This window comes from Lotus japonicus, chromosome 4, assembly GCF_012489685.1.
Source record: "Lotus japonicus ecotype B-129 chromosome 4, LjGifu_v1.2".
Lineage (NCBI taxonomy): Eukaryota > Viridiplantae > Streptophyta > Magnoliopsida > Fabales > Fabaceae > Lotus > Lotus japonicus.
In genome coordinates this window covers 49,357,378-49,501,556 of record NC_080044.1, presented here as the reverse complement: position 1 = coordinate 49,501,556, position 144,179 = coordinate 49,357,378, and the positions used below count along the sequence as shown (strand labels likewise).

Below are 144,179 nucleotides of genomic sequence, written 5' to 3'. Positions count from 1 at the left end.
TTAGGTGAATTCCTGTAAGCCCAAAGCACTTGGCCTAACGTTTGATGCCAGTTTTTAGGTTTTCGACCAACATGTTTTTTAATCAAGGAGATCAACGTTTTGTTGGCCGCTTCGACTTGACCATTCGCTTGAGCATAATAGGGGGTCGAGGTTAGGAGTTTTATACCCCAAGATTCTGCGAATGATGCTACCTTTTGGCCTACAAACACTGTGCCTTGGTCTGTAGTAAGTGACTCAGGTAGCCCAAAGCGGTACACTATGTGATTCTGAATGAACTCGATCACCGTGTCCTGGGTCACATTTTGTAGAGGAATTGCCTCTACCCACTTGGTAAAGTAGTCTATAGCCACTATGATGTACTTATGCTGCCTAGAAGAACATGGGTTAATTTCGCCAATTAGGTCTAAAGCCCAACCCCTGAATGGCCAAGGCTTAATGATCGAGTGTAATTCACTTGCTGGCACATGTTGTATCCCCGCGTGTCTCTGACAATCTTGGCACCTCTTGGCATACTCCATACAATCTTTCATAATAGTAGGCCAATACATCCCTTGTCGAAATAGGATCCATTTCATCTTGATTTCTGCCTGGTGGGCACTACATAGCCCGTCGTGAACGGCCGAGATCGCTATGAACGCGTCGTCTTCACTTAAACACTTCAGTAGTGTTCCGTCGACGTTTTTCTTGAATAGCTCGTTTCCCATGATGACATAGCTCATTGCCCTGTATTTTGTCTTTCTATCTGTAGTACCCACAGGATTTTGCAAGTAATCGACAATTGGCTTTCTCCAATCATTAGGTGCCATATTGTCAATGACCAGTATGTCGAGGTTAGAGGGGTTTAGTTTTTCTTTGACCTCGATAAGCTCTTTTAACCTACATTTATCGACCATATATCCTGACGCGATTTGTGCCAATTCATTGGCTTCTTGATTGTCCACTCTGGAAACGTGACCTAGCCTAGCTTCGTCGAATTTGGCCAACAAATTGCTAGCTTTCGTGTAATACCTAGCTAGATTTTCACTAATGCACTTGTATTCCTTGGTAAGTTGCTTTATTACCAACTCAGAGTCCCCTTTTACGACGACATTCTTTGCCCCAAGGGCTATCAGGATCTCGAGGCCTGATGTTAATGCCTCGTACTCAGCCTCATTGTTTGAGCAGTTACTCTTAATCCTAAACTTGAATTTCGTGGGGATGCCCCTTGGGGATACTATGAACATCCCGATCCCAGTACCATTCTTATGGCTAGAACCGTCGAAAAATAGCTTCCAAGGTTGGATGCCTACGTAAGTTATGATTTCTTGAGGCAAAGTATGGTCTGCCAGGAAGTCAGCAATTGCTTGTCCCTTAACTGCCTTTAGTGGGGCATAAGTTAGTGAATACTCGGTTAGGGCTAAAGCCCATTTACCAATTCGACTATGCAAGATAGGTTTGGATAACATGTGCTTTATTATATCATAATGAGAAAAAACCATTACATCGATTGGCTTTATATAATATTTCAGCTTTACGCAAGAGAAGTACAAGCATAAACACAATTTTTCGATCATGGTGTATCGAGTTTCTGCATCATTTAACACCCTGCTTAAGTAAAATATGGCTCTTTCTTTGCTATCTTCATCTTCTTGAGCCAACATGCTTCCGATGGTTCCATCCGTGGCAGAGATGTACAGCTTCATTGTCTTTCCTCTTATAGGTGGTGCCATTATAGGTGGGCTAGACAAGTACGCTTTGAGTTCATCGAACGCTTTTTGATGCTCTGCTTCCCAGCGGAACGCATCTTCCTTTTTAAGTCGAAGAAGTGGGGAAAATGACTTGGTCTTCTCACTGAGGTTAGCAATGAATCTCCTTAGGAAGTTAATCTTTCCCAATAGTGATTGCAGTTGTTTCTTGCTGGTTGGTGGACTAGTGTCGAGAATGGCTTTAGCTTTGTTCTTGTTGATCTCGATGCCCTTTTTATGCACCACAAAACCCAAAAAATCACCTGCAATAACACCAAAGGCACATTTAAGGGGATTCATCTTCAAGCCATATTTTCTCATCCTCTCAAAGGATTTCCTTAGATGCAACAAATGGTCATCCCTTGATGGGGATTTCACCACAATGTCATCAATATAAACCTGCATGAAGGTTTCTATAAAATCATGAAAAATGGTATTCATTACCCTTTGGTAGGTCGCGCCAGCGTTTTTCAACCCAAATGGCATGACCACCCACTCGTATGTCCCCAAGGCACCAGGACATCGAAAAGCTGTTTTCGACACGTCCTCTTCTGCTATGAAGATTTGGTTGTAGCCTGAGTAACCGTCCAACAAGCTTAAGTATTCGTGACCAGCAGCTGAATCCACCATCATCTCAGCAATAGGCATGTGATACTCGTCTTTTGGAGTGGCAGCGTTAAGATCTCGGAAATCTATGCAAACTCTCATCTTTCCATTCTTCTTGATTACTGGAACCACGTTGGCTAACCAGTCCACATATCGAGCTGTTCTGATAAATTTACACCTGAGGAGTCTTTCGATTTCTTCCTTGATTTTCACCAACACATCTGGATGGAACCTCCTGGGCAATTGCTTGACTGGTTTCTTGTCTTCTTTGATGGGTAACTTCAATTCCACCACTTCTCGACTGAGGCCAGGCATTTCATCGTAATCCCAAGCGAAACAGTCTTTGAATTCCTTGAGTAATTTCACCATCCTGTCTTTTAGCTTCGGGTCAATGAGAGCACTGATGTACGTTGGCCTCTTTTCTAAGCCATCACCCAGGTCCACTTCTTCTAAAGGGTCTTGCGCTTCCATTTTCTTGGAAACATCGACCACTGGCTTCTCGAAGCCCAATGGGCCGTCATCATAGATGCAATCTAGCCTCAGATTGCAAAGGTCCTCGAATCCGCGTTCCTCGGCACTCTGCTCGTTTTCTTCAATGCACGTGTCATCCTTATTTGTTGTTGCCTCCTCCTGGGGTGTCAATTCGACGGGCAGGATTGAGACACTAGCTTCATCTATAGCCATTTCTTTGGCCATCCTCTCGGCCTCCAAGGCCGTTCTTATTTTGTTTTCGGCTGCGTAAGCCGAAATTCGAGCCATGCTCGAATTAATCATCTTTATCATTGGCTTGCCACCCAACAGTGGCATCTTTCTCTTCATCACTGTGCCATCCACTCATGGCATCAGGTTTGCATGCTTCATTGAGGTTTAGGCCCCGGATGGGATCCAACGTTACTGAGTACTCTGAGTAGGGGTTGAAGTATTGGCTAGCCACTGTGTCTAAAGGAGCAATTGTGGCTAAACTCTTCTCGAAATTCTTCTTACCAACGTAGCTTGTTTCTGCTAAATAGTAGCTTTGATCTGCTTGTACATTTTCGACAACTCCATCAGCTTTCCAAATGGATATACGTTGGTGTAAGGTCGAAGGCACTGCCCCCACGCCATGAATCCATTCTCTTCCCAGCAGCAAATTGTAATTGGCCTTTGAAGGGACCACAATGAACAATGTGGAACGGGCTACTGTTCCTACGGTTATGTTCAACATAATTGCCCCTAGGGAAGAACCTGTCTTTCCTTCATAATCAGAAAGCACCATGTCATGGGAGATTAGATCCGCTTCAGTTTTACCTAACTTCTTGAGCATAAATCCGGGCATGAGGTTGATTGCAGCTCCCCCGTCGACAAGGACTTTGTTAACACCCTTCTCCTCGACTCTGGCCCAAACAAATAGCGGTTTCAAATGGCTCTTCATTTGCTCGGTTGGCCTTTGGAAGATAGCTCTTTCATCTTCGACAGATCCTCTCTGCATCACATAATAACACAAAGGATTGTCATCTGGTTCGTCGTCGACATAGTAGTCTTCCTCGCTTTCAGTGACCTCTGAGATTCTATCGAATTCTGCAGGTAGGATGGACACGATGCAGATGATGTTAAGCTCTTCTCCATCACTGTCGTCGAAATCTTCGAGCATGTCTTCATCCTCATCTTCGACAACATCCTTCCCTTTTTCCTTAGCTGGATTTGGTGGTACGGTTGTTCCTTGTTTGATGGCGTGGTCCAGCTGGTTGATAATCGACGCCACACTAGGTTCATTGCGAGAGTTGTCTTCTAGCTTTATGTCCCATAGTGAACGGAACTTGCCACCTCTTTCCCTCTCAGCTTTCCTTTTCCTCAAAAAACGCCTGAACTGAGTCCTGGTCATTTGTTCAGGAGCATAGTAGTTCCCAGAGCCATAGGAGTAGCTTCGTGACACACGGGAATTGTTGATGTAAGAGGATCCCTGGCCTAAGTCGATTTTCTGCCACTTAGGGTATGGTTTTGGCATTGGAGGCGCTGGCCCGAACCATTGGTTTCTTGGCAATCCAGCATTGGGGAGGTAAGTTTTGTCTTTATTGCTTGCTTTCTGGCCTTTATGGCCATCGAGTTCCTGGTCTCTCTCGACCCACTCCTCGTGAGGGTACTTCAGTCTCCTGGATACAGGAGCCTTCCTCTGATAATGCCTTTTCATTTCTGAATCTTGATAGGCCTTGGCTGCGGATTTGTCGAAAACAGCGCTGCATCGAGGGCACAGCATAACTTCTTTCTCGCCATTTTTGCTGCGGGATAGAAACTCGACAAGGGTTTCTCCAGCCTTGGGGTAAACCTCTTCCAAGTTCACTTCTTTCTCAACCTCTGGTTCTTCGACAGCTATGTTTTCTTCTCTTACTTCTCCCAGCGTCAAACCCAGACTCAGCTTTTCGGAAATGTCGACCATGCCAATGTAGAAGGGCTCTACATAGTTGGCCTCAGCTATCTGCAGTGGATCAGAGTCGATCTTCATTTGACCTTTGGCTTTTTCATCATACTTGAGTCTTCCTGAGTTCAATGCTCCCTGCACAAGGTCCCTGAAACGAACACATTGTGAGGTCCAATGACCAAAAAAGTTGTGATATTTGCAATATTTCTTCCCTTTCCTTTGTTCAGGAGAAGGAAGTTTTTGGTCTTTAGGGACCACAAGCAAACCATCAGACACAAGTATATCATAGATTGCATCGCATTTGGCCACATCAAAAGTATAGGTTTTCACAGCAGGAATCGTGTTCTTGGGGTTTTCCTCCCCAAGTTTGTTTTCACGTGGTTTCAATGCTTTACAAACATAAGGATCCCCTGGCTGAAGTTCAGCCAGATTGACGTCATTCAAATCGACGTCCGCCGGGACTTCTCGATAGACACATGGACTCTGACCTACTGAATCCGCATCTATGTACGCTACCTTCTCCTTCTTTGGCCACTTAGTAGTCTTGGCCCTTTCCTCTGACTTTTCGGCCTTTAGCAATTCGATGTGCCTCACTCTATCTGCGAGTAAAGACATATCTCGAATATACTGAGTGTCGATTTTCTTTCTAATGGAATATTCTAGACCACCAGCGGCTAAGACAACTAGCTCGTGTTCAGGGACATGGGTGAAACATCGGGATTTAAGCATCCTAAACCTGTTTAGGTAATCATCAATAGACTCTGCTGGCTTTCTTTTAACACTAGCCAGATCCTTCAAACTTACTTTGCACTCTCCCCTAAAGAACTGTTCATGGAAAATTCTTTCCAACTGAGCCCATGTATGGACTGACCTAGGAGCGAGGGTGGTGAACCAGGTAAATGCATTTTTGGTTAAAGAACTCGGGAAGTACTTCATTTTTAAATTTTCATTGATGGCTAAGTCTCCTGCTTCGATTTGGTACCTGGCTATGTGTTCTACCGTGGACTCTCCTGAATCCCCCGAGAACTTAGTGAATTTGGGGACCTTCCAGCCTCGAGGAAGTTCTGATTCGAGAACCTCCTCTGTAAAGGCTGACACAAAATGGGGTCTATTCGCGAAACCCACGTTGAAACCATGTTGGTTCAACAATTGCTCCACCACAGCAGCAACATTTTGTTGCCCCCCAGCGTTCTGGTGTCGAATTCTTTCTAGCACACCATCAGCGTGTTCTTCCCTGTTTACCATATACACATTTTGCAATGGTGGCTGCACTGCCTCGTACAAAGGGTTTGCCCTCATCTCTTGGTGTTGCGGCGCCTGATAGCGCACCGGGGCAGGGACATGGTTAGGCAACGGGATTTGGTTAATCCCTGGTGCCGGTTGGATTTCGACTGGTGCCCCCAGGGCTGTCGCAAAACGATCCATCTGTCGTGCCAAATGCTGATTATTGGCATTATTATTTTGGAGCACAGGGTTGATTAGCTCACCTATCTGTCGAGATAGCATGTTAACCATTTCATGGTTACTATCATCTACTTACTGCCTAATGGCTTGAAGTGAACCATTATTCATACCTGTAGATAAATAAATTTGTGAACCAGATCCAGGAATAGGGGGACTAACTCGACTTCCCAAGTTTAACATTGTTCCATTTGCCCCAAAAGGGGGTATGCTGAATGGGGGAACATTTTCAGGGAACGTCGAATACGTGCCTTGTATGCCTTGCATCATAGATGTAGGCATACCATAAGGCATGTCCCTCGTAATCGTTGGAACAATTTGTGCCTGTACTGATGTAGATACAGGCATTTCTGCAACTGCAGAAATTGCCACGTTCTGGGTTGGCATACTGGTGCCATGCCCCATTCCAGTAGAAACTTCTTCATTATTGTTACCGCTACTTCCCCCAGGGCTACTCTGATTACCCACGTTAGATCCTTGAGGAGAGGTTCTTCCTCGATTACTTGCCATACTCAAAGTCTTACCACCTCTCAGGTGCATATAAATCACAATCAAGACAAGTAGCAAATACCAAATAGCATGCAATAAACCCAAACACACAAAATGCTTCTGTAAAACTTAGTTTTCACAAAAACGGTCCCACTGGGCGTGCCAATTTGTTTACACGGATTTTTGGTAAACAAATATCCTCTTAGTTCGACTAAAGGAAGTTTAGATTCGGGGTCCTTTTGAGAAAACGCTTTGCCAAAGTGTAGTGTGTGAACGAGTGTATTCTCGACAACAATAAACAACTCAAACGAAACTGGACTTTATTGAATATGAGTCGATTACAAAACAGTCAAGCAAACTAAAATAGCATGAAAGCAAATTTCGACAAAACAAGCTACACACAAGAACTGGAAATCAACAAACTGAAATGCAGGGAAACTAAAGCGTTGGTTCTGCAACATACTCCTCCATCATCACGTTCTGCTCTCGAAGTCTCATTGATGCGGACGTTTAGAGCTTTTGGTGAATTTTCAGAGTTTTTAGTTGGGAACCTCTTCTTCTGCTGCTGCTTCCTCTATTTATATTGTTCTTTCTGCCCATGTTCTTGGCGGTTTTCCTTGGATGCACGATGGCTTCGTGGGTTTTGAATTTTGGCGCCATACCCCACGTTTAGCCGATGGTCTTCGCGCACGTGACTCTATTGCCACGTGGATGGTTCTGAGTCGTGGGCAACCGTTGCTATTCGTGGCATCGTGGGTGTACGCACGTGCTTGTAGTTGCTTGTTATTCGGTAACTGCCTCTTCCATTAAGATGATCGAGATTTCTTCTGAAGGTATGAAAAACGGTAGAAAGGGGGGGTTTGAATAACGTTTTCAGTATAAAACTTCCACCTTAAAGATTTTAACAAATCTTTCGAGAACTTATGTGCTAAAGATAAGAGATAGAAAAGCACACAAGGATTTTATCCAGGTTCACTTGATAAATCACTCAAGCTACTCCAGTCCACCCGTTAAGGTGATTTCTTCCTTCTTAGAATGAAGGCAATCCACTAATCAGGTAAGAGTTACAACTACACTTGAAACCTACAAGTGATTAACAATTACACTGACTTAGCTCACACTAAGATTCACTCTCTTAGTCTTCTCTAGGATCCGATCAACCTTGATCTCCTAAAGGAACTAAACAAACTGTTTATCAAAGAATTGTTTACAAGAGATTTGCTTCTAAAAAGCTAATAGTAAACTCAATGAATTTCAGATGAAAGAAAAACTTAGAAGAATTTAAGATTGTCTTGCGTATGTGAATGCTTCTAGCCGTTTCTTTCAGTCTTCAGCCTCTTTATATATTCCAAGGATTAGGGTTGAGCGATGCATGGGAAATGCTACCGTTGGAGGGCAGTTCTGGAAAATCCAGCTTCTGCTGTGGCTGAGAACGTTAGGTAGGTCGTCAGGAAGGTACAGTAGCTTTTGTACTTGGATAGCGACGCGACCTTTAAACCTAGGAGACTTCTGATCAGGGGAATGCTTCATATAGGAACTTGTGAAGCCGGTTGATCAGAGTCAGAGGGAAAGCACAGATCCTCTGACCATTGTATCTTCTGATTCTGAACTCAGAGGGAAGAACATGGCCTTCAGAGTTTCTTGCTTCTGGACTTCAGAGTTTCCACTATTCAGCTTCTGGATCTTCAGAGTCTTCTACACCATCAGAACATCTGAACCTTCAGTGTTTCTTGGTTATCAGAATTTCTGGATCTTCAGAGCTTCTAGTGACTGAGTCCACATCAGAGTTTGTATGACTTCAGAACTTCTGAAGCTTTTCCACTGTTCATACTGAACATGGTGAATGCGAAAGCGTTGCTTGGGTCACTCTTTATACACAGTGCTTCTGATTTGTGTGAGATTGAGTTGAGGTCAGAACCTGCAAATAGCACACTCAGAAAAACACGTTAGAGTACCACAATTGTTCATATCAAAAGGTTAACTTGTAATCATCAAAACATAGAGTTGTACTACTAGATCAAAACTTGATCTTACAATCTCCCCCTTTTTGATGATGACAAAACTAAGATTTTTGATGAACAATTCTTAAACTGGGTTTACTCCCCCTTTTTGTCATAAGCAAAAAGCTTGGGGTGTGAAAAACTTAGCTTGAAGTACAAGGTACTCCCCCTTAGAGAAGGTCTAAGTTTAAAGGAAATGAAAACGATGCAAGAATCAGAGTTAGGCGAAATAAATAGAAGAGTTAATGCAAGAGAAGAACGTTTACCACCGGTCAAGTGAGTAAAGAGAAGGGTCAGTTACCAAGAACTTAACCTCGAGAAACCGTAGGAGCATTAACTTTCAGAGAGAAAGGTAAGCTTCACACCTCGAACAATTTTCAGTAAGGAAAAAAAAATGGCATCATACATCGTAGCACTAGAAGAGCTGAGGAAGAAGGCCTTTGAGGAGGACTTGTTCCTGAACATCAGGCATCCAGAGGGTACAACGACCATCGCGGAGCTGACACGGACACTGCGGGAAGAGGACCTGCGTCCAGAGGTGAAGAGAGACCTGAGGGAATTTCTTGCCTTCGTGGAGGAGGTGCAAGAACTCAGCCGGCTTGAACTCAAGCTGCTGGAAGAAAAAGAAAGTTTGGAAGAGAAGCTCAAGACTGCAGAAGAGATTCTGGAGAGGGATGAGCTAAAGGACAGGCTCAACAACATCCAGCATGCACTGGAGCGTCTGGAGAAGGATAGGTCAGAGCAGCGCCAGGAGTGCAGAAGAATGAGGAGGGATCCTCCATTCTAGATTTAGGGAAGGAATGGATGATGTAAACATAAAGAATGTATGATGTAAACATAAAAATATTATGAATAAAAGGATTTTTGCAAACATATGTGACACAAATATATATAGATATGCATAGATAATCACAAACGAACAAAGTAGAATAAGTAAATAAAAGGAAACAGAGTTTAACAAAAATAAAACAATGTTAAAGAAAAAGAAAAACGAAGAGATCCTAAAAACTAAGGTTTATCAGTTCGTCGCAGAAGTTCCATCATCATGTGCTTCATCTCAATCAGCATGGATTCATGAATGTCAAGACGCTGTTCCATGATGTCGAGTCTGGAAGAGCTTGACTGAGCAGAACCGGAAGGAACATTCTGAGCAGCTTGAGAATCTGGAATGGAAGCAGAAGCAGCAGGAGTAAACACTACTGGTGCAAGTGCTTGGCATCTAAGAGCTTCAGCCTCAGCTTCAAGTCGCTCTGCCTCTAGTCTGGCTTGTTCAGCTTGAGCTGCTGCTTGACGTGCAGCTTCTTCTGCTTGAGCTTTCTTTCTCTTGGCTTCTTCAATAGCTTCAAGAAGCTTGTGTCTCTGTTCTTGTTCATGAAGAGCCACCCTTCGAGCAAACCTTTGCTTTGCAGCCTCAATGCTCTGACTTCCCTCTGTATGCAGGAGCTGCATCAAAATTGGAACTTGAGCCACCAGCCAAGTGCCCAGATTGTTCCACTCATCAGCCACACGTTCAGCATTCTCACTGAGGTCAGTCTGACCGTGCACATTGCGGAGCCTCAAAGAGGCTTCATGATAGAAAATATTGATGCACTCAGAGAGAGATGTGGGTTGGAGGTGAGTATAAGGAATTATGGAGAGGTTGGTTTCAGGAGAGGCTGGGTGATTGCTGCTATGAGCTTCAGAGGCACCTTGTGGAGAACCAATGTTAATCATTTGAGTATTGGGTTCAGAGGTTCCAAGGTGAGGGTCTGAAGTTTCAACCAGAGGATGGGGTGATCTAACCGAGGATTGGTTAGACACTGATTGTTCGAGTTCAGGTTCTGGTTGAATAGGCTCTTGTTGGTCAGGGGCAGGGTGAGCTTGTTGAGCCAAAGGGTCTGCCTCTTGTAAAGGATTGGCCAAGATAGGTTCATCTGGGTCAACTAGACGTTCAGGTCTAGGGCCAGGATATCTCCTAGGGCTTGGACAAGTGAGGTAATATTCCTCTAAGGTAGACACCTTTTCTTTTCTGACCTCCATGAATTTTCTAATGGATTCAGAGTTATTGGAGGGAGAAGAATCAGCAACATTGGTTGGGAAGGATACAGGTGTAAAGGCTGTGGAAGAGTCTGTATCCGTGGGTTTGAGAGCCAGACGTTCTGATGCTCTTGGGACAGAGTGATCAGAGGTTCTGGGTTCATGGTCTGTGTGGGTAGGCTCTGGTTGTTCGAGTGGGTTGTATGGAATGGTGATGGGAGAGGTAGGTTCTTCTGACCTAGAGGGTTGGTTCTGAAGCAAATTCCAGAGAGGTGCTTCAGTAGGGGAAGGGTGAAAGAATGAAGATCTTGGGGAATGTGGTGGAGAGGTGGTTTGTGCAGCTGGTTGGGATTCAGGAATAGGAGTGAGGGGATTTGAGGAGTGTTTGAGCATGGCAGATATAGGGAGTGCATCAAATAAATTCAAATCATCATCAGAAGCAAGTGCAGGCTTACTTGAGTGTGCTGATGATCTAGTCACTCTGGCAGGAGGTTCAGTCCTTCTGACCACTTCAGCAGCTGGTTCCACCCGAGTAGGCTTCACCACGATTCTGACCTGCTTCTTCTTCTTCTTAGGAGGACCATCCTCATTATCACTATCATCACCATCATCAGGCTTTCTCTTCTTCTTTTTGACCAGAGGGACATCGGATTCCTCAGAAGAGTCGTCCAGTATCATCTTCCTCTGAGCTTTCTTCTTGGGAGGAGAAGGAAACTCTGGAGCTGGCGGCAGTCTGCTGACGAAATCATCAAGATCAATTTCGAATCCTTGAGCCCTTAGGTCATCAACATAGCACCTAATGGCGTCAGGATTGTCTGCCTGTGTCCACAGAGGGTAGTCATTCAGAGGCATCCTTCTACTTCTGATCTCAGAAGATGTGTCTTCACGAGCAGGAGCAATCTTCTTCTGGACCAAACCCATCTTCTTCAGAGAATTTGCAGTGAAGACATCACTGACCATGGTGCTCAGATCCTCTACACATCCAGCATTGACCAGATCTTGCACCAGGTTGCTTTCAATGAGAAAGTCTGAGAGCAGTCTCCCAAAGGGGATATATTTGATTGCTGACTTGATGGAGGCAGTGGTGCGAGACTTCCGGATGCATTCCTTCAAGTAGGAGAACAGGAAGTAGGGAAGGCAGATCTTCTTCTGGTCTTGGATGAAGAACAACATCACCTTCTGGTTGAAGTTGATGTAGTCTGGAGAACTGCCCTTTGGTCTCTGGTTTATGCAGTGTAGCAAAATTTTGTGCCAGATCCTGAGCTTGGGATGAAGGTCCATCACCTTGTAACTCGTCTTGCCCGGTTTGTAAGTGGTGTACAGGGCCTGGTTGATTGTATCCTTGGTGCTGGGTTTCAGCTTCGATTCCGTGAGTTGGAAACGATACCCATAAGCAGTGTCTGCACCCAGCAAATTCACGAAAGACTTCTCTGTGATGATGATCTTTCTTCCGAGAATGTGAGATACCACCTGAGTATCATCGCAGTCGGCGTGCTTCCAGAATTCCTTGACTAATCTATCATACACCGGTCCTCGAAGTCTGTTGAAGTAATTTCCCCAACCTTGAGCTTGGACTTCAGGACGAAGATCATACCCATTTGTAGCCAGGTTGTCGAGGTCGAATCTCCATTCTGCCAGGACTTGGAGTTCCTCAGGAGCATATACACAGTGAACGGCACAGCCCCGTTCTGCAATTGGAACACTCTGGTCTTGAGCTTGACCTTGATCTTGTGTCGGATTCTCAGGGCCCCTTTGACCCGTTGCTAGACCAACTACCATGTGAGGGAACTGAGGTGCATCTGCAGTAGATCTTCTGGTTTGACTCACCATCTTTGAAGCGGTTGAAGGTTTGAGGTAGAAGATGAAGGTTGGAAGATGAAGAGAGATCGAGAGAGAAATCGAGAAAAAGCGGTTTTGAAAAGTAGAGAGAGCGAGAGTAAAAACCGGAAGTGAAGGAGATCGTGTGTGTATAGTGGGTTTTAACAAATAACCGTTGTTGATTCAAAAAGCACTTTAAGATCAACGGTTGAAAATTAAAGATAGATAGTAACAGTAAATACACAAATCACACACAGGAGAGAAGCACATCTACACGCAATTATAACAGACTGTCACACGGGCACAAGGAACTATGCATCAGAAATACTGACACACGTGTTGTTGTCTCAGCTTCAGAGTCAGTACCAGTGGGTACACACACTCTGATTGAGTTACCTTCTGGACTAGACATCTTCTGATCAAGAAGTATCATAGTCAGAGGTTCTGATCCATCTTCACTCTGGACAAAAGTCCATGTTTAGATTTTTCAGAATAAAATTAAATCTATCCTCTGCTAAGGGCTTTGTAAAGATATCTGCCCATTGATGGTCAGTATCAACAAACTTCAGAAGAAGTTACATAATCTCTAATAAAGTGATACTTTACCTCAATGTGCTTTGCCCTTGAATGCAAGATAGGATTCTTACTCAATGAGATTGCAGCAGTGTTATCACAATAGATTGGGATATTGCTCTCAAGGATCTGATAATCCTCCAGCTGATGTTTCATCCAGAGCATCTGAGTGCTGCATATTGCTGCTGAGATATATTCTGCCTCTGCAGTTGATAGTGCAATGGTTGATTGCCTCTTGCTTGCCCATGAGACTAGATTGCTTCCCAGAAATTGACAATTTCCAGAAGTACTTTTTCTCTCTGTTCTATCTCCAGCATAATCAGCATCACAGTAACCTAAAAGCTTATACTCTGATGTTTTCTTATACATCAAGCCAAGGTTAGTGGTGCCTTTCAGATACCTTAGGATCCTCTTAACAGCAGTTAAGTGGGTTTCCCTTGGATCTGATTGGAAACGAGCACATAAATGAATACTAAATAGTATGTCTGGCCTAGATGCAGTTAAGTATAGAAGTGAACCTATCATGCCACGATAGAGCTTCTGACATACTTTACCACTTTTATCTTCTTTCTCCAGAATGCATGTAGGATGCATTGGAGTCTTGGCCACTGTAGATTCCAGCATATTGAACTTCTTCAGAAGTTCTTTAGTGTACTTGCTCTGATGGATATATGTTCCTTCTGGTGTTTGATCAACTTGTATTCCCAGAAAGTACTTTAATTCTCCCATCATACTTATCTCAAATTCAGCCTGCATCATCTCAGAAAATTCTTTGCATAGAGATTGATTAGCAGAACCAAATATAATATCATCAACATAAATTTGCACAATTAAGATATCATCTTTATAAGTCTTGCAAAAAAAAGTTGTATCTACTTTACCCCTTACAAACTCATTCTCCATAAGGAATGAGCTAAGTCTCTCATACCATGCTCTGGGAGCTTGCTTCAGACCGTAGAGTGATTTCTTCAATTTGAACACATGGTCTGGTTTCTTCTCATCTTCAAAACCTGGGGGTTGATGGACATAGACTTCCTCTGAGATATAACCATTTAGGAAGGCACTCTTTACGTCCATCTGATGTAGAACTATGTTGTGATTTACTGAGAAAGAGATCAACAGTCTGATTGCCTCCAGTCTTGCTACTGGAGCAAATGTTTCAGTGTAGTCTATTCCTTCCTGCTGGCTGTAGCCTTGAGCAACTAGCCTTGCCTTGTTTCTGACTACATCTCCTTTCTCATTCAGCTTGTTTCTGAATACCTACTTCGTTCCAATAACATGGACACTCTCAGGCTTCTTCACTCTGCTCCAAACATCGTTCTTGGAAAATTGATTCAGTTCTTCTTCCATGGCCAGAATCCAATCCTTGTCCTGAAGAGCTTCATCTATGGACTTGGGTTCAATAAAGGACACCAATCCTTTCAGACTGAGCAAGGTCTCTTCAGAGGGTCTGAAGGCAGATCTGGTTCTGACTGGTTCATCTTTGTTGCCCAGAATCAATTCCTTAGGGTGAGCTGCAGTGATTCTGCTCTTCTTCAGAGTTTGTGAGTTAGAGGGACCAGCTTCTTCCTCTGGTTCATCTTCCTCTGGCTCATCTTCCTCTGGAGCTTTGCCTTTGTCAGAAACATTAATGCTTAAATCTGCAAACTTTTCAACTAGCTTTGACTGGTCAGAGTCAAGCTTATCGTCAAATCTAACATGAATAGATTCTTCAATAGTCTTAGCATCAGTATTATAAAATCTAAAACCTTTAGATCTCTCAGAGTAACCGAGTAATAGACACTTAGAAGACTTAGCATCAAATTTATGCAATCTATCCTTAGTATTGAGAACATAACAAACACAGCCAAAAGGATGAAAATAAGAAATGTTGGGTTTTATGTTCTTCCACAATTCATAAGGAGTCTTATTCAGAATTGGTCTCACAGAGATTCTGTTCTGAATGTAACATGCTGTATTTACTGCCTCTGCCCAAAAGTGCTTAGCCATGCCAGTTTCTTGGAGCATGGTTCTAGCCATCTCCTGAAGAGTTCTGTTCTTCCTCTCAACAACACCATTTTGTTGAGGAGTTCTGGGACAAGAGAAATCATGTGCAATTCCATAGGAATCAAACAGACTCTCAAACTTGTCATTCTCAAACTCTCCACCATGGTCACTTCTGACACGCACAATCCTACAAGCCTTCTCGTTTTGCACTTGAGCAATGAAGGTAGAGAACACAGCATGAGACTCATCCTTGCGGGTTAGAAACTTTACCCATGTCCAACGGCTATAGTCATCAACGATAACCATCCCATATCTCTTGCCACCTATAGACTCAGTTTTCACTGGTCCAAAAAGGTCGATATGCAGAAGTTCCAACGGCCTTGAGGTTGAGACAACATTCTTTGCCTTGAAAGGGACTTTTGTGAATTTGCCTTTCTGACATGCTTCACAAAGAGCGTCTGAAGCGAACTTCAGATTGGGTAAGCCCCTGACAAGGTTTAGCTTGCTCAGCTGAGAAATCTTTCTCATACTAGCATGCCCTAACCGTCTATGCCATACCCACTGCTCTTCATTAACAGACAGAAGGCACTTCACATTCTGAGCCTCCAACTCAGATAATCTGATCTTATAAATGTTGTTCTTCCTCTTGCTGTTAAACAGAACAGAGCCATCGATCTGACTTACAGCCCGGCAGGACTTTTGATTGAATATAACATCATAACCCTTGTCAGCTAATTGACTTATAGACAATAAGTTATGTGTTAAGCCGTCTACCAATAACACATTATCAATGCATGGACTACTATCTACACAAATAGTACCAGTACCAACAATTTTACCCTTTTCATTTCCTCCAAAGCCAACTTCGCCTCCAGGCTTAAGTTTCAGCTCTCGGAACATACGCCTTTCTCCCGTCATGTGACGCGAGCATCCACTGTCCAGATACCATGATTGGTGTTTCAGTGGAGCTATCAAGGATATCTGCAACATAGATAATCTTGTCCTTAGGTACCCACTTTCTGGGTCCTCTCTTGTTAGTTACCCCAGAGGTTCTGATCACCTTGGGTGTCTCAACATGATATTTTAAAGGAATATTTGCATGATATTTAGTCATAGAGAAAGATCCCTTTTTAAGAGGGTTTTTAGCAACTTTAGCAGGTACAGGATCAGGCAATATGGTACCAGAGGGAACAAAGCATTCATACAAGGATTTAGCTTTAGACACAGAGGGCTCATTTCTAATTGGTTTAGAATAGCCAATGCCATGCATTCCATTTCTGCTTACGCCATAGATCATTGAAGCCATTAAGCTTCTATCCACGCTTTTAGCTAGGAATCTTTGAAAAGACTTTTCATACTTAGATTCATTTCTACAATCAGAGGCATCACAGGCAACAATTTCTTCTAACTTAGCAATCTGGTTCTTAAGCACAGAGTTAGAATTGATCAAAGCATGATTATCATTTTTCAAATCAGAAATAATTTTCTCATGTTCAGAAGGAGTTTTGGAAACAGCAGATAAGTTCTTTTTCAGCTTCTTATGCTTAGACAATAAGGAGTTATACTTATCCATGATATCAGACAATGCATGTTTCAGTTCAGAGGTAGAGAAAGAAGCGAATACCTCATTTTCATCGTCTGAGTTAGGATCTCCTTCTGATTCTGAGTCAGAGTCAACAGCTTCCTTTGACTCTGCTCCTTTGTCTTTGACAATGGCCATGAGTCCTTGGACTTCACCATCAGAGTCAACATCCTCTGACTCTGATTCATCAAATGTCACCATCAGACTCTTCTTGGTCTTGAAGTGCTTCTTTGGCTTCTTGTCCTTCTTCAACTTTGGACAGTCACTTTTGTAGTGCCCTGATTCTTTGCACTCAAAACATGTGACTTCCTTGATTGATGACTTCTTCTGGCCTGAGGACTCATACTTTCCTTTTGCCTTTCCAGAGCCTTTGTATTTGCTCTGCCTGTGCTTCCAGATGCGATTGAGTCTCTTGGAAATCAGAGTCAGCTCATCTTCATCAGAATCTTCTGATGCTTCTTCAGATTCCTCTTCTTCAGCTTGAAGAGCTTTTGACTTCTCAACCTTAGCCTTTTCAGATTTGGATTTCAAGGCTATGGACTTTTTCCTCAGATCTTGCATCTCTGAGCGCTTCAGCTCATGGCATTTCAAAATGCTGATGAGTTCTTCTAAACTCATATTCTCAACGTCTCTCGTGAGCTCTATTGAAGTCACTAAAGGCATCCAACTTTCAGGAAGACACCTGATGACCCTTATGACATGATCTTTTGTTGTGTAGCTCTTGTTGAGAGGTCGTATGCCAGCTACAAGCAACTGAAATCTGGAGAACATTTCTTCAATGGACTCATTTGGCTCCATGATGAAGGATTCATACTTTTGGATCAAAGACAATGCCTTTGATTCTTTGACTTTCTTGTTTCCTTCATGAGACATCTTCAGAGATTCGAAAATGCCTTTTGCAAACTCACGATCTGTAATCTTCTGGTACTCTTCATAGGAAATAGCACTTAGAAGAATTGCTCTTGCTTTGTGATGTTGTGAGTACAGCTTCTTTTGATCTGCAGTCATCTCTGACCTTGGGATCTTCTTGCCATCTGCATCAACTGGACGCTCGTAGCCATCCACAATAATATCCCAGAGATCTGCATCGAAACCCAGAAAGAAACTTTCCAGTCTATCTTTCCAATATTCGAACCTTTGACCGTCGAACATAGGAGGCTTTGCATTGTAACCATCTCTTTGAGTTTCACTGGTGGTGGCAGCCATTGTTTTTCACACCGGCCCGGATCACTGAACACTGTTAGGTGTGGTAATCAGAACTTGCGCTCTGATACCAATTGAAGGTATGAAAAACGGTAGAAAGGGGGGGTTTGAATAACGTTTTCAGTATAAAACTTCCACCTTAAAGATTTTAACAAATCTTTCGAGAACTTAAGTGCTAAAGATAAGAGATAGAAAAGCACACAAGGATTTTATCCTGGTTCACTTGATAAATCACTCAAGCTACTCCAGTCCACCCGTTAAGGTGATTTCTTCCTTCTTAGAATGAAGGCAATCCACTAATCAGGTAAGAGTTACAACTGCACTTGAAACCTACAAGTGACTAACAATTACACTGACTTAGCTCACACTAAGATTCACTCTCTTAGTCTTCTCTAGGATCCGATCAACCTTGATCTCCTAAAGGAACTAAACAAACTGTTTATCAAAGAGTTGTTTACAAGAGATTTGCTTCTAAAAAGCTAATAGTAAACTCAATGAATTTCAGATGAAAGAAAAACTTAGAAGAATTTAAGATTGTCTTGCGTATGTGAATGCTTCTAGCCGTTTCTTTCAGTCTTCAGCCTCTTTATATACTCCAAGGATTAGGGTTGAGCGATGCATGGGAAATGCTACCGTTGGAGGGCAGTTCTGGAAAATCCAGCTTCTGCTGTGGCTGAGAACGTTAGGTAGGTCGTCAGGAAGGTACAGTAGCTTTTGTACTTGGATAGCGACGCGACCTTTAAACCTAGGAGACTTCTGATCAGGGGAATGCTTCATATAGGAACTTGTGAAGCCGGTTGATCAGAGTCAGAGGGAAAGCACAGATCCTCTGACCATTGTATCTTCTGATTCTGAACTCAGAGGGAAGAACATGGCCTTCAGAGTTTCTTGCTTCTGGACTTCAGAGTTTCCACTATTCAGCTTCTGGATCTTCAGAGTCTTCTACACCATCAGAACATCTGAACCTTCAGTGTTTCTTGGTTATCAGAATTTCTGGATCTTCAGAGCTTCTAGTGACTGAGTCCACATCAGAGTTTGTATGACTTCAGAACTTCTGAAGCTTTTCCACTGTTCATACTGAACATGGTGAATGCGAAAGCGTTGCTTGGGTCACTCTTTATACACAGTGCTTCTGATTTGTGTGAGATTGAGTTGAGGTCAGAACCTGCAAATAGCACACTCAGAAAAACACGTTAGAGTACCACAATTGTTCATATCAAAAGGTTAACTTGTAATCATCAAAACATAGAGTTGTACTACTAGATCAAAACTTGATCTTACATCTTCATCTTCTGAGTGTGTCGAGTTATGGCTTTTACTAACTTGTCTTTGAGGGACATCGTGTGCTGAGTTGCCGGCTTCGCCCAACCCTTTCTGTCGAGAAACCACTTTTGCACCATGGTGTCGAGAATTGTAGTACTTGTAATTTTGGCTTAACACCTAGCCAAGATATCATAATGAAACTTTGTCATAGATTTAGTGCCAATGCAACTAATATGGATTATATTCCCCCAAAAGCTCAAGTTTATTGTGAATAATGAATAGATGAGCATCATTTTTCTCTTGGAGAACAATTTATTTTTTATTAGTATTTAGAAAGACAGTGATAAATTTATCATATGTGAACTATACTCCAGAGCCTACAAGTCTATGGCTGAAGTGGAGGGATAACTCCTTCGATGAGGCAACAAAGTCACAATTTGTATATGGGCATAAAATCGGGACATAGACGCTAGATTTTTCTAGGACTTCCAAATGCAGTAGATGAAGCAAGAGTAGACATGGACCTTCATATACATCCAATAAATCCAACCTTCCAACCATCTCTACTGAGGTTTGTCTTTTTAGCAATTTTATCGTGGATTTTTTTTATCACAGATGTATTGGCCTTGTTGAGACATGTGGGACAACAAGCATTTCCATTAGTGTGTTCTGATGCAGAGGAAGAAAACATGTTAATTTTTTCTGAAGTTTGCTGCTCTCGGCTGCTTAGGCTTTAACTCAGATTTCCATTATCTTTGTTGTTGTGCAGATTCTTGCCTAGATTTCCCCTTGCTGCTAGTGCTGATACTGTGCGTTCTTAATATTTTGTTGTTGCTGTTTTTTACTGGTTATTGCTGGATTGGATGCCTTGCAGCGATTCCTTCGTGGACGTGATCTTAGGCTTAAAGTCTCCACATTTTTAGTCTAGTTTATTGCTTTCTTCTTCTTCCTTTGTTTAGCTTTCTCATGTTGACCTGTGTTTGCAGTTCTTTCTTTTCTATTTCTACTGTATTGTTTTCTTATTTTGTCTTCTTGATATATTCTCTTGAGACTTTGTCTCTTGACCCTTTTATTCAATATATATGATTCTTCTTTCGAAAAAAATAATAACTCTTATATAATATTACAAACTATTGTAATTAACTCGGGCATCGCACAGATATTATATCTAGTATTTATAACTATTATTCTGTCTTTGTTTAAAAGTATCTACCATGTGGCACCTTTTGAGACTTCATCTATGGAATATCGCCACATAGACCAAAAGTACCCCATTTTAGTTTATAGTTTTTAAACTATTTTTTTGGAATATTTAAAATGAGTGGAGACATGTTCCCTGAACATTTTTTTTCATGTTAAATTTCTATTCTCTACTTTTTTCGGATTACATGTTACCTTTTTTTATTCCATGTTCAATATATTTTTACTCTTAAAGTTCATAAAAATTCTTATCTGTTATGAAATGAAGTCTAAACAAGTGATGAAAGAGATGAGAGGAGAGAAAACAAGAAGGGAAGATACAAATGTTGTGAATAGAGGTGCTCATCTTGGATGCATCTCCTTTATATTTATAGGGGTGAATAAGGATGAAAGACCAAGTTACATGGGCTTGGGCTTGGCCCATGATGGTCATCCAAATTATCCATAACATTCCCCCTTGGATGACCATCCCTTAAGAATGTGTCTCGTTAATACCTTACTAGAAAAAACCCAGTGGGATAAAAACCTAGTGAAGGTAAAAGAGTACATCATTCTTTAGTTCGTCTTTGTACATTGCCTCATTAAAAACTCTACCAGGAAAAACCCCAAAATGGGAAAAAACATGGTTAAGGAAAAAAGAGTACAATGCATATTAAACAAGCTTTTCTAATGTCGTTGTTGGAAGAGCCTTCGTAAATAAGTCTGCCAAATTATCACTTGAACGAATTTGTTGGATGTCTATGTCACCATTCTTTTGTAGATCATGAGTGAAGAAAAGCTTCTGTGATATGTGCTTTGTTCTATCTCCCTTGATGTATCCTTTCTTTGTTTGAGCAATGCATGCGGTGTTATCTTCATATATGGTTGTTGGCTGCATCTTTCCAGAAGACAAACCACAAGTATCAAGTATGCATTGAATCACAGATCTCAGCCAAACACATTCTCGACTTGCCTCGTGTAATGCTAATATTTCTGCATGGTTAGCTGAGGTGGCGGTTATAGTTTGTTTCGTAGATCTCCATGAGATGGCTGTTCCACCACAAGTAAACAAATAACTTGTTTGAGATCTCCCATTATGTGGGTCTGACAAATATCCAGCATCTGCATAACCAATCAAATCAATTTTGGACATATAAGGAAAAAATAAACCCATATCCATTGTGCCTTTAAGATAACGAAAGACTTGTTTTATTCCATTCCAATGTCTTCGTGTAGATGAAGAACTATATCTTGATAATAAGTTAACGAAAAATGATATACCGGGTCGAGTATGACTAGCAAGATATATTAATGCTCTGATAGCACTAAGGTTTGGTACTTCGGGACCAAGTAATTCTTTATCATTTTCTCGAGGCCTGAAAGGATCTTTATTTACATCTAATGACCTTACAACCATTGGAGTACACAATGGATGTGATTTGTCCATGTAGAATCTTTTTAGTACCTTTGCGACATAAGTCTCTTGGTACATAAATACTTCATCATTTAGATACTCAATTTGTAGGCCTAGACAAAATTTAGTTCTTCCAAAGTCTTTCATCTCAAATTCTTTCTTTAGGCAATCTACAACTTTTGGAAGCTCTTATGGAGTTCCAATAATGTTCAAGTCATCGACGTAAACAACTATTATGGCGAACTCATGCCCAGACCTTTTCATGAATATGCAAAGGCAAATTGGATCATTTTTATATCCTTCTTTCAGCAAATACTCGCTAAGGCGATTATACCACATACGCCCAGATTGTTTTAGACCATAAATTGATTTATTCAATTTAATCGAATAATCACCTTGAGTGTTAGAAATGTGTGCTTCAGAAAACTTAAATCCTTCAGGGAGTTTCATATTAATCTTCATACTTTGATATCACCAATTGGGGGTATAGAATAGCTCAAAGTAGGAGAATATCTAAATCCCACTTGAATCCTCAATATTCTCCCCCTCAAGTGTGAATTTCCACCATATTATCATAAACATTTGTTTGACATTTCTGTCCTTCAGGGAAAATTAACCAAAATATCACAACTTTTATCAATGAAATATTTGCTTCTGGAAATCAATCAATATATATTAGCAAAGAATAACTTCTATCAGGTTAATTTAGTGACATGTCATTCTCACGTTAATTCTTAGTGACGTGTCATTCTCACGTTAATTCTCATAAAAAAATTCCACATGTCATTCTCAGGTTAATTCTAATAAAAAAATGCATTTTTATATTTTAGATTTGATTAGGATTTAGGTTGTTTATTTCTTGATTTTTATCTTAATTTATTTTTGATATATTTTTAGAGTATTAATTAATTTTTATGGTATTTTTATTGAATTTTCGGATTTTTAATAAATTTAGGAATTTAGTGACGTGTCATTCTCACGTTAATTCTCATAAAAAAATACATTTTTAAATTTTAGATTTGATTAAGATTTAGGTTGTTTATTTCTTGATTTTATCTTAATTTATTTTTAGAGTATTAATTAATTTTTATGGTATTTTTATTGATTTTTTGGATTTTTATTTAATTCAAGATTTTATGAGTTTTTATTGTGATTTGTTAGATTTTGATAGTTTTTATCTATATTTATTTAGTACCTTTTTAAATTTTAGATTTGATTAGGATTTAGGTTGTTTATTTCATGATTTTATCTTAATTTATCTTATTATTTATTTCTAGAGTATTAATTAATTTTTATGGTATTTTTATTGAATTTTCAGATTTTTAATTAATTCGGGATTTTATGAGTTTTTATTATGATTTGCTAGATTTTTGTAGTTTTTATCTATATTTTTTTTTCGAAAGATGAAAGAATATTATTAAAAATAACCTGAGTATAAAACCAACTCAAGGCAAGAAGTAAATACAATCTGAGGTTCACAAAGACATAAACATTGGATACAAACTGAGCTGAGAAGAACCCACCACCAACCCGCATAATGACTTAGAGAAAATCCCAAGAAAGAGCCTCATTAAAACCTTACTTGGAAAAACTCATTGGGATAAAAACCAAGCAAGAAAAAAGAGTACCACAATCTTGAGATAGCCATTCTGCAACTGACCAAAAAATTAGATGTCAAAAATTAATTAAGTTCAACCCTTGGAACCGATCATGACATGTGGAATGAGTAACATCAAAAACAGCAATAACAACATGTATTTTCGTACAGCAACAGCAGCTCGCAACAGCAAACACCAGCGTTTTTATTACAGCAACAACAGCAGCAAAAAAACCAGCAGCAGCAATCAGCAACACATAACAGCACCATCAATGACAGCAACAGCAATAGGTATTTTCGTACAACAACAGCAGCTCCAGCAACAGGCAGAATAAACAGCAACAGCAACACCAGCGTTTGTATTTCAGCAGCAACAGGAGCAGAAAAAAAACCAGCAACAGCAATCAGCAACATATAACAACATCATCAATGACAGCAGCAACATCATGGGACATCACTCAACAGCAACATGAAACAATAGGTAACTTTGTACAGCAACAGCATCAACAAAAACAGGTGACAGCCTCCGTAAGGGTAATAAGACAGCAACAACATTATGCTTTCAGCAACAACAAAAACAGTAAACAACCAGCACCAGCACCGGTAAACATGGAAATAGCTTCTCAACACCATATTCCAATCTTTATCCTTTACTAAATCTGCATCAGCAACACATTATCAACACCAGCACCTGCATGAAGACCGGACACGGGCAAAACAGCCAAGAAAACAGCAGCGGCAATGAGACACAGCAACATCATTGGCACCCCGTTCACATTGATAACATCAGCACCATCTCTAATTTTTCCACCAATATCAAATGCAAGCAAGTAAGACACCACCAGCAGCTATCCAACGTCCCACCCTCTCGTTCATAGCATCAAGAAAATTAAGTAGGTGGAGAGCAGCAAATAGATCAGGACAGAAACAACGGCAACAGCAGCAAGGCAAAACGGGCAATTCTCCATAACAAAGGGACACCACAGCAAAATGGAGAAAAGCAAATCTCACCTTAGGATGAAATTTGCTGTCTTTTGATTACTCCCGTAACCGAGCATAACATCCTTAGTATATTGTCCCTACAAAAAAAAATCCAAATAGAACCAGAAAATTTTTGCAGCAATATTATACACTCTATTAAGGACAATATACACATAGCTCCTCTTCTCTATCACATCCAGACTTTGCCAGGTAATCCGCTTGAACATTTGCCTCTCTATAGACATGACAAATCTCCCTACAATCAATTTCTTGTCGTAACATATCAATTGAGTGCAAGTCTGTTAACAGCTTCCAAGGCCTATAAGAGAGCTTATTCACCCACCCCGCCGCAAGCGTTGAATCGCTCTCCACCATCACCCCACTCAACCCAAAGTCCTTGCAAAATTCCAGGGCCTTCCTTACCACCTTAACCTCTGCCTCATGCGCAAACAGAGTCCCCACATTTCTCGAGAAAAACAATCAGACCATTCCAATCCCGAATAACCCCTCCAATCCCACCTACACCTGGTGCTCCTCTAGCCGCTCCATCAACATTAAACTTTAGTACCCCATGAGGCGGACAAGACCATATTGCACTTCGCGATTTCTTCCTCACCTGCTGCATCTGAACCTTATCAAAATTCTGCATAAAATCAACCAAAGAATAAGAACATTCTAAATTGCTAGCTCTTAGCCACCAATAGATGCGTGTACTATGCATATCTCATACTGATTCCGAATCTGCAGCAGACCCCCTGAATATTACCCCATTTCTTTCCATCCATACTGACCAACCTAAAGAATATGGCACCAAACTCCATAGAACAACATCAGTTACCACTCGCAATGAACTCCACTCAAGTAATAAGGCCTCCACCGTTGAAGGAATACACCAAACTACACCTTCCCGTTGCAGCACCCTACTCCACAAAAGCCAAGCAAAAGGGCAAGCAAGTAAAAGATGGCTTACCGTTTCAACCCCCTGGCCACATAGCACACAAACCCCTTCCGCATCCACCTCCACTCCACGCCGTATCAGGTTTGACATCTAACCTTGTTCAAAGACGCTTGCCAAACAAAGAGTATGATCTTCGGAGGCACTATCCGCCGGTCACGCGATGGTATCACCCATGAGGGAGGCCCATAGAGCTGTAGTTCCACATTTGCACAGCAAGCTTTAATTGTAAACTGGCCATTGGCATCCCCCAACCACAATAAGGAATCAACCTCCACACTAGGCACAACTGAATTTATCATTGCCAAGAAATCAGCGTATGCCTCAGCCTCCCATACAAAAAATTCTCTTCTGAATTCCAGCTGCCAAACCCAACCAGCACAAGAAAACTCCCCCACTTCCGCTACCGTCGCATCACGATTCACGGCCATAGAGTACATCCGGGGGGAAGAGCAACGCAAGAGGCTTCGCCGTAGCCCAAGGCTCAAGCCAAAAACTAATATGTGTTCCCTGTCCAACAACGCAGAAGCAATTATCCCGAAAAGCTCTCCCCAAAATAGAATCCTCCATCAAAATCTGCACAATATCAAATACATATCGAGAAGGCCTTTTCAAATGAATACAGGCCCGATGCAATACCAGAGAATTTGACAACAATTGATATTTAGAACACAACACTCTCCTCCAAAGAGCTTCCACTTCATTACCAAACCTCCATGCCCATTTGAGAAGCATCGCTTTGTTTCGAATACTCAGAAACCCCACTCCCAGGCCACCTATTTCTCTTCCCTTACAGACTTGTTCCCATGCCACCCACAGGATTCTTCTTCCCCCACCAGCCCTACCCCATAAATAGCCTCGCATCAATCGTTCTATAGCCGTTGTAACTCCAACCGGAGCCTTATATACAGCCATGTGGTAGAGCGGTATTGCACTAGCCACTGATTTAAGAACCACTAATCTACCACTCAGAGAAATTGAGTTAGAACCCCATGAAGCCAACGCCACCCTAACCTGCTCAATTACCGGATTCCAGAAGCTTCGACGCCTTGGATTTCCCCAAGTACCGAACCGAGATAAGGCAGCGGTAAATTCCCTACTGCAACCCCTAGAACTCATGCTAATCGGTCTACCAAATATGACTCCACATTCACGCCTACCAGCACCGATTTGCCATAGTTGAGTTTCAGACCCGACCCCCAGAGGAAAACCAGAAGCACATCAAATAACTCTTCCATTTGTTCTTCCTTGGCTTCACTAAACAACAATGTATCATCAGCAAATTGCAAATGATTTAACGACAAACCCAAACCCAATGAGAAATCACAAGGGACCTCGCGCATCACCAAACGATTCCACATGATTGAAAGGCCTTGCACACATAAATTAAATAACAGTGGCGAAAGAGGGTCGCCTTGTCTCAGTCCTTTTTCGATTGCAAAGAACTCAGTTGGGGATCCATTTACCAACACCGCTAACGTAGCTGTAGACACACAACAATGAATCCACTTCCTCCAACGTTCTCCAAAGCCCAAATCCTCCATCATAGTCATTAGGAACTCCCACTCAATATTACCATAGCCTTTAGCAAAATCCAGTTTCAATAAATATCCACCTCTTCCTTGTCACCACATAGCATCCACCACCTCATTCGCGATAAAAATACAATCAGCTATCTGTCGCCCTTTAGTAAAAGAAAATTGATTGGACGACAACAAATATGGCATGACTTTCTGTAATCTAGCTGCTAGAACCTTCGCCACCAATTTATAAATGCTTCCAATTAGACTTATAGGCCTGTAATCTGTCACCAATTCCGGAACCTGTTTCTTTGGAATCAAAGCAATGAAACCAGCATTCAGCCCCTTCACCAGCTTGTCGTACTCAAAAAATTCCATAAACATTCGCATTATGTCCTCCCGGATCATAGACCAGAATTCACGGAAAAATGTAAAATTAAAGTCGTCTGGCCCCGGAGCTCGATTCCCATCACAAGCTAACACCGCTGCCCAAATTTCATCATACGTAAATACCCCCTCAAGCAGGTCTCTATCCTCAATGGACACTCTCTTCACCCCCTCCCCCGTGAACCGCATGCTGCCACAGTTTCCATATTTAAAAAAATTATGGAAATGATCAAAAATTGCCTGTTTTATTTGTCTTGGCTCCTGACATATTTCCCCATTGACCTGTAAATTCATTAAATTCTTTCGGGCAGCCCGCATCTTGCTTACGCGATGAAAAAATCTTGTGTTTCTGTCTCCAACCTTGAGCCACTTCAGTCGTGATTTCTGTAGCCATAGACTCTCCTCCTTTCTATATTCTTTCCATAAGTCATTTAGTGCCATCATACGTTCCCTTCGCAGCTCCACCGTGACCCCCTCTCTCTCCATCTGCGCCATAAGATCATTTACCTTTTTTTCCAGAAGCACAATTTTGCTCGACCCCCACGGCCCCCTTTCCTTACACCACAGCCGAATTCTCCCTCTCAACCCTTTTAACTTTTGTAATAGAACATAGCCTGACCAACCCGAAATCATATTTGTGCCCCACCATTCTGCCACCATCTCCTTGAACCCCGCTTCCATCAGCCAGAAATTGTAGAAGGTGAACGGTTTAGGTCCAAAATCTTTGGTTCCCCAATTCAAACAAATTGCCCTGTGATCCGAAACTTCCCAATCTTTTGCCACTTGAGAAATCCCAGCAAAGCATCTTCGTTGATCAACCAACGATCCAATCGACTCCACAATCCCGAAACTTCCCAATCTCCATTCTGTTGAGGTAGATCAATTAAGTAGTTGTCATTTACAAACAGCTTGAAAGAATCATCCCCCCTCATATTTTCTCCCGCTCCCCGGCGTTCACCATCATTCAAAATTGTATTAAAATCCTCTCCCACCACCACTCTGCCTGCAAACCCTTCCAACAGCTCTCCAATCTCATTAAACATCAACTCTCTTCCCCTTCTTTCGTGCGGGCCATAAACATTACACACCATAACATCTTGATTCTCTTGAATGCGAAGGTGAAGAAGGATAAAAGTATCCCCTCTAACCACATCGATACAGCTGAAAACATCCTTCTTAAATAAAACCGCCAACCCTCCTGCAGCTCCAATAGCAAGAACGCATTCCATTCCCAACCCCCGCGCTCGCATCCACCCTCGAAGGGCACACTCCCTCCCTTCATTAAGTTTAGTTTCCTGCATGAAAATCACATCAGGTTTACTCTGGAAATTGCGTTCCTCACAGCCTTTCTTTTCTCCTCCCTGCCCAGGCCCCTCACATTCCACGTCACCCACACACCCTCCATATTACTGCTGATTTAAACCAGCCCTTATCTCTCTTACGATGTCTTGAAGAACAACCTCTTCGGGACAATCAAACAACATGCCTGCGCATTGGCTTCTAATCAATGCTCTTCGAGCTCTAGTGGTCACCCCTTCATCACTATTCCAATTTTCTGGGATCAATTGTAATTCTAAACCTGTTTCTTGTAGTGCGAGCACTTCTGAACTTCGGTCACCTCTTCTAGGCCTACCCCTTGCACGTTTGGGTGACTCTGAATGGAAAAGTGGCTTCACCTTCCGAGGTCTCCCTCTCTTACGTCGGACAACACCAGTTACAGCTTCCAATTGTCGAAGTTGTTCTTCTTGCAATTCCACTTCCCACTGTATCGCTGCTTCCACCTCTTCTGAATTAGCTCCGTCCCCTAAATCAGCTATGTAATCCACCACTTGTGATTTTGTTCCCTCCTTTATTGCTTCTTGATTGGCATCAACAGTATCAGAGTGGAGTAAAGAGTCCTTGGACAAGAAGACATGTCTGTTATCTGTTCCACTGGCCTGATTCCAGCCCAAATTGATTATACCTGATTCCCAGTTTGCCAAGTTCTTATTCACGTGTAGCTTAGTACTCCCCAAGGCTTGATTAAAAAAATCTTCATATTGATGATCAGATTTTAAATCCCCATTTGAATTGATTTTTTCCACAATTATGCCTTCTTGAATTTGGAGGGAATCAATATCTAAAGCCTCAAACTTTTTAATTCCCTTTATCTCAGCAACAGAATATCCCACCTCGATCAAATCTTTGACCTATTTCAACATTTCTATCACATTTTTATCCTCCTGGGCCCGCACATAATTATCACCAGCTTGGGCGTTACATCCTGCAATTATCTCTCCCTGATTTGAGGTCATCATAATAGGCGTTTCATCCCTTAATTTCTCCTTAGTTTGAATTTTCAAATGCTGCGTACGTGTCCACACGTTAGGGTTAGTCCACCACCTTGTGCTAACGTTACCGCACCACCATGCTCCGGGGAAACCCCTCGGCAGCGCCGTTGGAAACATTTGAATTTCGTCTCTGACTGGTGACATCACAGCGGTATTCTCATCTTGATCCTGTTTCACACCTCGTGCTGAGTCTTCAACAGCATCTTCTTCCTTAGTCTCAAGTCCTCCCTCGTCCTCTTCTATTGGATATGGATAATCCTTCTCGCTCCGCACCGGCGTCGATGGCATATCAGGCACACAACCATAATCAAATTGTAAATTATCCTTCTCGATCAAGACTTGAAAGTTTTGTTCTTGAACCTTAACTGATATGACAAAAGGATGCAAAATTGGATGAGGCATTTCTACCAATATCCTTGCAAAATCCACTCTTTCCCTGGCACTTGTTGCAGCATCCACACAAACATATGTGCCCAACTTATTTCCTACCGCTGTAAAGAATTGTTCCCCCCATATACCCATTGGAATCTGCCACACCTTAATCCAAATGCAATGTGAAACAGCAAACACAGACTCTGTACACGGTCTGAGATTGTGTAATTTTTCCTCCAAAAAAATACTACATTCCTCAATCGTTTCCGCCATGTCCTGGTTCGATTCAAACTCTAACAGAACTTCCTTCGCGCCCATTGGAATCAAACTGAAATTGTACAAGCCAATAGAGCTAAAGTATCTCTGGAGATGCTCCACATTTTCAACCTCTTGTACCTTTGCATACGCACATCTATCGAACCATCTCTGTGATTCTTGTAGGAAATTAACAGATATTCCACCATCCATCAAAGGGCCCTCCTCATTTCATGTATTCACTTGAGTTGTTGTATTACCTTTCGGCTTCCATACTCTTCCCTGCACTTGATAGTGCAGTTCTTTTTCCCCCCACCGACGTTGCTTCCTCCCTTCTCGCAATCGCCCCTGTTCACGAGCCATACGAACCACCAGATAGTGACCCTCAAGTCGCAACCCATTATTCAAACGGATAGCTCGCCGCGCTTCATCAATTGTTGCAAAAAAACCAAAGCCATCCTGAATCGCACATCACCTCGTCTCTTCCGCATTATCTGAACATCCATTACTCTCCCAGCTCTGGAGAAGACCCCTCTAACCTTTGCTTCTGTAACCCTAGCGGCAATCCCATCCACAAAAACTGTGACATTGTGTCTCCGATCTCACTCCTCCTATCCCCGTCGTGGTTGAGCTTCTTACTGTTGCTGAACATTCCTACCTGGCCACGTCCACCGGCCGCCAAACCTTGACGTTCCGCCCTGGGTTCCAGCATACCTCCTCACCGGAATTTGTCTCCACGGCGGAGCAGTCCTGCCGTGGAATCTCTCTCGAGACTTTCTCTCTCTAAACATAATCAAAATACACTCAATTCATAGAATAAATCCATTTTTATCTATATTTATTTATTACCTTTTTAAATTTTAGATTTGATTAGGATTTAGGTTGTTTATTTCTTGATTTTATCTTAATTTATCTTCTTATTTATTTAATGTTAATTTTAGGAAATATTTTATTTTATTTTATTTTAGAGTTATTTTTAGAGTATAAATTAATCAGAATTTAGGTTTTTATTTTTATCTTAAATTAATTAATACTCTAAAAAAAAGTCTCACGTGTCATTCTCAGGTTAATTCTCATAAAAAATATTTCACATGTCATTGCATTTGATAGATTCTCTTATGTTGTGTTATTTTATCTTGAAACCGAATTTTAAAAGATTTGCCCTAATTATTTAAGATTTACCTAGATTACTCCTTACTAAATTTATTTCCAAAACAAATCTTGAAACCATTTTTATTATATATTTAAATTAGGAAAAGTCTCAAGCCTAATTTACTACATATTTACATGAATCCTGTGATTTCTCCTTTTATTCTTTCTCATGATCCACAATTTAAAAAAAAATTATGTAATGCTCAGATTATAATTCATTAAAATTTAAAAGATTTTTCCTAATTATCTAAGATACTGCATCAGTCATCTTCTCATCAATATATTAAGAAATAATTGTTGACAACTAATTAATTAGGAAACAGATTTATGAATAATTATTATAAATGAATATCATTGACTAATTTATAAAAAAACTGATCTTATCAATATCAATCTATATATATATATGAGAAAAGAAGAACATCAATCAGGCTGATTTAGTGACGTGTCATTCTCACATTAATACTTAGTGACGTGTCATTCTCACGTTAGTTCTCATAAAAAAAATTACACGTGTCATTCTCAGGTTAGTTCTCATAAAAAAATACATTTTTAAATTTTAGATTTGATTAGTATTTAGGTTGTTTATTTCTTGATTTTATCTTATTATTTATTTTTAGAGTATTAATTAATTTTTATGGTATTTTTTATTGAATTTTCGGATTTTTAATTAATTCAGGATTTTATGAGTTTTTATTGTGATTTACTAGATTTTTTTAGTTTTTATCTATATTTATTTAGTACCTTTTTTAAATTTTAGATTTGATTATGATTTAGGTTGTTTATTTCTTGATTTTATCTTAATTTATTTTAGATTTATTTTTAGAGTATTAATTAATTTTTATGGTATTTTTTATTGAATTTTCGGATTTTTAATTAATTCAGGAATTTATGAGTTTTTATTGTGATTTGCTAGATTTTGATAGTTTTTATCTATATTTATTTAGTACCTTTTTAAATTGTAGATTTGATTAGGATTTAGGTTGTTTATTTATTGATTTTATCTTAATTTATCTTATTATTTAATTTTAGAGTATTAATTAATTTTTATGGTATTTTTATTGAATTTTCGGATTTTTAATTAATTCAGAATTTTATGATTTTTTATTGTGATTTGCTAGATTTTTGTAGTTTTTATCTATCTTTATTTATTACCTTTTTAAATTTTAGATTTGATTAGGAAAAATAAAAAATAATAAAAATACCAAAAAATTAATTAATACAAACTATCAAAATCTACTCAATCACAATAAAAACTCATCAAATTCTGAATTAAATAAAAATCCGAAAATTCAATAAAAATACCATGAAATTTAACTAATACTCTAAAAATAAACTTTTTCTTCACCTAAAATTTATTTCCATAAGAAATCTTGAAACCGATCTTTTAAAGGTATTTTTAAATCTGAGAAACTTTTTCATAAAATATTAAAATTTTAAAAGATTTGCCCTAATTATCTAAGATTTACCTAGATTAAATAAAAAACTAAAAATTCAATAAAAGTACCATAAAAATTAATTAATAAAAACTCATAAAATCTTTAATTAAATAAAAATCCGAAAATTTAATAAAAAAAATTAATTAATACTAAAAATAAACTTTTTATTCACCTAAAATTTATTTTCATAACAAATCTTGAAACTGATTTTTAAAATAAAAGATTTGCCTTAATTTGTAGTTATCCTCATTATTTTTACGCTAAAATTAGTCTTCTTCCTAAGCTCTAATTGCTTCTTTGTAGAAGCTGCCTTGCTCTCTCCTTGATCCGCTATTATATTTCTACTCTTTTTTTTGTTCACTGGTGTTTTCTTTTACTTGCAGGAATAATTTCCTATAAATGGATTGGACCGGTTCTTATAAGTATTTCTTATAGCTCTACCTACAGGATTTTTGATAACCCTTTTTTGAGTCGGTTGCAAAGGCTTTTTGTCCAGTAGAAGTTGTTTGTACTCAGGCAGAAAGTATATGTCTTTACATGGTTATCATTGAGGACATTGTCGCGAAATATCATCAGATATTTAAAGGCTCTGACTACTATGTTTGTACCCAAGGTATGTTATGTCAAATTGATTTTTTGTGCTTTTTGTGAAGAGATGGCACGAAATTATGATCGTCCAAGTTTATTTTGGTTTTTTTGTTCATTTTAGTGGGATGATTAGTTTTATGCTTGGATATAATTCTGATTTTACAGGGTAACAACAAGAACAGTAAGGTGATGCAAATTCACCTTCTCTGAATTGGTCCATTTTCTTCCTGTTGCCATGGCGAATGAAGTAATGTTTGATTAACGTAGTTTCCTGTGATAACATAATCTTTTGAATTCTGGATTTCCTTGAAGATAGATTAGCGCATTCCATAAATTGTGTCTTTTAAGTTTAAAGCAAGAGATTTTGTTAACCCCACAGATCTTTGCTGCAGGTTCCCTCTTCCACAATGTCCTGCAACTGGCCTTATCTGTACTTTCCATGAACTATTCTCGCAACAATATTCTATTCTGAGAGCTTCAATTATAGTTTGTGAGTATGTAGACAAGGCAAATCTTTAAACTTATGATTTAAAGCAAATGTTTTGATTCTTTATTTGTATCTAAAGATATTGCAGGTGGTTATTGTAGGAGACATTAGCCAGGTGATTTGATATGATACGAAAGATGGTGAGAATGGAAGTATTAATGATCCAGCCATATAGTTCTGCTCCACCTATGATACATAGTAGCCAAAATTAAGGATTTCTCATCACTCCAAATTCCATTCAATACTGTGTGAGGTGACTCATATCTTTCTCATAATTAATTGTCTCATAAAAAGTTAATCTAATGGCCATACAAAGTACCAGCAAGTCACTAATTTTTTCCCTTTTCTTCAGCAGTTTTAAACCCTTTTTCTATATGCAGAGCGAAAAATGTCTATAGGTTTACAGAGCAATGAAAGTCTAATTAATGTGATTCACTGTTATCTTCTGACTAATTCATCACAAGGAGGATAAGTTATCAAAGTTTTGCAATCATTGTTAACAAAAATGATACATAATTATTGGTGGTGGATGAAAGATGGTCCTGTCGTGGATCGTGGCTATTGGCTAACAAGATCAAATTTGCGGAGCATATAATTATATTTAGAGCAGCTATGAATGTGGTACAGGAACTTAATAAAATGATACTGTTGAGAAATTTAGTAGAGTGATGTGTTTTAACTTGAACTCTTTAATCAGACAGAAAGATGACATGTCATTCTTCAGTGCCAAAAGCTAAACACTCTCTGTTCATGTTCTGAACCTTTTGGTCCTAATCTAGCTCTGGTGTTTTGATGGATTAAATAATGATTACTTTAATGATTGCCTTAGGAGGAGGTCAAGAAGAAGTTTTACTATGCTGCCACTCATACATTTTCAAAGTTTCATTGCCCTCATACTATTGGATATTGTCTTGACTATACCTAATCTACATCTGCTGTTATTGGTCTTACAATTTAATATTTTTTTGTTTCTATTTGGATTGTGTACTGGCTTAAATGTTTCTCTTTCAATTTTCAACTTTTCATCTTTATAGTTAAGAGTTCCTAATGGAGAACCTATTACTGCTTTGAACTGATTTCAGGTCTCAAAGTCAACTTTCACAAAAGCAAATTGGCAGGGGTGGCAGTGGATCGGGATTGTTTAGGGCAGTTTGCCGCCGTTCTTCATTGCAAGGTAATGTCCATTCCGTTTGTGTATTTGGGGATCCCGGTGGGAGGAAGATTAAAGAGCTTGGCATTGTGGGATGCAGTTATTAAGAAGATGAAGGGGAGGCTCTCTTCGTGGAAACAGAAACATATATCCTTTGGAGGACGATTGTGTCTGATTCAGAGTATCTTGTCTGCTTTACCGCTATTTTTTCTCTCTTTTTTCAAAATCCCAGTAGGTGTCCTCACGATTTGTACTGGAATTATGAGGAGATTTTTGTGGGGAGGGGTCGAATCGGATAGTAAAATTAATTGGGTTAAATGGTCGGAGGTTTGCAAACCAAAGGACCATGGTGGGTTGGGTGTAAAGGATTGGAGGTTATTTAATACTGCACTGTTAGGGAAGTGGAACTGGCGGTTTTTGACTGAGCCAGATAGTCTTTGGTGTCGTGCGGTCATGGCAAATTGTAGAACCTGCGGAGAATCATCATGGTGGAAGGATGTCCAGTCCATTCGTGTGGAAGAAGGGTGGTCATGGTTTGAACATAACCTGCAGAAAACTGTCTGTGAAGGAAACCAGACCATGTTTTGGGCAGAAAACTGGATAGGAACTGGTAGTTTAGAACTTCGGTTTAGACGCTTATATAATCTTTCTTGTCAGAAACGGGAACCAGTGAAGAATATGGGTTATTGGGAGAATGGGGTGTGGCGGTGGTCATTTCGATGGAGGAGGAGGTTGCAAGGAAGGGAGGTGGGATGGTTTGAGGAGTTAACGGGGGTTTTGCGAGCTGCACAATTGGTAGAGAATAAGCAGGATAGCTGGGTGTGGGAACTAGAAGGGGGTGGCTCTTACTCAGTTAATTCTTCTTATGTTTTTTTGCAGGGACAAAACTTAGGTGAAACGAATCCTGTGTTCTCATGGATATGGACAGCACCAGCACCTTCCAACATAAAGGCATTTGCATGGAGAGTAATGTTAGGCCGCATTCAGACTCGGGATAATTTGCTGAAGAGACAAGTCATTCATACTGCCGCTGAAGCTCTTTGTCCGTTATGTGGCCGGGTGGAGGAATCTTGTTCCCATTTGCTCTTTACGTGCCCCGCTGCCTTGCTGATATGGTATGATGTTTATGCCTGGTTGGGTGTGTCCACAGCTCAGATTCCAGTTGGTGAGGTACACTTACTGCAATTTGCCTCAATTGGGAGTAATAAATCTCAAAAATTAGGTGAAGTTGCAATATGGCTGACTGTAGTTTGGTCATTATGGTGTGTGCGTAATAGAATTGTTTTCAGTGGGGGTGAGCTACTTAAAGACCAAATTCTGGAGCAGGTTCAGCTTAAATCGTGGCAGTGGTTAACAGCTCGGCGGGTTGAATTTTCCTACTCTTGGTTTGAGTGGAAATCGAACCCACGATTGTGCCTTCTGTCATTGTGAGGTCTGAACTGTCATGGTAATGAGATTGCTGTTTGTGAGGGGAGTATATGCGTTTCTGATGTCACAGCAACATGAGCATTTGATATACTAATGATGCGTGGAATACATTTACACTTGTTGTTCAACTTTTATTGATAATGTGGCAGTGGTATATGGCTCAATGGACTCTTTGCGTGGGAGTATATTTTACATGTGTTGCTAAGTTCATATTGAGGATGGGACAATGGTTTATGGCTGATTGGATTCCAAGGATAGTATTAGGTGCACTGACGCTATGGGACCTGAGGATGTGGCTCTGTTCTGGATCACCATTATTGTATATGGATTTTATTGTAATTGACATCTTGGGGTTTCGCTTTGGCTCTTACAAATGTGTACTCTTTTTCCTTCACCAGGTTTTTCCCAAGGGGGTTTTCCTGGTAAGGTTTTAATGAGGCACATTTCTAAGAGCTTTCCCCAAGGTTGTTGGGTTTTTTATTGTTGTATCTTTGTATCTCTTTCTCTTTGTATTGGGTTGAAGTACCCCTTGTACTTCATTTCAATATAATTTTTGGCTTATCAAAAAAAAAAAAAAAAACTGGTGTGGAGAGGTAAGCTTTTAAGTATTTTTCTTATTTTTGGAGGTTATCTTAATTAGTAGTTGTTTGGAACACAGATTGTTTGGAACTATTACTTGAATTCTTTTGAGAATTTTAATTCTGTTATCCCTTTTGCCCAATAGTTTTAGGATTTTATCTGGTGTGCTCTAAAACTTAAAAGGGAGGGTTCAATAATTTTTCTTATGTTTCCATAGGGGTTTTGAGATTTTGCACTAAGCATATTTTTTCCAGTTGCCTTCCTTTTGATAATGCTTATTTCTTCCGGATCCTTTGACACCTTTTGATCTGTTTTGCTTGAGCCGATGCAGGTATTTGTGCTGATGTTGTAGTCGAATGCAATGTGGAAATAATTATGAGTTTGAGAGAGAACAAAGCATGCTTACTTTTTCTGTTGACAACTTCTAGATGCTTTTAAAGGGGTTAGACTCTAGAGTGAATATGCTTTTGTAGCTTTTGGAGGATTAATTGCAAGTCAAGGGTTAGTGATAATTAAGGGAAATGTGCTTGATGTGTACAAGATGTGTAGTTTGGTGCATTTTACAAGGGGCTGAGTGAGTGGTGGGGGGTATAGATCATACATGTTAACAACATCATGATTCCTGAGATATATTCGACTGTAAGGGGCTTTGTTGGTGACAAATGTAGTTTTATGGAGATCTTTCAAATTGTTGCAAGAAATGGAGTTCTTTCAATTGAAGTTTGATTATCATTTAATAAATTTTGACACTTTATCTGATTGATCTATTAATGTTTCGAGCGAGATGAGACAAGAAAAAGGTTACTCCAGACTAGTAGTTGAGTCATTGAAAAAAGCTTTAGGTGTAACACAATCTTTGCCAAAGACAATGATTTAGCTACAATAATGCAATCTATACACGCAAATCTTCGCCAAAGTCAATGATTTAGCTGCAATAATGCAATCTTAGTATAGAGAGAACATTTCCCCATATAACATATTTAGCTCAATCTAAATCACAAGTGACAACAAGACGTAGAGTTTCAAGTTGTTATTATTGTGAACTGTCGTGGTCTGGAACCACTATTTGATGAAGGAACAACAGACAAATGTACTTAAATAAATTCATTTCTTTTTTTTTGTTACATTATTTTTGTTACAATTTTCATTGATTTTGAAAAGGGTTTAGAAGTATAAATTTTGTATTTAACAATAGAAAAGTATACTTAAATAATTGTATTTTTTTTAATTAATTTTAGAAGTATAAATGTAAGAGTCTGATGGTATTAATATTAAATACAGGGTAAGAAATTAGTAATGGTAAGAGTCTAAAAGGTGATTGCAGGGGTTAAAATCTCAATATTATTTTCCATTTATGGGTGTTTTTAAAAAAAATAGAGGGGCCTAACCTAAAGAAACCTTAATATAGAGGGACCAAAAACATATTTAAGCCAAAAGGTTATAAGTTCAAAACACAACAAAAGAGTAATTCAATATATGTATTATAAATACATAGCTCTCATCATGATTGTACTATCATCCTTAGTATATAAATTTTTCGATAATCGAACTACATCTTTTGTCTATACTATCTTCAACCCAGTTGGATATGGCTTGGATATGAACTAGATGTCTATCATAATTGAAGAAGACTTTTTATCATTCCCCAGGTCCCTTTTAAGTTATTAACTTTTTTTTCTACAAGATGAGTATCTAGAACAACACTTGAACATTCATGAGTTATTTGCTTTTTTCTATCAAAGGCCTTTTGTAGTTTTTTTTATATGTGTTTTTAAAGCGGATTCTTATTGGCTATTTACCCGTTGGAAACTTATCCAGGATTACCTGATGGGTCCCTACGTCCAATAATTGAATGATGACTGTGTTGATTTGATGTGCATTTCTTCGTAGTCTACTGGAGCGTTAATAGGGCACTTCTGATGGGGGACTGACAAACAGGGTTTCAATTTAAGACTTTTGATCACTTTGCTTAGCATTTCAGACGCTTCTATTTCATATGTTGTTTAACATATTTTTAATAATCAAGTGATTGTTTGACGTATCAAATACAATAGACATATTCCACGTGCGACGCACGGGTAAAAAAACACTAGTTAATATTATAATGACTAATTAATTCGTAATAAAAGACAATAATATCAACGTTTTTTTTTTTTTTTTTCAATGATGATCTCATTTAGCAATGTTTTCTTGCTTGAGCGAAGGGTAAAACAAGCTACTACGGAGTAATATACATTTAAGCATTTTTTTTCATTTCAGGTTGCCTACCAGATAGCCAAGAAAGAAAGAAAATATTCAAATGTGAAAATGAGTGAATCAAAATGATATACTTTCACGATTTCTTTTGTGAATATGTTCCATGTTTATTTGTGCTTGAATGTTTCGTGTTGATAATGTGTTATGAAATGAAGTCTAAACAAGTGATGAAAGAGATGAGAGAAGAGAAAACAAGATGGGAAGATACAAATGTTATGAATAGAGGTGCTCATCTTGGATGCATCTCCTTTATATTTATAGAGGTGAATAAGGATGAAAGACCAAGTTACATGGGCTTGAGCTTGGCTCATGATGGTCATCCAAATTATCCATAACATTATCTTTTTTTATCTAAAAGTTTGAAAAATTAAAATTATAAAAAGTACAATTTCTTGTAACCTGGTTTTCGAGGCCCTTTGAGCCCATAATTCAAAAACGCCCAGCCCGTGTTAACCTTATAAAAACCCTAATTTCATAAAATGAACTTCTGACTGCGCAAAACAGTGGTGAAGGAGCTGTTTGCAGATACGAAAATGGCGGACAAAGCAGTGACCATCCGAACCAGGAAGTTCATGACCAACAGACTCCTCTCCAGGAAGCAATTCGTGAGTTTCCATATCCCACAAATTCTTCTGTCTCATGTGTTTGTGATTCTGTGTTGTTTTTCTTTAGTCAAGTTGTGTTTGTTTTATGACATGAAAATCGTCTAGTTTTATTTGAATCCAGTAGTTACAGAAGATTATATGGTTTCGTTTGAAATGATTATCAACAATCAATGAGTATGTAAATTTTTGGTATTTATGATGATTCAGAACTCTTAACTGTCTTCTGCCATATGCAAAATGGAGGTAATTACTGGAAATTCCTATAACCCAAACTTGTTCTGTGTTGCAGATAGTTGATGTGCTTCATCCAGGGAGGGCAAATGTTTCAAAGGTATTTTCGTTTAATTTTTGTTTGTTTATTTGTAAAATGAAATTTATTATTCCATTAATATTAGGAGTTTAGGAGTTTATAGTGTCTTAAGCTAGCAATTGAATGATCAATTAGTTTTTAATATATGTTTTGTATTATGTCATGAAGACTGAGCTTAAGGAAAAGCTGGCAAGGTTATATGATGTGAAGGATCCTAACACTGTGTTTGTCTTCAAATTCCGAACACATTTTGGAGGTGGCAAATCCACTGGCTTTGGTTTGATCTATGATTCACTTGAAAATGCCAAGAAGTATGAGCCCAAGTACAGGCTTATCAGGAATGGTCTTGACACTAAGGTTGAAAAGTCAAGGAAGCAATTGAAGGAGAGAAAGAACAGAGCGAAGAAGATTCGCGGAGTAAAGAAGACGAAAGCTTCTGATGCTGCCAAGGGTGGAAAAAAGAAATGAGTTTTGAGACATTATGTTTCAGGTTTAGGGTCATTTTGCTTTCGGTGTTTTGTAATAACTATTTCATCTTTGATCTTACGCTGTTTCGATGGAACGAAATATTTTGGTGTTAGCGTCAGATCCTTGTTTTTAATTTACATTCGATTATAACTTGAGATTGACAGTACTAAATACTAATAGTGAACAATTTTGAGAACTCATTTTGCTTTCCTTACTTTCAAATATCAGTTTGATCTAAACGCCTGCCTTGATTTCAATTGGATTGATTTGGGTTTATATGGCAGTATTCCATGGAAGCATTACTGTTAATGGCGGTTTTACTCGTTTTATACAAACAGAATTGGTATTATGCTCATAGGTAGAAGTGCCTACGCGAAGAGCGGTGCCTGAATAACAACATCAAGTATTTTTTGGAGATGTGTGGTGGGGTGAGAAGGAGGGGGGCATGGGTTGTATGGGTTGCTGCTGTGTGGTGTATTTGGAGTACTAGGAATGCTGTTATTCTCAAAAATGGATTTTTTGATGGGTCTGCAGTTCTTGAGTCAATTAAGCATAAATCTAGAGCTGGCTCAGGGCTAAGGTGAGGAATTTTCGATATTCTGTGTATGAATGGTCTTTGAGCCCTTTGGTTTGCTTAGATGTGCTGTAATCTGGGTTGTGTGGAGAGTTTTGCACTGCTCTATGCTGGTTCTACTGTGTGATGATAGCTGCCCTCTATTTCCTCTCTGTTGCTTAGTGGTTTACAGGAAGCCAAGCTTATGTTTTGGATTATTGGTAGCTGATTGCAATGGGTTTAGCTTACAACTATGGTAGCTGGTCTGGAATGCTAGGATATTTCTTTCTAGTTGCTGAAATTGTAATTCTTTTCTATCTAGTTTTTCTCTAGTCTTTTAGTTCTATTATTATGTTTGCTTGCTTTTTCTTTCCTTGTATTAAGGGTTGGGGCACCCCTTGTGCTCCCTTAATGCAATTATTTGGCTCATAAGAACTTGAAAAACTGGACCAACTTTGCCAAATTTAAACGAACTCATTGTGAGTGTTCCTGCCATAGGCTATGATGGTTTGTATGTCCAATATTATGTAGTTGATTTACGGTAACAAACTAGTATTGTGGATATTACGCAAGAAATTGCCTAAAGATAAGGGAGAGTGCTTTATAGTCATTCACGGTATAATATGTATATGACAAAAGGAAAATGATCAAAAAAAAAGAATGATTCCTCTTATATTCTAAGGTTTAGTTAGATCCTTTTCTTATATCTTCGTTCCCTAGAGTTAAAATCCACAAATAATATATTAATTTTCTATTCCATCTGTCATGTCATGAAGTAGTTCCAAACTTACATGATAATTTTTTAATAACGTGTCAAAATTTTATTAGTGGAACATGAATTTAAAACACCATTTGAGAGACCGAATTGAAGAATTCAATCCAAAAAAAAAAAATTCACACCTTTTTTTAGGGATGTTCACAGTTCACATATGTTTCATACGTACAACCCTTGCACATAGGTTGCATAACAATATCAACCACTCTCAAACAAGTTTTGTGATAGCTTTTTTACTGCTAAAAAAATTTTATGACGGTCAAAAATCACCACAAAAGTGAATGTATAAAAGAAGCTGATACGACTATGCGGTCTATTAATATTTCTTATACTTTTGTGCAAGAAAACATTATCCATGTATAAATTATCTAATAAATTTTGCATATATATTCTTCGCAAAAGCAAAGTTTAATAACATCCATAAAAAAGTTTTCCATTGAATAAAAAAAATAACATCCATAAACAAAAGTTAAAACCTTACTACGTCCCAAGGAAATTTCTCGAACAAAAGTTAAAACTCAACACTTGCGGAGAAGCTTCTTTGATCCCATCAAAGTTAGAACCATTTGTTGTTACATTAGTTTAAAAAATCATTATAAAGTGTGAGGTTAACATGATTTTAATACAACCGTGATCTCTCCCTCCTCCCGAACAACAAATTAAAACTAAGGACAAAGAAAGCAAAAATACTTATCCTTATAAGCATGACTTCTCAATCAAAGGGTCATTGGAGAAAGTTCTCTGGGAATGCCCCATCGAGTTCTGGCAAGAACTTGCTTCCGAAGAGAAACTCCAGTCTCGTTGGCCGATTCGTCTCCACACCTCTGACGTTGAAGCTTCCGTTGCCGGCAATGCCGAATAGCGAGTTTGCTATTCAGCCAACGAAAGTGCTGGTGAATGTGACTGTTGAGAACAGTTCCGGCGCCGTGAAGCTGGTGGTGTTGCCTGAGGATACCGTGGGAGATTTGATAAAGGCAGCGTTGGTGTTTTACAAGGAGGAGAAGAGGAGGCCCTTCTTGAAAAACACTGATCCAAAGTGCTACAACCTTCACTACTCCAACTTCGCACTCCAAAGTAATTACCCTTTTTCTTTTTTTACATGAACCACTTTTTTCATTAAAAAAAATTAAATATGTTTAGTCCATAAAATAGAGGTGAACTTTTTAAAAGCTATAGAGATGAATTTGATTGGTCCCTCAAAAACATTTCATACATTTTAAACCCGAAAATTAATGAAATTAGTTCTTGTGGTATATTTTTGGGTGGCACTTTAAAGTTTGAACCACATTCACTAAAAAAGAGAGAGACTACTAGGAATAATGTTTAGTTGATATACCAATTCCACCTCCATCTTATGAGATTAAGTAGAAATGAGAGAGAAATGAATGATATGATTTGTGATGTGACAGGAAATGCAGAGAGAAATAGAAATAAAAATATGTGGAAATGAGATGGAAGAGAAAGTGAGGAGATGTGTATATATCATTACACTCGACTATTGGTTAATATTAGGAAAGTTATGAAAATTCGTTCACGGGAGACAAATCAATTCACCTATATTTTACGGAGACTAAAAACATATTTATCCCTTTAAGTAATAGGGGTAGGGTAGTAGAATATGTCATGCAATAATCTCATCAGTGTAGTGCTAGCAACACTTACCCTTAACCCTTTCATTTATATTGATTGAAAAATTTATGTTGATTAATCAACTAAATTTAAAGTGAGACTTATTATTTAAATTAGTAAATTCCATATGAATTTCACCTTTGTTGATATCATTTTTTACTAACTATATATCTGATTTAACTTCCTTCAAACTTTGGCTGAAATCATCTCACACTTTATTTATGAGAGGTGCAGGTTTGAAGCCAGATGAGAAGGTAATGCAGTTGGGGTCAAGGAATTTTTTTCTGTGCTCAAAGCCAGGCCTCATTTCTTCATGCTCCTCCGAGAAAGAGAATTTTGCAATTGATTCTGCATTTCCTTGGATGATATTCGTCCATCTCCTACTATAGGATTAGTTATCTAAGAGACTAAGACCATATGCATCTAACTTTGTATAACCAAAAAAAAACGCCCGTGGTGCTATTTAATTTATTGCCATTTTCCAATCGGCTTGGTTGTTTTGTGTGCTTATAAACTTATGATATAAATATTTCACGTATGTGAAATGATCTCTTTGAAATATTAGGTTAATAGATAGATGTCCCATAATAAAGTAGTGAAAACTAAAATCTCCCTAAACCGCAAAAGATGGGTATGGGTGGAGCAATTCAAGATTCAGCCCGAGTTTGGGTTGCAGGTTTCATGGCTGGTTGTGGTGGGGGAGAACCGTTGGGGGCGGAGGTGATGGCGTTAAGGATGGGCCTTTCTCCCTTGTGGGACTCAGGTATTCGAAGTGTAATTTGTGAGGTCGACTGTAAGGAGATTGTTTGACGCCTTACGAGATGATGCTTTTCACTTTCATGTCCTAGCACCAGATTTTCTGGAGATTTCTCAGCTTCTGCAGCGTCAGTGGTGTGTACAACTCAATCATATTCCCCATACTAATAATGATGTAGCTGACTGCTTGGCCGGTCTGGGTGTGACTCGTCAATGTGATTTCCTTCGGTTAGAGGACCCTCCTCCTCAGCTTGATCCCTTATTGACTCAGGATCTGTCAGCTTTGTCGTTTAATTTTCCAATGTACCGAAAAGATAGAAAATCCCGAATAAACTCATTAATCCTAAAATCCCCCTACAACTCATTAATATATGCAATTGTATAATGATAAAAAAAAACCTAAGTGAATAACCAGAAGTATATGGGGGACATTCCCAGCACACTGTATAACTTAGAGTCAAAAGTAAAAAAAAAAAAAAAACTTTATTTTATTATTCATAAAATAGAAAATCTACAACGTTAAAATTCTCTTGTGCATACCTCATTAACGTTCTCACAGTTGGGAACCAGGTGCTGCTCCTTGATCAAATTGTGCTCCTCGGAGAGATCAGAGACTTGATGAATCGCCGATGGCAGGAGCTCTTTAGTTGGGTTCCGCGTGAGAACAACATGGCAGCTGATTGGCTGGTGAAGCATAGTTGCCATGGTCGGGTGGTGGATCTTACCATGGTGAATTCCGCTACGCCAGAGCTTCAAGTCATTATCCTGAAAGATTCTTTTAGGCATCCCTTAGTTTCGTTTTATTTTCTTGTCATTTTCAGATGTATCAAAAAAAAGTTGTACAATATTTTTGTGTGTGTAGTAACTCCAAGATTTTTAAATGATTATCAAAACTTTAATTGAGTATTATCACCAAAACTTAACAAAGTATATCAGGATTTTACAAACATAGAGTATGCGTAAAAAAAATCAAGGTTAATAGTCAAATTAGTCCCTAAATTTATTAGTAAGTTTGATTTTAGTTCCTCTAACAAAAAATGATGTTTAGTGCGCGGTAAAAAACCGTCAGTAATTGTATAAATAACCGCTGCTAAACGTAATTTTTCGTCAGAGTGACTAAAATCAAATTCGCTTACAAACTCAGAAACTAATTTGACAATTAACCCAAAAAACAAACTATAGAGCAAAATCTAAGCAACAAAATCTTATTTTATATCAATCTATCATAACAGAATTGTAACAATATAAAATGTAATGCTAACAAACCCTATCAGAATAAATTATCTCAATAAAATATATGATAATAGATATTTCAGTAGAAATGATAGCTCTAGTAATAAGAGCTAGAAGACATATAGATTGAGGTGAGGAGGTTCAGAGATCAATGTGACAGATGCAATTTATCTTTCCAATATAAAAAAACTTACAAGATATAGATAAATATAACCATTATTTACATATATCTTTTAAAAGAGTTTTATCCTTTTACAAAGTATATGATTTTTTATTCACACGATTGTGAAAATTATTCATCTTTCATATTATGAAAAACTTTTATGAGTTTCTTAACTAAGGATTTAAGAAATATAAATATTTTTAAAATCTTTTCGTGCACGAAATATTTATTAAAAGAGAAACACTCAATATACTGTTAAGTTTTAAATAAAAATTTTCGTTTTTACATATTTAAATCAATAACTGATAACAAGATATTCTATTTCATATTTTCATATCAAATAAAACATTAAGATAAAAACAAGGGTTCTTCAGCGATCCCTTTCGTTACTGAATCTTCCTAATCCTACTACGCTTGTTAACTCTCTCTGGAACAAGATTCTTAGCTTCTCCGAGTACCTTCGGAATCCCCAAGGTTTCTTCTTCACCTTGTACTCCTCTCTGTTCCGTACGTAGCCATTATCGTACGCAACTCGCATCGTATGGTACGAATGCGCATTGTGTAATTGTACTGGAACTGAAATAGACTGAAATTCAAGATCACAGAAGGAGTATGGCTGATATCTTTGCGTGGCTCTTCTCCTTCTTCGTCCTTATTGGCTTAATTGTTCTCAACGTTTACCAGGTTAATCCCAAAACCCTTTACCTTATGCTTATTGCTTCTTCTTCTGCTTCCCCTTGTTAAAGTCAATTTAATAGCAATTTAAGGCACCCCATTATCGAAAGTTTTGCTCTTTAGTTCAAACATTCAACTGGGTATATGTATATCCAATAATGAAAATTTGGATGTGAATTTCCACTTGTAAGGGTTTAAGGGAGTCTTCAGTGTGAAGGGGTTACATTTGAGTATTTTCTGAGAGTATGTACTTTCGTGGATAGAATGCATGTATCACACTCTTTGTGATTGACACCTATATAATTTAGTAACCATAAACTTCAATCATATTTCACCATCTTACTTTTGTCTTTTTAAATTCTGATTCAATTATGATGTGGTAAGAACAAGATTGTGAAATATGATTGAATGTATGTGTAAAAAAAATTACACTGTCGATGTATTGTTATTAAACTCAAAGCAATAAACATACTAGGCACTTTGTATAGAAAACTTGAAAGTTCTTAGATTGGATGAATAGAATCATTATTAAGTTGCATTGCATATGAGGTTTTTCGGGATTTTGTAAAGTGGTCTATCTACTGAAATGACCTAATTTCTTATGCTTTTGTGTTCTCATATGTTCCATGTTGATCTATATCGTATTCTAGGAGTTAGGATAGGAGTCTCATTTGTCCCTATGTCCAGGTTTTGTTACTTATCTCATTCAGCTTCAGAGCCTTCTGAAGAAGGTTAAGTTTTATTTGTAATGCCTCTAAATGTGCTTGTGTGCTTGTAATTCTCTGACTGTGCTTAACATTTGTTGCAGTTAATGTGTCTGGCAGACCTTGAATTTGATTACATAAATCCTTATGATTCCGCATCTCGAATAAACAAAGTGGTTTTGCCTGAGTATATTACAGTAGGTGTCCTGCTCTGCTTCTACGTTGTAACAGGGCATTGGATAATGTCACTGTTCTGCCTTCCTTACCTCTACTACAATGTGAGATTGTAAGTTTTCTGCCAAATCTACAAATAAGCTGTGCGAGTTTATTATTTATGAATGACAACTGATTGATGAATATTCTGTTTTCAAGAGACATTAAGTGAAAATGTAACTAGTTGATGGATGTCAGGTTGAGTTAGAGTTAGGATCTTTGCATTCTTCAGCATCTTGCTAGTGTGATTTCCTCTTAAAATGCAACTAGTTGATGGCACATGAGATAAGCCAATTTGATAGCAATGATGTACATTATGGTTTATGCTTCAAAAAGTTGCTAAGCAGGCTACACTTTTACTACTGATAATTACTTGCTTTTCAAAAAAAAAAATGCTTTTCAAAAAAAACTACTGATAATTACTTAATATTCTGTTTCTTAGAAACCTCTTTAAGAGGTACTATTCATGTCTCTGCAGTAGTTGGTTGTTGACTCCGGTTTGATTTTGAATTTGGGTCTTTGCATTCTGAATTCTAATTTGAGTTTAGGAATTATATGGTCATGGTGTATGAGTAAAAGACCAAATGCTAGAGTAAGAAGATTTGATGCCTGAATCGGTAAATAGAGTTATTGCCGCAGCAACTCTAGAGTAAGAAGGGCAAAAAGCACACACGCTTTAAGTAGTAGTAGGCGTATCCGTGCTGGATTATATTCATACTAGACACTTTCATAGATACTTAGGATACTGCCATAGTAGTCAATCCCGGATAGCGGCGCGTAGCGGCCGGCCCCAAAAGTGGGATAGCGTGATAGCGCATAGCGGGATGGCCGCTATTCTGAATTTTTTTATGTAATTTTATATCATTAATAGTTTAATACTATATACATATAAATAGCAAACAATGTCAAATATTGCCTAAAATTCATAACATTCATAATAGAAATAAAAATCATAAGTCTTGAACAATAACACACAACTAATAACTTCTCAAAAGCAAGGTAAAGAAGTCGAATTTGCAAATCTGAATGAAGAATGAAGCTTAATTCTTTCAATTTTGACCTATAATGGCCCTGAGAAGTCCTAACATGCCCATAAAAAGGTTCCCCAACGATTTAAAACAAAGAGGCTTGAGTCATTTTCTCCTTCGTTCATATAGCGCCGCTATTTCCCGCTATTGGCCGCGATCTGCCGCTATTTTGGCCGCTATTCGCGCCGCTACGACCGCTATTGTGAAGTTGGCCGCTATTTCATCTCAATAGCGGCAGGGAGCCGCTCCGCTCCGCTACGCCGCTATAGCGCCGCTATTTGCCGCTATTGACTACTATGGATACTGCTAGTTACATTTTATAATTTTGTTAACCTTTTTTTACCAATTCAGATAGGAATGCTACAATTTTTAGATTAATTATAACATTTTATTATGTTTCCAGGGACTCATACTCAAGTTCAAAACATTGATTCCCTCTTTAGATTTAATATTTGTATTTAATGTTAATATTAATTTTATACACTGTATCATAGTCGTATCAAATCTCAATTTTTAGAATTTGTCCTATTCTTATACCTGCGTGTGTTTTCTAGCTTGATGCATAGTTTCGCACCTTGGGGGGGTGCGCGCAGGAGATGCCTATTAAATGAAAGTATATGAACATTTCTATCAATATAATAGGTTCCCTCACATAAGAGTCATCTAGGCTTAAAGTGTGGACATGGATAGGCCCATCGAACCTAATGTTGAACTTGAGCTTTTATTTAGAAGAATGGGGGTATTGAAGATCAAATCTAGACCATTTGATCATAGAAACTCTTATACCATGTCATGAGCTAACTATCTCTAAAGTTTTAGCTGTTAAATGAAAACACATAAATGGTTCTCATACCTAGCATTCAGTACTATTAGTTTCTCGTCAACATCATCAATTATAGATTTTGCATATAGTCACACGTATCATTCGATATCTATATCAATATCTGTATGGGTGACATAGCTGCCATATTATTTGGTATTTGGTTTCTTATAGTTAGGGGATAACAGAGGGTTTTGCGTGCTTTAATCATCCTTGAAAGCTTAATATAATGGAACATGCTCCTTATGGTCTTGCTGATTGCATATTTTTGTCACTTTGATCAGGTACAGACAGGGAAAACATCTAGTTGATGTTACAGAGATTTTCAACTTGCTTCCTTGGGAAAAGAAGCAACGGCTTTTCAAGCTCTTCTATGTTATTTTTATGCTTTTCCTCTCCTTATTTTGGTATGCTAATTAGATAAAAGCCTCGAACTCAACAAAAAAAAAGTCCTATTAACTTATTCTTACCAAGTGCGTTTTGCTGCAGGTTGATATACACATCACTGGATGACCAAGATAACTAGGTTTGTGGCGTTTAACTGCCACCATGTATCAAAGCCTATTCTGGACTACGGTGTATTCTTAAGCTTTGGTTGCCGGCATGTATCATTTATTGGACATTAGATAACTGCATGACTGTATTTTTATATCAATACACTTCAAGCAGTTTTGTTGCTTGTGGGATTTTTGCATGTTTGAGAATAACGCAAAATGTTGAGTTCAAACATTTCCGTTCTACATGGCATGGTAGTGGTACCAAAATAATATGGGTAAAGCTATTCATACTTGTAATATTTTTGCACATTTTAAACCAAATTGATCACCAACAATGTGTTGTTCTAGTGGTGAGCAAGCAAGATTTCTGTTAGGGTGAGAACAAAAGTTCGAATCTTGGGAAAGTCATTTGTTGGGAGAAACAACTAATTTCTTGAACAAGTGGGGACATCCGGGTCAAAGACTAAAAAAAACTAATCGGATGAGATTATCAAGAATTGGAATTTGATTTTCAATTTCCTTCTCTTTGAGATAGAGCTCTCATAGGTTTTTACTGTGCCACTCCAATAATTTCTTGGTTTCTTGGATGAAGCTGTTTACTGTGTGAATCCATCATAAGTAGGGGAGTGAATTCATTGGATTCCCATGGAGGCACGAATGCTGCCAATAGTTCTTCCATAATCTAAGCAATATATGACTCTAATCAGATGCGGCTGTACATGGTGGTGAATGTGGCTGAGAGCACTATGGCAAGATAAGTACTTGCAATAGACACATTGGCGCTCAAATGGCCTTTAGATCAGAGAGAGATATCAAAGTTTAGAAAGCAACGAGTGAGAAAATGAGTAATCCAAACTTATAGTGTGATTAAACATGTATATATAGTGATCGTAGTGATTAATTGTTTGACATCCTATCATGTACGTGACATTGAAGTTTTAACCTTGTTTAAGTGGATATGACCATAATCCTAGCAACTTAGCCTTACATTGAGCCACTTGGTTAGAAGACTGGAAGTCTAGCAGCTTAGCCTTACATTGAGCCACTTGGTTAGAAGACTGGAAGTCTTGCATTTGGTGGTCTTTGACGACTAGCTTGACAATCAACAATAGTGTGGTCGTTTGGATGGACCGGAATAAAGAGATTCACATTAGGAGAAAAATTGTTAGGCTTAGGGATATTAAGTTATTGGCCTAATTAAGTTGCACAAAATAGATAAAGTATGTGCTCTAGGGATATTAAGTTATTGGCCTAATTAAGTTGCACAAAATAGATAAAGTATGTGCTCTTGTACTTGAGGATCACCTGGCTTTCATCGTTAGATGCTTGAACCGAACCAAACTGCACTAGTTTCTATTTTCTATCGATTTGGATTTTTTTTTTGACATATTCTATCGATTTGGATTGGTTTTGAACCAAATATTAAAAAAACCGATCCAATTTAATTTATTCGATTTGGTTCGTCGGTTCCGATGAATACCAAATATGGTTGTTTTTTTTTTTTTGGTAGATGACACAAAAACAAAGAAAAACTAAGGCCTCAAGTGAGGAACACCAAGGCTATCAGCCAACAAAAGAGGAGCAAGACCCGGGGGAGGCGCCGAAAAAATCACATTCTGCAAGCTTTGCAAGAAAATCCGCGGGAGCATTCCCTTCACGAAGGGTATGCTGCAGCACAATCTGCCAAGGCCACTGCAGCAGAGACTTAATGGAAGAAATCAACGCAGCATAAATATGGAACCGCGATACCGTCCCCTGGACCGCATCAAGAGCCATCATAGAATCAGAACAAATGAGCACCTGCTTATGGCCTCTATCCCAGCAAACATTTAACCCATGAAGGAGGGCCAACAACTCAGCTTGCAGAATCTCAGAGTGACCAATAGCACCTGAAAAACCCAGCAAAAAACGCCCACCCTCATCACGCAACACACCACCGAAACCCGCTGGACCCGGATTGCCTTTCGAACTGCCATCGACATTGACGCAAACCCAACCCGGCGCCGGAAACTGCCAAGAAACCCACCGAGGTGCGTTTGCAGACCCAACGCTCACAGCTTTATCAAGCTCGCGCAGAAGAGGAGCAGCCAAGCCTGAGACCGTGTGCACTGAGCACAACGTTCCTTCAAAAACAGCGTTGCACCGGTCGCGCCAGATGCACCAAGCAAACAACAGAAACTGCTCGCGCCGTCGTGGGGGAATGACATTGACCCACAGACGGAAAGAAAGACTGTCCCAAAACTCTGCTGCAGTAAAACCCAATGAAAGCCACACAAGCTTAGGCACTAGACAGTCCCGCAAACAATGGAGCAGCGTCTTCGGCAGCAAATTGCAGCACCGACAAGTCGCAGGGAGTGCCACACCACGATGAGAGAGAGTAGCAGCCGTAGGGAGAGAGTTATGACTGCACTGCCAGGTAAACAAACGCACCTTCTCTGGGACTTTAAGACTCCAAATCCAGGACCATCCGTCCCTAGAAAAATGCCTAGCCACATCTCGCTGCAACCAATCATAGCCATCCTTCACAGAGTGCGTCCCATGAAAACTATGCTGCCAAGTCAGCATGTCCGGAACATCACCATGTAAGCAAACCACAAGAGAGGCCAAGGAATTACGTAAGGATAAAGGGAGCATAGTGTAGAGTAAGCGGAAGTCGACTGAACCATTAGAACAAACATCCTTCACACGTAATTCCAAATCAGAAACATTCACAAAAGGGACTAGCTCGCACAAAGGACCCAAACCTGGCCAATTATGGTACCAAAAGGAAAGATCCCCCGCGCCAAGTCGCCACTTAAAACCATCACGGAGAGTATTCCTAGCTTTGCAAATCGTCCGCCATGCCGTAGAGCACACTGTTGAATTCACCTGGAAAAAATCACTCCCGCGAACATACTTGGCACGCATCAAGGACACCCATAACTTGTGATCACTATGCATCATATGCCAAACTTGCTTACCAAGCATGGTAGTGTTAGTCTCCCTAGCTCGACGGATCCCTAGCCCACCGAGGCGCTTGGGCAAGGTCAAGGTATCCCAGGCCACAAGAGGCATGCCTCTAACCGTCCCCTTATTCCAAATGAAATTTCGAGCTACTGAATCAAGACTATTACAAACAGCTTGCGGAAACCAGTACACTTGCATGGCATGTATAGGCATGGAGCACAAAACAGACTTAACCAAAGTAACCTTGCCCGCCTTACTCAGCAAATTGCTTTTCCAAGAGGACAGCTTGCGGGAGACCCTATCCAAAACTGATTGGAAATGGGCCTTAGATTGTCTACCTGTAAAAATAGGAAAGCCAAGATACTTGTCAATGCAATCAGTAAACAAGATAGAGGTACAAGTTGTGATTCTGTCCCTCTTGGCATTCGGTACCGAAGCAGAAGCAATGATTCTGGACTTAGCCAAATTCACACACAGACAAGAAATACGGCAAAACTCCTCAAGCACACTTTGAATCACCTTCACCTGCGAAATCTTGGCCTTGGAGAAAAGGAGAACATCATCGGCGAAAAACAAATGGGATATCAGAGTGGCACCTCTAGAAAGGGAGATTGGATGCCACTGCTTAGCGGTCACTTGATGCTGAATGAGTAAACCCAAGCGCTCCATACAAAGCACAAACAGATAAGGAGATAAAGGATCACCCTGCCTCAGCCCCTTAGAAGGGGAGAAAGCGGGTAACCTAATCCCATTCCACAACACGGAAAGCGAGGAGGAGGACACACAGAACATAATAAGCTCAATAATGCTGGGAGGAAACCCAAAGAAAGTTAAGGTGTCCTTCAAGAAAGCCCAACTCAACTTATCATAAGCTTTATCTAAATCCAGCTTAAAGATAAGATGCTTATTTTGCCTATCCCTTCAAGCCATAGCATGAACCATTTCCTGCAAAACAATGGCATTATCCGAGGTACCTCGCCCAGGGATGAAGCTACTCTGAAGAGGACCAATGATCTCTGCAATAAAAGGGCGAATTCTACCCACCAGCACCTTGGTGATAAGCTTATAAACAACATTGGATAAGCTTATCGGCCGAAGTTCCTTAAAAGAAGACGGAACATCAACCTTTGGAATAAGAGCTATCAGAGTCTCAGAAACACTATTATCAAAGCAACCAGTTTCAAAAGCATTCCGCACAAGAAGCCACACATCATCTCCCAAGACATGCCAAAAACTTTCAAAAAAGATCACCTGAAAGCCATCAGGTCCAGGCGCCTTGAAGGATTGCATTGAGGAAAGCACATTCCAAACCTCCTCCTTGGAAACTGGCTGGACAAGCTCCTGACACCACTCATTGGTAAGAGGAGGAGGGGCCGCAGAAGCCATAACGCAAGGAGAGACCTGAACCTGCGAGCAAAAAAGAGATTTAAAAAACAAAAGGGCTTCCCTCTTTAAGACGTCCTCCTGGTCACAAATTTCCCCGGAAGGAAGGGTCAAAGAATGAATCCGGCTGCGACGACGCCGAATAATGGTCTGAGTATGGAAGAATTTAGTATTACGATCCCCGAGAAAGAAGGCCTGCTCCCTAGACTTCTGGAACCACAGCATCTCCTTTTGACAAAGAACCACATCGAACTCATGCTCCAGTGAATCATTTAAACGCATCAAGCTAGCTGAATCCACTTGCTCTAGCCTCCTCTGAACTCCACGGATTCTAGCCTCCAAAACACATTTACGGTGGAAAATGCTGCCAAAAGTTTCCTTATTAAAGACTAAGGACCATTCCTTGACCATCGCAAGCTTGGACGGGACACTATCTGAACCACGCCAAGCATCCTGAACCAAGCTCTCATAACCATCGTGAGATATCCACGCAGCCTCGAATCGGAAAGGACGAGAGCCACGCGAAGGAATAGAGCCACACCTAACAAGGATGGGATGATGGTTAGAAGAGACCCGAGGCAGGACCTCAGCAGACGCCTCTGGAAATTCTGTGCGCCAATCAAGGTCAACAATACACCAGTCCAATTTCTTAAAGAGAACCGGAAGGCCACCTCTCTTGCGAACCCAAGTAAACTTGTTACCCGACGGTTGAATGTCCAACAAATTACAAGCGTCCACCATGCCTCTGAACGCAGCAGACCTCGTGAAGGAGAAGGATCCTCCCCGCTGATCTGATGCATACAAACTATCATTAAAATCACCGATCAAGAGCCAAGGAGCTAGCAGCGTTGCTCGCAGCGAAAGAAGGTGATCCCAGCACAAAGAACGAGAACTTGGAGTAGGGCTGGCATAAACCCCCGTGCAGTACCAAACCCTGCCCTCTCTCGACGCCTGAATTGTCACAGCTTGATTATGAGCCTCAAAGAGGGAGAAGCACCCAGCAAATGTACTAGTGCACAAGCACCAAATACCTCCAGCATGGCCAACAGATTCAACGATGTGCACTGGCTGGTAGCCCAGCTTGTACCAAAAGGAGCGTACCTTCTGTAAAACAACATGAGTTTCAAATAGAAAAATAAGAGCTGGTTGCTTAGCTCTAACCACTTCCTGAATGTGCCTCTTGGAAGAAGCACTCGCTGCCCCCCTTACATTCCATGCAAGGATATTAACATCTTTGAACTCTAACATTGATACTTATGTCAAGAAGGGGAAGTCAGCCCCTGGGCATCAATAGCCCAAGGAGGTGACCATCGGATCAGGTGGCTGTTCCTTTGGTTGGGGGTTGAAAGACGCTGCCAGAGCAGCTGCCAAGTTTTTAACCACTCGGGCCTCTCCACCATCTTCTTGGGCAATCCCGTGGCGAGAAGAGATCTTGGTAGCCTCCACTTGAGCAGGAATCGTTCCTTTAGCACGATAGAACTGCCTGGGATTCGAATTTCCTGCCGTATGGATCGGACGTGAAGGTGTTGGCGTCACCGGGCACCCCTGGAAGTTCTTCTCCGGCGTAGTATCGTTATTTCGGCGGTGCTTAAGAGGGGTTAATTGCGGCTGGGAATCCACGTGCACCACCGCCAAAGTTTTCTGGGCTGGGGCCCCACCTGTCTTGGCCCCACTGGCCTTGCCCTTGTTTATTGGAAGATCCGTTTTGGAATTTCCCGCATTCATTCCCTTGACTCCAGCCTTGGGATTATGACCATTCAAAGCCCTTGATTTTTTCCTTTTGACCACCAGCCAATGACCATGATTCACGTTGTCAGACGGGCCCACCACTAGTGGTGGGGTGACGTCATGCGTTGACCCCTTGGCAAAGTGCTCCTCATGCCGTTTAGGGTTTGTTGACTTCCCTGGGTCGTCTACCGTGGCCGCCATGCCCGACGTAACACCGGCGTCGCTGTTAGCAGCTTTCTCCTTGGTCTTACATGACTGACAGTTCCTACGTAGATGCCCATAGCGACCACAAAGCTCATAGACAATATGAAGACCTTCATATTCAACCCGGAGCCAAGTCCCTCTGAACCAAACCTTACCAACCACAGGCAGACTCAGATCAATTTCGACACATACTCGGGAATGCTTACCCCGCATGGCTTTAATGGTGTTTGAATCCACCATTACAGGCTTGCCAACTGCCGTGGCCAGGGCTAGCAGAAAGCTCTTGATGACCCTAGTTTAGTAGTGTTTTCAGGGTCATTTCTTAGTTAGTTTTGAGTCTTTTTGTTGAGTCTCACGTAGTGTTTCATGCATTGTCATGCATTTTTGTCTTTCTTTGTGTTTTTATTTTGTTTTTGTATTTTTGTAGTTTTATAAGAACCTTTCATGCATTTTTATTAGCTAGAGGACTTGCATATCTTTTCTATTTTAATTGAAGGTTCTCCTTGCTAATTAACTCTTTGAAGCTTCTAGATATCTCTTTTACTTTGTGCCTAAGTTACCAGGTCTGAAACTGATGAATGAGGAAGGCCAAGAAGCATGGAATTGAAGGAGGGCTTAAAGAGGCTTGAAGAGGAGTTACAAAGAAGCTAAAAAGTCTTTCCAGCGAGCTTGGAGCGCCTAGGCGCTGGGAATTGGCGCCTAGGCACTAGTTATGTTTTGTCAGGCTTCTGGAATTGGCGCCTAGGCGCTGGGAATTGGCGCCTAGGCGCCAATTACCTTCCAGAGAGCTTGTTTTGAGCTGGAATTGGCGCTCAGGCGCTCTGAATTGGCGCCTGAGCGCCCAGACTCGCCTATTTTGCCTATAAATTGGTTTTTAGACATTTCTCTTGGAATCTTTTGTCATTTTCTCATATTTCAATAAGTTAGAAGAGTGGGTTTGTGTTCTAGAGCTTGAGGAGCTTCCTCCAAGTCCTATGATCCAGGTTTTGTCTTTCTTTTCTTGTATGGATTTCATAGCCATGTTTGGCTAAATCCCTTTTGCTTTGGGTTCTTTGTAAGACTTATGATGTTTTAATCTTAATTCCTATTTCTATTCATGAATCCTCTGAGTAAACCCTTGAATCCCATATCCATGCTTTATGTTTCAAGTTAGAACATGTGCTAGCTTTATACTTTTCTATAATAGAACGGATGTTTGTTATAGATTAGAGACTTGTTGTGGGATTACCTCTAGGGATGGCAATTTTGCCCAAACCCATGGGTACCCGCCCGAACCCGATCCGATTTGACGGACAAAAACCGAGTTGACTGGATTTGGGTTTGGGTTTGGGTTTTGTCCGTTACTGTAGCCGTTTATGGGTTTGGGTTTGGTATTAGTTAAATCCGTGTCCATACCCGTCCAAACCCGAACCCATAGATACCCAAAACATAAAATTACAAAAAAAATCTCATACATGTATATATTTATAAACTTTGTTCTTAGTGTTTGATGATTAATTGTACTTTTGTATGTTTGAGAAAGTAAACTCTAAATTATTGTTGTCTCACATTGGTGATGGATGAGGATGAAAGTAGGTTCTGGATCGGGTTGCTATTTCACGTAAAGAATGGTTTGGGTTTGGGTTTCGGGTAAATCCGAAACCCAATGGGTTTGGGCATGGATTTCATTTTATCGCCCATAAGAGCTTGTGTTTGGGTTTGGGTTTGGGTTCTGAGATTTGGGTTTGGGTTTGGTAATTGTAAAACTCGTGCCCGATCCTACCCATTGTCATCCCTAATTACCTCTTCTATACTTGCTACTAGGAATAGAGGAAGGGTTGGGGTTTGTTGGCCTGAATTGCATGCTTAATGCCTTTAACAAATGTTTAGGTTATCAAGGAATTGTGCTTATCTTTTGGCTTGAGAGGATTGTGTATGCGAGGCATCGATAGATGATTGATTAGGCTAGAACATCAAGGAGAGACTCAGAGTTTTGTGGATAGAATAGGTTGATTAGAACTGAATTAGTCAAGCAAGAACCCAAGGCATTTTCACCATTGATTATCACACACTTATCTTTGTTAGCTTTCTAATTAAGTATCACAACAATCAATCAACCTTTAAAACTGAATTATACTCGCTTTCCTACCGTGAACTCGAGGCTTAAACTGAATTGCCACACCAATTCCCTGTGGTTCGATAAATTAAAACCGGGGTGAATTCCGTACACTTGCGGATTGACCAACAGCTCTCCTCATAGAAAGTGAGGTTTAAGCCTGGAAAACGAACCCACACAAGGGTCTTCCCCATAACGTTTGGCGTCGACGTAAAGTCAGGGCTCCATTGGCTAACAGCAACGTACCAGTCGAAGACCATCCAGGGACCGCTTTGAAGAACTTTCTCCCTATCCCGTGCGCTATCAAACCTGGCCATGAAGAAACCATGGTCCAAATCCACTAGTTCAAAACCTCCTTGCGGCTTCCAGGTGGCCTGCAGCTTCTGCTTCATCAAGGAATAACCCAGATTCTTCCCCAGGATCCTGACTAGCAAGGCCTCCTTCCATGGTAAACTAAGCTCCTCCACGATGGAGTCTGCCGCATAGACCCTAGGACATAGCCAATCTCCATTATCATGCTCAACGCGCACCAGCTTGTGTGCAATCAGATCCACCTTGTGCCTCGGCATGGCAGCGGCTGCCTGCTTTCCTGCGACCATGTCCCTAAAAGACATCCCATGTGTGCCTCACCTTGATCCTGCGACAGTCCACCTGTCGTCGCTGCCGGAGCAGTGGGCTCCATGCGATGACTCTCCTCTCTCATTTCTCTCTCTCACTCTCCTCTCTCCTCTCTCTCACTCTTTACCATTGAGGTTTGTTACCTAAACTAGTGACTTCATATGGTTGTTTAAATGCTTAAGTCAAAATATTGCATTGAAAAAGTAAAAAAAAAAAATAATAACAAAATCAGTAGGAAGATTAAAACGGCGTCGTATGATTCTTCATCTTCAACGTTGCAAGTAATCTGTTCATCGGTGATTGAATCACAACAGTGGCTTTCTCTTCCTATCTTGCTTACTCTCCGTCTGAACATGGCGGTCGCGCCCTACACGACCGGTTCCGCACCTCGTCTTTGTCCCCCTTCAAGGTTACAATCTCTGTCTCTTTTCATCCCACAAATGATTTTGATAGTAACGCCTTACCAGTTTTTCTCCTTTCATGTTGCAGTTGCGCTACAAAAATCTACACCGGGTTGAAACCCCAATCTGCGAGTGTGTTCTCTTCGCTCACTTTGGTGTTCTTCTTTTGTGTTTTTGTGTGGTTGGTTTCTCACTGTTTTTCCATTGCAGGTCCTTTTGGTGCGGCTATACCTAACGTCAACGCTGAGTTTTATGCCAAAGTTGATAAGACTCTTCAGTGCCGGTAATCCTTTGCTCTGCTCTTATATCCCCTACCCCATTTTCAATTTTTCTTCTTTTCTTAATTATGGGTTTGTAGGATTTTTTTTTTGTGGTTGTTGGTGCCATCTTTGATGTGCTAAATCTTGCAAATTAAACCTTGACTTGAATAGTAATATGTTGTATTTGAATTGCTACTCTTACGCCTCCGTTTGTATCAGCTAGTGATTAGTTAGTTATCTGACTATAATTGTTCCCTTGCATTTGTCACTTTCATGCAATGAACAATTTATTTTTAGGGGCCCTATTTCATTTCTTCCTCTTGGTAACTCTGTTTGCAAATAGTAAGAGATGATGTATTGTCGTGTAAGTTTGGCTGCTCTAGTCCTCTAAGTAAGGCATCCCAATTGTGGATAAGAAAATCAAGAGAGCACACTTTAGAAAATTTATGATTTAAATATGTGCATGTAATATCAATAGTTGATGTTCCAATTATGCGTTAGTTTTTTCGCTAAAGTGAGAGCTCACTTTTAGAGAAGGCAAGTTTATTACTGTATCTGTAATTCTGTATTCCAAAAATATGGGAGCACAATGCTTTTAGTCCAATGCAGTTTTCCTTGCTGCAGGAAGCAAGCCCACTATATCTTCGTTCTTTTTTATTACTGTTTGATTAGCAAGTAATTTTACTCCATAATTAAATTCATAATGGCCATATGTATAATGATTTGCATTTTTAGTAACAATTGTGAATTGGAAAGAGCATTCAATACTTAATAATCTTTGACCTAGTGATAAGGATATAGCATGGTTTATGCCCCTTGAGAACAAACCAATGTCACACTTTGTAAAAGAGTTTGTCACAAATGTTATATATCCTATATCATTTTGTGAACAGACTGATGCAAACAGTTTAAATTTTTCATTTGTTAGGTATGCTAACCACAAACCAGTAAGAGCACGAATTCAAATGATGCCTATAGGAACTCCGAGAGTCCCATATAGGACACCTGGTGAAGGAACTTGGCAATGGGTTGATATATGGAATGCCCTTGTAAGTTGTTATACCCGGAATATATATTTAATTTTACACCTTATGCTTCTAAAAGATGCTGGCTTTTCTCTGTGTTGCATACGTATAGAGCACATGTGAACCCCAAGTTCTTATAGATTTTCATCTCTTTTGTAAAGTTAATTTCTGCAATAACGTGCATTATTGGATGCAGTATCGAGAACGTGTTATCTTCATTGGACAAGAGATAGATGAAGAATTTAGTAATCAAATATTGGCAACTATGCTGTATCTTGACAGCGTAGATAACGCCAAGAAGCTCTATATGTACATCAATGGTCCTGGTGGGGATGTAAGTCTCAAAAGATTCTGGTGTTAGATGATCAATCAATTACCATTTCTTGCTTCATCTTATTTTTTGACTAGTCACATGTTTAACTTGCTTAATCTTGCAACATTTGCAGCTTACACCAACCATGGCTATCTATGACACCATGCAGAGCTTGCAAAGTCCTGTAGCCACCCATTGTGTTGGCTATGCTTATAATCTTGCAGCATTTCTCCTTGCGGCTGGATTGAAGGTACTATATCATCACGTGGCCTATGAATACAACTTGTAGGAGTTAAGTTTGTCCCACTATGGGGTTGTTCGGTTAGAGATTTCCAACAACAACAGTTACAAGTCTTTTTCCCACTATGCGGGGTCAGCTACATGGATCAACGATGCCATAATTCCTTGTCATGTATCAAGTCTAAAGATAGATCATTTACCTCCGAGTTTATCTTAATTGTTTGACATGTAGTTTTTGTTATTTTCCCTCCACCTCTAATTATTCAACTATCCTCTATGTGCTCAATATGACCTACCCTTTTTAGTGGTGCTTCTCCATATAATACTCGAATAAGTCAAGACTCTTCCATATGTTTCACAATAGGAACTATCATAACTTTCTCTGTACTGATTATGTTCTTAATCCTATCTTGCCCTGTGTAACCACTCATGCAACATTCTCATTTCCGCCACACTAGTCTTGTTTTCTTCTTGGTTCTCAATTGCCTTACATTCTGTGCCATGCAAGTGCGACACTGCAGGTCTTATAGTTGTAAGGTTAGAGATGTCTGTTTTCAATATAACCAAAACATGATCTATGTTGTATGGACTTTATACTTGTCCATTGAAGAATTATCTTTGTAACTTGTATCAATATATCTTTATCCACATCAATTTGTATCAAGATATCTGTACCCACACCACTAGCTCGATTAAAAATTATGTTTGACATAAGTATACATTTTAAACGACTGACCTCATATCATTATATATCATTATATATAACCAAAATGGAAGAAAATAATTTTCTCTCTACTTGTGTGGCCTAAGGTGGAGTACCTGACATATGTGTTTTATATTTATAGCATTATCTTGTCTTTCATGAATCACCATCTTTTTCGGGACTGCATGTTACAATTATAAAGTTGTCAGGTCCTAAAGTTCTACTTTCTGATCCATGCTGCTGTCTTGTCTGGTTCATGTCTAATTGGTTTCATGCAATTTGTGCCTTGTGCTCATTGTATCGAGCCAATTAATCTTTCTGCATTAAAAATAGTTCTGATGTTCTGTTGGTCTTTACATGATGTTCTGTTGGTCTTTACATGATGTTCTGTTGTATCAAGGGAAATCGTTATGCAATGCCTCTTTCAAGAATTGCGCTCCAATCTCCAGCAGGAGCTGCTCGTGGTCAGGTATGTTTGTTTTCTGTCTGAGATGTATGAATGGGGTTGATTTTATCTTTTGATGCTGACATAATGAATTTTTTTTCAGGCTGATGACATCCAGAATGAAGCAAATGAACTTCTTAGAATCAGAGATTACCTTTTCAATGAGTTGGCTACCAAAACAGGCCAGCCTGTTGAGAAGGTCAGTTCACTCTACAATGAAATACATGATAAATGAGTTTGTATAACTTCTGTTATCATTCACATCTCATGACTGTAAATTTGTTTGGCCCATCAACTTACTATATGACCCAAAAAATGAAGCTTTTGAAAAATATTAGCTTTTCTTTGGGAATGAAGTTTTTGAAAAATATTAGCTTTTCTTTGGGAATGAAGTCAAATTCAACCTTGACGTACTGCTCAACAAGGCTTTTTGTGTGTTTGTATTTCTGTTAGTGCACATTCTAATGCAATTTTGATGTGCTTTTGGTCAATCCAATTCCCTTGTGTCATTGGAGTGGACCTGTTTTTTATCAACTAACAAAGTAAACAGATTAAGCACTTATGGCAATAAGCGCTTACATAAGCTAACTTGAGAATTGAAATAAACTGATAATAGGTTATGGTTAAGCATAAGCTCTTATTCATAAGCTAATCAAAAACAACTTAAGGTAGACCATATGTTATTTACATTAGTTCTCCCGAGCACTTGCATAAGCACTTGTGTTATAAGCTCAAAGCTCTTCCAAACGGGGCCTAAGCCTCTTGCATTTATAAGTGTTTAGTTCCTCCCTTGCTTGGCGTTTATATTAAAATTTGAGAATATGAGCTTTATTAGCTTGAAAACTAATGTTTAATGCATCTGTTCAGATTACCCAAGACCTGAGCAGGATGAAACGTTTCAATGCACAAGAGGCTCTTGAATATGGGCTCATTGATCGAATTGTCAGGCCACCCCGCATAAAGGCTGATGCACCTGTCAAGGACGGAAGCACAGGGCTGGGTTAAGAACTCATGATTTGCAATCCACATGCTGAGTAATTATTGCAGAATCAAAATGTTCCTCATGTTATATTTCCTTCACCAATTTTTGCAAGATGTGTAACGTTTGATAGTTATATATATTTTCATGTATCTAGAAATGGATGAATTCCAATTCTTATTGATAGCAGTAACAGAAGGTGGCTGAAGTTGCTGCCTAACTTTACAACACCCTCCTTTCTTGTCCCTTGCTCTCCATTGTCCAATCTCATCTCAGTGCGTGAAAAAGAACTAATATCATCTCCCCAAATGAGATTTGTGAGCAAAGTAAAGGAGAGTAAGACACAAACATTACTAATAAAATATTCATTTTAATGCATTAAGAAGTTCCATATTAAAGATCATTTTATATTATGAATTCTGCGTGTTAGAGCGAAGATATGTCTAGTAAGGGTATTTTCGAAAATGAGATGGCATGAAGATGAAAGGGGGTGATACCATAATCAAATCCCTGTAATTGTCATAAGCTCGTGACATTGAAGTAAGGGTGTATGAATTCAGGAGTTTTCTACACATACTATACAGTAGTACTAGTTTGTTTGGCACTTCACAGATATTGGGTGTTTTCTTTTAATGTTTCAAGCTGGGATAACCCCGTTGTTACTTAAAATTTTCATTATTATTCTGAAGGACCACTGTCACTTAAAATTAAAATAAGCATTTTATTGGGAAAGGATATAATTTTAACACTAAAATGAAGAGGAGGGCTGCACTCAATTTTATGATTCCTCGAACACTACCACTAACAACCAATAGTCATATAAGCACATGAACTACGTCTAGGCTGAGGTATCCGTGTTGATATTTACATTTTGAGTAGCCAGTAATATTGTTTTAAACACGAAAAAGTTTAAAAGTAAAGTCTACGCAAGGAAAAGGATATTATATTTTATCATATCTATAATTCTTTAGTAGCTTTATATTTTATTATTTAAATTTGTATATTAGATTAACTAGTCATTTTCACCCGTGCGTTGCACGACGATTAAGTTTATTTTATAGATATATTTGTAGAATACCAAATAATAGAGAGTAGGTTCAATCATGTATGTGAATAGACAAATGTAAAAATTTTAAATAGACTTCGTTGTATGGCCAACCGATATCAACACATAAACAATATTATAAATCCAAGTTTTTACGGAATGCGTTGCAAAATCAAACAAATTAAAAAAGTTATATCTAGTCTAGCTTGATAAAAGTTATATTTTCTCTGAGGAAGGTAAGCCGATTGTTCACACTGTCCATTTGGAACACTCTCATTCAAAGTCAAATTTATAGCACTCGACGTACCCGTTTCAGCACCTTCAAGAGAAAACGGCCTAATTGAAAATAGTCTAGTGCTAGTTTTGGCTTGCCTTGATTTCGTAACAACTTGTTTTCCCTTAGCACTTGTTTCTTTTGACTTTGAATGAGATCCAAGATTATTTGTAATTGTTGAAAGAGGTCATCAACTTGAACCTACATCATTAAAATTTATATGAATGAAAATGTAAGAAAATATTAGTATTTGTAAATAATGTAATACAATTAGTCAAACCTTCATGATTAGACAGATCCTCATTAATCTTGCCCTCGGTTTGAATCAGCCTTGCAGATTTATTACCCCTTTTCTGTTGCGAGATAACATATTTTCTCTTTTCTCTGGCTTCTTTTGAATTAAATGGGGGACTGTAGTTGTAATTTTCCACTGATAAGGGGGGCACTGCTATAGATGAAAACGCTAATGGAGTTTTGTCAATAATGCTGGAACCTACAATAAAAAATTATAAAATTAAATGAAATGTATACCAACGATAGTGATTATAACCACTCTAAAAAATAAATAAAAAAACCATATACATTACCAATGATTGGAGAATTTTCTTCGTTCGAAAGGGGCTGATGTGCTTTAGCCATGAGTTTTTTCGCACCGCTATTGATTACTTGTTGGGTCTGATTTTTGGAAGAGCTTTTTTATGGAGTTGAGAATGATTTTCTTGAAATTGTAGCAGGTGTGTGTAGAGCTTGGGTATTGATATCTAAGGTAGAACAATTGGGGTTGGAAGAACTTGATGAAGTACCACAATTTCTTCTATTTGATAGTATTGCCTTTCTCTTTGGCCTGTCTTCACCAGAACCTCAATTCTTGCTTGGTTCCATGGAGTATGTGAATACAGAATGCTAACCACTGTTCATTATAATTTTTTTCTCAATTATTAGTTTGCATGATTAAAAACCAATTAAACTGAAATTATGGATTAGCTTTTGTCACAGTAATTGTGTGTTAAACATATTATGGCCGAAAGTTCCTAAAAAAAAGATTTTAAAATTGTTTCCCCAATAATACTCAATATTTTGTTTGACCGAAGCTGATTTTCAAAATAAATGCATTAAATCGTTTGAAAGGGGGGAAAATGGATTTGAATAATTATAAATAATTAAATAGGTGTATTAATGTGCGAAAGTCTCTCTGGCCGTGACACTTGTCAGCCAGAGAGATGGATGTGAGAAAAGTCATTTTTAGAGTGTCATGTGTTATAATATTGTGGATAACGATTTTCTTTTATAAAGTATATAGATTAAGAGAAAAGCATATCTACTACTTCTTATTCTTCCACTACTGTAGCTAGAAGACCACCTATAGCGGCTCGACACGTGTCTTTGTTTTGTTTATAATTTTTTTTTTAACTCCGAAAACTGAAAACGACGTCGTTTTCAACTTCAGCACTGTTTCTCCACATCTCTACGACTGATTTCGCGTGTTCCTCTCCTTCTCCACCCACCCCGCTGTACCAGTCATCACCTTCTGATTCGTGATTTCTCTTCCACATCCTTCTTTTTCTCCACATCAATCTGAAACCCGACCTGTGTGATTCTGTGTATCCTTCCTCTTTCCACCCACTTCTCACCAATCCATCAAGTGGGTCTTTTCCGATTGATCTGATGAAGTTTTACTTTCGGCCGCCGCTTGATGTTTCCAACCATTCACGTCTCTACACCTCAATCCCTCAACTATTCATTCGTCATCCCTTCTCATCAGTTGCCCAACTTTTAGGGTTGAATGCATCAACAAAGGTCAGTATCAACCCAAATCTCCATTAATTTTCTCCATTGGGTTGAATTTATTTTGTACTACACCAACTCTTTTATCTCTGTTATTGATTTTTGTTAATGAGATTTCAATTTTTTTTAAAATTTATATATTACAGCTGCTTGATGTGTGTTTGTGTCAGTATAGTCAAATTTTGGCTATAAATACCCCATGTTGTGAACTCTCATTCACACCATTCTCATATCCCAATCCTTCTGCTTGAAACCCCCACCTCTATTTCATCTGATTTCCCTATTCTGTTTGAATGCTCATATTTCATCTGATTTCACTGTTTCTTGCTGTGGAATGGGAGGGCAATTTTTATGTCATTTTATTATCAAATTGCAGGTTCATCTTTGCGGCATACTTGCTTCCTGGGGATTTAAGCAGAGAAGGAAGAATTGAATGTATGCAAAAATGGCATGGAGAGTTGTTTTAGGTGGGGTTAGCCATTCACAAAGATGAGATACTTCTCTCACTTAAAGTCTCTATTTTCAATGTTTCTCCTTATATTCTTTGTTTCCTTCCACCAATTACTTTAATAATTACTTTGGGATATTTATAATTCTGGTCTCCTCTGGTATTTTATGTCATTTCCAGATTCTGGAGTGTTGGGGTTGTGCTGTTTTGCCTTTGGAAGAGAGCCTTGCGGGTTTGTTGATGGCTTATGGCTATATATGGATACAAAGAGACCCCTCTATGTATAGTTTATGTAGTTATCCTTTGGGCATTTGGTATTCCCTTATCTTTCTTTGTTCTGTTTTAGTCTTAGTTTAGTCATTCCTTCTGTTTTCTCCTCTATTGTAATTCTATTGTATTTGGGTTGAGGCACCCCCTTGTGCTCCCTTTAATACAACTCTTTGGCTTATAAAAAAACTTCAATAATTACTTTGAAGAGCAAAAAGAGATGGAATGCAGGTTTTTCTCCCTTTTACTAATGCTGTCATACTACTAAAGGAAAGGGAAATATTTCTCAGCGGTTGAATTTGTATTTTTATATTTTAAGTTATATTGTGTTTCCAACTATGTCACAAATAGAATAAGAAAGCCTTGGCAAGTAGAGAAATCTGATTTAGTATCAAAGAAGCGATATCTCATGTCATGTACCATTTAGTGTCATGTCTTTATGCAAGATCGTTAATTTAGAAAACTAAAGAAGTTTTAACCAGATTTAGATATGGATTTCATTTGCTAAATATTCTGTTTAGCCTCACTCATGTGGTTACTGAGGTGGACTTTAGGGATGTTTGAGGGCTGAATTTTTATAGTCGTAAATATTAGATACAGAGTGAGTATAATGGAATGTTGGCAAAAATTACATGGAAAGTGGTTTTATGTGGGGTTGGCCAGTCCCAAGAGTGAGATTCTCTCACTGAGAGCCTTTATTTGAAATGGTTATTCCTTCTTTGTTGCCTTCCATCAATCACTACAATACCTATCCTTGAATATCCATTGAAGAAAACAACATTGTTAATGGGACCACAACCGTGTTCTTTCATGCTTGGAGTGCCTTTGTGGCTTTTTGTTATTTTCACCGACAAGTTCCAATTAGAACATGTTCTTTTATTGTTGGGGTAACTTTGTGGCCTTATGAGATTAACTCAGTTTAATTTGAGTTATAAGTGGGTTAGGTTTTTTTTATGCCTCATTACATTTGCTGATAAGCCGTGAATAATATTACTTTTTTGATACTTGCCAATAACTATTAGAAATAATTGTTTATTGTCAGTTATCTTTCTTACTTTCAATCTTGCTTAAAGTATATTTAAGAGCCAATTACTTGCCAATAACTATTAGAAATAATTGCTTATTGCTCATTACATTAGTTTCTTTCATTGCTTGGACCAGGGATCTTGAATTTTAAAGCACACATTTCCTCATTCTGTTTATAATTCTATAGTTTTATTTATTCAGATATATGGTTATTATTAAATGAATTGAGGCTTTATATTTCATATTTAGTGTTGGACATTGCAATTCTGGATTCAGCTTTTGACTTTTCTGGTGTTACTGGATTCAAATATTCACTGATGCTTCTGCATTTCTTTTTTCTGCTTAATTTTGTATTTTGGAATTAGAGTTGTTTGTTAGAATTTAGAACCTCTTGAGTCTCCATCACCAATAAAATGTGTAAATTACAAGTTACTAGAACCTGTGGAAACATTTCATGTGGAAAAGTTGAATTACTCCCTTTTGGAGAAAGTAGAAGCTAAGGTGCATTACATCACTCTGCTTTTCTAACTGCAAAAGGCTGAATTGAAGGTGGTTTTTGTTTTTATTTCTTCTTTTTCTGGAGCTTTCCTACTTTCCCTTACTAGGAAAATGTGATCCAACACTTGCCTAATATTTCTATGATTACAGTATAACATACATTTCAGAGAATTTAAGAGTCAATAAGGAAGCCACTAATCAAGAAATTTATGTATTAGCTATTCAAAGGTTATGTTTTCATGATGTATTTTCTTGCTGTGATTTCCAATACAAGGTCCTTATGGGATAGTTTTATGCTATAGGGACACAGTAGGGGATCTCCTAAAGATAACAAGAATCTCCACGAAGAAATTGAAACCACATAATACTCCTCATGCAGCCATAACATTGAAGTAAAAGATCAGGTACTAATTAATTTATGGTGTTGGAAATATAGAGTTTTAATCTGATTTTCTTTTTAATTCAAGAAAACTGCTTTAATTAACATGATCTTGATGCTTTTAAAAAAAAAATTAACATGATTTTGATGATGAGTTTGCAAACTATCAGCATTTAAAAGATTAAACCAATTTAGTATGTTGATAAGCTTTGAAATGCATTAAACTATTATTGACTTTGAATCTTGCATCCTCATTGTTGTATTTTCTCTCTCCTGTTGGTTTCAAAATCATTATTTATACCCTTATGTTGACTTATATATTGAATAAGCCTGAGCCACTGTAACTTCATGACTTGCTGTCCACACATGAAAAGAAGTGGTGGACGTGTTTGGAAAAATTGTTGAAAGATCTTTAAACTTTTGGTGGATAAGTTTAAGCTTTTGGCATATTCACTTTTTCTTTCGCACATGAAATTTTGTTTATATTAAGTCTTCAATTCATGTAGTTTAATCTCTTGCCATGTTCATTTTTTCTTTCAAAATAGGATACTTTAGAGTCAAGAGCTTTATTTTCAAAGATTGTTTTTCAACTTTTTCGTGCTGAAGCCACATTCTGATTTGGCAGGTGCCTTGGGGATGAAATATGTGTTTGCTGAGAGTTGGGCTTCAGAATATCTAAATGTCATCTTATCCAAATGGCCAATTGAGAGGTGGAAAGTTCCAGAATGCTGATAAGGTTGATGATTTCAGGTTCCTTCTTCCTCTTATATTTCCATTGAAAAATTGACACTTTCCATTTTTCATCATGAAAGTAGTTAGTTAAGATTTTTGTTAAAAAAGACTGCAATAAGAAGTGTTTATGTGTTGCAAGAATGTGTTGAAGGCCTCAATTATTGTGCAGGAGAATCAGAAAATGAAACTGTTTAGATCATCATGAATTGTGGTCATGTATTTACTCTTTCTCACATTAAGCTACCTATGAGTTACACTTGCAGGGATACACATAGTTCTCATTCTTCTTCATAGGGACTTTTGTATCATGCAGCAACGGAAAACCAAAGGAGCTTAAGGATTTTAATGAGGTATGGCCGTATGGCACAATATTCAATTTTGCAATGTGTTTTCTTTACCGTGAATGATTGCTGATTATCTATTTCTTTAATTCATTTTTTTCAAATGTACAGGGTTTCTATTTTATTGTTCGTGCCACTATCAAATTGCCACAATCAGTTTTCTGTTGCTAATAGGGTGAAGGCCATCAATTTGCAGATAAAACATTCTTGGATTTTGGATAAGATGTGAATCTCACTCCTTCTACAGAGAAAGTAAGACAAGGATCATGAAAGTGTTTGCAAAATTTGAAAAGTTGTGATCATTTTTCCATTGGAACACTTCATTGCAGTATGTTTTCCATTGGAACCCTTCATTGCAGGTCATCATGTTTTCTTTTACTTATTCCTTAGTATAAGGAGACATCAATGAGTGAAGGAAGATCCAAATCTCATTAGATTTTTTCTTTTACTCTCTGTCATAAGGCTCACACTTCTACTTTTTTTCTTCTGTGTGTCCATGTTTTTATATAATCTTTTTTAACACTACTCTGATTTTCATTGAGTGCTTCAGATTATGAAAATTACTATGCTCTTATTAATTTTCTTAAATCAACTTAACTAATTCTGTCTATTTTAATCTTGCTTCTCATATTGTATTTGTTAGACGTTGCCTCACTCTTCAATTTATCTTTTATAGTTTCAATTCAAAATCGAACAAACAAGCTTATAATCACAACTCTGGTTTTCTTCTTTCATAATGTATTGCAATTTTGAATTTATGCTTTTCTATAGTTGGGGATTTCTATATCTCCTTATGCACAATGTTATATCAAATATTGAGAAGAAAATTTATCAGAAAGGGAGTGAGCTACAAAATAGGCAAGTAACTGCACTTCAGTTAGAGGATAAAGTGAGATCTTAAAATGATTTGATGCCTGCCATATACCAATGTGTGTAGTGTGTGATTCTGTGTCTTTAGAGAAGTAAATATGTATTATATTTTTATAAATAAGAACTGGCAATGTTTCTGAAATTTAATGGTGTATTGCAGAAATTGAAGCTCTATTGCATGAACTTGATGAGGAAGAGATGCAAATGGATGAATTAGCAAAGAGGACTATAGAAGTTGAAAGAATCCATTCCTTGAGGTGTTGATGCTGTTAAACCTGTTGAAAATGGCTCATGACAAACTGCAGCTTTTAAACGTGATGAAAATATTTATACAGATATAGAATAGTTGGTTGGTTGTCTCATACAACTATTGGTAGATAGGGATAATGAGTAATAGCTTTAGTGTGATGGTGTTAGATGATCATATGTGAGGGAATTGGATAAAGGGATATTTGAAGGAAGGTGATCATGAAAAGGCTACATATTCTCATTTGATACTGTGCCGAAAAACAAAAGACTTAGACATGATATGAATAATATTGTTAAACTATATTTCACCTTAAAAAAAAAAGAATCTACTTTAATAAAGAGATATTATAAGTGTGAATATCACACAAGCTCTAATTTCAAAATTTTAACTTTAATCTCTTTGGCCAAGGTTAATCAATTTTTTTGATTGTGTGATTGCTAAATCATTGTCTATACTGTTATGCTTTTTTTTTTTTAATTAGCTAACAACCGACAAACTTTCAAAGAGCTATGTGAACGACAATGTTTTTTAATCTTATCAGCTTTGTATTACAGTTTTTTTGTCCTTTTTCTTTCTGTATCCTATCTCTTAAAAAACCAAGTATATGTTTAATGTGGTTTGACAATCATAAAATTTAATCTTTTCTTTTCAGTGACATCATTAAAATCTTCTAGCTAGAGAGATGCTTGAGAGTTGAGTCAAATTGAACAATTTTGGTCTCTAAATGAAAGTTGATTCCAGGGTGAGTTGTTTTTTTAGCTACCATCATAATCAAAAACCACAAAAGCACACATAACACACCTATACTAACGAGAGTGATTATAGCTGGACCAGTACAGGTTAACAGAATAACAATAAATTGTTGCTAAAATCTTTGGGCATTACCTACAGAATTTAAGAAACCAATTAAGTTAATTGGAGGATTTTAGTGCATGTAACTTCACTTTTAAGGAACTAGGATCACTTGTCTTTTGCATTTTAATGCATGTAAGCTCATTTGCAAGGTCATTGAATAATGTTTTGTTGACACTTCTTATCCACATCCACCTTAGATATATAGGAAGAGAAAATAGAGAAATGTGTGGAAATGAGATAGGAAAGAAAGTGAGATATGAATAATACTCTTTGATGTGTAAATATTTTCTTTTAGTTTCAAATATCTTTCTCACAGTCTAATATGTTATTACATTTCAGTCAACTTTTCATCTTTTACCGTAAAGATTGCGCCAAAGTGCAAGTCGACAGGGGTCAAACACAATTTACATTTGAAACTCATCTAATTCATATATATAAGAAAGATAAAACATTTAAACATAAACATAAGATAATAATGAGATATAAGTGTTTGACTAATTGAAATTGTACGTCTTAGTAAATACATCATTGTATTATTCCATATATATCAAATACTCAATAATTGTAATTAACAGTGGAGTTCGTAAAAAATCATCCGTGCATCGCACGGACAAACGGGTATAATACTAGTTGAGTATATTATAAGAAAAGAAATATATTAATATATGTTGCAGTTAGTGAAATGGGCTTGAGTCATATGGTAAATGATTATTTTTTTTTGGAAAAACAATAAAAATTCTACATCAAACTTTCAGCAATATTCCTCTAAAAAAAACAGCAATACTGTTGACCAAACAAAAAAAACTAGAAAATTATAATAAATTGATAATAACAAAAAAAAAATGATAATAACAACAACTCGGATTTGTTTGCACCTGCTACATAAGAAAAGGATCTGTTAAATTTTTACGTAATTAATTTATTAATAAAATATACTTTTGAATCAAAAATTTAAAAGGAAAAGAGGGTGCTTGAAATGAGATAACGATTAGGTAAAGGAGTATTTCACAAGTAAAAAAGAAGGTAGTTTCTAATAGAGTTTTTTTAATATAATTTTTCTGTACCATTTATCTTAAGCTTTATCTTTCTTTATCCCTTTTTCCCTTACAAATATCTCATTGTATGAAACTATGAATGCCTTGCTTTCCCATTTATTCCAGTAATAAATAAAGCTTAGATTAGGCGTGAAAAAAGCGAAAGCGTGGCCGCAACTCATTGCTCCTTTTTGTTTTATTTTTTCGTTCGCCATTTTTATATTAACACTAAATATTTATTCAAAATATTTAATGATGCCACTTCCACCAGTCAAAGTGAGGCACTATATTTTTTTTTCTCTTCTAATTAACAAATAATAAATAAGTTACTCTGGATCATTCAATCTAACTCACCATGAGTTGGAAAATAAATAAACTGGGTTGAGGGTGAGCTTATAAAGAAAATAGGGTTAAATGAACTGATTCACTTTTATTTAAAAAATAATATTTCAAAACAAAATGTATAAAAATAATTTTTCCTTAATAAAAACTGAGTCATGTTATTATTATATTGAAACCATTTTCTATTGACTAAAAATAAAAATTTAAATAAAATAAAAATGAGTTGGCTCATTAGCTGATTAGTTTCATTTCGGTTTAATCTATTTTGTTTATTAAGTTAGATGAGCTGAGCAAAATAAACTTATATAAATATGAGTTTATGTTTTTCCAACCCAATGTACTCAAAAAGTGGGTTGATCAAAGATGTCACTAGAGCCCCATTTTGGCAGTTTTATTGTCACTCAACTCAATATTTATTGTATACCATTTATACCATAACCCTAACCCCCTGTTTGGCTATTATGATACATGGCTTGCCTTAGGAGACTGCCTATCATGCCTTTCTTTTTCCTTTCCAGGATAGTTCCTTTATTTCTTGGCAACCTATTTTACTTTTTCATCCACCTAATAATATCATATAGTAACATCAACATGTGTGGTGATTCTTTTATTTGTCCATATATTTACACAAATACATATTTTAAAAAGAGGGAAAGAAAGAGAAAGCCCCTCTCAACAACTTTAATATATTTCTCCACCAGATTCCAACCATCACCAAATACTAATTATTTTCTTTAAATATGATTTATTCATTTAATATTTATACTCCCATCTAGTATATCTCCTTTTCCTCATTTATTTTTTTAATCTAGATTTGGACAGTGTTAGGAAAGTTAGGAAACCCAATTACCTGAACAGCAAAACAAGTATTCATTTTATCTAGCCATTTTCTTTTCCATTGGAAACTCAAATTTTTTCATATTCCACTCTTACTTACTTCACAGTGTCAATATTTTTCCCCATCTCAAATATTATTTTCCTCCAGAAAATTCCAGTTTTATTTATTTTTCTCATTTTGTTTCATGTTTACCAGCAAATTTATTTCAAGACAAAGTTTATGCAAATGGTGCAAGGTTGAAAACTTGAATTTCTAGTTCTTGTTTTATGCCCAGTTTCTGAAGCTTTTAATCTGATTTTTTAGCTTAATTTTTTCATCTTTTTCCATTTTATTTTGTATTTTCTAAAAAAAAAACTGAGCATAGCAGTGAAGAGTTTTCGAATGATTCAACCAGTTTGAAGAAGAAGAGAAGAAGACTTTGATGATGTGTGATTTACCATGCTATGTGTGAGTTCATAAGTCTCTGAATATGGAAGGTGTTACAGTTAGTGGTGGCGTTACGGTGGTGGGATCAGATGCTCCGTCGGAGTACCATGTAGCTCCGAGAACAGACAACTCAGCTCCGTCAGGTGGATCCGCAGCACATGTTCCAGCGGCAGTCCAGGTGACTACTCCGGCGACGGTCACGGTGTCTCCGGCGGCCATGACGATGCCGGTGAAGAAGAAGAGGGGCAGGCCGAGAAAGTATGCACCGGACGGGTCAGCGACCATGCCGCTGTCTCCGAAGCCGATATCCTCTTCGGCTCCGCTGCCGCCGGTGATTGATTTCTCGGCGGAGAAGCGGGGGAAGGTGGTGCGGCCAGTTAGCTCGGTGAGCAAAGCCAGATTTGAGCTGGAGAACTTAGGTAATGAAGATTCGAATATTCATCTTGTTTTTTTCTTTTCTGAATATTAAATTTGAGTGTTAAGTGTTAGTACTACTTTAGATTGTGCTTGTGCTTGTGCTTGTGACTTGTGTCTCTCTATGTTAGTGTTGGAAATTAGATTTGAGATCACTATTTGAGATTTGGTTTTGCTTATAGACAAGTGAAATATTCACTGAGAGAGAGGGTTTGTGTGGGTCCTCTAATTTGATTGGATGCTGTTAGTTAGGCTGGAAAAGCAAAGTTAGCTCAAAGTTCAAACCCTTGATCTTGATGGTGGGTGGGATACCATGTTTAGGTAGGTAATACTGCTACCTGTTAAAAATCTGCAATTTTGATGTTGATCAGACTAGGACATAAATACATGTTTTCATCATGCGGGCTGATTAGCGGGTGATGTAGGCCGGTGGGTTGATCAGGGGCTCGCGGCCTTATCCATTAAATGTCGGGTGTGACTCATTTATTAAAAAGGTTGAGCTTAGATTTTTTTTATAAATTTGATTAACTAAAACTGCTAAATATAGGTCATGTTTGGAAGAGTTCATTTGAGTTTATCTAATAATATAAGTGCTTGGGTAAGAGTTTGGGAAAACTTATGCAAACAACTTATGACTATCATAAGCTACTCAGGATAACTTATGAAAAAGAGTTTATGCTTATATATAGCTTATTTTCAATTTATTTCAATAAATTTTTAAAAATAATTTATGAATAAGCGCTTATGTCATAAGCGCTTATGACCATAAGCGCTTAATTAAGCTGTATTCTCAAATGGGCATTAGCTTCAGAAACTGGACATAAAAGCTTTCTAGGTATGAGCGAGTCATTGAAAATCAGATTAGTTGGTGTGTTTACATAATATTATTATTATTAATAATATAAATAAATGAAAATATAATAAAATGTAGAAAGATTTATTAGTCCGTTTGTCTACTAACCTCAATTTTTCATTAAATATGCTTGTAGATAAGCTAGTAGGTTGTCACATAGTACTAGACTTGGATCACAAAATTAGAATGAATGTTAGATTTAAATCATGAAAATGGCAAACCATATTTCCACCCCTAAAATCTTTTTTTGGGGTTGGATCTAGTTGTGATGCTTTCTAGGAATGAGCTAGAGTCATTGAAGGCTTTAATAGAATTATAGTGCACTGTGTATTGTTGTTTGTGAAGATGTCCAAAGTCCAAGTTTACATTGAACCCAAATCCTCTGTCCTATTTTAGTGTGATCTTTGCTGTTTCACTGATTAATTTTTGCCAGATTATTCAAAAACCACTCAGGTAATGTCATATTTATGTAAAAGACACAATTTTATTTATGAGACATGGAAGAAGACACCGAAATTGGGACTTTGACATCAACTCTTTTACTGTCTTCTCACATCAACTTCGCTCTGTACTTAGTATTTAGCTGGTGCAGTTACGTGGTCCTTGTCATATGGATTGTTTTTAGGATACTCAGACGTGCAATCATCTGAGATTAATTAGGAAACGAACTGGTTGATCACAAAGTATGCATAATAAATTGGAATGTCAAATTTTAGTCCATTAGGAAGGGGTTAAGTAACTTTAGAATGCCCTGGTTTGAAGGTTAACAGAGGAAATAAATTTGTTGTGCCATTGATTTGAAAATCTCATGCAGAGTTTTAGTAGTTTTTAGCAAATAATAAAAATAAGATTAGTTTTATAGCAGAATCTCAAATATTCCCTTTCTTTATCTGGCCTATATTAGAGATGCCTTATCATAAAGACTCATACACTGTTTATCATTTCTAATTTGATGATTAAATAATGAAATTCATTTACCTTTTTCAGGTGAATGGGTCGCATGCTCTGTTGGTGGTAATTTTACACCCCATGTCATCACTGTTAATACTGGGGAGGTAAGTGTTAGAAAATTTCTATATAACTTTGCTGTACTCCTGTTATCTAAGTGAAAAATGCTTCTAACAAAATTATTGTTGGTGATACTTATCTGATATTTTACTTTGGTAGAAGCACAAATTTTCACCAAAAATAATCATTGCATCTATGACACCGAAAATGTTCATTATTTTACCACAATAACTGGAAAATTGTCTGACTGGTACCAACTAGTTTACTTTTGGTTATGTTAGGATGTTACTATGAAGGTAATATCATTTTCTCAGCAAGGGCCTCGAGCTATATGCATTCTTTCCGCAAATGGTGTCATATCAAGTGTCACACTTCGTCAACCTGACTCTTCTGGGGGCACATTGACATATGAGGTGAAGAATTTATGCAATTTAAATTTATAGTATGATTTTTCATTTCATAAACCTGGTTAAAACTGTTGTTGTTTCCTTTCATTCTGGATTCATGTTTGAGAAGTACTACTACTTCTTTAGCCTTTTGAAACTACTGCTGTCTATCACATACTGGCATATATATCATCTTCTTTGCTGCTGTTTCTACAGGGACGGTTTGAAATTCTGTCTCTATCTGGTTCATTCATGCTGAGTGAAAGTGGAGGAACACGAAGCAGATCCGGTGGCATGAGCGTCTCTTTAGCAGGTCCTGATGGACGCGTTGTAGGCGGGGGAGTAGCTGGCCTGTTGATTGCTGCAAGTCCTGTGCAGGTTGCTATTCTATTCATGAATTCATTTGCTTCCCCTTTTCTTAAGCTCTGAAATCAAGCATATAGGTCTGAAATCAAGGATTAGAATCTTCTGTCCAGAAACTGGGTCTCATTTTCTGTCATGCAAATAAAATTTTGACATGTCAATAAAAAATCACCATGTAAATTTATGATTGTCCGACTTATGTCTTTATTTAATTGATATAGCAAGATTTCATTGGTGAGTCAGTAAATTGAGGCAATTTAGGAACATAAGATCTTGATCCTAAAATCAAATGTGTAATAGTCTAACATGCTTCACTTACTAAAGAATGACCACTTACAGCGTATTTGGTTCTGCGGTGTAAGTCTTATAATCATTTCTGAGAATAAACTATAAAGTGTAGTCTCTGGAGCTGTCGTGCTTTAGACCGTGTCAGCACCGATCCAAACACGCTATTAATAGGATTGTTATGTCACAATATATCTTTGATGGAATAAGATGACAATCCCATTTCGAGCAACATGCATTAGCTAGTACTAAACAGGTTTATTTGATTCTGATCAATGATCATACTATTTTTCTATTGATTGATATGTATCAGGTAGTGGTAGGAAGTTTTCTGGCAGGAAACCAACATGAGCAGAACACAAAAAAACATAAACATGAGGATATATCAACTGTGACAGTTACTTCAGCTGTTCCTGTATCAACTCTTGATCCAGTAACTATTCTACAATCAACAACTTCCTTCCGCGGAGATAATTGGTCTGCTGTGTCAGCTGATCATGCCAATAATAAACCAGCCGACAATAATGTATCACTTCCTGGAGGGTAATTGATGAGGCTTCAGCGTCATCCTCCATCTGCATTTAGCTGCTGACAACGTTGTAATGGAATTCCTAGTGTTGGCTCGCTTTCCCCTTGTTTCCCCTTGTTTGTTGTGTTGTGTCTGTAAGGTTTTTAATTGACTCAGTATCAAGGACCAGCATGTTCTTAGAGTTTTACCAGGTTCTTTCCAGGTAGAATTTGAGTTAGATGATTAGATATGTCTGTTCTTTTAATTCTTGATATTGTGCTATGAAGAATGTTTTGATGTCATAGTGGTTCCTGATTAGATATCCTTTGTAATGATAGATTATGGTTCACTGTCATTATGACAAAGTCGCCAATTTGAGAATGATCATTTACATTTGATAAAACTTTATTAGTAGTACTATGTAAGATTTAAATAGACAAATTCAAATTCACTTAAATAACATAAAAAATCTTAAAAATATTACGACTAAACTACCCAAATATACAATGTAATATTGTATTGTAATATTTCACTTTTCGCTTTTATCCACATTCTGATACTGAATATTGCATCTCCATGATCTGATCCATGAGAATTCTTGGTCACTTAATCATGTCTGCACCTCCTTGCCTAGTGAAATTGCGAACTTGTATCATACTATCACTCCTAGATTGGTACATAATAATGCAGATAAATGGACATGGGAGAACAATAGCAACGGATTATATACTGTTAGGGACGCTTAATGCATGACCAGAATAATAGCGCAGCTCAAGTTGGTGCTTTATGGGGTTGGATTTAGAAATAACAGGTCCCGGAAAAGGTGTGTATGTTTGTTTGGCTCACTATGCACAATGCCTTGCAAGTTAATGCAAACAAATTCAGGTGTAATTTAGCAACTTCTACGGGCTGCGGCGTGTACTCAGTGTTCTTCACCCCTCTATGATAGCCTACATTGCCTCAGGGATTGCCCCATTCTAGAGAATTGTGGCTGAAAGTTGGGGCCCTTGCTTGGAGTAATTTTCAGTTTATGGACTTGCAGCTTTTGGATTATCTCTTGGGCTCATAGCAGTCGCGGGATTAGGTTTGTTTCGTGCCTTTGTGGAGTGTGGAAATGACGGAACAATATGATTTTTTAGGACCATTTGTGGCCATTGCAAGAAGCATCATGTAGAGTGTGTCATGATGAGTTCTTGTGCTACTTGGCTCCTCAGATTCCTGAGGTCAGGGAGTTCCTTCTATGTTGTGTTGGCCTCCGCCTTCGGCAGGTTCGATTAAATTGAATGTGGATGGGAGCTTCCGAGAGCTTGATGTTGAATGGGTTGGAGAGATCTCATGACAGATGATCATGGCAAGTGGTGGCAAGTGGTTTTTGGGATTTACATCTTATGAGGTTCGGGGCAACTCGTTCAAGGCGGAAGCCAATGCGATGTAGGATGGTCTCTCTATTGCTTGGTACAAGGGCTTTAGGGACGTTATTGGTGAAGTGGATTGTGCTGAGTTATTGTTAGTCTTGGAGGATTCATATAATTTTAAGATTTCTCCATGTCCTTAATGAAGTCGCTACTCCAACAGAATTAGAAGGTGGTTTTTAGGCATATTCATTGAGATAGTAAGGCCGCAGCAGATTGTCGTGCCCGTTTTCAGCCCTTATTCTCCCTGTGCGGGTGTGCGAATTATAGATGTTGACACGTTAGTGGCTCCATATGCGAAGCTTGTGCATCATTCGCTTGCAAATCTCATTCTCCACAATGTTCGTGTCAATTGTAACTCGTAATTCTATTTTAGCAAGCATTCTATGTTAGTAATGAGCTCCCTCGTTATAGTGAAATTCCACCTTCCATTCTCATTTCATGTAGGGCCGTTCACGCAGAATTTCCAAAGGCCGTTCGCTCAGGAATTGTATTCAAAGTTTGAACTTTGTGAACTAGAAGACAAATTCTTTCTCAGCCCTCAATACTTGAATTATTCAAGAAGGAAAATTAGGTGATCAGACTTTGTTTTTTGACAACAACTAATCTTTAGATGTTTTGCTTTTTCTTTTTTAATCAATAAATGCTTTGCATATGATATTATTCAGAGAAGCCCAAAACACAAAGGTCATGTAGGGGATTGTCTACCAGAAGTGACAAGTCTTTTTAAATATAGGCCCACTGCGTATCCAGTGAAAGATCATCCCAAATTCCTCAATGCATATTGACAAAAAAAATAATAATAATAATAAATGAAACGTCGTTATGTACACATATTAGTGAATATGAACCCAATCTGTTCTGCCTCTACCTAAACTTCCTGATCTACCAAAGAATATATTTTTCAATTTCACAACCTCACGACCAAGGACAACAACCACTTATGCAATCCCCACTCTCTTCCTTTCTTCACGCAAAGCATTTAAAATGGTAGAGGCCCCATCCCTCCAGCTGTATATGTAGTTAGTTTTCACCTACCAAATCCAACACAACCAAGTGAAAATTCAACTATCACCAAATTCCACCTTTTTCTTCTTATGTACACAAAGTCCAAACCTGAAGCAAAGAATATTATGCCTATTAAAAGTTGAAAGTATCTCCCACACTCCAAAATTCCCTCTCTTCCCCACCTTTTCTGCTTTAAGAAAATGATTTGATCAAACCCAAATTGTACAGGTTCCTTCTGACGAGGCTCCCCAGGCACAACAACACTGCCCCACCAACTCCAACTGATTGATCTTCCCTCTCAACCTTCTCATGACACACAAATGGCAACTCTTTCACTTTCAAATTGCTTAAACCAATTTTCTGCCTCACAGATTCTATGATTTTTGGGTCAGGTGTGTATCCTATTGCATCTGTCACATAGAAAACATTTGCAGCTTTGTCCCCTGTGGTAGATATCTCAGCCCTTGTCACATTCAACCCATTCTCTCGGAAAGTTCTCATCACCTCAGCTAGAAGCCCCGGCCTGTCTTCCGTGCACAACTCTAGCTTAACACCCTGTATTCAAAGAATTGGCAATTAATTATGGCGTGTTTGGAAAATCTTAAACAGTTAATTCTGAAGCTAAAATCAATTTTGGGAATAAGCATATGCGAGTAGTTTCTAGGTGCCGGAATTGATTCTAATTAAAGAAAAGCCGATCGTGAGCATGCTATTGATCTTAGTGAGTTTAGGTTCATATCACAAGGTTATAAGTTAAAATAATTCAACAAAAGAAAAAGTGAAAAAAAAGGATACTTTACCTCAGAAGCCCTTCTTTCCACCGCAGCTTGCAAGCATTGAATTACACGTTGACGCTCCGGTTCTGAACTAATTGGGGTGCCATCCTTATGTCTAATATAAAACTCCTGTGATGACGAATTATTTATGTTAATTCAACATATAAACCAAGTGCAAGCACAAAAGGCAATGCATCTCATGTCCAATAATAATCACCTGGTATGCTTGGTCACTTGTTGTATTGATAGTGGCATGGAACACAACATATTCCATGTCTGTCAAATTGCACACAACATCAAACAAAAGCTTAGTTCGATCCTTGCACTGAACATAAACAACCGAATAACCCCTTTCTGCCCAATTTTGGACGGCCACTAATGAGGTACCAGAAGCACCCTTGAATATGGGTTTCCACTGGTAATCACGATCAGCAAACATCATTTGGTGGAGCCTTCTATCAGGGTGGATGACAGCATTAAAGATGGAAGTTTTCGCACCCCTTATGTCATTGTCTCCCTTCAAAACATTTCTTAAACGTGCTTCAAGCTTATTAATTTTCTGAGGATCCTCCTCAATTGGGGTCCCGGAATTGCAGTCTTTCACATGAATTAGGGAGGCGATCCGGCCATTGTGTGTCCAAACCTTAGCATCCACCACATTGCATTGCAAGTCAGCAAGAACAGCAAACACCTCCGAGAGAAGACCAACACGGTCTGTGCCCGTTAATTCGAGAGCAGTGAAACCATTTTTATGAATGGTTATCCCATCGTGAATGCCACCAAGTGACTGAAATAACATACAGAGAAAATTCAAACTGTGAGAAATTCAATCAATTTTGATAAAAAACTGCATTAGAACCTGTAAAGCAACAATTTTCCACAATTAATACCTGTTCAATATATCTTAAAACGCTCTCATCTGTTAGCTTGTTCCCATTTTGATCCGTTACATGGAAAACTGAACATTGAACACCCGAATTTCAGCGTACGCGAAATCGAAATTAGCACAGCAAAAGAAAGAGAATGAAAAAATAAGCTTACCATCCATGAACCACCTTCCATCAGAGGAAACATATGCCTTCTTAATCGAAAGGTTAAGATCAGTAAGCACTTGTACTGCTTCCAAAAGAATCCCATGATTCCTAGCGCTATCAAACTGCAAATTCCACCAAATCAGACAAAAATTAGAGTCCAATCTCCCTGATTTACATTTTACACTAGAAAACCCCCAATTTGTGAAGGAGAAAAATGATTTTTTTATGAAACTTACCTTGACTATTGTTTCACCGGAACACACAGAATTGTCAATCACAACCCTGAATCAAGCAAAATAGTCAAAGTTAGTGAAATCACAAACACATTCTGGAAGAAAAAAGTAGATAGAGTCTCACATGCAAGCACAGAAAAGTCAAAAAATTGTTATAAATTTGAAAAAGTCGGTCGGAATTAGGAGAAAAAACCACTTTTCCCGTCTTTTGAGAATTTTTCACGACTTTTGACAACAACACACATGAGTCATGAACCAGGGTAAAAGTCATTCCCATGAACATAGCAACAGAGTTCAACAAAAAATGAAGCAATTCAGTGATGAATCTCAAACTATCATACAGAAAAACCTCAAACAAAAGGGACTAAAACTGAAAATAAGAGAAAGGTTGAAGATAAGAGACAAACCTGGGTGTGCTCATGCGAATCACGAGTTTTTCATACTCGTCCGTACAACCAGACCTTTCCATCTTCTTCGCCGGAGAGAGGAGAGAAAAGAGGGAAATTCTGATAGGAAACGGTAGCGAGATTGCGGTTATATGTAGTAATAACCACCACCTTCTGAAACGACGTTGGTGAAAATTCAAAACGGTGGGCTTTTAATGCATTACCCTTCTTACCAAACTGTGTAGTAGAGCGTTGTGATATTGTGAGAGTGAGAGAGTTACTACTCTTCCGCAACCCTCGCTTTGATTGGGGAATTGAGTTTGGTGCCCCACCCCTTAGGCTTTGCACCCCATTTTATTAAATACGGAATTTAAAGTTCCGTATCAATACGGAAAATAAAATTCCGTATCTGTTTTAGTATATAATGAGTGGTTGAAAATGTGACACGCATGCTTAAATACAGTACGGAATTTTAAGTTTCGTATTCAATAGGGAGAATACGGAATTTTAAATTCCGTATTTGATAAAGTGGGGTGCCAAGCCCCATAGGTGGGGTGCCAAACCCAACTCCCCTTTGATTGATATGATGATCTCTTCACTCTGCCTCTGTCTCTTCCTTAAAAACCACAGCACATGCTTTCTTGCAGAAACTCACTATTTATATTTACAACATTCATTTATTTTATTCCTACTACTACTACTACCTTTATGCCTTTATTTTAGCTTATTTTATTAATTAATCAGATTTTAATTTAATGTCTCTGCCCGTGCTGACCGGACTTGCCGTTTTTACTGTTCATTTCATTTCACCGACGGGTCAACCAACACACCAAACAAGGTTGTTAAGGCTCCAGCTGGGATCACACGTGGCGCTTTGGACTCAACGCAACAACGAAGGGAAGGTAAGCCATTCTTTGATTAACGGGTGAGATGGAGCCACGTGGCGGTGTGGACCCAGCGGTAATAATCGAGTAATCTTGGTAATTAATTTACTCTAGTAGGTGTGGGTTTTGCGAGTGATTGCCGACGCTGCTAATTATGACGTTTGCACGTGACAATGCCGCCGCTCTTATCGGCTTTTTCAGTTTTTCTCCCGTCTCTTGTTCTGGCAAGTTTTTCCTTGTATTTGTATTCTTTTATCATGGCATGGTAATTACTGATTCGTCCTATTTTTACCTCATGTTTTCCCTTTATAAGTTTCAAAAATCTGATTCTTAATCAATGATTTAATCATGTATAATTAATTGCTTCAAATAGCATCCATAACGATGCTCTTAATTAGATTTAAATAATAGAGATATTTTCTTATAAATAAAGAAGTGTAATGGAGTAGAATGTGCTTATAATGGCTTGTTTACAGAGTTCTTTACTTAGCCAAAACTTAAAAAGGGTTTATTGGATTTTTACTTGCTCCTATCAATATATACCAAAGTTTTTTTTAGAAATTATCCATATAAAGCATAAAGTGAACATTAGGAAGCCAAGTCGAAACCAACTTATTCAAGCGCTTAGACCTAGAATGTTAAAGTGAGCATTCTTAGCTTAATTGTATACTACTCTCTTCTCCTTTGAACCCTGATTCATATCATAAATGAAGATATCAAATTCTTCCCTAAATCAGTCTTTTGTTCATGTCCCTAATACGTAATTTTAGGGATATACTACATACATGTTCGGTTTAAACTTGTCTCTATCATATTCTACGTACGTGTCGACCTTCTGATAGTGTAGAAAGATCTTCTAGGTTGTTCTTCGCGCCTCAGACAAATTGGCAGACGGACTTGGACGTCATACAATTAAGCCCATTATTTGAGACGTTAGCTAATTCAACGTGGAAATTAAACGACAATCTGACGCCAAGTGTGCAAATATGAATGACCTAGTGAGAACTGCTGTAAGACCCAAGTTTTTCAGCTTATGCTAAGTGAATAAACTTTCTTATTCACGATTAGGGTTGATGTAATGTGAAGGGAAACCTGAACAAAAGTTCATTAAATGAAATATATTTATGAAGGAGAAAGTTCAGGAAAAGTTCAAGGATTGCATTATGATCGATAAAAGTTATAGCACAATCGTTATACGCTTAAACCTAGGTCAGAAACCCTAGTATATAGCTAGTTTTCACTTATAGGCACGATGGAAGTTAATTCCAAAAATCTTCAGAGAAATGTTAGAACTTCTCTTTTTCCATATCTCACAATCGTTTCGAGGCGAAACTCTAGGATCTACGAACGTCCGATTCCAATCATCGGAAGTTTGCCGAAACCGAAACCCTGGTATTTCAAAACCCTAGAATTTCTCGACAATGAAGACTTTTTCTATTCAGAGCTTCAAATGAATATTCCACACGCGTACACCCATTTCTCTTGATGATTTCAATCTTTCTTCAGAAGGAAGTTTTCTATTCCGACATCCGATGCAAAAAGCAACTTATCGGGTAAAATAGTTTTATACCGATTATGCATTAGTTGCCAAAAATACAAGGAGACCTTATTTTAGTTTTGGAATTATTTCGCCAAAACATATCTTAGAATTCACGGAGGATGACGCCAGAAAAATCAGATTTGCGAAACTTTCATTTTCCCGCGAATTTCCATCTTCTATATATAGCAAACAAGTGAGAAAAAAACACAAAACTCCTCCATTTTCTCTCCTCAAACCCGCGGCCAAGAACAAGGAAGAAGGAAGAAGAGTTTTTGTTCAATCCTTGCTTGATCGTCGATCAATCAGTTGCTGCTTCAAGGCTTCGAGGTATAGTCGCTAATCCTTACCTCTGATCGCTTTTTCCATAGCTTTTCTGTAGACTTTTCTGAGCTGATAGTTTATGGGTTTTTGCAAAACTATCCCGAATCTTTCATTTCTGATTCTAAACCTCTTCTTTATGTGCCCAAGATCACTTCTGCCGGGTTAGATTTTCCGTTATGTCGCCGGAATTCCGCCGGAATCAATTTTAGTCTAAAATACCCATTTTTGGAGTTTTTGAAGAAAAGCTTCAACCTTTAGGCTGAAAACTATCGCCTTAGCTTAGTGCTAGTAAGATTAGTTGTCATAAACGTCGTTAGTAACGTCCCTGCAAAATTTGGTTTTTGGGATTTCAGTTTTGAAATTTCTAAGTTAAAAATCATGACCAAAATACCCCTACGACAGTTTTTGATCCGATAATTTTTCCGAGTTCAGAATACCCTTAGTTACGGCTAATGATAGCATAGGAACCAAGTTTGATCGAAGAAAAATCGAGTCTCCTAATTACCTAAAGTGGCCGAACCTATTAAAGGGGGAGGAGGAAATTTCCTTTTCCGAAAACTTGTCTTTCGCGCTAGATTATCGTACCTTAGAGTATAGATTACTTCGAGTAACCTTAGTAAGTATCGATAGCTTAGTTTTCGATAGATTCTGATAGTATTTCTGTGGTTTTGTTCTAAAGGTGATTTTGAGGAATTTCCCGAGGAACAAGACTTTGCTTGTGAAGAGGAGTTAGGAGATCACTCTGGAGAACCTACAGGTGAGGGCTTCTCACTGAATCTCTAGTTAATATTTAGGGTCGATGCTTTCGACATTGTTTACTGTTTATGCACTGGATTGTGTGTGATTGGAAAATGTTTTCTGAGGCTTCGGCTGACAATGTAGATGATGCATCTACTGAATGTTTTGATGAGTGAATTACATGCTAAGTGCTAATTGGGTAATTTAGGATGTGTGGTGCATGCCTTATATGCTAAGTGCTATGTGGTTATTGCTTAATATATTGATATATGACATGTTGATTGGTTGTGCTGAGTTATTTATACTTATGCAATGAAATCTGAGATTCTGAATGGTGAGAATAGCGGGCAGGTCATGCCGATTTTATTTTGAGAGTTTTGAGAAAGTTTGATAGGACGAACGAGGTTCGGGCCTTAATTTTGTTTAGTGGATCGAGACATTCTCTGGAAGCGACTTGGGATTGGGAGATCCTGAAAATGTATAAGACTTGCGATAAGACAAAATGGAATCTATTTTATAAAGAAAACTCATAAGACCTTAAATAACCTCTAAATCTTTAAGTAATGATAACAACCTCGAAGGAAGGCATTGGAAGTCAAATCTTAATTTTGGAAAAACGAGAAGTGTCGTCGGATCCAAGTGTTGAGTATGTTTGTTGTTGTGCTGTTGGAGCAGCGTTTGTTGTTGTGCTGTTGGAGCAGCGTTTGTTGTTGTGCTGTTGGAGCAGCTATGTTGTGGGGCTATCCTGGGGATAAGTCCGGGGAACTGATAGTTCCCGAGTATGTGATACTCTTGTGCTGTTGGAGCAGCTATGTGTTGTGGTGAAGTGTGTCTTTTGGTCGCAGAATCGACCGTTACCTTAGGGTAAGCTTTTAGAGACTTAAATTTACCTAGAACACGTGACGACGTGTCGAGTGAGATTCGGAGACGTTGTTTGACTAATCATCCTGCATACATGCAACATTAATGAGGTATTAACACAGGACGTACTCTGGACCTCGTCGGTTTCCAAAATGGTCATAAGACCCGGAATGCCGTGAAAGAGCGTTTGTAGACGTCTCTTGTAGCAGACCGAAATGGCAGACCTACGGGTTTACTGCTGATCTGACTACCGCTGATGTTGGAGTAAGAGGCACGCGGGCCGAAATGGTCCCACCGTGGCTGGTGTTAGGGCTGATCCGTTTGATGTCCATCCCTTTCCGGATTGCATGTTGGTTGACTGGGTTAACCTGCATATCATTTCATGCAACATGCATACTGACTTAGTTGTGGAGTGTGATTGCTATTTGATAATCTTACTTGGAACATGTTAAGTGTTATTACTGTCGTTATGATTTTGTGGAATATGCAACCCTAGGATGTTATTTCTAGCTATAAGCCTAAGTGGCTATTCTATTATTTGTATCTATCCGTGCTATTATTTACGTAATTCTTTGGAGTTGACCCTCGCGTCTTCTGTGTGTGCTTTGGCGGACAAATGCCCTTTGTCAGATGTCCATGGCGGACTAGATCATGATGGTGCACCCTTCGGGGGGAACTAGAGTTGAGATGCTGGAACAGGAGCGCATCGCGGTAGCGAGAGGAGGACGGATGGTGTACTTAGACTAGGTCGTTCTGGATTCAGATTCGGACGACGATCATGCTAGCATGTAGGTTTTAGTGCTGGTGTGAGCTCCTCGAGATGGGATTAGTGTAGGAGTAGAGTCTTAGCTCTGAACATCATTTGATTTCTTTGGGAACAGGGTAGTTTCCCACCTATAGCTTTTTGTGTGGTTTCTTTACAGGAATCACAGAGAGTTGGTTGGACTTAGGAGGTCTTGCTTCAGGCCGATGGGCCAGCTGATTTTCAGTTTTGAGGGATGGTGTTGCGGACACTTCACCTTTACTTTAAGTCTGTACATATTGCCTTCGGGCGCTACACTTTTCTTTCCGTCACTGGAGGTTACTCGTGACGAGGTTGTTACCTACAACGGAGGCTGTTATATATATTACATATTAGTTTTATTGTTTTTCGCTTTTGGGTTTTATTTACTTCAGTCTTGTCTTAGTTATTATCAAAAAAAAAAAATATTCGCGTTTTTCCGCATTAAGTTTATTTTGGTTACTAAAGTGACGCCACCGAAATCGGGGTGTTACAACTGCTGACTTGGAATGAGGCATCGGTCATTCTTGTCCACTTCTATTTTCTAATCTTTCAAGTCATTCTCTAAAGTATGACATCAATTAATTTTATCACTGTAATTTTGTTTACATGGCGTTCCAACTAGGGTCTTCACTGTTACAAGAATCTAACTTATCTATCACTAATTCGACACATAATTGGTACATCATAGAGTATATTAATTATATTATATAATCGTTAATATCTATATATAATATTTTTAATTGTGGTGATATATAAAGTATCTGGATTGGAATGAGCAACCTAATTAAGGTTGGGACGGCTTAATGCCTAATGTTGTGAAGGCGTGGATCACAAGATTTTAGTTTGACCCCAGGTGCTGGCGCCGCCTTAGGACCATATTTTGATATGTTGAGCAATATATACCACTTGATATGATTGCACGACTTACCAAGGGCGACGTAATCTAGCATAGGCGATGTTGTGTAATATGGGCTATTGTACTTTCTCCCACGTGCTTTATTGAGTCGCCTTAAATATTTTGTATGTGGGAATAGTTCAAGGCGCACCCTCTAGACCCGACATTCATGGCTACTTGGATAGGGGGAGTTACACATGAGAGTTAGGATTTCACTTGTATATAGAAAAAAACTCACCTAAAGAAGACCTCATATTCACTTGAATAAAAAATAAAAGGTCTAAATTGAATCTGTCTTTTAGGTCTTTACTTCATCTTTCCAAATTTCACTATGTGACAGTATCCAATCCCAGAACTAATTCCAAATTGAGAAGCATATTAACTAAAACCTTTTTTATCATAAAGTTGTCGAATCTTTAAAAAAAATAGTTTTCATTATCCTAAACTCATCATTATGTATTCCATGCATGCCTTTGTCTCTCCTAATGTTCTTCCTTTGCAAGTTTCAAATTCTATTTCATCATTAGTGAATAATCATCTATAATCAATTATCTTTAACAACTTTCATCATTCCATGTATATCGAACTTTTTCATTAACTTTCAAGCAATTCAGATTTTTTTAATAAATTAATGATAGAATAATTTGTTAAAAATATTAGCTGAGTCACTCTATCAACAAGATCATCTGTTGCTCATCAAATATCTCAAATCTGTTGAAAATTGTACTAATTACATTAAAGGCTTACTTCTAGTTTGAGTCTCTGATGTTTCACAAAAGTGTGTGCGATCAACCTCCCTCATGATTCAAGAACGATCTATTGAGACCCTTCCGTTAAGTTCCGTCAGTTGACTAAACGGAACTCGCTGACAGTGCATGTTTTTTAAAAACAATTATTAAATTCATTAATAATTCAACATTCCATGATGGTGATGATGGGGTTCATGGTCATGGTCATGATGATAATGGTGACCAGCAGAATGGGAGTGACCCATATGCACAGAGGACCCAATAAGCAAACCCAGTAGGAGCAATATGAATTGAACGTTGTTTGTACTGAATGCCATGAGAGAAAGAAGAGATTGAATCGAAGGAAGAAGCAGTAGAGAGGGACTAGACTAGGAGCGTGAGTTGTAGGTTCCTTCGATGGTGGTGAAGCAAACAATGACTAAGAAGAGAATGATAACGCTGATTATGATTCCTACAACTCCATGAATTCCCATCACCCAAATCAACATCCCCAATCAAAATTTCTATGGCATTCTCTCTTTGTACTCCCTCTACAACCTCCAATCATTCAACATTCAGATCTACATGCATCTGAATCCAACACCACACCATTTAAAAATTCCAAAACACATCAACTTGTTGCAGACTTGCAGTACTGGTAGAAAATGAAGGCACCACCACGGCTAACCTCGTCCGCTGTCCTTCATCTCATCTCCGTCATCATCTGAACAAGCTATCTGCCTCTCGATCCCTTCCTCTTAGCTCTCGATCTGGGTTTCATTGAGGTTTGTGGGTCGGAAATTTCTTGGTTCGAAGGTTCTCGGATCAGTAGGATGAAGCGTGGGGCTCCAGGTACAGGTCGAGGGCGGAGGCTATGGACCTTCGATTCGTGATTGCGACGGTGATGAGGAGAAAGAGGAGGACAGTGGCGGTGGTATTGGGATGAGTAGTAAATGCGTGTTTGGATGAGAGCATCGTGAGGAGGTTTTAGGTTTCTACTTTCTAGTGTAGCTTGATGTAGAGCAGTTATTTTATATAAATGGGTTTTGTGACGGATTATTTCCGTAACTAATTAGTAGCCTATATTTTATGAACTAAATAAGTGTCACGTCAGCATTTCCGTTTGATCAACAGACGGTACCTAGCGGAAGTTAACGGAAGGGCATCGTTATCACGTTTTAGATAGATGAGGGACCTTGACCGCACGTTTTAAACACAGGGGGTGCAGACCGCACATTTGAGAAACATCAGGGACCTAAACTAGAATTAAGCTTAGCTACATTAAAATACTTATCATGTTTTCTCTTTTTAACGATATATTTTCCATTATGTCACTTATAGAATCCAAATCTCATAATTAATTTCACCCCAACACATGGAAATATTTTAATGGGGTTATCTAAATGACTCATGTGAAAGTTTGGGTTAAATAACTAATTATCCAATCACATTGGAGATAAATGAGTTAGAAATAAATTAATAAATAAAATATAGAAATTACAACTCACCTATCTTCAATGTGATTAGATAATGGATTATTTAACTCAAACTTTCACATGAGTCATTTACACAACCCTTATTTTAATATAAAAAGTTTAGCAGGTAAAGTTTCATAAATTGTTGAAAACATATACTATCCGAATAAGAATATTTATAAAGGTATATAAGGATTTAAATTAATTGCATGTGCTGATATGGTATGATTAATAATTTCATAATTAAAGGGACCATATGGAAAATGCGTAGTAGTTGGTTGGTTGGGTTGGATTCGTTGCGAGCAATACACGCACCAACGCATGAGCTAGCCATCAAGTCACGAGGCAATGGCATCTTGGCATTGGTGGAGAAAGGGGAACCATCCATAGAATCACATTAATTACCATCACACCTTTTCTCGTTTCCTAATAAAACGGGATTTAGGATTCAAAAATAAAAACATGAATGTTCCATCCAACGTGTCAGACAAGAGGGACTCACTCACATGCAACGCAAGCACGTCATGAAAGCAAGCACGCACGTCGCAGGCTAACGCCGTTACCGTTAGTTAGCCGGCAGGTAAAAATGAATGGGCTTCAAGGAAGAGACAAACAAAACGGCCGTTTGTTGTTGATTTCGAAGTTGCAGCGGGAAGGGACGGTGTTGTTCCCGCCAAACAGTGGGGTCCAGTGATATGCTCAGAGATATTGTGGACCAAGTGAAAAAGCTTCATGGTGGGTCCAGGTAATGGTGTTTGAAAGGTGAAAAGGAAAGAGGATTAGAATTCAGAGGATGTTGGGGGAGACAAATCCAAATGAGTGCATGATTCGAAAATGAAAATGAAAATGAAAATTGCATTTGCAGCAGTGTCTCTTGGATGTAGGGAAAGGGTAAAAGGTTGTAGTACAAGGAAAGATGAGGTGCATTGAGTGGTGCCACGTTGATGACAGCTCATATCACAGGGTGGTTTCTTGCTTTTTCTTTCTTGTGTAAGTTGTGTGGTTTCAATTGATTTTGTGTATTTTTTTCGAAAGTCCCGCGCCTTGGGTCTCCCCCTTCCTTCGCGGCACCTTTTTGACCGTTACGGGTCGCTCTGGCGCCATATTCGAAAAACGGGACTCCAACTCCAAGAGGAAGAAGACACAAAACTACTGACATTTGACTTGCAATATTATTTTTTATTTTACATTCAATTTATTTTATTAAAATAAGGGACAAAATATAGTTTTTGACGTTAAACTATAGAAAATTATATGAATTAGTCTTCGAATAAATTTTTCAATGAGAAATTTGAACAACGAAATTAGTCAGGTTTTCACCACTCTATCAATTTGAGGATTGATGCGTCCTAATTGTGTGTCAGGTTTAAATGATGTAGATTTTAAAAAATTTTTAAACGCTCACTTGAAATATATAGAGGGATCAAAATAAATAAATAAAATTTTATCATACCTTATTATCTTTATATCCAATCATCTTCATCCTCAACCATCTTCAATCAACTATTAAACTTCAGAAACCCAACAAAAATCTCTTCCTCATTTGCAACTCTTAAACCATGACCTTCTTCTGAATTTCCTTCTTATTTCTTCTTCATCCTCAATTCAAATCCAAGCGTCAAAACAAAATCGCACTAATTGAATAAAAGTGACGATCATAAATAATATTAAAAACATGGGCCAAAGGAAAAATGACCTGACCTAGGCCTAATTTCTTGACCAAAAAATCGAATTAAGTCTCCTCCCAAAACAAAAGAAAGTGGACAATTTGTGTGTGTGAGAGAGAGAGAGAGGGGGGATGGGCGAGACTAGAGGAACTAGGACAAAGCGTCTAGAGCGTGGTGGTGCCTCGAGAAGGTCACGGGGAGAGCGCGATGGCTAGAAGGCTCCGACAATGGTGGTTGAAACAGGTTCTTCTGACTTGAGAGGGGGACACCATGGTGAGATTTGATCCAAGGTGACACATGCTCGATTTTTCTTCAAACCCAGATCGGAGAACACCCAGCCAAACAAGAAACCCTGAGCTCTCTCTCATCAAAACCTCATTTCCCAAAAAATCCTAGCTTCCACCTCTCTTCATCCTCTTCTCCCCTCTACCCCCACCAAAAGTTAGGGTTTTTTGGGTTTTCTGGATGGACAAATTCACAACCTAACATTTTTATAATTATAAAGATTCATCAATCATCATCTTCACCAATTGTTCAACGCAAACCTCTACTTCTGCTTTCAATTCAATTTTTTCATGCAACACTCTTTCTCTCTTGGTTTGATTTATTTCTCTCATAATCTCATTATCTTAACTAATCCCTACTTGCTATATCATCACATGCACCTTATTTAACTCTTTGAGCAACACTCAGTCTTATAATTTCCCTCACGCATTAACCAGAAATCTGGACCCCATTTCTCAATATGGGTGGAGGTGTTGTAGTGAAGGCAGAGGAGAGGGGAGAATTGGGAAGATGGAAATCTGAAGATCTGAACCATGATGCTGCCGAAGATGACGTCGATGAATCGCCATAGCACAGAACATAGTGCATGGGTGCCATCTATGGTGAATAATCGTTTGATTTGGTACGTAACACGTCCGACCCTGTCTGAACCCATGACAGAACACCATTTTAGCAATGTTATTCAAACAAAGTTCATTTATCAAACTCGGTTTTGAAAAAAAAATTGAAACATACATCACATTACAATTTACAAGCAACCTACATTAATTAAAACTCTATTTCACAAACTGCATTCACTCAAACTCTTTTTAAAAAATTAAGTTCAATCACACTCTTAAAAAAATAATTTTCGGAGTACAACTCTACATATATCATTGCATTCAGCATTTGATATATTAATATCTCTTAAAGACGGAATGAATTTAACGTTCTTCACATAGTCTTGTGCAGTAGGTAACACTAACATGTACTAACTAAAAACTTCTCATAAATACGGAGACAACAACGCGGTAGGGAGCTCGAAAGCAAAACTTTCCAAGATGTTGGGGGAATTGTGATAAGGGCCAGGCTACCCCCATGTCAATGTCAACATGATATGATGAGTTTGCACCGACCCATATAATTAAGGAAAAATAATTTGTATAATCAGATGAGAATAGATTATACTAATTAATGTTATAATTTGACTAAAACACTCTTATTTAATAGTATGAGTTATATGAAAGATAGATAATGAAAATTATTGATCAACTAATTGGTGAGAATTGTAATTGGTAGAAATAAGAGGTGATACTTAGAAGATGCAATATCAAATGAGGGCATGAATGAAAGAGAATGAGATAAAGTGTTTTAGATATGTAAAACAACAAGGGTTTCGAAAAAAAAAGCGAAAACTACAATAGTTTTGGAACGGAGGGAGTAAAATTAATAGGAGTATCATTGGAAGAAAAAAAAATGGTAACACAAATTTTCATTTGGTTCTTATAAAAAGGACTAAAATTTTTCAAATGTTTGTTTCTTATAAATAGGATCAGAGGTAGTATTCCCTCCGTTCCTATTTATAAGTCCATTTTACCCAATTCTCTCAGATTAACAAAAGTAGTTACAAGCAATAAATTTGTAAAAGAATTTATTCACTTTCCTAGATTACCCTTCTTTAATTTCTTATAAATTTCTCTCTCCAAGTTATTATTTCAAAATCTCATTGTCTCTTTCATATTAAATATGAGGATAGTTTTGGGAAAAAATAATTAATGCTCCATTGATATTGTAAATGGACTTATATTTAGGAACAAGAAAAACACTCAAAAATGGTCTTATAATAAGGAACGAGGAGTAATATTTATATTCTTGCTCTATCAAAATGACAACCTAACTTCTTATTAATTCTTACTCATTTATTTTTCTGCAATACCATTAAGTTAAGTGATGTACTCCCTACGGTCCTATTTATAAGCAACAAAAAAAAAATTCACATAGTTTAAGAAATGTAATAAAACTAGATAAAATGTATTAAATTTGTCTTGAATCAAAATAAACATCCAAAATTACCCTTTGTTATTCGTGTTGAAAAGTGGAAAAGAGATAAAATAATTAATGAGACACATTCTACAAGTTAGAATTAATAAGGGCATCATTGGAAAAAAATAATTAATATTGCTCAAACTTTCATTTGGTTCTTATAAAAATGACCAAGATTTTTATTCTCTTTTATGCTTATAAATAGGACCGGAGGGAGTATAATTGGTAGCATAACATAATCAATGCTCTCTTAAACTTGTAAAAGTCATAAATAAATAAAGTGTTTGTTGTGGTACCTTAAGCCAGATTAAGACGTGATACCTAAAATAAGTTCATTCGACAATAAAGACTCATTTAAAATGTCTATAGTATTTTAGTAGTATTCTGTCTAATTAAGTTCGACCCTTAATCTTTTAGTACATAACTACTTGTTGTAGAGATACTTTGATTAAGGCAAAAACAAATTGCAATAGAAAAACCATCATGTAATGATAAATCTAAAAAATAGTAAAACATGCATTGAAGATTTGAAGTTGCAAGCAATTGTAAAACATCATCCAAACCTCATATTTTCCCCACACGAGTACTAAAGACAATTGTTGAAGTTTCCCCCAACTTTCAAGAAGTTACGGGAAGCACAATACAATGACATTAATGGGGCCATCCCATTCCAAGGCCATCGTCCTCAGTTTTTACGTCCACAAAATATTCGGTACATTGGATCCATCGTTATGTTTTTATTGTTTGTCTGAAAAATGAACTGGGATCCAGCTTGGATAATTGACCTTTTTTTTTCTATTGAAAGAAATTGAATACTCCCCTCCGATCCTATTTATAAGTAATAAAAAAAAAAATTCACCTAGTTTAAGAAATGTAGTTAAACTACATAAAATGTATTAAATGTGTCTTAAATTAAAATAAACTTCTAAAATTACCCTGTTATTAGTGTTGGAAAGTGGGAAAGAGAGAGAATAATTAATGAGACACATTTTACAAGTTAGAATTAATAAGGACCTCATTGGAAAAAATTAATTAATATAGCTCAAACTTTCATTTGGTTCTTATAAAAAGAACCAAGATTTTTCTTCTCTTTCATGCTTATAAATAGGACCGGAGGGAGTATTTTCCAATCGTTGGGTAGGATGTCAGTGACATATGTTAAATTGATTAGCAGAGACTTAAACCTCTTTGATATAAGTGTTAAGGGAACTCTTAAGTCTTAATAAGAGATGTCTGCAAACTAAATTTTACTTGATGCAGGGGGTTTAAACTCTCAACTGTTGGGGGAGACATGAGAGTTCATGGGTCGAGGAGCAAGACACCAAAAGATTTCGACGCCACATCTTAACCCAAAACCTTAAGACATTAGGTTTATGGGTCACATCTCTTATAAACTCTTCTCCTCACCCATACTTAACCAATGTGGGACTCCAACTCCGCACTTGAATTCTCAACAATCTCCCCCTCAAGTGTGAGTAACCACCACATTATCATGACCCCCCTCCGCAGAAGCATATCCACCCTTGCACTGCCGTTCGCTTCACCGCGTCAACGGAACCCGCCGCCTAGCCACACCGCTAGGAAGACTTTCGACCTAATGAGCCGTAACCATGGCTACACCAACTATCGGCTATGATACCACTTGTTGGGGAGACAGGGGATCCCATGGACCGAGGAGCAAGACACCAAGAGATATCAGCACCACATCTTAACTCAAAACCTTGAAGCATTAGGTTTATGGGTAACATCTTTTATAAAGTCTTCTCCTCACTCATACTTAACCAATGTGTGACTCTAACTCCGCACTTGAATTCTCAACATCAACCTATAAGAAAGTTATTAAAAGTTAAACTCATTTTATTGCTAGTTGTGTCAATCTAAGTTGAGAACTTTTCTTTTGCATACCCAATTGATTTTTGCTTCTTCTATTGTGATTCCGAGGCCACAAATTAAGTTAAACATTTATTGTTTTCTTCCTGAAATAATCATATTTGAGTCATGAATATACATTATGAATCAATAATCAATATAGATGATAAGCTTTGTATTTAAGGCAACCATGGTGACATGAAGTAACTAAGTTAGAACAACACCATACAGTTGATCTAGAGTGATTTGCCTTTGTATTTGGTAAGTGTATGAATATCCCAAAGGAATCAATCACCGAATTAGGAGACAGGAGGAATTCGAAAGGCCTTCCCTTTATTACATTCATCCCACATGGGCTTGATTCTTATTTTCTCCAAAGAAAAATTGTCACATTTTGGGGCAGGCCTTGTGTCATATCACAATGTAAATATGGTTGTCGCTTGTCAACCTAATACAACTACTATATCATTCCTTCTCACTGAAAAATCTTCTCCACCCACCAATCACGTACACATAAAATTAAAACTCACCATCTGTCTCAATTTACAGCTGCACCTTTCACACACCAAAAGCATACTTCAATGAACACATCGAGCAATCTCCAGCTGTTGGATATTTAATGTATAAATTAGCCACGTGAATTTAACTAAAATGGTATGAGTTGATGGAGTTTTATTTTAAGAAATTAAAGTTTAAATGTGATAGACATCCTCTAACTATAAACTTCAAAATCAACTGAATTTGAGTAATTAACAATCAAACATTATAAAGCAGCTAGGAAGTTAAGACGCATGTGGATTAATCACGTGTATTATTTGTCTGAAAAAGTTTTAAATATGTTCTGTTTCAATCTAGGATGTATAAAGTATAAACTCACCATCTATAGACTCATTACTGATTATGCATTTATTTTAATAACAAATGTGCCATAAGTTTAAGGTACAAGCAAATGATGCTTTTAAAATATATATGAGCCTTCAAAATTTAAATTGAATAGTTATTGTGAAACATAACCATCGAAAAAAACGTTATGAAACCTTTTTTTTTATAAGTGAACATTTATTTTAAAATGAATAGTGTATTAACAAATTTAAAAAGTTGCAATTAATTGCTAAAGTACTAATTCTAAATATTTTATTTGCTACATTTTAACAAAATAAGTATGTGTTAGAATTTAATTTAATATTCAATTTTTAATAAAGATAAAGGTATATTAGCAAAAGACTTGAGGCTCTCAAGCAGAAATTTTTCAAAGCAACCAGCACTGGCGGTGTAACACCCCGATTTCCAGGTGTCACTTTAGTAACCAAAAATAATCTTTACGCGGAAAACAGGTAATTTTTTTTCGTTTTCTTTCCTTTAAATCAAAACGATAAGGAAGTAAAGACAAAACCCAACTACTCAACTAACCGATATACAACAAATATAAACATGTACAGCCTCAGCTGCACTTCCACGTCCCACACACTCACAGTGACTCCAAAGCAGTGTGCCCGTAGGCAAATATATACAGACCCAGAAGTGTAAGTGAGAAAATTATGATTACAAACCACTAGGAGAAAGTCGGCCTCAATATGGCCTAAGCAAAGACCCCTATGGTCCAACTGACTCACTGTGATCCCTCAGTAAGAGAACCACACGAAAAGTCATGCGTCGGGAACCTACCCTGTCCCAAAAGCAAAACGAATCAGAGCTATTACAGTAACAACCAACTCCAAAAGACTCTAACCACCCATACCCCACACTACTATCATCGACCCTCCCTCGATCAGGCATGATGTCCGGGTCCTCGTCGAAAGCTTCAGTAATAGTCGTTCCGCTCCGGGTCTTTCCCGCACAACGAATCATCACGAACCGGCTGACAGACGCCTGGCAGCAGGCCGACCGCCCAAACACAAACATACAAACAAAGCCAAGGCGCTAGGGTCAACTTACAGAATACAATAGATATACAATCAACTTGTGATAAAGGGGATATATACATATGTTGTATATATATACATATAAGTTATGTATTGCCTACTCTAAGGTATATACATAGCATGTTCTCGAATCTCCTACACAGTTCAATCATTAATACCTAACGATGTTCATCAACATCAAATCATCATAATCTCAACATATGAAGTTAGGTGATAAGGTTAGTCAAACAATGTATCGTCCTCCCAACACACACGTATCCAACTAAACCAATGTTCCCTGTCGTTGCCCTAGGGTAAACGACGATGAAATCTCACGCTTCCATGAAGTCTCACGCTTCAATGGGGTCTTACGCTTTCACGAAGTCTCACGCTTCAGTGAAATCTCAAACATTCACGAAGTCTCACGCTTCAGTGAAGTTGCACGCCTCCGCAAAGTCTCCCGCTTCAGCGAAGGTTCCCGTCTCCACGAGGTCTCCCGCCTCAGTGAAGTTTCTGCTTTCACGAAGTCTCACGCCTCAGTGAAGCTTACTCACTTTCACGAAGTCTCACGCTTCAGTGAAGTTCCATGCTTTCACGAAGTCTCACGCCTTAGTGAAGCTTCCCGTTCTTCACTATGGATGGACCATTCCCGTTATCCATCCTGGATGAACCATTCCCGTTATTCATCCTTGGTGAACCATTCCCGTTATTCACCATATGATGAACCATTCCCGTTATTCATCATTTATGCAAGGTGAACCATTCCCGTTATTCACCCGATTGATGCAATATGGTTAGCCAAACAACGAATCGCCCTTACCACGAAAGTGTGTAGCTCACAACCCAATCTCAACAAACCCATGAGTTAGTGTCGGTCAATACAACACAACTCGGAGTAAGTGTCGGTCAATACAACACAACTCCATCCACAGAATACACAAGGGTCTAGTGTCGGTCAATACAACACCGCCCAAACAACAAGAGCACTAGGTGTCGGTCAATACAACACGGCTCCACAACACTCCCCAAGAGTACTAAAGTACTCGGTGACTTCAATCATCACCATAGCTCACCTTAGTGGCTTTCCCCAATTCCGATAACTCTCCAAACCCACAACAAAGGTCGACTTTTCCCCGTCTTTCGTAAATGTTTTCCCCTTTAGTTCTCCTATAACTATTCATTTAGTAAAAACGTTTCGAATTGAATTAGTCAGGTTATGAGTTTATTTCTCAAAGTCTAAGTCTCCCAAAGTCTCTAGTTTACAAAATTCTATTCATTCTAGGATTTCCGAAAACCAACCACCCAAAAGAAGTTTCCCGGGGAAAGTCTAAGTATTCAAACGAATCCCAACAAATGGCGAAGCCTCAAACCCCTCGTTTGGACTTGCCTAGGGTTGTTCATCCAACCCGAAATGTCAAAGATCACCAGATCAATGAATCTCCACTCCGAAGTTGCGTCAAAACGCACAATCCAACAAAAGCACAACATCACAAGTTATGGAAAAGCATCATAACATCAGCTCATCATCAAAAACAACATCAGATAAAGCATAAGTCGAATTTATCGACGCCTATCATGCAGTCGTAGCTAATATGTAAGTTGCCCTAACCTCGAGCTGTTCCAGCTTCGCAAACAAAGTTCTCCTCAAACAATTGCTCTGAGTATTCCAAAGTTCCTTCAACTGAACCTCGGAGGAAAACAAAGCAGAAACCAAACAAAATCGATTAGTTCGATCGCAAAACAATACATAAACGATAGACAAAGCATTAAAGCTTCAGAATACGACAATCGGGTACGAAAGGACAAGTTTTCGAAAACGAAAAACTCCCCCCTAAAGGTAATAACCCACGGCCTCAAAGGAAAAAGGGCTTCGACTCTTTTTCTTCGATCAAATCAATTCACAAGGTAGTTTTAGGGTAAAACTAAGGCAAAAAAACTGTCAGAACAATTTTCGGACAATCGGGCCGAAATACGACTATCCAGGGGCATTTTGGTCCAAAATAAAGGCTCAAAACTTCAAAGTTATCAGTTCTGAAAACAAATTTGACAGCAATGATCCTCATGACATCCGTGACAACAAATCCTAAAGGCACGAAGTCAGATTATAGCTTTACGACAATAAAGTTTCGAAATGTGAGACAAAAAGAGTTTTGAGTCAATTTTTCAGATCCTGGACAACTGAATCGCAATCAGAGTTTACTGACAGAGGTTTTAGACTCAGGGGAACATAAGGAACATAACCCAAGCGAGAAATCAGAGAAATCGGACAATTTTAGAAAAAGCTCAAAACTTAGAGCACAGAAACGACTTCAGAAACGCAACAGAAACAACAATCAGAGGTAGGAATCGTGTTAGTTACCTTGATACCTAGAAGTAGGGACGAACTGCACGAAGATTGGTCAAGTTTTCGCGGAAATCCCCTCCCCCCTTGCTCTCCACGAAATCAGCCACAAATGGAGGAAAATGGAAGATATTTTGCTTTTTCGCCTATTTATAGGCGGGCGAAATCGCGGGAAAATGAAAATTTCGCGATTCCGATTTTTGCAGCACGTTCACCGAGGAATTCTAAGAGAGATTCTAGCGTCAGAATTCCAGAACTCAAAACAAATATCTATGATATGGGAAAAACGATATCGAAAATCTCAAAAGCGGTGTAAGTTAAATCTGTCCCGAAAAACTACTTTTTGCTGTGATCGCCGGACGACAAAACTTCCTTCTGAAGAAAGATTGGAAACGTCGAAAAAAATCTGGCAACGCGGACGGAATCTTCGTTAGAAGTCCCGAATAGAAAAAGTCTTCATCCATTGCTCGAAAATAGGGTTTCGAAGCAAAGAAATTAGCGTCGGCGGACATCCGAAAAGTGAAACCTATCGTGCGTACAGTCCAGAGTTCCGAAATGAAACGCTGGTCGATGGAAAAATAAAGAGAATCTTTAAATTTTCCGAGAGTTCGAAATCTCACTCAAAACGTTGCTTTAAGAGCGAAATAGCCTATTCTGGACACGCTCGCCCTAAGGCAGATGTGCAGACGACTCGTACTAACTCCGAAAGCAACTACGCAACATTCCTCAAGTAATTCCTGAACTTTCTTCTTCATTAATCTTTCTCAAATATCCAACTCCTGTCACACTTACACTGATTCCACGCGTGAGTCGGAAATTAACTTGTTCCGAAAATCCGGGTCTTACAGGCGGTGACAATAGACCACAAAAAAAAACTGCAAAAAAACCAAAAGCGCCCGGCAAAAATACCTAAAAACCTAAACCAGCCAAAAAAACTTTTGTTCATAATGATGTAAATTTGAGAAACAATCTTTCTCAATAGAAACGCACCCAAAAGACACCACTGTCCCTCTACAAAGGAAAAAAATGCAGCCTCGTATTGGCCCCTAATAAAATACCATAATAAAAAATAATAAAATGCACTTGTAGTTAACGATATTAATTAGATTTCTTAATATGTGTGCATCTTCTGTTTTTGGACAGTTATTTTGAAACAGAGGGAGTATAACGTATCCACAATATACTACAAGTGCATTACTATTTTTATGGGGAAGGGTGAGCTCAGAGAAATGAAGGGCCAAGGTTCAAATCTTAACGAAAGAACTAACATCTGCCTATATGTTGCTTACATATCCAATTAACACTTCAAGAAATGTGAATTTTAACGTAAAAAACTATGTTGCCCTAACACCAACGCTCATTTTTATTTTTATAATTAGTGTCTATTTATCCGATGCAAAGATGACGCTACGCATTGAATTTCAATTATTTCTCACTTAAGGGGAGCGTCATCTCAATTGATATGTTAATTAGTGTTGCCTCTCTTATCAAAAAGAAAAAAAAGTAGTGTTGCCTCTCCATCAACATAGGCTTTTTAGCCAAGGGTAAATTCGCTGACGAAATTGACTCACCAAAATCTGATGATGTTCTCTCTGTTCATTTACATTTGTTACTTTTTTTAAAGAATCTTGTTGGTCTGAGATTGTCTAAATGACTCATGTGGGTTACTTCCGTTCGGTTTGGAGGAAACCATTCAAGGCCTCATGGATCATCCCTCTCTTTCGGGTGGTATGGAGAATGCTCCAGGAAAAGCTCTCTTGGCTAAGGATTCCCAGTCTATTCATTGTTCGGAAGAGTCAGTTTCTTTCCGTCGGGGCCATCGCTCAAAGAAAAAGAAGGGGGGTCGGAAACCATAGGGTATCATTGATCATTCTCATTATTAATTTGAAGTTTTAACGTGCGCTAGAAAGGCTAAGTTATTGGCTCAAGGTTTAGGGGTTGTTTTCTAGAGTTTTTGGAGGTTGAGGGGTTTGGAGCTCTTCGTAATGGGGGCTCGTGAATGTTTTGCTTTTTTCTATTGTTTCCCTGTGAAGTATATGCTTGCTTCCTGCAATATCCCTTAGCTGCAGTGACTTTTGAAAGGTGTTGTTTATGCTCCCATCGTGTTGTTTGCTGGTGTAATTTGTGCCTTTGCTGGGTGCTGGGATCTCTTAATTTCCTCTTGTGCATTCTCTAGTGCTTCGTTGTGGTTTGTTCCTTGATTCAAGGGCACAATTTCCTTGCTGCATAAGGCCTTTATCTATTCGTTATGTCCAATTTGCTAAGGTTAAATGTATTTTGGTTGGTTTGTACTATTTACTTTTGGGGCTATAGTTTTTGCCTGCAGCGGGTTTACGATCTCTTGTGTAAAGGGATTGAGGCTTATGTTTTCTGTTTTTGGGTTTTGCTTTTAAGTAATGACTATATATGTATCAGTTGGGACTTTCATGTACTGGGCATATGACATTTTCTATTATCAATAAATCTTTGAAAAAAAAAACTCAAGAAACTAATAGGAATTTTTATAAATAAATTAATAAATAAAGTATATAAATTTTAATCCATTTTTCTTCAATGTGATTAGATGATGAGTTATTTAACCATAACTTTCTCATTGGTCATTTAAACAACTCTATATTTGTTACATTAAGGTTTTGATACAAGTATAAACAATAATTTTAACATTCTTTCATTAAAATTACCATCTAATTTTCTAATATATACCTTTTATAAATATTTAATATACAATTTCATGGCGGAGTATATTACTAATTAGGAATTTTTAAGTTAAGAGTATTACAGCTAAAAAAAGTAATAAATATGTTCTTAAACTTTTAAAACTTACAGCTTAATGTAAATAAAAAATTTCTTAAAATGATGATGGATATAAAAGAACAGGAGTTTCAAAGTAGAGCAAACTTTTCGTTCAAAAAAAGTAGAACAAACTTTTCAAAAAAAGAGAGTAGAGCAATATTTTAATATAAAAACTTGTCTCGTTTGAGTTTCTTGTCATGTTACTCGTCTAATATTATTTTGTCAACAAAATTTATATAAGAAGTTCAAAAGTAGCCCAATAACACTTAAAGAAAGGCCTTTCTCTATCAGGCCCATATAGTACAGCCTTAATTTCTCAGCTCTAATTTCATGCGCGTTTAGACCAACAACAAAATGAAGCAGCCGACAACACCAACCAAAAAGCCCTATCAAGAGCCAAACAAACCCAAGCTCAACCTTGAAAGCCTAAAAAAAAAAGCTTGAAAGCAAAAGCCATACCCAACAGCAGAGCCAGGGAATGCCGGTCGCGCATCCTTTGAACCATGCCACCGCGAACCACCACCAGAAAATTAAACACCTCCACTAAAGCCATCACAAACATGATCTTCTTCACTCCCTTTACAACTCCCCTGTCATGGCTGAACAAAGGAAGCAACAACATACTAATGCAATTATAAGTTTTCTTTTAGAAGAGAGATTGATGATTTTTTTGGTAGATAGAGAGATTGATGATGGTTAGTGTATTGATTTAGCTTCTTTTTCTTCAATATCAATTGTAGCGCCAAAAGATTAGCTACTCACATAATCATGTTTCCATCAACTTCTTTTCCATCACAGTCAATTTTGAAACTCATAAAAATTTGTCCAAAAAAACTTTAAAATCAATTTGTAGAACGTTTTCCAAACATGCATTAAGCTTCTTTTAAGAATTAACTTACTCTTCATTTTAGAATTAATTGTAAAAGTATTTACAAAATGCACTATAGGTGGAGTAGCTAATTGGCAGTATCAGCAGCCCAAGAAGGTCCTTGGTGAAAGGATTATGCCTACGGTTCCTAGTGAAGATTTGGGACGACAACATGACCCGAGCCCGTGGGTGCCGTTCGAACCCGACCTGATTTTACGTGTAAAATCCGATATGATTGGATTTGGGTTTGGTATTTGTGAAACCCGCACCCGAACAATATATATATATATATATATATATATATATAATTATAAAATTACTCTTATAAAATTATAAAATTACTCTTATCAATATCAATATCAATATCAATATATATTAGAAAGGAAGAACTCTAATCAAGCCAATTCGATGAGGTGTCGTTCTCAGATAAATTATCATGCCAATTTAATGACGTGTCGCTCCCAGATTAATTCTCAGGCCAATTTGATGAGGTGTCACTCACAGATTAATTCTCATTTGATATTAAAAATATTAAAAAAAAAGCATATATGTACATTTTTATAATAAATAAATGAAAACCAAATCCGTGAAAAAAATCATATATAAAAAAATATTTTTTAAAGATTTTTTTTGTTTTTTTTGTTATTTGTTAGATTAGTTTATTATTAGTCTTATCTCAGTGAGATATAGTTTAGATTTGTTTCTCTATTTTAGATTAGTATCTACATAAAAAAAATATTTTTTAAAGATTTTGTTTTGTTTTTATTGTTATTTGTTAGATTAGTTTATTATTAGTCTTATCTCATTGAGATATAGTTTAGATTTGTTTCTCTATTTTAGATTAGTATATACTTAAATAGTTAAATAGAGATAGGTTTAGTTTCTTTTTATCTTTTTGTTAGATTAATAATAAACTAAATCTTAACATATATTCAACAGAGTCCTTATATGCCTTTGCCTTCTCTGCATTTTTAGGACTTTCTTATTCCCCATCTTCTCTATTCGTACAACTTGCTTTGTTCCATTTTCATAGACAATATTTTGTTCTATTTATTCCGCTTTATGTTACCTTTAATCCATGGACACTGCCTTTTTGATTGAATGATTGACTTTTACTTAACTTTTTTCTGACTGACAAAGAGTAAACGTGTTTTGATTCAGGTTCCATGTAAGAATTTTTGAAATTGCTATGTTCGCACAGATCCTTCTCAAGGATGACCTTCAAGCTGTCTGTTTCAGAGACCGTGAATGAGGAATAAATTGATTGAAGAGGTAAGCTAACATAGAAATAGAAACTGTTTTGTGTTTTATGTTTTTGATATGTTATTTGAATTGTGATCATTGTTATTGCTCACCTTTCTTTTCTTGGATTTGCCTTCTCTGTATTGTGGACTGCACTCTAGAATTTAACAACTTCAATGTTTGTTACTGTATACATATGCATGTAGTTTTGTTGTTTAATCAACAGTGATATAGTTCTCTGACATAGTGTCATCTAAAGTTGCATATTTCACTTTGTTATTCCTGACCCTATTTTATTAGTTATAGCATCGTATTGAATGTTGTTTTTAATAAAATATATACAAATTGAATAATTCTAAATAGTTAGTTTATATTTTTTTAAAAAAAAATTGTATATTGGAAAACACAAAAAGCCGCTTGAATTAATTTTTTGAATAGGTAACTGGATTTAAATTTAAGGCATTTATAAAAAAAATCACATGTTGACCAAAAGTATGAAGAAAAATACAACAAGTTATCCAAGCACATGTTGACCTTTTTAAATTTTATATTTGATTAGGATTTAAGTTTTTCATTTTCTTATTTTTTCTTGGGTATTTTATTTTATTTTGAGATTATTAATTAATTTTTATCTTATTTTTATTGAATTTTTGGATTTTTATTTAATTCAGGATTTTATGAGTTTTTATTGTGATTTGCTAGATTTTGGTAGTTTTTATCTATCTTTGGTTAGTACCTTTTTAAATTTTAGATTTGATTAGGATTTAGGTTGTTTATTTCTTGATTATATCTTGGATCTTTTATTTTATTTTAGATTTATTTTGAGGTTATTAATTAATTTTTATGGTGTCTTTATTGAATTTTCGGATTTTTATTTAATTTATGATTTTATAAGTTTTTATTGTGATTTGCTAGATTGTGATAGTTTTTATCTATCTTTAATTAGTACCTTTTTAAATTTTAGATTTGATTAGGATTTAGGTTGTTTATTTCTTGATTTTTTCTTAATTTGTCTTATTTTTATTAAATATTAATTCCAGGAAAAGGGAATTTGGCAGAGTTTCTCATTAGCTACCATGGACACGCAGAGGGTCCACAGAGCTACCATGGACACGCAGAGATTTGATGGTTGCTAGGTGAATTTGGCAGAGTTTCTCATTAGCTGCGGACTGTGGTTGTTTCTATATTGTTTCCATATATGCCCTAAGAGAAGTGTGTTTACTTAAATTTTCAAACTCATGTAAGGATGTAACAGAAGGGGAAATTAATTAAGGACTGCTAAGTTAGTCAGATGTTATTATAGTAGTTACTTAGTACTAGGACAAGATGAGTTATAAATAGAGGAAAATCAAATTAGAGGAACACATTATGTAGCATTATATATCTCTCATTAAGTATGTCCTTTAGTATATGAAAATATTACTAAAGTATGGTATTGAACATGTCTTAAGTACAAGAGAAAGTTCTTCGTGCAACACATAGATAAAAAGTGATTGTTTGAACTTATAGGTCGAAATCTAATTCCTATGAGTGGTAAATAAAAAATCAATATGATGTCATTACTTTTTTCATAACTTTTTGAAAGTTTTAAAAAGAAATAAATATAAAGGCATGATAATTTGATGATTAAAATGTGTCGTGCGGAGATTAGAAAATATTAATACATATATAGTGTATTTTTGTTTAAGTTAAACTATAGGGTTAAGAGTTCCCACATGGATGAACATTTTACATAAAAATTTATGTAAAATTAACAGAAAAAACTCCTATGGGGCTAAAAGCTAGAAATAAACCAAGGTATCGATCCATGCCTCAAACACAAGAGCAAATTTCACCGTAAAAACACTAGAAATATGTGTTCTGGAGATGCACACAATTTTCTACTGCTTATCTTTCTGAAACCTAAAAGTGGTTGTTGTTTGTATTTGCGTATAATTTTAAATTGATATGTTTTAATTTTAAACTACTATAATGCTACCTACGTGATATTTTATTTTATATAAAAAGTATCATTATATTTTTTTATACAATCATTATATTCTAAACTAATTGATTGATATTATTTTAATAGAAAAATTTCATATAATTAATTTTAGTATTGTTTTCAAAATTTAAGAGTGTATATTTATATATGTTTATAACTATAATAATTGGATAGTAAGAAAAGTACGAGGAATAAAAAATATTAATACATATGTACTATAAAATTATGACCTAAATTTATTAGTGCTAACAAATTAGAGTTACGAGATCTCACGGGGAGGAACATTTTATATTTAAAATGAAAATTTGTAGGAGTTAAAAAAATAATAATTCATTTTTTCTATAACTTAAGTGTATTTTTAATAATTTAAACAATAATTATATATTTATGTATTGTTCATATCTAAAACACAAAAGCATTACCCTTTATGCAACACGAGTATACATCTTCACAAACAAATTCAGTTATACCTCACATATGCAAAACTTAAAGCTTTTGGCTTATTAACTTCTGTGTTTTTGAAAATCTTTATATTAGTTAATGAAGTGTATGCTTACAAAATACTAAAATTGAGTGTCTGAATTTGTGTTCTTTAAATATCTACATCTTTATGATGATTGTTCTTACATTCTTCGCATCTTAAATATTTTATAATTTAAAATATTAATCGATGTTTCAAATACAATAAACAAATTTCTTGTGCAACACGCGGGTGCGGGTAAAAAACACTAGTTATATTAGAAAAGAAGAACTTTCATCAGGCCAATTTGATGAGGTGTCACTCCCAGATTAATTCTTATTTGAGCTTCTCTTTTGTTGACACGTGTCACACCTTAATTACTAAATAAAATCTTGACATATTTTATTTCAAAATCAAATCAATCTTGACCTATTTTGATTTAAAACCAAATCATCCAAAACATTTATTATTGATGCGATATTTTTTTTTATATCTTCGAGTTTATGAGTTGGAAATTATTACCTTAGAAAAATATATATAATTATTAATTATAAATTTATAATTAGACTGAAACATGTCCAAAGACCGTATAAAATTAGTGGGTTCTTTAATTTTTGTCCCTACATTTCCATTTCTGTGGTTTTGGTCCCTATCTGAGCTATCTCAGTATCTCGAAAGAAATATGTGATTTGAATCCCTACCATTCACATCCATTTTACAAAATGTGAGTCAGCAGAAATAGATTGACGTGAAGCTTATAGAGAGATAGCACATAGTCACATAAGCTTCACGGTTGAAGCTTATGAGGAGAGAGAATGAAAATTTCAAAAAAAGAGTGTATGATGGCCTATACCCTCCACCATCTTCCAATGCTAGCCTCTTTTCTTATTTGGGACTCAGTGAACCATTGCTTTGCGGCGTCTATGATGGCCAGAAATCCTTTACCGTGGAAAGAATTGACAACCTCTTCCAGTAAAAACACACCTGCAAAGATGCAATTTTTTGATTAATAATAGTGTTTATATTCATGAGTCATGACACTATGATATTCAAGTAAAGGTGGCAAATGGATCCAATAACCCATTATCCAATACAGATCAGTTATTTAAGGAAACCAATAAAAAAGGACCCTACTCATGGTAAACATTTCCTGGAATCCATTCTGCATTCATATATTTCAACCAAGCAGAGAGCAAATAACATAAACATTTCCCTTGCAAGAAGATGTAATAAACCCAGTTTGATAAAAGAAAGGCTTAATTGCAGTTTTCGTCCCTGATGTTTACCTCTTGTGCAATTTTGGCCCCCTTTGTTCTGATTGCGCGATTTAGATCATCTATGTTTCAAATTGTTAAAATTGGACTCCTCCGTCACATTGCCGTCCAATTTTTAACGGGACTACTATTCTCACCCCTATTTTTACTAATTACACCATCCACACATAATTAAAAAATTATAAAAAATAAAAAGAAATCAGAAGGTCCATCTTCTTCTCTTCTCCTCAACCTTCATCATCTTCTTCTTTTCTCCTCCTCACCCAACCACCACCATCATTCTCCTCACCACCCAACCACCACCACCACCACTCTTCTTCTCCTCCCCACCGACAACCCCCCAACCCAACCCACAAATTGCAAACCCAAAACCCCAACATCTTTGATCTTCATCCCCATCTACAAGCAAACAACAACAACAATATATCCAGAACAAATCAATAAATCAAACAAAGAAAACCCATAAAACCCCAATCCAGAAAACCTAGATTAGAACCCAAAAAATCCAGATTGAGAAAACCCATGACCACCAAGATTTCAGAGGAACGAAGAAGAGAAGGTCTGATTTAGATTCAATCTCTGAAGATGGGAGATGATGTTGCAACGAAGATGAAGAGGTGGGAGGGTTGAATTGATCTCTGGGTTGAAAGAAGGTGAAAAGGTGGGTGAGAAGAGTGAGTGGGTTGGGGGCGGTGGGTAGAGTGGGTTGGGTTGGAGAAGATGAAGGTGGGTGGCGGCGGCTGGTGGCTGTGGGTGGCGGGGTGGATTGGGGAAGATGAAGGTGGGGTGGCTGCTGGTAGCTGTGGGGTGCGTTGGGGAAGATGAAGGGGGGGTGGGGGGCCGTGGTGGTGGGGTGGGTGGTGGCGGTGAGTGGGGGTGGTGGCTGGTAGAAGGTGGGGGAGGTGAAGTTGAAGAAGGGGTTGTGGGTGGGGTTGGTGGTGGGTGGTTGGTGGAGTTTTGAGTGTGAGAGAGAGGGGGAAGAAGATGAAGGGGTGAGGGTAAAATAAAAAATTTATGATTTACATTTAATGATAAAATAGAAATAATAATTTTTTATTTTTTTTATCTCTGAAGGAGGGGTGCAAATAGTAAATGAAGGAGATGAAAATAGCATTGTCGTTAGCAATTAGACGGTTGACTAACGGAGGGCCCAATTTTAACTATTTGAAACATAGATGATCTAAATCGCGCAATCAGAACAAAGGGGGCCAAAATTGCACAAGAGGTAAACATCAGGGACGAAAACTGCAATTAAGCCTAAAAGAAACTAATGGAACATAGTTACTCATGCCATGGAACCAAAGAATCTAATATAGTACATAAATAACACATCGAAATTATGATCTTTAAGTATACCTTTTATATCCTTTAAAAAAAAGTATATCTTTTATATGAATCTGGAAGTAGTAGATGAATAATTTGAACCATCTATTTCTTTTTTATTTTGAAATGAACAAATGCTTCTTTCCTTGATCTCGGTTATTACAAATTAATAAAGATTTTATCCCTTTTATTCATTCTTTGTTGTAATCACGTGAACTTATATCTAAAAAAAGATCTTGCACGGTTTAATTATATAAAACTGAACTTATATCTAAAAAAGTGATTATGTTAAATATGAAAATAAAACAAATCCAACGTGATCATGCTCCATTTATAAGAGATTTACGTCAAGGAAAAAAAAGTTTAATAATATAAAACTGAACTTATAACTAAAAACGTGATTATGTTAAATATGAAAATAAATCAAATCCAACGTGATCATGCTCCATTTATACCAGATTTATGTCAAGAAAAAAAAATGCAATGGATAAATATTTTATATCTTCTTTTATTTAACCTTTTAATTTCCCTTATAAAACTAAAGATAAGAAATATTCCTCTTGATTTAATAAAACAAAAAATAACTATTCTGTTACTTTTTTCAAAAGTTTTACTCGAACCTCAATTTTTAACCTAGTGAAGTTTTATGTTCACTCTAATACTGAAAAGACTAGGTTTTGAATTCTCCTCTGAATCTTAGTGCCATCTTCTTTTATTTTAACCTTTTAATTTCCCTTATATTTTTGTAGTATTTGATATTGTAGCTCTTGAAAAAATAAAAATTGGAATCTAATTAACGAATTTGAGTAGATGTAGAAAAATTTGTACGTGGATATGCCTATTTTTAATTAGTAAATAAATATTTATTAAATTTATAAAAAAATTATTTGTATGTAGATATTTTTTCTGTATATACCATGTTAACAACTTGATTTGTTAACAATTTGATCATATTTGAACAACAAGATACTATATTTGTTTGCAAAGAAGATATAAAAGATTTTTTCATAGTAAAATCATATAAGTTGCGTTTTGTTTTGCAAAAAAACTCTGCATCAAGTTATGTTAGGATGCGAGTTTGCTGCTATAATAGGTTTGAGTAAACTCAAGGGTTTTGGGTTTGTGTTTAGTATGAGAGTTTGGGTTTGGGAAAGGCAAAACCCGAAACCGACCCGACACGACACGTTGTCATCCCTAGTGAAGATGGCACTAAGATTCAGAGGAGAATTCAAAACCTAGTGTAACACCCTCTAAACCCCGCATAATAATATATCATAAATCAGAGTAAAATGCATAACACAGAGGGTGTCACACTTATTCTCCAGAAACATAAATCAAAACACCTGTAATGCTCATAATAAATATATAAATTTTCCAACTTTAATGTCGCAACATCATATGCATAGCACAGCGGATTTATTTCAACTCCAAAATTTAACATAAAGAGAGTTCATAGGTAACTCTTAACATCAAGGTACAAAACTAAACGTTTCCCGGTGTTACATAACAGAGCATGACTCCCCTAACTAAACCGTAAATGAAAGACTAGCTCCTCCAACTAACCCTCGCGAGAAGCTTCACTATCTTCGGTACCTGAGCGATGTCGTATAGAACATCATTCCAACAGAAGGGTGAGAACTCATATCATATGGATAAGCATAATAATAAATAATGTAAAAGTTTATCTATGCTCCACATAAATTACTCACATTCACTAACAAATAATAAATTATGTAATTTTAACATAATTAATCAAGTTCACAGTTATGGCAAATACTCCATAAATTATAGCTCAATTAGAACATATATAATAGTCTCTAATTACCACCACATCAAATCTCTCCAAAAATATCACCATAACACATATGACTCAAGTGAGACCCGTGCAAATGTCTTTGGTACCAAAGTTGTTATCCTTAGCGGTATCACCGCGTCCACTCCAGACAGATAACCACCAATAAAGCCCTCGCTCTAGGCTTCAAAACCACTCCAGTTTTGGGACAAGTCACTAGCCTCCACGAGAACTAGCAAACATTGCCTCTTGACAACTATGCAGTGTATTGTGCAAAACTCAACTAACATATGCATATTCAGACCATCTCCAAGTTCTAATTATTTTAGCATATTCATCACCAGTTGCACAAAACACATATTACATGTTATCAATTATACAACTTGCAATCACAACAACTTAGCATCTCAAACATAACGTCAATTCAGAAACAACATCATATAATGATTATTAAAAATAGATGTAAATTAAATATAATTCATATATAACAGGTTCTGCAACTATTTCCTAAAGACTGGATTTCTCTCTAAATTTTCCCAAAAACTCGCGACATGCTCATGCTCGCCATCTCGCGACATCTCACTGCACAACTCGCCATGTCGCGACATCTCACGACATCTCCCTACGCAACTCGCCATGTCGCTGAATAACTCGCCATGTCGCGACATCTCACGACATCTCCCTACGCAACTCGCCATGTCGCGACATCTTGCGACATCTTCCTGCGCAACTCGCCATGTGCGTGCACCACACATCTAATGAACTATTAAACAGATGTAAATTATCAAATATACTCAGAAAAATCTAATATTTTTATCATGGTTCCGTATACACGTTTTGTAAACCTCTATAAATTTTCAAGTCACAATTCAAAGTACAAAAATCAGGAAAAATCGTACACTAACCGCAGTTTGTAAGAAACTGGACAGCTTAACCTATACTCACTAAAATACACATAACTCGAGCTACAGACGTCGGAATGACGTGAAACCAGTGGCAAAAGTTTCGTAACAGAAAAACCTACAACTTTTATGAAGACTACTTCTTCAAATTCGGCCATTAACATAGCACGAAAAAGGGTACAAGAGAACGTAAATTTCTGCGCATCATGCAAGCCTATCATCTACCCCCAAAATCATCTAAAAACCAAACCCTAACTATTTCAATTTGGGAATTTTTGCAACCTAGGTTTCCTAAATCATGCTTTCTATCATTATACACTATCATACCAATCCATAAAACATGAATTCAAACCCTTACCTCTTGTAGATCAGTTCTAAGTTTTCTCCTCTTTTCTCCTCTCCTTCTCTGCTTTCACGTGTTTCTTGTTCTGCTTCTCTTCTAATCCTTATTTTTTTTTCTTTTCTTTCTTTCTATTTCACTCCTAACCCTTAAATAGCCATACAATGGGCCCCACTCTCAATTACTCACACAAAAACCTAACAACCTTATTTATCTAAATCTTATACTATATCACATAAGATTTAAATTATATCACAAATATCACTCATATATAATTTAAATAATTTACTCACTCCATATATCACATAATTCATCAAATTACCATATAGCATAATAGTAATTAAAATAAAATACTAAATAACCAAATAACAAAAAATGGGGTGTTACACCTAGTCTTTTCAGTATTAAAGTGAACATAAAACTTCCTACAACAATTCATCTCTATATACATCCAAACCCCTAGATTATTGAGTAACCACCCAAAAACCACATATGGATACATGTGCCAAATATGGGGGGTTGTATGCCTTGACTTATTCAAAAACAAAATATCTAAGCTACAACGATCTTAGCAAGGCACATAATAAAATATGCACATGATAAAATATGTTTATCGTCAGCTTGAACAAGTTCGTCCATTTTAACGTAAGTCACTCACCTCAAGAGAATAAACCCAAACCTTCCCACCCATCTATACCCTACTAGGTCCGAATTCGGTGTTCCTTACCCCGATCGCTCATTCTAGTCGAGTCCCCTTTCATTCCTTCTCCAAAGGAACTTAGAAGGGTAAGGAGGAAGAGACATTAAATTAAACAAGAACAAAAACAATGGATTCGATCTCCATAAAGTGTGACATGACCAAAACATTAAAAAATCACAAGTCAAGAATGATAACCAAACAATGTTAAATTTTGAAGGAAGCAGTGCCGTATAGTACTAATAAGCAAAAGAGTAGATTAATGAAAAAAAGCACGATACACAACAAATCAAGGAACTTCAAGAAATATTAAACCAAACATGAAAATGAATACAAATAAAAGTATAAAACACATTATTGTGCGCGTACCAGAAAATTATTGAACTTCTCTATTATTTACCTAGTATATTCATACACTTTTTAGTATGAATAAAGGAAGAAAATCCTCTTCACCTAAAGAAGAGTCATATAACCTTGCAATCATAAGACAACACAATGTCCCCTACCACTAAAAAGAAATTTGCAACAACGATAAAGAACAATCAAATTTTTCTTGTATTCAAAGCTTCAAAATAACCAAAGTCAATTATGAATTTGTCAAAGAAACATCATTCCCTAACATTAATCTGATCTAAATCTAAAAACAATAACCTAAAACCTTTGAATCTTGTCAGCCTTAACCACAGGATTATGCTTCGAAATAGCATCACGCCCCACAACCTTGAAATCAAACGAGCACTCATGCTTCTCGGGGTACCGGTGGGTCCCGCAGAACGTGGCCCCACACTTGCACACAAACCCGGTCAAGCCCACTTTCTTCTTGCAGCAACCGCATCGGTTCGACGACGGCGGCGCGTCAAGGCCAGACGCCGGATCAGCAGAGGCGGAGGGAGAGGGATCCGCCGCAGGAGCAGGCGGATCAGCGGAGGCGGCGGTGACGGGGATGAGAAGGGATTTCTCGACGGCGGCTTTGGCGGAGGCGGCGCGTTCGCCTTGGGTGATGGATTCGCGGTAGCACTTGGAGCAGAGGTTGCTGTTGCCGGCGGTGCCGAAGAAGCCGCAGTTGTTGGCGCAGGGTTTTGGTTCCGAAGGGGAGGAGTAGCTCATGCCATCGTTCTGCTGAGAACTCATGTTGTTGTTGGTGATTGATTGATTGATGATCTTGGATAGTTGGATTCTTGGTGCTTTGTTGTGTAGGGTTTTGAAATTGAAGCAAGTTTGGTTTGGTTTGGTTTGGTGAATATAAAGAAAGAAAAGAATGCAATTGCGTGAGGATTATGCTAAGGTTTGTGATTTGATCTCGGAAAATTAAATCTAGCAACGATTCGCGTTGATATAGATAGAGCTTGTTGTTGGGAACAAGGTTGTTTTTATACTACATGGAAGGAATTTCAACATTGTGTTCTAGATCTTTCTAATTTGATTTCACGTTAAAAAAAATTGAATTCTATACTATTCCATTCAAGAAAATAAAATAAAAATTGAATCCTATCCCACGAAAGGAATTTGGTAATTAAATCTGATAATTTAAAACAATTATATGGATGACGATGAAAATCTTTTACAGCTGGGTTTCACCATATAAAATCTTTTTTCATAAAAATCTTTAGTTTTAATTCACTTTGATTGAGTTTTTTTTTTTCAATTCACCTTTACATATAATATCTACACCAAATAAATGTTTCGGTACTAACTCAAAAAAACATAATATCTTTTTATAAAAGAATCATATATAATTTTTTTATATTTAAATTAAATAAAGAAGATTTAATATTTAGAGATTAAATTAGGAGTATAATTTTATGAATCAATCAACTTTTTATTGGCTTTTTTTATACATTGAAAATCTATCTATCTATCTATCTATCTATCTATAAACTATATAAAGGGAGAGTTTGTGCAGCCTTGAGGGTAAATTAGGAATTCAATAATCTATTGCACTGAAATTGAAATTTCTACATGGATATTTTAGTAAAATCAATATGATTATTGAAAGATTGAATCTTGGTTGTTGATAAGTTTGTGGCGATGCTCTAGCTTCAGGTTTGGTGCTCTTCTATATTCCACCGTTTCAGCCTTCTCAGTTTCTCATTTACTCTTCTTTTGTAACTCCCTGATCATTTCTCCCTCCGTAATTAAGATCGCAAAGGGGAGAGGCACATAAATTAACTGTGAAAAGAGAGAGGAACGAAGGAAGATGAGAGCAGCGGGGAGGAGAGGCACTTCACGGTGGAACATACGGCCGCGATAGAGGCTCTGTGGAAGAAATGCGGCATAATGGAAAGGGAGAGGTCCCATAGTACATTCAACATTCAACCTCGGTTCTATCTGAAATCCAAGTGATGCATCAAAAGCCGATCTGAGCTCCTCTCTCTGCAACGAATCTCCTCCCCTTGATCGAGACCAATTCACAAATGTCTCAGTGAAGATTATGTTTTCGCCAACATATCTGATTTTGTCTCTGATGACGGTCTGAACTCAAGCATTAGAAGCCTTCTTCCATTGGAATGAACGTCTGATTTTCCTCCTTATTTCTTCTCTTGATTTCGCGGTTTACTTCTTTCACCCCATTTATTCTAATCAGCAATTTGTTCTGATCCCTTCTTTTTGTGACTTTTTCATGCATTTGCATACTGATTTGTCCCACAATTTTGTTTTTCAGTACGTTAACAGGTGACATGCTTCTCATCATCCTTTGCTCCAGTAAGAACCATCATTTGTTTTCCTTCTTTGTTTTTATTCTAATCATTTATCCACTCCTCCATTTTCTTATTTTCCTCAATTTGCATATTTCATCATATCGACTTATCTATGGCAGATTGAGCATAAAGTTAGTGTTGTGTATTTGCCAATTGTGAATGTGTTTTTAAATGCAGCAATAATGTACTCCTGATGCTTATATTTTAGGTATATTGATGCTTTCATTTTAAGTATATGGTGTGGCGTGGGTGCTGATATTTTTCTGTTTAATGCGTATAGATATCTTATTTCAAAATTATACGAATGCAATTGATCAATCCTTGACATTTGACAGTGTGAAATCTGTGGTGGCAAAACATGAGTAGGGTCATAATCAAATTTAGTAACATTGAAATGTAAGGTAAAGGGAGTGTTGGCAAGGATGTTACTAAACCAATAATGTAGAAAGGAACCTTGCATTTGTATATGACAAGTTTTTAATTGGGGAGGTTCTGGTGTGGCAAACCTCTTGATTCTGCAATATAGTAGCATGTCAGATGAAAATATTTAGTATTTTCATTTATATATGAAATGTTTTTAATCTTTCATTTTTTCCATTACAGGAGATTATCGATATGTGTGATTATGTTGTTGGGCTAAGGAACCTTGGTGAGATAGTTTGGACTCAACTACTGATGTGGTGATAATCAATACAAAATACCCTGAACTTTCAGGGAGTTCTAGGACAATGGTTTCAATTGTAAGTTACAGACTAATTGAACTAATGCATATTGGGTTACTTCTATGTTGGGATAGATAATAGCCAATGGGGATCGCGTCGCCGTCAAGAGGCTCGAGAAAAACAAGGTATTGCTATTCATGATTTTCTTCCCTTTTCCCATGATTTTTCTTTTAAGATTTAGGGGTAAATTCTATATGGCATCCTAAAATGTGTTCTTCATTAAACAGAAAATGAGGTATTTTGCACATGATTTTTTTTAATATTTAATATGATCCTTCTATAAATTTTGATAATTTTATATAAACTATGTGATCCCTCTATAAATTTTCATGAAGCATGTTATATGAAATCATTCAATTGGAAACTGGAAGTCACTAAAAGTTTTGTCATATCCTTGCTGCATATATTAGTCTTTAATTAGAAAGAGTCTTGGAAGGTTAGTTCTATTTTTTCAGGTTAGTCATGTATATAGATCTATGATTGGCTCCAAAAGGTACGTGAAATAGAAACTCAATCACACAATAACTAAAGTGATGTTGAAATGAGATTCCAAACAAAAATTCTTACCAGTTCATAATATACCTTTATTGTATTGATATTTAACCATTGAAGCTTCTATTTTAATTGCTAAATTTAACCACTTAAATGAGAGTTACAGATAGAAATAAAGTCACTTTTAATTAGAAAATGAAGGTTTCGCAGTTACAAAGATGAATGGTCATGAGTTATTATGTATTAAGGAACATTAAGTGTGTTTACGGGTCAACATTATTGTTTATGTAACCAGTGAGCATTAGCTTTGTCTATTTAGTATTTTAAATTGAGGTATTAGTGTATTTTAATGTGAGTTCCAAATGAGCTGAGAAGGAAGTACTGTGAAGCATACATAAAGGGAACAAGAACATGTTTTGACGTATGAATGAAGTTAAAAAAGCTTTAGAGCATAGAGTTCCTGATATTACTGTCACAGTGAATCCTAAAAAGGTATGCTCTGTGTTAATGTATTGTCTGATAATCAATATTTATATCCACCTGAGAAATCAAATGTAATATTTGAGGCATCATTTTTTATTTTCGGTCAGACTAGGCCTTGAGAGTATTTTTTAAATATTAAGGAGGTTTCTTTGAAATACGCCAAGAAGGAGGCGAGAAGTTCATGAGCCTCTTGGTAAATGCTATGATCTTATCCTACAATTTGTCAAGATTGAACAATTGGAGGTTATCGTGTTAAAATACCAACCATCACACAGTTTTCCATTTTTACAAGTAAGCAATTTTTGATTGTTAGTTAGTAACGGTCCTTGATTGTAATGTTGTGATTGGAGAACTACTTCAAAGAAAGTCATGCTTTCTTGGAGTTATGATAGACACATGGCACGATGCATAAACTGAAAAGAGATTGGCCTATAGCATGGCTTTTCTCAGTGTCGTTGTAGTTCTTTAGCCTGCACTATTTTGATATGCTAAGATTGTAGTAATTTGACAAGGACTGGTGCCAATCAAATTTTAATTTCTTAGTGACGACCTTACACAAGGGGGTTATCTTTCTACTAGGACTGGTGCCATTATCTTCTACTGGAACTGTGATGAACTCACAGAAATGCTACTGGTTTATTGAAGTAAACAGAGACTCAATCCTCAAGCACTGAGGTTGAATTCTCAGGAATTACACAGAAGAATCAAGAACACTAACAAGAACCCTAGCCTCTGGAATTCGAGATCCAGAATCTCCCAAATCCTAACCAACTGAATAACTACCTGTAACTTCCCCCTTTCCCTTATTTATACTACTCAGTAGTTCTAACAGAATCACAACTATTAACAGAATTAGCCAGCTGTACTCTAACAGAAACAACTAACCATGCCAGCTGTTTATTAACAGATCAACTAACAATAACAGTAACACTAAGTTGTGACTTTCCTCTTGTTTCTTCTCTCATACACCTTCTTAATTGAAGGTCTATGCTCATCAATACCCCCCCCCTAAAAGTTTCACCTTGTCCTCAAGGGGAAAATCAGGAAAAACTTCATGGAGCTGGGCAGCAGATTCCCAACTGTTCTCACAAGCAGGTAAAGAGTGCCACTGAATTAGCACCTCAATCTGGCCCATTGTGGTTTCCCTAACAGCCAGCACTGATTCAGGTTCCACCAAGAGCTCATGATCTTCATTCAAGGCTGCTGGGAGAGGTTGAGGCTGAAAATTAGTCCCCACAGCCTTCTTGAGGAGAGAGACATGAAAGACAGGATGCACTCTACTGTGAGCTGGTAGCTCAAGTCGATAAGCCACAGCCCCAATCTTTGCTACAATAGGATAGGGTCCATAATACCTAGGACTCAATTTTTCATTCATTTTCTTGGCCAAAGACCTCCTTCTATAAGGTTGTAACTTGAGAAAAACCTCATCACCAATTTGATAATCCACATCCCTCCTCTTCTTATTTGCATATGTCCTCATCATGTCCTGAGATTTTAAAAGATTAGCTCTCAGATCTGATAGCAATTCATCCCTCCCCACCTGCAAATCATTTACTGCAGCTATCTTGGAAGGAATTGTAGTCCCTTGAAGAAGCACAGGTGGTTCCCTACCATAAAGAGCTTGAAAAGGAGACATTTTGGCAGATCGGTTGTAATTGCTGTTGAACCAAAACTCTGCCCAAGGAAGACAAGTAACCCATTTCCTTGGCCTGGATCCAGTAAGGCATCTCAGATAAACTTCAAGGCATCTATTGACCACCTCAGTCTGGCCATCAGTTTGAGGATGGTAGGCTGAGCTAAACTTAAGTTGTGTGCCTGACACTCGGAACAGTTCCTTCCAAAAACTACTGAGAAATAAAGAGTCTCGATCTGAGACTATGGTTGTTGGGAACCCATGAAGTCTCACTACCTCATGAAGAAATAAAGCTGCCACTTCAGGAGCTGTAAAAGGGTGCCTTAATGGAATAAAATGAGCATATTTTGTCAGCCTATCCACCACCACTAAGATTGTATCCTTGCCATTAGATTTAGGCAAACCACCAATAAAGTCCATGGACACATCTGTCCAAACCTGAGTAGGCACAGGTAATGGCTGAAGCAGCCCTGCAGGGGAGAGATTGTCAAATTTGTTTCTTTGACATGTGTCACATTCTGCCACAAAATCTCTTATGGCACTCTTCATCCCTTCCCAATACACCACTGCAGCCAACCTTCTATAGGTTCTAAAGAACCCTGAATGTCCTCCCAACAAAGAAGCATGAAACTCTTTGCAAAGAATTGGAATCCTAGAAGATTGCTTGGACAGAACCAACTTTCCTTTATAAAACAACCTGTGGTCCTTCAAAGTATACCCTTTATGAGCCTCAGGATCCACAATCAGATCTTGTACAATGGCCTGTAGCTTGGGATCTTGCAACATCTCAGTTTGCCACTCCTCAAAGTCATTCACCTTAAGAACTGACAATGCACAATATGAGCTTCTCCTGGACATGGCATCAGCAGCTGAATTGTCCTTCCCAGGCTTATATTGTATCTCAAAGTCATAACCTGAGAGTTTGGAAATCCATTTGAACTGCCCCTCTCTCACAACCTGTTGCTCAGTAAGGAACTTCAAACTCTTTTGATCTGTTCTAATTATGAAATGCCTTCCTAAGAGATAATGCCGCCACCTTTGGACAGCTCTGACCACTGCCATTAACTCTCTTGCATAAACTGATTTAGCTTGACTTCTATCTGAGAGTGTAGCACTCCAGAAAGCCAGAGGCTTCCCTTCCTGAGTCAAAACTGCTCCTAGACCAGTACCTGAAGCATCTGTTTCCAGAACAAAGACCTTGGAAAAATCTGGAACAGCCAAAGTAGGTATCTATGTCAAAGTGTGCTTAAGAGCTTCAAAAGCCTGTTGGGGACTAGGTCCCCACTGAAAACTATCTTTTTTCAGTAGCTGTGTCAAAGGCCTAGCTATCTTGCCATAATCCTTGACAAACCTTCTATAGTATCTAGTAAGACCTATAAATCCCCTTAAGCTCTTCAAGTCTTTAGGGACTGGCCACAACCACATAGCTTCCAATTTCTTTGGATCAGCTGCCACAGTTCCAGCAGATAACACATGTCCTAGATATTCAATCTGGCCCCTTCCAAACACACTCTTCTTACCATTGATTTTAAGATCATGTTGGTCCATCAATTGCAGAACTTGTGTCAAGTGAACAACATGTTCCTCCATGGTCAAACTGTATACCAATTGATGAAACCCTGATATTATTCAACAGAAAAATGTACAAGAAACAGATTTCTGAAAAGTTGTGGATCTAAAAGGTGGTTTGAAAGAGGAATTATACCTGCTAGTACTGCCAATTCCAGCCTTGCTCACAGCCAGGTTCTTCTGTTCCACCATCAAGGCTTTCTTGACCATGATTGTTAGGGATTTGGGCTCATAGAGCTTGATTTCTGCTGCAATTTCCTCCTTGAGTCCATTAACAAAAATATCCATGTAATGCTCTTCATCAATTCCCTTGAGCATTCCTGCAAATCTCTCAAATTGTCCTACAAACTCTTCAACACTACCTTCTTGCTTCAAGGCCAGCAAAGCCGCAAATGGACTAGAATTCGAGGTGAGTTGAAATTGTTCCAGCATGGCTTCCTTGAACTTGGTCCAAGTAGTCACCTGGTTGCAGGTTTCCCACCATTGGTACCAGCTCAATGCCTTTCCATCCAAGGCCACCATAATCGCTTGTACCTTCTCTTCCTCAGTTGCTCCCTTCAGTCGGAAGTAGCGTTCCAATTTCTGAATCCAACTGTACGCATCTTCTTCACCCTGGAAAACCGGAATGTCAAGCTTCCTCCAACGCTCTGTTTGTGCATTTGCAGTGCGCTGAAGATTCTCTCGCGCATCAGCTTCATCTCTTACGCTTCCCGGTTGTCCTCCGTTCACGGTGCGCTCCTCCTCCATTCGTCGGCGTTCTTGCTCGCCGTCGCTGTCGCCGTGCTCGCCGGCTCGCCGGCGCGTCATCGTCTCGACAATCGCTTCCAGATTGCGAAACCTCTGCTCCATGCGTTCATGCTCGATCGCACGCTCTCTCCGTTCTTCGTCGCGAATCCTCCTGTCTTCTTCGCGATTCCTGCGTTCTTCCTCGCGATCGCGATTCAGAACCTCAATGAATCTCTCAATCGCTTCCACTCTGGCTTCCATTCTGCTCGCTACCATAGACAAATCGATACCACAGCTCCTGGATGGAGCTCTGATACCAATTGATGAACTCACAGAAATGCTACTGGTTTATTGAAGTAAACAGAGACTCAATCCTCAAGCACTGAGGTTGAATTCTCAGGAATTACACAGAAGAATCAAGAACACTAACAAGAACCCTAGCCTCTGGAATTCGAGATCCAGAATCTCCCAAATCCTAACCAACTGAATAACTACCTGTAACTTCCCCATTTCCCTTATTTATACTACTCAGTAGTTCTAACAGAATCACAACTATTAACAGAATTAGCCAGCTGTACTCTAACAGAAACAACTAACCATGCCAGCTGTTTATTAACAGATCAACTAACAATAACAGTCACACTAAGTTGTGACTTTCCTCTTGTTTCTTCTCTCATACACCTTCTTAATTGAAGGTCTATGCTCATCAAACTGATATTTAATGTGAGTTCCAAATGAGCCGAGAAGGAGATACTGTGAAGCATACATAAAGGGAACAAGAACATGTTTTGATGTTATCTTTCCATTTATGTGTAAATCTATATTACTCACTTTCTATTTAAAACTTGGGCTGTTAAAATTGGTGTTCTCCTCCCTTTTTCTTAATTTGATTTTGCAGCTTTCACTTTCCCTCCCGTTTCGACTGAGGGATGTTGTGAATGAGTAGATGAATTTTGCCTATTTTGATCTTTAATAAACTGATATTTCCTGTTTGAGATTATGATGTGTGGAAGACTTTCCATTTAACTATTTACTTTAAGTGATGGGATTCTTTTTACTAGCAGAAATATAAAATTAAAATCTACAAGTTCGTTATTGATTGTTGGGGGATGTCAAAGTGGTGTTGAGCTCGCGGCAGAGAAGGTCAGTATTTGCAATATAGCATCTATATGTTAGGAATTGCAATCTATTAAAGTGATGCATATAATCTATTTATGTGCAGAGTGTGCATGGTCTCAATGCTTAATTGAGGTTAGGTTGGTGGATAAGCGGTGATGCTCATGAAAGACCAGGAAGCTTGGAGAAGGTTTCACAGCTTTATCCACACCTCCTAAATCTCTCACTACCAGCTCCCTTATCTACTTCCTATGTCTCATGTGCATCATCTCTCCATTAAGGTGACCATTTTTTTCCTCTGAGTTCTCTCAAGTTTCTTTTTGCTAACTGTATTCTTGGATTCTTCAAATTTTGAGTTTTCTCCCTGTATTTCAAATATAACTGAAATCATGCAGCTGCGAATGTCATTTTTGTAAATTCTATTGACTTAATTTCCCCATCTCTAACTTCTTTTTTTTGGCAAGCTACAAATCTAAACTTTAAAAAGGCAATTGAAGCTATTACAGTCCAGTGAACGGTAAGAAGTTGATGGGAAATCTCTAGGCTTTTACTTCAGGAGTTTGGCTTTCAAAATTGTGTTCATGTTCATAGGGTTCACCTGGAAAGGTTTTTTTTTTCCTTAAGATTTGACACTAAGAAACATTTTTTCTAAAGATTTTCCACCAATAAAAAAAGCTTCTTCCACAATATAAGCCATTGCAGTGAAATGTGTAGTCATTATAGGTTTAGAGTTTCAGGTTGTATTTGAAAATTATTTAATTGGAATATTTAATCCTCTTTTTTTCCTAATTCTTGCTAAATCTACTAAGAAGTATGGGCATTCAGATTCATGTTTCACACATTTATCTCTGTGTTCTCACTTGCTGCAGACTCCCTTTCCATTTTCCTGCACGAGGGAGGGATTTGAATAAAGGGTCTATTGACATTGTGGCAATCCCTTTCATAAGGATGTACCTCCATTATCTTTTTATTTTCAAAGATGTTTTTCTTAAACTCAAATGTTTCTGACTTGAGGTGTTGCAACTTTTAATGAAGAAATTTGTTTGTACACTTTTAGCCTTGCTTGAAGAATAGTATTTTGTTTGTTCTTCCTTGCGGGTTGAATGTCGGTAACTAATGGGAAGTCGATGATGAAGTTTGAGATTTGGTGCATTCCAAAAAGAAACCATGTTTGATGAAAGCAAGCTAGGAATAGAGCCTTATGCAATTCAGGTGTAAGTTCTGAAGACCTTGAGAGCAATTGAAGGTGAAACAATAGCAGTATCAAATGTACAAATTATTTAGTGACTCAGTCAGTCAAGGGCCATTTATTCTAAGGTAAGTTCTTCTTTTCAATGTGAAATGCAAATACATACTCCATAATAAAGTTATAGGAATATTTATGTTAAAAACCTCTTCTGACTCAGATTGTTTACCATTATTGATCAAATTCTCTTTGAAGGTAGGATATTCCGTTGAAGAAGTAGAAGAGGTGAAGGCATTTGTTCCAGAGTCTGTTCGGGAAAAGCGAAAGGGAAGAGGGAAGAGGAAGAGTGGAAAAGTAGGAGCTCGAAGCTGCTAAGAAGAAAAGAGTCGAGAGTCGTACACTGATCTACAGCAAGGCTAAGTAGTATGCCAAGGAGTGCAATGAGCAGGAAAAAGAATTGATTTGATTGAAATGTGAGGAAAAGCTGAAATGTTGATTTTATGATGATCCTAATGCTAAGCTCTTATTTTTATTTGCATATGTGGTATTAATCCCATGCATCCTAAGACAAGGAGGATCTTGCAACTATTGAGATTGAGACTGAATTTTGGTGAGACCTTATCCATTAGATCATGACTATTGGGCCTCATTTTAATGAGGCAAACAACCTTCCTTTGGCCATTTAAGCTAAAGGTTTTTTTGGCGCGCTTAAAGAAGAAGAGGAACCACTATGTTGAAGGAGGTGATGCCGGGATCAAGAAGAATTATGTCAATGTGCTAACCAGTGCATGAATTAAGCAGTGGCAATGTCTAGAGATTGGCTTTAGAACAAGATTAGACATTTTCATATTTGAAAATAGCACTTTGCTGGCTTTTAAAAATTATTTTGCTACCATTGAATTTTTTTTCATATTTTAGGTTTAAGTGATGAGTTTCATTTGATAATATATGTTTATGAACATTAATAATATAAATATGAAAACTATTGGCTAGAATTCATTTTTAAATGGTCAAAGTTCATTGATGTAATGACAAATCATAATAAAATTAGGAAAAAGAAACAATGATTAAATGTGTTATATAATGAATGAAAAACCAATAAAAACTTTAATAACTAAAAATAAGAATTAAAGGTTTATCCCCAATTTTGTAAATTTTGTTCACCCGCTTCCTAATTGATTTTTACAAATCAGAAAAATATCTTTATTTTGATTGAACTTAAAAATAATGTAACTATTCTTAGTGGTTACATATTATGAATAAAAAAAACAACAGAAAAATTTATTAAAATGTATTAAGTCTTAAACCTTCATATTAATTTTCCCTATTTATTTTCTTTTATTTCAGAAAATTCATCAAGTAAATCATTATTCTCAATGTTCCAGATGAAAAAAGTAAGGATTTTCTCATGGCCTATTATTAATTAATATATGTTACTTCAAATCTGCATATTAAATTATTATATATATAAAATTAATTTTATTTTTAATTCATAAATTATCTTTTTTTTTGTTACATCATAAATTATATTTGGATAAACAAAACAAAAATAGCATAGATTCTTAACGAATTCATGTGATTAATAAAACGTATATCTCTCATGCATCACACGAGTCACAAAGAAATGGGTGTGACTATCAATCGAGCATTTAGAAAACAAGTACAAAAAATAAAAATAAATTAGTAACTCTAAAAAACAAAAACAATCATTCACTAATAAAATCATACAAATTTATGATTTCATATATCTAAATTAAATTCAATTCTCTTAATCTATTAAATATCTTTTAAAAAAATACAAATTTTATAAAAAAACATACAAAAAAAAAAATTTAATGTCCCCGTGCATCGCACGGGTAAAAGGACTAGTAAATATATAAATATGTAACAATCAAGGTTGAATCACTTAGGACTCTTAGTGATCATAAATAAAGACGTTTTCACAAGTGCCAAGACGATCAAGCCAAGTGGTGCACTTAGTACCCTCCAATTTCTTTCTGCCACGGAAAGCTTCTTCAAGATTGCAGTCCACTTTTCCCACAACAGAGCAGGTCGGATGAAGATGAAACCAACATTCATAAAACTTATAGTATTATTTTCCATTATAGTTTTGATCATCATCATTAGTGCCATATGGATGATAATTAGGCCACCAAAAGGACCGACGACAAAGACTCGAAGTGGTGGTGGTGGAGGAAACCACAACAATTTTCAAGATGGAGTGATGATAGGCGTGATCATTGGGGGCATAGGTAGTGGTATAGATGCTGGTCATGGGCATGCAGGTGGTGGTTGTGGAGGTGGGGGGTGTGGAGGTGGAGGATGTGGTGGTGGTGGAGAATGAGGAGGCACCTTTTAATCATAAAAGGATTTCATATTTATTACTATTTTTTTGAAAGGGATTCATTATATGTTGATCTTATTAGCTAGGACGTAAAACATGACAGATGCTCTTAGTTATTGACTATTCTACAAAATTTTTATTTGATTATGCTACTCCTTTTGGTGAACTTTGTTTATTGTTTTGTATAATGGTTTCCGATATTGCATATCTATCTATCTTCCATCCATCCATAATCCATAATCCATCTGGTCTGATATGGGCGAATCAATGTATCTGACAATTGGGCTGACCAAACTTATGTACCAAATGGGCCGGGTAACCCATGGTCCAACCGGACTAAAACCCAAGCTATAAATAACAAGCACCGCCTAAGCGGTGGGGGACCTATCATTTCACGCATTTTTACTCGTTTGTTTACTTCTTGTTTGCTCTCTAGTTTGATTAGTCCTATCGGCAGTTCCATACCGGAACATTGGCGCCCACCGTGGGGCCGAAGGATACTTTCCTAGGCTTCATTTTTCACTGTAATGGTGACTCGATCCGGTGCGAACGGAGAGAGGAATCATGTCCAACAAGATAATGTTCCTCCCGATGTTCTTCAGCGGATCATGGATGATCTCAATGATCTCCGTCAACGCAATCAACAGTTACAAAACCAACTTACTGATCTCAATCAAACTCAGGGCTTACGAGAGGGCGATCGACGAATGGCTGAGACGGTGGTGAATTTCCAACCTTTCACAGAGGAAATAGCAAACACTGCCGTCCCAGATAATTTGAAGACACTAAAGCTTGATTCTTACTACGGCGACACGGATCCAAAGGACCACTTAGTGTATTTTAATACAAAAATGGTTATTGTAGGCGCATCAGACGCGTTGAAGTGCAAAATGCTTCCATCAACTTTCAAGAAGTCAGCAATGATTTGGTTTACAACTTTGCCTCCAAGGTCAATCGTCAATTTCACGGAGTTATCAACAAAGTTCTTGTCTCAATTTTCAACTAGTCGTGCTCAAAAGGTGACTCCAGCGACATTATTCAATGTTCGTCAGGGACCAAATGAGACTTTGTAGTCTTACATGGGGCGATTCAACCAATTATCTGTTCATTTGGAGGATAAGATGCCGGAAATCAGCATTGCAGCTTTTGGATTGGGTTTGAAGCTTGGAGGCTTAAACAGCAATTTAAGTAGGAAACCTGTGGAAACAATGGCGCATTCACGTGAAAGAGTGCAAGGGTACATCAGGGAGGAGCAAAACGACCGGATAAAAAACAACCGCCCAAATGCAGCGGTTACGGGGCAAAAACAGCAGTTTGAGGTGAAGAAGGGAGCGGTTACGGATCAATATTCGAAGGGATGGACTGAACGTGGAGATACAGGATATAATAATCGAAACCGTTATGACAGTCGATTTGATAACCGTTCTCATTTCAAGAATCGTGCTCAACCGTATGGAGTGCGTGGGCCAGGGCATTCGATGACGTGGACTCGGAATCAAAATGATCGTGCTGCACCTTTAGCGGTTAATTTAACCGATGCTTTGCACACGTGTTTGGAGGCGAACGTTATCCGTTTTCCGCGGCAACCAAAGCCGTCAACAGGTTATGTGGATAAGACGAAGTGGTGTGAATATCATAGGATTTCGGGACACAATACTTATGATTGTTTTACTTTGAAGAAAGAGATAGATAAATTGGTGAAGGCTGGATGTATGAAACAACTGGAAGGGCGAAACAATTCAGATGAGGCAGGAACTTCAACAAAGCGAACTGAAGATGGAAATGAAGTTGAGAGTGATAGTCAAAACAGACAATCAGAAGGGAAAGCGAAGGGACGAATTCATTCTATCTTTGGTGGATTCCGAGGTGGTGGAATAACTAATTCAGCTCGAAAGAGGTATGTTCATTCAATCAATGCTGTTTATTCTAATGATTAGGGAAGTTGGGCAACCAACCAGCCAGATATTACTTTTACTGTGCGAGATTTTGAGGGAGTTCAGCCTCATGAGGACGATCCAATTGTGGTGATGCTGGCGATCGCTGAATATGAAATTGAGAGGGTACTGTTGGATCAAGGGAGTTCAGCGGATTTAATTTATGGAGATGCTTTTGAAAAATTAGGGCTGACAGAATCTGATTTGCAACCTTATGATGGATCTTTGGTGGGTTTTTTTGGCGAAAAGGTGTTTGTCAGAGGTTATGTGGAGTTGAGCGCTATTTTTGGAGAGGGGAAAAATGTGGAGACATTTGCTATTAAGTTCCTAGTAGTAGAAAGCTGTGAAAGAGGGACATCGGGTTTATGAGATTGAAATGAATCAAGGCGAAGCAAGTTTGGATCCTCGTGATGGATTTATAGAAAGCAAGATGACGTCAGAGGAGGAAACCAAAGTAGTGGCAATTGGTAAAAGGAATTTAAAAGTTGGCACGAGTTTAACAGCAAGTCAGCAAGATAGGTTGGTTAAACTTTTGGCTGAGAACATGGATTTGTTTGCATGGAGCGAAAGACCTTCCTGGAATTGATCCGGAATTTATTTGTCATAAGTTAGCCTTAAATCCAGGAGCAAAGCCAATTGTTCAGTTTAAAAGAAAGATGGGCGAAGAGAAAGCAGAAGCTGTAAAGGTAGAAACTAACAAGTTATTGGAAGCTGGATTTATCAGAGAAGTAAAGTATCCAACGTGGTTGGCGAATGTTGTTATGGTGAAAAAAGCTAATGGAAAGTGGAGAATGTGTACTAATTATACAGATTTGAACAAGCATTGCCCGAAGGATTCTTATCCTTTGCCAAATATTGACAAACTTGTGGATAGGGCGTCTGGATTTGGAATGCTCAGCCTTATGGATGCATATTCTAGATACCATCAAATCAGAATGTATGGACCGGATGAGGAGAGAACAGCTTTCATGACGAATCAGGCGAACTACTGTTATCAAACCATGCCATTTGGGCTCAAAAATGCAGGAGCAACTTATCAAAGGTTAATGGACAAAGTTTTTGATAAACAGGTGGGGCGAAACATGGAAATTTATGTTGATGACATGGTGGTAAAATCAGATGAAATGTTAACGCATTGTTCAGATTTGAGAGAGGCTTTTGGGGAGCTCAGAAAGCATAATATGAGACTTAATCCAGAGAAGTGCTCGTTTAGGATTAAGAGTGGAAAGTTTCTGGGTTTTATGATCACAAGAAGGGGAATTGAAGCAAATCCTGATAAATGCAAAGCTATTATTGAAATGCAGAGTCCCACCTCAGTGTAAGATGTGCAAAAGTTGACGGGAAGAATTGCAGCCCTGGCGAGATTCTTACCATGTTCTGGAAATAAATCAGCTCAATTCTTCCAGTGTTTGAGGAAAAACAAGGCGTTCCAATGGACATAGGAGTGTAAAGTGGCGTTTCAAAGTTTGAAGGAGCACTTATCAAAACCACCAATCTTATCAAAGCCAGTGCCAGGTATTTCGCTGTCAATATTTATTTCAATATCTGATAGCGCTGTTAGCTCAGTTTTATTGCAAGAACTTAAGGATGATCTGAGGATCATATATTTCGTGAGTCACGCACTCCAAGGAGCAGAATTGAGATACCAAAAAATAGAAAAGGCTGTTTTGGCCTTGATTATATCCGCCAGGAAATTAAGACTTTATTTTCAAGGCTTTCCAGTGGTAGTCAAAACTGACATACCACTTCGCCAAGTGTTACAAAAGCCTGACTTAGCAGGAAGGATGGTTTCATGGGCTGTTGAATTGTCTGAGTTTGGAATTTCATTTGAGAAGAAGGGACAGGTTAAAGCACAAACTTTGATTGATTTTGTTAATGAAATGTCTCCAGACGAGAAAAGTGAAGAGTCAGGTGAATGGAGTTTATCAGTTGATGGCTCATCCAATATTAAGGGTACTGGAGCTAGAGTAATTTTAGAAGGACCAGGGGGAGTAACAATTGAACAGTCATTGAAGTTTGATTTTAAAGCCAGCAATAATCAGGCAGAGTATGAAGCTATAATTGCAGGGCTGAGATTGGCGATCGAAATGGGCGTACAAAGCATCAGGATCAAGACAGATTCACAAATAGTGTCAAGACAAATCCAGGGAGAATATCAGGCGAAGGATGCACAGTTAGCCAAATACTTGGTGAAGGCTCAGAATTTCATGAAGCAGGTGGCAAAGGTGCAGATCAACCATGTTCCAAGAGAAGAAAATACGAGGGCTGACATCTTGTCAAAGTTAGCAAGTACCAAGAAACCAGGGAACAACAAGTCAGTGATTCAGAAAGTTTTAAACAGTCCCAACATTGAAAACGAGGAAGTTATGACAATTCCAATGGTGATAGATCAAGACTGGATGGGTTCGAATCAAGCTGTGTTTGGAGGCGGAAGGAGCTGATTTGCTTTTATTTACTAAGGATTAGATTCGAGAGGCGAGCCACTACACCCTTTTGGGCGATCAATTGTACATAAGGGGAGTAGGAGTTCCACTGTTGAGGTGCGTTTCCAAAGAAGAGGCTGACAAAATTATGTTTGAAGTGCATGAAGGAGTGTGTGCAAGTCACAAGATCTTTAGCAGCAAAAGTCTTAAGAGCAGGGTTTAACTGGCCAACACTGAGGTCATATTGTATGGAATATGCAAAAAAGTGTGTAAAGTGTCAGATGTACGCAGATTTGCATAGAGCACCGCCGGAGACGTTGAGTTCAATGAGTTCATCATGGCCATTTGCAAAGTGGGGTGTGGATATCTTGGGACCTTTTACTCCAGCAGGTTCACAAGTTAAATTCGTCTTAGTGGCAGTAGATTATTTTACTAAATGGATCGAGGCGGAATCAATGGCGAAGATAACAGCAGAAAAGCTAAAACGTTTTACTGGAGGAAGCTAATTTGTAGGTTTGGTGTTCCAGCTACCATCATTTCAGACAATGGGACACAGTTTACTAGCAGAAGTGTGAAAAAATTTTGTGCAGAAATGGGTATTGAAATGCGTTTTGCTTCGGTGGAGCATCCACAATCAAATGGGCAGGTAGAGTTCGCAAATAAAGTGATTTTGAATGGAATCAAAAAGCGTTTGGGCGAAGCAAAAGGATTATGGGCAGATGAATTGATTACTGTTATTTGGGCATACAATACAACTCCACAGTCCATAACGGGCGAGACACCTTTCAAGTTAACTTATGGGGTTGATGCTATGATCCCAGTGGAAGTTCAGGATGTAACATTCAGGGTGGCGACTTATAATGAGGAACAAAATGATATGAATAGAATTGTTGATTTGAATTTGGCTGATGAGACTCAGGTAGAGGTTCGTTTGAGACAAGCAGTGGTAAAACAAAGGTCAGAAAGGCGATACAATACAAGGGTGGTTCCAAGACAGATGGAAGCAGGTGATTTAGTGTTGAGAAGAAAGGCAAGAGGACCAGACGATTCAAAGTTGTCACCAAATTGGGAAGGACCTTACAGAATTCGAAGGGAGTTAGGACAAGGGGCGTATCATTTGGAAGAATTGTCTGGGCGAAGGGTACCGAGGGCTTGGAATGCACAGCATCTCCGTTACTATTACAGTTGAAGTGCAAGATGTTCGTCCAACTTGCTTTGTGTTTGTATAGTTTGTTTCAGTTTGTGTATGTTGAAGACTACATTCGTTGTTTCAGTTGTATGTGTGAAAGATGGTGTTGGTTCCCCATGTTGTTTAGGATTATGTTTGTTGTGTAAGACTAAGTTTGATGTGCTCTTTTCTCTACCTGAAAAGGAGAGTTTTTAACGAGGCATCACATATTAATGAATAACAGGTATGCACTCTTTTCTCTACCCCAGGCGGGAGAGTTTTTTTTTTTTTGCAAACAAAAGAAGATATATTAATTGGATATCTTGCAACCTTGAGAACATCTCTCTCAAGTAAGAAGAGGAAACTTTACAACCTGCCAAAACCATAGTTTACCCGAACAAAACACACCTAAGTTCAAGTTCTACACATGATCTCCAACCAACCAATATTGCACCAACAAACGGTACCAGGTAAAAATAACAGCAAATGGGAAAACAAAAAGTAAGTCTCTTAAAAAAAGAGCATTTGACCACGAATTCATAAGCACAGCCTTAAATTGGATTTAAGCTTGTCCAAACTAAGCACAAGTCTCCACGCGAGCATATTAATGAAATCAAATATTGTGACTTTGATTTCCATGGATAACTAAGTCAAAAATGAAAATTTGACTAAGTTATATACACAAAGGCCTTATGATTCCAAAGTAGTTAATTGAGTTTAAACTTTACAAAATCTGTGAGATTCACTCAGCAGTATTTTACTATATACAGTAAAATAAGAAAAGCGAGATGATTCTAATCGCTTAACAAGTGTTGAAGATGAACCAAACTCAGAGAGAGAGAGTAGAGAGAGAAACTATTGTAACTGAATTCTGTTATATCAAAGGTAAAGATTACAGTGAGTAGTATAGGTATATATAGTCTCTCATAAAGACTATTGCAATGGCTAACCATTAGTCAACTAACAGGATAGTTGACTAACTAACTAGTCTAACACTATATCCCTAATACACCCCCTCAATCTCAAGGTGGGTGATGAAGTGTGAACTTATCAACAACTCTGAGATTGGAAGCCAAAGCAGCAAATCTTGTTGGAGACAAGGCCTTAGTGAAGATGTCAGCAACTTGATCAAGTGAGGGAACATGAGTAACAATCAGACTTTTATTAAGAACTTTCTCCCGGACAAAAAAGATGTCAAGTTCCATGTGTTTGGTCCTAGCATGGAGTACAGGGTTGTGAGTAAGTGCCACAGCACTCATGTTGTCACAGTAGACATGAGGAGTGTGATAGGGAACATTCAGCTCAGTTAGTAGAGATTGAATCCATAGAAGTTCTGAAGTTGTATTAGCAAAACTGCGATATTCAGCCTCCGTGCTAGAGCGAGCAACTAATGTTTGCTTCTTTGAACTCCAGCTGACCAAATTTGGACCAAAGAAAATGCCAAAACCAGAAGTAGATCTTCTGTCATCAGGATCAGATGCCCAGTCAGCATCACAGTAGGCCTTTAGAGGCATAGGTTTGTGCCTAAACCCCTTCTGCAACAGCAGACCATGATGGGCAGTGCCCTTTAGATAGCGAAGGATCCTCTTTACGGCAGTCCAGTGTTCTTCAAGAGGCTGAGAAAGGAACTGACAGACTTTGTTCACAGAGAAACTAATTTCAGAACGAGTGAGAGTTGCATACTGTAAGGCTCCAACAATGGACCGATACAGTGTTGGATCTTGCAAGTAATTTGCCCCATATTTAGTTAATCTAGAGGAGCTGATCATGGGGGTAGAGATTCCCTTTGCTTCTGCCATATTGGCCCTCTCAAGGAGATCATGGATGTACTTTGTTTGAGAAAGAATTAAAGATCCATCCTGAAGTCTCTGAACTTGAATACCAAGAAAATAATCAAGATCACCCAATTGTTTCAATGCAAAATCCGTGTGAAGCTTCTGAACTAACTGTTGAATCAAGACAATCAAAACCAGGAGGTTGGTGCATATATACTTCCTCCTCCAAAAAACCATTTAGAAAAGCATTGTTGACATCCAATTGTTGGATGTGCCAACCATAAGTGACTGCCAAGGTAAGAATGACCCTAATAGTTGTAGGCTTAACCACTGGGGAGAATGTTTCTGTATAGTCAATGCCAGGTCATTGATGAAAACCTTTGGCCACTAATCTGGCCTTGTATCTGTCAATAGTCCCATCAGCATTTTCTTTGATTCGAAAAACCCACTTGCAACCTATGGGTTTTCTCCCAGAAGGGAGAGGAACTAGAGACCATGTGTGATTAGAAAGAAGAGCATTATATTCTTGCTGCATAGCTTGCACCCATTTAGGATCCTTCAAAGCTTGTTTAGCAGTTGTAGGTTCTGCCTGAGCCAGTAAAAGAGTAGGAAACAACCGGGGTTTCACAATTCCAGATTTGGATCTTGTTGTCATACTATGAGTGTTAGCAGGATTCAATGGAGCTGCTGCTGGCTCAGGGATAGAAGGAACTGCAGCAGGTTGTTGAGAAGAAGGAGCAACAGTGGATGGTGAAGGGTCTGTTGGTGAAGGTAAAGGTGGAGATGACTGAGTGGCAGTTGCACCAGAGGCAGAACTTTCAACACCAAAACCAGGAGGTGGTGAAGAAGTGATACTGTTTTGTTGTACTAGGGCAGGGAAAATAGGAATGTGAGCCATAATAGGAGGCTGGACAGGTGTTGTAGCAGATGTTGAGGGGAACAACTCAGAATATGGAAACTTTCCTTCATTAAACACCACATCTTTGGAGATAAAGAGTCTCCCTGTATTATCCATACACTTGTAGCCTGCTAATTTGATATTGGTATAAGGTCTGAGGAAAGGATAGCAAGCACATCCAAAAACCTTGAGAAACTTACAATCAAAAGACTGATTGTATAGCTTTGTGTACGGACTGAGGTTGCTTAGAGCTGAAGAAGGAGTCCGGTTAATGAGATAGGTGGCTGTCAAGAAGGCATGATCCCAGTATTTCAAGGGAAGCTTGGCATGAGCAAGCAAAGTCAAGCCAATCTCAACAACCTGCCTATGCTTCCGCTCCACACTACCATTCTGGTGATGTGTGTGTGGACCAGTAACTCGATGAACTATTCCATTATCAGCAAAGAACTTGGCAAGGGGTCTGAACTCACCTCCCCCATCACTTTGTACAGCCTTGAGTTTGTGGCTAAGCTGCAATTATGCCATAGACTTGAACTGAGTGAATACAGTGTAAGCTTCTGATTTAGCCTTAAGAGGATAGATCCAAGTATACCTTGAGAATGCATCAACACATGTGAGGAAGTAATGGTAACCACATGAGGACTGTACAGAAGCTGGTCCCCATAAATCCACAAATACAAGTTGCAAAGGGGAGGAGTAAACTGTAGTTGAAGTATGGGGAGGAAGTCTGTGAGACTTTCCAAGGCAACATGTGTAAGACCCAAGTTTTTAAGCTTAGAATAAGTGGAAGAGATTTCCATTTACGATTAGGCTTGATGTATCGTGAAAGGAAACCTGAACAAGAGTTTACCAAATGAAATAAATTTATGAAGGAGAAAGTTCAGGAAAAGTCAAAGGATCGTATCGAAGTCGATAAAAGTTATAGCACGATCGTTATACGCTTAAACCTAGGTCAGAAACCCTAATATATAGCTAATTTTCATTTATAGGCACGATGGAAGTTAATTCCAAAAATCTTCAGAGAAATGTTAGAACTTCTCTTTTTCCATATATCACAATCGTTTCGAGGCGAAACTCTAGGATCTACGAACGTCCGATTCCAATCATCGGAAGTTTGCCGAAACCGAAACCCTGGTATTTCAAAACCCTAGAAATTCTTGACAATGAAGACTTTTTCTATTCAGAGCTTCAAATGAATATTCCACTCGCGTACACCCATTTGTCTTGATGATTTCAATCTTTCTTCAGAAAGAAGTTTTCCATTCCGACATTCGATGCAAAAAGCAACTTATCGGGTAAAATAGTTTTATACCGACTATGCATTAGTTGCCAAAAATACAAAGAGACCTCATTTTAGTTTTGGAATTCTTTCGCCAAAACATATCTATTAATTCACGGAGAATGACGCCGGAAAAATCAGATTCGCGAAACTTTCATTTTCCCGCGAATTTCCAACCTTTATATATAGCAAAGAAAGGAAGAAAAACTCAAATTTTCCTCCATTTTCTCTCCTCAAACCCGCGGCCAAGAACAAGGAAGAAGGAAGAAGAATTTTGTTCATCGCTTGCTTGATCGTTGATCCGTTAGTTGCTACTTCAAGGCTTCGAGGTATAGTCGCTAATCCTTACCTCTGATCGCTTTTTCCATAGCTTTTCTGTAGAGTTTTCTGAGCTGATAGTTTATGGGTTTTTGCAAAACTATCCTGAATCTTTCATTTCTGATTCTAAACCTCTTCTATATGTGTCCAAGATCACTTCTGCCGGATTAGATTTTCCGTTATGTCGCCGGAATTCCGCCGGAATCAATTTTAGCCTTAAATACCCATTTTTGGAGTTTTTGAGGTAAAGCTTCAACCTTTAGGCTAAAAACTATCGCCTTAGCTTAGTGTTAGTAGGATTAGTTGTCATAAACGTCGTTAGTAACGTCCCTGCAAAATTTGGTTTTTGGGATTTCAGTTTTGAAATTTCTAAGTTAAAAATCATGACCAAAATACCCCTGCGACAGTTTTCGATCCGATAATTTTTCCGAGTTCAGAATACCCTTAGTTACGGCTAATGAAAGCATAGGAACCAAGTTTGATCGAAGAAAAATCGAGCCCCACAATTGTGAAAAGTGGCCGAGCCCTATAGGGGAGGAGGGGGAAAATTCCTTTTCCGAAAACTTGTCCTTTCGCGCTAGATTATCGTACCTCGGAGTATGAACTACTTCGTGTAACCTTAGTGAGCATTGATAGCTTAGTTTCCGATAGATTTTGATAGAATTCTGTGGTTTTACTTTAAAGGTTCTTTTGAAGAATTTCCTGAAGATCAAGGAGCTCATTGTGAAGGAACGTTTGAGGAGAACGCTGGAATAACTAGAGGTAAGGGCAACTTACCTTACTAGCTAATGCTTTAGGTGTCGACGAATTCGACTTGATTTATTGTTTATGCACTTGTTTGTGATTGACTGGGAAAAGTTTTCTGAGGCTTCGGCTGACAATGTAGATGATTCATCTACTGAATGTTTTTGGAGATTGACTTACATGCTATGTGCTATGTGGGTAATCTAGGATGTGTGGTGCATGCCTTATATGCTAAGTGCTATGTGGTTATTGCTTATTATGTTGATATATGACATGTTGATTGATGGTGCTGAGTTATTTATGCTTTAGCAATGAAATCTGAGTTTCTGAATAGTGAGAATAGCGGGCAGGTCATGCCGATTTTATTTTGAGAGTTTTGAGAAAGTTTGATAGGACGAATGAGATTCGGGCCTTGTTATGGTGTTTTATGGATCGAGACATTCTCTGGTGTCATTTGGGGATTAGGAGATCCCGAGAACTGATAGGATTTGCGATAAGACTAAAAGGATACTATTTTGTAAAGAAAACTCATAAGACATTAAACAACCTCTAAATCTTCAAATAATGATAATAAACTCGAAAGGAAGCTTGGGATGCAAATCTTAGTTTTTGGAAAACGAGAAGTGTCGTCGGATCCAAGTGTTGAGGAAGTTGAGAAGTTTTGAGTATGTTGATACTCTTGTGCTGTTGGAGCAGCGGGGTTTGTTGGGCTATCCGAGGGATAAGCCGGGAAATTGATAGTTTCCGAGTATGTTGATACTCTTGCTCGTTGAGCAGTTTTGACCATCGGATGGAGATGAGTCGGATGATTTGGAGATCATCATGAGATAATGTTTATGCCTTCGGGTACAGTTTATGCCTTCGGGTACAGTTTATACCTTCGGGTAATTCGGACATCGACGGGGGATATGATCGACCGTGAGGTTAGGATCGACCTGTTGATTGTCGGGCATAGCGGAGGGAAAAGTCGACCCGCAGGGTTAGGACTGATCCGGCTATGTCAAGGTTGTAAGTGACACTCGGGGGTTATGGTCGACACAATGCCAGTGTTAGGACCGACTCAAACGTGCCCAACCTACTCTTTCCGGAATCGTCGAGATTGACGTTGCATTGACATATCATGCACTCTAATTATATTCGTTGGGGATTTGGATGAGTAGATGTTGATAAATATCGTATGTGCTTTGATGATTGAATTGTACTAGAGATTTGATAACATGCTATGTTTAAACCTTAGGGTAGACAATGCAGAACTTATATGTATATAGACAACATATATATATATATACCCCTTATACTTTATCTGGTGTCTTGTATTCTCTATCCTATATTCCGTAAGTTGACCCTTGCACGTGCTACCTGTGTTTGGGGGGCTATGTATGCCCTTTTTGTCAGATGTCGTTGGTGGATTCTTCCGTGATTCCTCGTCGTTCGGGGAAGACCCGGAGCGAAATGACTACTATTGAGCCTTCGACGTGGACCCGGACTTCATGCATGACCAGATGGGAGTCGATGATGGAAGTATGGGGGATGGGTGATTAGAGTCTATTAAGGTTGGGTGTTAGTGTCCTAGCTCTGACTTATTCTTATTTTTGAGGGCTTGTGTTGCTGACACTTGACCTAACATTTTGGGATTGTACATTTTGCCTACGGGCGTTACATTTTTCTACTTTCCGTCATTGGAGGTTACTCGTGACGAGGTCGCTATTTACAGCGGGGGATGCTATATATATTGTATATTAGTTCTGTTGCCTTTCGCATTTGGGTTTTATTTAATTCAGTCTTGTCTTAGTTATTATCAAAAAAAAAATATTTACGTTTTTCCGCATTAAGTTTACTTTTGGTTACTAAAGTGACGCCACCGAAATCGGGGTGTTACATTGTGGTATCAGAGCTTGTCGAGTCTTTCGGGAGTTGTTGGGGAATAGGTCTTCTGTGCTAGGTTGTGTGACTCTGCAAAGAGTAAAAAAAAAAAAAAAAAATTTTGATTGTCTGCAAGCGATTTTTCGCTTAGAATTGATTGAAGTTATTGCTTAATCATATTGTATAGTCATGCTAGATGCTATCTTATGATGAGTACTAACTGTTTGCTTAACTTAACAGAACATGGTGAACTCTAACCAACTTGCTGAGATGGTGGCCACTTTAGTCCAAGCAATGACTGTACAGACGAATGACAATGCACATAGGCGTGCTACTGAGGATACACGCGAGCTACACCGGCTTCAGAGAGAAGTAGCCCTGGACCAGAACAGAGGACTGAATGATTTCAGAAGGCAGGATCCACCCAAGTTCACGGGTGGGACTGACCCGGACAATGCGAATTTGTGGATCCAAGAAATTGAGAAGATTTTCGAAGTACTGCAGACTGCTGAAGGGGCTAAGGTGGGCCTGGCAACTTATCTGCTGCTGGGCGACGCTGAGTACTGGTGGAAGGGTACCAGAGGAATTATGAGGGCTAACCACGAAGAGGTGAATTGGAACTCCTTTCGTACTGCGTTTCTAGAGAAGTACTTTCCAACTAGCGCTCGAGACGAGCGGGAGGCACAATTTCTGACCCTGGGTCAAGGGAGCATGACCGTACCTGAGTATGCTTCCAAGCTGGAATCATTGGCTAAGCACTTCCAGTTTTTCAACAACCATGTTGATGAACGCTACATGTGTAAGCGGTTTCTGAATGGGCTGAGAGCAGACATCGAAGATTCAGTGAGGCCTTTGGGGATTATACGATTTCAAGCTTTGGTGGAGAAGGCCACAGAGGTGGGGCTGATGAAAAATAGAAGGATGAATGGAGCTGGAACTGGGGGACCGATGAGGTCGAGTTCCCAAGACAATCTTGGAAAAGGAAGGTTTCAGATGAAGAAGCCTTATCAGCGCCCTATGGGGGAAGGTTATACCCTAGGACAGTACAAACCGATGACCCTTGCTACTGGAGGTGCAGGGAATCAAGTCGGCAACACGGATGTGACATGTTTCAAGTGTGGGAAGACTGGACATTTTGCTGACAAGTGCCCAGTGACTGGACCAAGATGCTTTAATTGCAACCGAGTGGGACATCGAGCTGTGGATTGTAAGGCGCCCAAGAAGGAGCCATCTGTTAACACTGCAAGGGGAAAGCGCCTCACTACTAGGGGAAGAGTTTATATCATGGACGGAGGAGGATCGAAGAAGTTAGCCAGAGGAGAGCGCAAGAACGACGGTAACCTTCTAACCATTCTTTCTCATTTCAGTATAATATATTCCATTACTCTCGTAGCGTGTGCAAACACACCTAACTTACTTATACTGTCTAAGCTTTGACCTTATAGTTATTACGCCTATTAATACCTTATTTGACCGTAGCTCGTATTTTAGCTATAGAAGTTATACGAGGTTTAGAATGACACGCTAAGCTTAGAAAGTAGTCTTCTACCGATGCGTTTAAAAGGAAGCTAGAAGCTGAAGAATGAATCTCATAGAGATTTCTTATGGATAGTATACGTATGATGTCGAGGGCGTGTAGTTCCGTAGCGGAATCGTTGAGGATGTGAGGTCAGGATATTTGTGACTATTGGATGATAGGAACTCATTGACTGTTCCAGTGGGTTTTTCTAAATTTCACCTTCGATGTATTAGGCTTGATCAACTTAATATTGAGGGGGTGATATTCGGAATCAGAGCTGGCTATGGACTTTGATAGAAGGATTGGTAAGATTAACTTGATTGGATCGAGGATTAGTCGAGCTGGGAGGAAAAAGTTCGCATTAAGTATAAGTTCTCTTGCGAAGGAGATATAGTTTGAAGAAATGGATATTCATTTAGGAAGCATTGAAGAATTAACGGACATTAGAGGTCCAAACTTGGTGAAGGTTCAGGTTTTAAGTCTATGAATTGTTGTCTTAAGTTTCTAGGACTCGAAGTTGGTTAGAATTTGATAGAGAGATTAAGAAGTTGATTGACGAGATGGTGATCAAGTTACAGAAAAGGGAAGTGTTAGTATTAAGATGAACACTTGAGGTTGTCATATTTGGACAAGTTGCTTAAAGTCTAAGAGTGAATGAAACTTGTTATGGATTTCGGTGATACAAGCTAGAGATTAGCGAGTGAATTTTGCTAAGTGGAATGAGAATCTTAGGGTAAAGATTGACTTCAGAAGCTGGAGATCATATTCGAGTAAGAGTTTTAGTGGTGTTATCATTGATGATTGTAGTTAAACCTCGGCAAGTTGAAAGATGATATGTCTGTTGAGACGCCGTTGGTCAACATTGGGACTAGAAGAGTGAAACAATCGAAGGGAAAGCAGAGTGCTTTAGTAAGAGTTATTTGGAACAAAGACACAGACGATGCCATATGGGAGTTAGAGGAAAAGATACGAAACTTTCTTTTTGGAGGGTAGTAATGTAAGACCCAAGTTTTTAAGCTTAGAATAAGTGGAAGAGATTTCCATTTACGATTAGGCTTGATGTATCGTGAAAGGAAACCTGAACAAGAGTTTACCAAATGAAATAAATTTATGAAGGAGAAAGTTCAGGAAAAGTCAAAGGATCGTATCGAAGTCGATAAAAGTTATAGCACGATCGTTATACGCTTAAACCTAGGTCAGAAACCCTAATATATAGCTAATTTTCATTTATAGGCACGATGGAAGTTAATTCCAAAAATCTTCAGAGAAATGTTAGAACTTCTCTTTTTCCATATATCACAATCGTTTCGAGGCGAAACTCTAGGATCTACGAACGTCCGATTCCAATCATCGGAAGTTTGCCGAAACCGAAACCCTGGTATTTCAAAACCCTAGAAATTCTTGACAATGAATACTTTTTCTATTCAGAGCTTCAAATGAATATTCCACTCGCGTACACCCATTTCTCTTGATGATTTCAATCTTTCTTCAGAAGGAAGTTTTCCATTCCGACATTCGATGCAAAAAGCAACTTATCGGGTAAAATAGTTTTATACCGACTATGCATTAGTTGCCAAAAATTCAAAGAGACCTCATTTTAGTTTTGGAATTCTTTCGCCAAAACATATCTATTAATTCACGGAGAATGACGCCGGAAAAATCAGATTCGCGAAACTTTCATTTTCCCGCGAATTTCCAACCTTTATATATAGCAAAGAAAGGAAGAAAAACTCAAATTTTCCTCCATTTTCTCTCCTCAAACCCGCGGCCAAGAACAAGGAAGAAGGAAGAAGAATTTTGTTCATCGCTTGCTTGATCGTTGATCTGTTAGTTGCTACTTCAAGGCTTCGAGGTATAGTCGCTAATCCTTACCTCTGATCGCTTTTTCCATAGCTTTTCTGTAGAGTTTTCTGAGCTGATAGTTTATGGGTTTTTGCAAAACTATCCTGAATCTTTCATTTCTGATTCTAAACCTCTTCTATATGTGTCCAAGATCACTTCTGCCGGATTAGATTTTCCGTTATGTCGCCGGAATTCCGCCGGAATCAATTTTAGCCTTAAATACCCATTTTTGGAGTTTTTGAGGTAAAGCTTCAACCTTTAGGCTAAAAACTATCGCCTTAGCTTAGTGTTAGTAGGATTAGTTGTCATAAACGTCGTTAGTAACGTCCCTGCAAAATTTGGTTTTTGGGATTTCAGTTTTGAAATTTCTAAGTTAAAAATCATGACCAAAATACCCCTGCGACAGTTTTCGATCCGATAATTTTTCCGA

General features: G+C 37.9%; 8 protein-coding genes and 4 long non-coding RNA genes across 16 annotated transcripts; 9 read left to right on the top strand and 3 right to left on the bottom strand.

Annotated features, from left to right (window-relative positions):
- The first annotated feature begins 33,980 nt into the window (after window positions 1-33,980).
- Window positions 33,981-36,995, top strand: LOC130714100 (uncharacterized). Its single transcript, XM_057563984.1, has 3 exons — window positions 33,981-34,020; window positions 34,855-34,946; window positions 35,802-36,995. Exon 3 carries the CDS (start codon window positions 35,892-35,894, stop codon window positions 36,351-36,353), a length of 462 nt encoding a protein of 153 aa, XP_057419967.1. The 5' UTR covers window positions 33,981-34,020; window positions 34,855-34,946; window positions 35,802-35,891; the 3' UTR covers window positions 36,354-36,995.
- Window positions 36,996-39,642: 2,647 nt separating this feature from the next.
- LOC130715801 (40S ribosomal protein S24-1-like) lies at window positions 39,643-40,768 on the top strand. Its single transcript, XM_057565923.1, has 3 exons — window positions 39,643-39,790; window positions 40,080-40,121; window positions 40,269-40,768. Exons 1-3 carry the CDS (start codon window positions 39,719-39,721, stop codon window positions 40,566-40,568), a joined length of 414 nt encoding a protein of 137 aa, XP_057421906.1. The 5' UTR covers window positions 39,643-39,718; the 3' UTR covers window positions 40,569-40,768.
- A 1,743-nt stretch (window positions 40,769-42,511) lies between these two features.
- On the top strand, window positions 42,512-44,920 carry LOC130714256 (uncharacterized). Its single transcript, XM_057564149.1, has 2 exons — window positions 42,512-42,970; window positions 43,760-44,920. The coding sequence occupies exons 1-2, from the start codon at window positions 42,601-42,603 to the stop codon at window positions 43,912-43,914; spliced, it is 525 nt and encodes a 174-aa protein (XP_057420132.1). The 5' UTR covers window positions 42,512-42,600; the 3' UTR covers window positions 43,915-44,920.
- A 1,092-nt stretch (window positions 44,921-46,012) lies between these two features.
- Window positions 46,013-49,911, top strand: LOC130715506 (protein cornichon homolog 4-like). The gene is made up of 4 exons (XM_057565613.1): window positions 46,013-46,361; window positions 47,161-47,342; window positions 49,402-49,524; window positions 49,607-49,911. The coding sequence occupies exons 1-4, from the start codon at window positions 46,290-46,292 to the stop codon at window positions 49,641-49,643; spliced, it is 414 nt and encodes a 137-aa protein (XP_057421596.1). The 5' UTR covers window positions 46,013-46,289; the 3' UTR covers window positions 49,644-49,911.
- Window positions 49,912-58,712: 8,801 nt separating this feature from the next.
- LOC130714844 (ATP-dependent Clp protease proteolytic subunit-related protein 2, chloroplastic) lies at window positions 58,713-63,343 on the top strand. Its single transcript, XM_057564810.1, has 9 exons — window positions 58,713-58,997; window positions 59,078-59,121; window positions 59,200-59,272; window positions 60,178-60,298; window positions 60,471-60,608; window positions 60,721-60,837; window positions 61,931-61,999; window positions 62,079-62,174; window positions 62,843-63,343. Exons 1-9 carry the CDS (start codon window positions 58,762-58,764, stop codon window positions 62,978-62,980), a joined length of 1,032 nt encoding a protein of 343 aa, XP_057420793.1. The 5' UTR covers window positions 58,713-58,761; the 3' UTR covers window positions 62,981-63,343.
- A 2,449-nt stretch (window positions 63,344-65,792) lies between these two features.
- LOC130715443 (uncharacterized) lies at window positions 65,793-67,140 on the top strand. The gene is made up of 3 exons (XR_009011670.1): window positions 65,793-66,070; window positions 66,435-66,525; window positions 66,687-67,140. It is a non-coding gene; the product is annotated as an uncharacterized LOC130715443 (long non-coding RNA).
- Window positions 67,141-68,193: 1,053 nt separating this feature from the next.
- Window positions 68,194-71,171, top strand: LOC130713663 (uncharacterized). 5 transcript variants are annotated; one of them, XR_009010946.1, is made up of 5 exons: window positions 68,194-68,701; window positions 69,302-69,426; window positions 69,672-69,758; window positions 69,861-70,001; window positions 70,780-71,171. It is a non-coding gene; the product is annotated as an uncharacterized LOC130713663 (long non-coding RNA). The 5 variants fall into 5 exon arrangements; XR_009010950.1 differs by having other exon boundaries at window positions 69,302-69,758; XR_009010947.1 differs by lacking the exon at window positions 68,194-68,701 and having other exon boundaries at window positions 69,020-69,426.
- Window positions 71,172-73,901: 2,730 nt separating this feature from the next.
- Window positions 73,902-78,574, top strand: LOC130713734 (AT-hook motif nuclear-localized protein 1-like). The gene is made up of 5 exons (XM_057563531.1): window positions 73,902-74,783; window positions 76,619-76,686; window positions 76,921-77,052; window positions 77,242-77,403; window positions 77,987-78,574. The coding sequence occupies exons 1-5, from the start codon at window positions 74,408-74,410 to the stop codon at window positions 78,218-78,220; spliced, it is 972 nt and encodes a 323-aa protein (XP_057419514.1). The 5' UTR covers window positions 73,902-74,407; the 3' UTR covers window positions 78,221-78,574.
- Window positions 78,575-80,326: 1,752 nt separating this feature from the next.
- On the bottom strand, window positions 80,327-83,564 carry LOC130714893 (ACT domain-containing protein ACR8-like). The gene is made up of 7 exons (XM_057564866.1): window positions 83,052-83,564; window positions 82,648-82,693; window positions 82,419-82,533; window positions 82,268-82,335; window positions 81,595-82,164; window positions 81,402-81,506; window positions 80,327-81,156 (listed from the first exon to the last, which is right to left on the bottom strand). The coding sequence occupies exons 1-7, from the start codon at window positions 83,111-83,113 to the stop codon at window positions 80,794-80,796; spliced, it is 1,329 nt and encodes a 442-aa protein (XP_057420849.1). The 5' UTR covers window positions 83,114-83,564; the 3' UTR covers window positions 80,327-80,793.
- Window positions 83,565-98,426: 14,862 nt separating this feature from the next.
- LOC130715152 (uncharacterized) lies at window positions 98,427-101,448 on the bottom strand. Its single transcript, XR_009011560.1, has 3 exons — window positions 101,360-101,448; window positions 100,610-100,681; window positions 98,427-98,968 (listed from the first exon to the last, which is right to left on the bottom strand). It is a non-coding gene; the product is annotated as an uncharacterized LOC130715152 (long non-coding RNA).
- A 14,100-nt stretch (window positions 101,449-115,548) lies between these two features.
- LOC130715738 (zinc finger A20 and AN1 domain-containing stress-associated protein 9) lies at window positions 115,549-116,367 on the bottom strand. The gene has a single exon (XM_057565855.1). The coding sequence runs from the start codon at window positions 116,145-116,147 to the stop codon at window positions 115,668-115,670; it is 480 nt and encodes a 159-aa protein (XP_057421838.1). The 5' UTR covers window positions 116,148-116,367; the 3' UTR covers window positions 115,549-115,667.
- An 8,376-nt stretch (window positions 116,368-124,743) lies between these two features.
- Window positions 124,744-126,637, top strand: LOC130715601 (uncharacterized). Its single transcript, XR_009011705.1, has 2 exons — window positions 124,744-125,773; window positions 125,898-126,637. It is a non-coding gene; the product is annotated as an uncharacterized LOC130715601 (long non-coding RNA).
- The last annotated feature ends 17,542 nt before the right edge of the window (window positions 126,638-144,179 follow it).

Excerpts from the sequence above, each read along its gene's own strand:
- LOC130714100 (XM_057563984.1), top strand. The coding sequence starts at position 35,892 with ATGTTAGGCCGCATTCAGACTCGGGATAATTTGCTGAAGAGACAAGTC.
- LOC130715801 (XM_057565923.1), top strand. The coding sequence starts at position 39,719 with ATGGCGGACAAAGCAGTGACCATCCGAACCAGGAAGTTCATGACCAAC. Across the intron at positions 39,791-40,079 it reads TCCTCTCCAGGAAGCAATTC|ATAGTTGATGTGCTTCATCC; the intron begins GTGAGTTTCCAT and ends TCTGTGTTGCAG. Across the intron at positions 40,122-40,268 it reads GGAGGGCAAATGTTTCAAAG|ACTGAGCTTAAGGAAAAGCT; the intron begins GTATTTTCGTTT and ends TATGTCATGAAG.
- LOC130714256 (XM_057564149.1), top strand. The coding sequence starts at position 42,601 with ATGACTTCTCAATCAAAGGGTCATTGGAGAAAGTTCTCTGGGAATGCC. Across the intron at positions 42,971-43,759 it reads CTCCAACTTCGCACTCCAAA|GTTTGAAGCCAGATGAGAAG; the intron begins GTAATTACCCTT and ends TGAGAGGTGCAG.
- LOC130715506 (XM_057565613.1), top strand. The coding sequence starts at position 46,290 with ATGGCTGATATCTTTGCGTGGCTCTTCTCCTTCTTCGTCCTTATTGGC. Across the intron at positions 46,362-47,160 it reads TTGTTCTCAACGTTTACCAG|TTAATGTGTCTGGCAGACCT; the intron begins GTTAATCCCAAA and ends CATTTGTTGCAG. Across the intron at positions 49,525-49,606 it reads CTTTTCCTCTCCTTATTTTG|GTTGATATACACATCACTGG; the intron begins GTATGCTAATTA and ends GTTTTGCTGCAG.
- LOC130714844 (XM_057564810.1), top strand. The coding sequence starts at position 58,762 with ATGCTTAAGTCAAAATATTGCATTGAAAAAGTAAAAAAAAAAAATAAT. Across the intron at positions 58,998-59,077 it reads CGTCTTTGTCCCCCTTCAAG|TTGCGCTACAAAAATCTACA; the intron begins GTTACAATCTCT and ends TTCATGTTGCAG. Across the intron at positions 60,838-61,930 it reads TCCTTGCGGCTGGATTGAAG|GGAAATCGTTATGCAATGCC; the intron begins GTACTATATCAT and ends TGTTGTATCAAG.
- LOC130713734 (XM_057563531.1), top strand. The coding sequence starts at position 74,408 with ATGGAAGGTGTTACAGTTAGTGGTGGCGTTACGGTGGTGGGATCAGAT. Across the intron at positions 76,687-76,920 it reads TCACTGTTAATACTGGGGAG|GATGTTACTATGAAGGTAAT; the intron begins GTAAGTGTTAGA and ends TGGTTATGTTAG. Across the intron at positions 77,053-77,241 it reads GGGGCACATTGACATATGAG|GGACGGTTTGAAATTCTGTC; the intron begins GTGAAGAATTTA and ends CTGTTTCTACAG.
- LOC130714893 (XM_057564866.1), bottom strand. The coding sequence starts at position 83,113 with ATGGAAAGGTCTGGTTGTACGGACGAGTATGAAAAACTCGTGATTCGC. Across the intron at positions 81,507-81,594 it reads CAAGTGACCAAGCATACCAG|GAGTTTTATATTAGACATAA; the intron begins GTGATTATTATT and ends TCGTCATCACAG. Across the intron at positions 81,157-81,401 it reads TGGAAAGAAGGGCTTCTGAG|GGTGTTAAGCTAGAGTTGTG; the intron begins GTAAAGTATCCT and ends CTTTGAATACAG.
- LOC130715738 (XM_057565855.1), bottom strand. The coding sequence starts at position 116,147 with ATGAGTTCTCAGCAGAACGATGGCATGAGCTACTCCTCCCCTTCGGAA.